At 48.5% G+C, this 144,179-nt stretch overlaps 4 protein-coding genes and 1 long non-coding RNA gene across 7 annotated transcripts; 1 reads left to right on the top strand and 4 right to left on the bottom strand.

The window, feature by feature from the left end:
* Positions 1-20,312: 20,312 nt before the first annotated feature.
* LOC121008322 (E3 ubiquitin/ISG15 ligase TRIM25-like) lies at positions 20,313-22,284 on the bottom strand. The gene has a single exon (XM_040440777.1). The coding sequence runs from the start codon at positions 22,261-22,263 to the stop codon at positions 20,692-20,694; it is 1,572 nt and encodes a 523-aa protein (XP_040296711.1). The 5' UTR covers positions 22,264-22,284; the 3' UTR covers positions 20,313-20,691.
* Positions 22,285-31,224: 8,940 nt separating this feature from the next.
* LOC121007972 lies at positions 31,225-48,180 on the top strand. Its single transcript, XR_005780495.1, has 3 exons — positions 31,225-31,335; positions 46,178-46,181; positions 48,141-48,180. It is a non-coding gene; the product is annotated as an uncharacterized LOC121007972 (long non-coding RNA).
* A 23,413-nt stretch (positions 48,181-71,593) lies between these two features.
* On the bottom strand, positions 71,594-74,196 carry LOC121007346 (E3 ubiquitin/ISG15 ligase TRIM25-like). Its single transcript, XM_040439219.1, has one exon. It carries the CDS (start codon positions 74,176-74,178, stop codon positions 72,613-72,615), a length of 1,566 nt encoding a protein of 521 aa, XP_040295153.1. The 5' UTR covers positions 74,179-74,196; the 3' UTR covers positions 71,594-72,612.
* Positions 74,197-80,235: 6,039 nt separating this feature from the next.
* Positions 80,236-99,249, bottom strand: CDIPT (CDP-diacylglycerol--inositol 3-phosphatidyltransferase). 2 transcript variants are annotated; one of them, XM_040439222.1, is made up of 6 exons: positions 99,106-99,242; positions 89,828-89,962; positions 89,568-89,721; positions 89,057-89,138; positions 88,897-88,978; positions 80,236-81,703 (listed from the first exon to the last, which is right to left on the bottom strand). In XM_040439222.1, exons 1-6 carry the CDS (start codon positions 99,146-99,148, stop codon positions 81,543-81,545), a joined length of 657 nt encoding a protein of 218 aa, XP_040295156.1. In that variant the 5' UTR covers positions 99,149-99,242; the 3' UTR covers positions 80,236-81,542. The 2 variants fall into 2 exon arrangements, with proteins under 2 accessions (XP_040295156.1, XP_040295155.1); XM_040439221.1 differs by lacking the exon at positions 80,236-81,703 and adding an exon at positions 88,204-88,804 and having other exon boundaries at positions 88,839-88,978; positions 99,106-99,249.
* An 11,228-nt stretch (positions 99,250-110,477) lies between these two features.
* On the bottom strand, positions 110,478-132,576 carry TAOK2 (TAO kinase 2). Of its 2 annotated transcripts, XM_040441673.1 has the most exons (20): positions 131,963-132,576; positions 125,928-126,131; positions 125,775-125,846; positions 125,592-125,693; positions 120,564-120,609; positions 119,965-120,061; positions 119,538-119,651; positions 119,323-119,414; positions 118,687-118,780; positions 118,460-118,541; positions 118,212-118,379; positions 117,879-118,085; positions 117,522-117,650; positions 117,186-117,422; positions 116,878-117,006; positions 116,509-116,712; positions 116,189-116,428; positions 112,591-112,803; positions 112,242-112,424; positions 110,478-111,087 (listed from the first exon to the last, which is right to left on the bottom strand). In XM_040441673.1, the coding sequence occupies exons 2-20, from the start codon at positions 126,057-126,059 to the stop codon at positions 110,554-110,556; spliced, it is 3,075 nt and encodes a 1,024-aa protein (XP_040297607.1). In that variant the 5' UTR covers positions 126,060-126,131; positions 131,963-132,576; the 3' UTR covers positions 110,478-110,553. The 2 variants fall into 2 exon arrangements, with proteins under 2 accessions (XP_040297607.1, XP_040297608.1); XM_040441674.1 differs by lacking the exons at positions 110,478-111,087; positions 112,242-112,424; positions 131,963-132,576 and having other exon boundaries at positions 112,668-116,428; positions 125,928-126,130.
* Between the last annotated feature and the right edge of the window lie 11,603 nt (positions 132,577-144,179).

Raw genomic sequence — 144,179 nt, 5'->3', positions numbered from 1 at the left:
TTGTTTGTTATGTATATAATTCCACATGTGTTAATTCATAGTTTTGATGCCTTCATAGTCATGAAAACAAAGAAAACTCTTTGAATGAGAAGGTGTGTCCAAACTTTTGGTCTGTACTGTATATGTTATGTGTGTTCCTGCCTGAATTGCACATACTGTAGGGAGGGCGAGAAGAGGGGGAATTACGTCACTTCCGGTTTTGAAGGATATGTGTTCCACAATGGAACGTGTCTGTTCTTTCGGATGTATATATGTTTATTGTTATGCAGGCAGCGCGCCTCTCAAGTTTTCTTTGTAAAAATTGGGCCAATAATAGTGGAGAAGATCTGGGACGGGGAAGGGGATATCAGGACGCAGGCGAGATCGGAAGGAAGCAACTTCCGGTCCCCGCGCTTGTGGAACGCATCGGCCGGCGCGCCGTCACTTCCGGTTGGAGGAACGCAGAAGTGAAATGCAAAGGCGTGTGATCGCGTGTCGTTCACATATGTTAATCTCTGGGGCGGGGGACACAAAAAAAAGAAGGGGGGGGAGGGAGGTGCCACTGTCGATTTTGTAGGGGTATGATGATATCAAATTATTATTTATCGATTTAAATCAATTCATCCGAAAACTCACCACATTTTACTACAATCACCATGGAAGTATCTAGAGCAGATGTAGTGAAGGCCTCTGCTATGGGGCCCCTAGGGAGAGAGGGCCCGGCTCAGGGCGACTGCATTATGTGTGTGTCGGATTTCTCCCACGCTCAGTAGTAATTGGCCCCGACAAGCAGCGGGCCCTTCTGTCCCCGGTGGGTGGAGAGCTGGGGAGAGAATGCAGAGTAAGGGGCACTGGCGTTATGGCTATGGGGCTTCTTCTCAGATATGTCCGCTCCTGCCCATCCCATGGGTACAACCTGAGAGGAGCAGGAACCGGGAGCGTCCACAAGGGGGACCCAGACACCAAACACTGCACCGAAGCCGAGCGGCCGGGTGGGGCTGAAGAATCGTGTAGTCGATATGTCCAATCACCTCTGCTTCATATCATAGGGATCAGTAATAATAATATTCTATAACAGGGGAAAGGTATGCTGTATCACAGGACAGGATTAGATACACAGCTCAGCAGGCTGTATCACAGGAGAGGATTAGATACACAGCTCAGCAGACAGTATCACACAGGACAGGATTAGATACACGGCTCAGCAGGCTGTATCACAGGAGAGGATTAGATACACAGCTCAGCAGACAGTATCACACATAGGATTAGATACACAGCTCAGCAGACAGTATCACACAGGATAGGATTAGATACACAGCTCAGCAGACAGTATCACACAGGATAGGATTAGATACACAGCTCAGCAGACTGTATCACACAGGATAGGATTAGATACACAGCTCAGCAGGCAGTATCACACAGGACAGGATTAGATACACAGCACAGCAGACAGTATCACACAGGATAGGATTAGATACACAGCTCGGCAGACAGTATCACACAGGATTAGATACACGGCTCATCTCTTACCTGATGCAGTTTAGTCAGTAACATATGACTCTGCCTTTAACCCCTGATCCGTCAGTTATACTCACCTGACACATTCTGAGGGATGATGGGAGTTGTAGTCCTCACCCACCAGCTCTTGCTCCCAGGAGTCAGCTGTACCTCATTTCCCAGTACAGGCACTGGTTTGCTCCCAGTAAGTATTTCCGGTTACCCAGCTTTCCATGGATCCTGAATGGCACATACAACCCCCGGCTGCTCCCCGGGGTCTTACCCTGAAGGCGCGTTTACATGAGACGCATCGAAAACCGCCCCCAGGACTAAAGGTCTTTTACAGGGAGCGATTATCCGGGATACGTGTTTGTAGAAATGCTCCTTCCGGATAATCTGCCTTCATGAAAGATGGCGGCTCATTCCTCGGGTGATCGCCGTTCTGCCGGCCCGGAAAGTCATGGCTCCTGCGCAGGCGATCCTGGTGTATAAAGACCGATCTGCTGCGCTGAGACGATGATTTTCTATGGGGAGAGGTCATCGCTGTATATGTCGCCTGTCCCCGGACCGCGGAGGGGATTGCGGTTGTGTAAAACGTCACTTCCGTGGTTTTACCGCCATTTAGCCGCGCAGTTATTGACCTGCGTTTATTAAACGTTTATTTAACCTGTAAAAATCATGCGTCCGATAATTACAGCGACGGCGGTGAAACAATATGTGGTTCTGCACCAGCCCCGGAGGAGAGGAGCGGAGGATGGGAGTGGTAGTGGCGCACAGAGGCAGTGACAGGAGGGCACACCCTTCTTCCCTCGGGGCACACCCTGATGGTGGGGCTCCTGCCTGATGGCGGTCAGGGGCCCTTCATGTTGTTGGTTTGCAGTAAGGAAGGAGGAGGAGTTGCAGCGGCCGGCGTATGTAATGCCCCAGAGTGGCATTACCACTTCTGCACCTCACTACTATCTCCTATGGTTAACCTAATGTCATTCTGTGTATTTATTTCTAAGTTCTATATAATGTGCATTTCCTATTTTGCAACTGTTATTGTACATGTAATATGCCTGGTGCACCAGCAGGTGGCAGCATAAATGTCAGAGCTACAGGTACAGAGAATGCAGCAGGTGCACGCCCCTGTAGGACGTGCCTTGCCCAGGCCAGCTGCAGCACCTTCAGCTCAGCTGGATATGGAGGCAGAAGCTGGAAGCCTCTGAAGCCAGGAGTAAAGTTCCCGGGCACATTGCATAATTTAGAGACAGACTACAGAAAGAAGATGCAGCCTACAGCGAAGACTAAATTATACAGCTAGCCTGTCAGCACAGCAGAGCCAGAGAGCAACAGACGTAGCAGAGAGGAGTTTGCCTGCCACAGATAATGCCAAAGCCTGCTGGAACCAAGACAAAGCATGTAAATGGTTTATTGAGAGTAAGGACTCATGCAAACGACCGTTTGCGGTCCGCAAAACACGGATGGCGTCCGTGTGCATTCCGCAATTTGCGGAACGGTACGGACAGCCATTAATATAACTGTCTATTCTTGTTCGCAAAACGGACAAGAATAGGACGTGTTTTATTTTTTTTGCGGACCACGGAACAGAGCAACGGATGCGGACAGCACACGGAGTGCCCTTGTTGCTTCACTGCAACTGGCGTCACGAAAAAACATTTTATTTTTCTGCCTATCGTCTTGTGTAGGGGCTCATTTTTTGCGGGATGAGGTGATGTTTTCAGAGGCACCATTGTGAGGTACATTGTACTTTTTGATAACTTGCTACTACACTTATTTAGGGGTTTTCATATTTATTTTTTTTAGGTGTTGATTTGACAGGATAAGCCATGTGATATTTTTAAAGATCCGATCATTACAGACGTGGCGATATCAAATATGTCTGTTTTTCTTTTTTTTCTACTTTTTACAATTTTATATTTGTTTATTATGTGAAAGGGGCGTTTTTTACATCAAACTCTTAAATTTTTATTATGAAAATGCTTTCAGAAAAACAGCCGGACCCCTGCCGCTGATCGGGCGGCTACAGCTCCTGCACCTGCCTGATCAGCGCACCGTATGTGTACGGCAGATGTCGGGAAGGGGTTAAAAAATAAAACCAAAGCATAAAACAAAAAAAAAGGAACCATTTCCAACCCAGAAAAATATAGAACTAACTTTGCCCCGAAACCCAAAAACTATCAATGTGTCATTGGCCGGCCATGTTGCTGGAGTTCTCCCGGGGTGGGGGGGGGGGGGGGGGGTGTCCTGCCAAGCTTTATGTCTCCTCACATTTACATAGACCAGGCATGCTCAACCTGCGGCCATCAGGGTGTTGCAAATCTACAACAGGGCATAGTGGGAGTTGTAGTTTTACAACAGCTGGAGGGCTGCAGGTTGAGCATCCCTGCCATAGACAGTATCACAAAGCAGAGCTCCATACACTGCTCAACTACACAGACATACAGCTCTGCTACATACACTGCTGAACTACACAGACATACAGCTCTGCTGCATACACTGCTCAACTACACAGACATACAGCTCTACTACATACACTGCTCAACTACACAGACATACAGCTCTGCTGCATACACTGCTCAACTACAGACATACAGCTCTGCTGCATACAACGCTCAGCTACACAAACATACAGCTCTGCTGCATACACTGCTCAACTACACAGACATACAGCTCTGCTGCATACACTGTACATCTACACAGACATACAGCTCTGCTGCACACACTGCTCATCTACACAGACATACAGCTCTGCTACATACACTGCTCAACTACACAGACATACAGCTCTGCTGCATACACTGCTCAACTACACAGACATACAGCTCTGCTACATACACGGCTCAACTACACAGACATACAGCTCTGCTACATAAACTGGTCAACTACACAGACATATAGCTCTGCTGCATACACTGCTCAACTACACAGACATACAGCTCTGCTGCATACACTGCTCAACTACACAGACATACAGCTCTGCTGCATACACTGCTCAGCTACACAGACATACAGCTCTGCTGCATACACTGCTCAGCTACACAGACATACAACTCTGCTGCATACACTGCTCAGCTACACAGACATACAACTCTGCTGCATACACTGTTCATCTACACAGACATACAGCTCTGCTGCACACAGTGTTCAACTACACAGACATACAGATCTGCTGCATACAGTGTTCAACTACACAGACATACAGCTCTGCTGCAAACACTTCTCAACTACACAGACATACAGCTCTGCTGCATACAGTGTTCAACTACACAGACATACAGCTCTGCTGCATACAGTGTTCAACTACACAGACATACAGCTCTGCTACATACACTGCTCATCTACACAGACATACAGCTCTGCTGCATACACTGTTGATCTACACAGACATACAGCTCTGCTGCATACACTGCTCAACTACACAGACATACAGCTCTTCTGCATACACTGCTCAACTACACAGACATACAGCACTGCTGCATACACTGCTCAACTACACAGACATACAGCACTGCTGCATACACTGCTCAACTACACAGACAGCTCTGCTGCATACACTGCTCAACTACACAGACATACAGCTCTGCTACATACACTGCTCAACTACACAGACATACAGGCCCGCTGCATACACTGCTCAACTACACAGACATACAGCTCTGCTGCATACACTGCTCAACTACACAGACATACAGCTCTGCTTTATACAATGCTCATCTACACAGACATACAGATCTGCTGCATACACTGCTCAACTACACAGACATACAGCTCTGCTGCATACACTGCTCAACTACACAGACATACAGCTGTGCTGCATACAGTGTTCAACTACACAGACATACAGCTCTGCTGCATACAGTGTTCAACTACACAGACATACAGCTCTGCTACATACACGACTGAACTACACAGACATACAGCTCTGCTACATACACTGGTCATCTACACAGACATACAGCTCTGCTGCATACACTGTTGATCTACACAGACATACAGCTCTGCTGCATACACTGCTCAACTACACAGACATACAGCTCTGCTGCATACACTGCTCAGCTACACAGATATACAGCTCTGCTGCATACACTGCTCAGCTACACAGACATACAGCTCCGCTGCATACACTTCTCCACTACACAGACATATAGCTCTGCTGCATACACTGCTCAACTACACAGACATACAGCTCTGCTGCATACACTGCTCAACTACACAGACATACAGCTCTGCTGCATACACTGCTCAACTACACAGACATACAGCTCTGCTGCATACACTGCTCAACTACACAGACATACAACTCTGCTGCATACACTGCTCAACTACACAGACATACAGCTCTGCTACATACACTGCTCAACTACACAGACATACAGCTCTGCTGCATACACTGCTCAACTACACAGACATACAGCTCTTCTGCATACACTGCTCAACTACACAGACATACAGCTCTGCTGCATACACTGCTCAACTACACAGACATACAGCTCTGCTGCATACACTGCTCAGCTACACAGACATACAGCTCTGCTGCATACACTGCTCAGCTACACAGACATACAACTCTGCTGCATACACTGTTCATCTACACAGACATACAGCTCTGCTGCATACACTGCTCAGCTACACAGACATACAACTCTGCTGCATACACTGTTCATCTACACAGACATACAGCTCTGCTGCATACACTGCTCAGCTACACAGACATACAGCTCTGCTGCACACACTGCTCATCTACACAGACATACAGCTCTGCTACATACACTGCTCAACTACACAGACATACAGCTCTGCTGCATACACTGCTCAAGTACACAGACATACAGCTCTGCTACATACACTGCTCAACTACACAGACATACAGCTCTGCTGCATACAGTGTTCAACTACACAGACATACAGCTCTGCTGCATACACTTCTCAACTACACAGACATACAGCTCTGCTGCATACAGTGTTCAACTACACAGACATACAGCTCTGCTGCATACAGTGTTCAACTACACAGACATACAGCTCTGCTACACACACTGCTCAACTACACAGACATACAGCTCTGCTGCATACACTGCTCAACTACACAGACATACAACTCTGCTGCATACAGTGTTCAACTACACAGACATACAGCTCTGCTGCATACACTGCTCAACTACACAGACATACAGCACTGCTACATACACTGCTCAGCTACACAGACATACATCTCTGCTGCATACACTGCTCAGCTACACAGACATACAACTCTACTGCATACACTGTTCATCTACACAGACATACAGCTCTGCTGCATACACTGCTCAGCTACACAGACATACAGCTCTGCTGCATACACTGCTCAGCTACACAGACATACAGCTCTGCTGCACACACTGCTCAACTACACAGACATACAGCTCTGCTGCATACACTGCTCAAGTACACAGACATACAGCTCTGCTACATACACTGCTCAACTACACAGACATACAGCTCTGCTGCATACACTTCTCAACTACACAGACATACAGCTCTGCTGCATACAGTGTTCAACTACACAGACATACAGCTCTGCTACATACACTGCTCATCTACACAGACATACAGCTCTGCTGCATACACTGTTGATCTACACAGACATACAGCTCTGCTGCATACACTGTTGATCTACACAGACATACAGCTCTGCTGCATACACTGCTCAGCTACACAGACATACAGCTCCGCTGCATACACTGCTCCACTACACAGACATATAGCTCTGCTGCATACACTGCTCAACTACACAGACATACAGCTCTGCTGCATACACTGCTCATCTACACAGACATACAGCTCTGCTGCATACACTGCTCAACTACACAGACATACAGCTCTGCTACATACTCTGCTCAACTACACAGACATACAGCTCTGCTGCATACACTGCTCAACTACACAGACATACAGCCCTGTTGCATACACTGGTCAGCTACACAGACATACAGGCCCGCTGCATACACTGCTCAACTACACATACAGCTCTGCTGCATACACTGCTCAGCTACACAGACATACAGCTCCGCTGCATACACTTCTCCACTACACAGACATATAGCTCTGCTGCATACACTGCTCAACTACACAGACATACAGCACTGCTGCATACACTGCTCAACTACACAGACAGCTCTGCTGCATACACTGCTCAACTACACAGACATACAGCTCTGCTACATACACGACTCAACTACACAGACATACAGCTCTGCTACATACAGTGTTCAACTACACAGACATACAGCTCTGCTACATACACGACTGAACTACACAGACATACAGCTCTGCTACATACACTGGTCATCTACACAGACATACAGCTCTGCTGCATACACTGTTGATCTACACAGACATACAGCTCTGCTGCATACACTGCTCAACTACACAGACATACAGCTCTGCTGCATACACTGCTCAGCTACACAGATATACAGCTCTGCTGCATACACTGCTCAGCTACACAGACATACAGCTCCGCTGCATACACTTCTCCACTACACAGACATATAGCTCTGCTGCATACACTGCTCATCTACACAGATATACAGCTCTGCTGCATACACTGCTCAACTACACAGACATACAGCACTGCTGCATACACTGCTCAACTACACAGACAGACAGCTCTGCTGCATACACTGCTCAACTACACAGACATACAGCTCTGCTACATACACGGCTCAACTACACAGACATACAGCTCTGCTACATACACTGGTCAACTACACAGACATACAGCTCTGCTGCATACACTGCTCAACTACACAGACATACAGCTCTGCTGCATACACTGCTCAACTACACAGACATACAGCTCTGCTGCATACACTGCTCAACTACACAGACATACAGCTCTGCTGCATACACTGCTCAACTACACAGACATACAGCTCTGCTGCATACACTGCTCAACTACACAGACATACAGCTCTGCTGCATACACTGCTCAACTACACAGACATACAGCTCTGCTGCATACACTGCTCAACTACACAGACATACAACTCTGCTGCATACACTGCTCAACTACACAGACATACAACTCTGCTGCATACACTGCTCAACTACACAGACATACAGCTCTGCTACATACACTGCTCAACTACACAGACATACAGCTCTGCTGCATACACTGCTCAACTACACAGACATACAGCTCTTCTGCATACACTGCTCAACTACACAGACATACAGCTCTGCTGCATACACTGCTCAACTACACAGACATACAGCTCTGCTGCATACACTGCTCAGCTACACAGACATACAGCTCTGCTGCATACACTGCTCAGCTACGCAGACATACAACTCTGCTGCATACACTGTTCATCTACACAGACATACAGCTCTGCTGCATACACTGCTCAGCTACACAGACATACAACTCTGCTGCATACACTGTTCATCTACACAGACATACAGCTCTGCTGCATACACTGCTCAGCTACACAGACATACAGCTCTGCTGCACACACTGCTCATCTACACAGACATACAGCTCTGCTACATACACTGCTCAACTACACAGACATACAGCTCTGCTGCATACACTGCTCAAGTACACAGACATACAGCTCTGCTACATACACTGCTCAACTACACAGACATACAGCTCTGCTGCATACAGTGTTCAACTACACAGACATACAGCTCTGCTGCATACACTTCTCAACTACACAGACATACAGCTCTGCTGCATACAGTGTTCAACTACACAGACATACAGCTCTGCTGCATACAGTGTTCAACTACACAGACATACAGCTCTGCTACACACACTGCTCAACTACACAGACATACAGCTCTGCTGCATACACTGCTCAACTACACAGACATACAACTCTGCTGCATACAGTGTTCAACTACACAGACATACAGCTCTGCTGCATACACTGCTCAACTACACAGACATACAGCACTGCTACATACACTGCTCAGCTACGCAGACATACATCTCTGCTGCATACACTGCTCAGCTACACAGACATACAACTCTACTGCATACACTGTTCATCTACACAGACATACAGCTCTGCTGCATACACTGCTCAGCTACACAGACATACAGCTCTGCTGCATACACTGCTCAGCTACACAGACATACAGCTCTGCTGCACACACTGCTCAACTACACAGACATACAGCTCTGCTGCATACACTGCTCAAGTACACAGACATACAGCTCTGCTACATACACTGCTCAACTACACAGACATACAGCTCTGCTGCATACACTTCTCAACTACACAGACATACAGCTCTGCTGCATACAGTGTTCAACTACACAGACATACAGCTCTGCTACATACACTGCTCATCTACACAGACATACAGCTCTGCTGCATACACTGTTGATCTACACAGACATACAGCTCTGCTGCATACACTGTTGATCTACACAGACATACAGCTCTTCTGCATACACTGCTCAGCTACACAGACATACAGCTCCGCTGCATACACTGCTCCACTACACAGACATATAGCTCTGCTGCATACACTGCTCAACTACACAGACATACAGCTCTGCTGCATACACTGCTCATCTACACAGACATACAGCTCTGCTGCATACACTGCTCAACTACACAGACATACAGCTCTGCTACATACTCTGCTCAACTACACAGACATACAGCTCTGCTGCATACACTGCTCAACTACACAGACATACAGCCCTGTTGCATACACTGGTCAGCTACACAGACATACAGGCCCGCTGCATACACTGCTCAACTACACATACAGCTCTGCTGCATACACTGCTCAGCTACACAGACATACAGCTCCGCTGCATACACTTCTCCACTACACAGACATATAGCTCTGCTGCATACACTGCTCAACTACACAGACATACAGCACTGCTGCATACACTGCTCAACTACACAGACAGCTCTGCTGCATACACTGCTCAACTACACAGACATACAGCTCTGCTACATACACGACTCAACTACACAGACATACAGCTCTGCTACATACACTGGTCAACTACACAGACATACAGCTCTGCTGCATACACTGCTCAACTACACAGACATACAGCTCTGCTGCATACACTGCTCAACTACACAGACATACAGCTCTGCTGCATACACTGCTCAACTACACAGACATACAGCTCTGCTGCATACACTGCTCAACTACACAGACATACAGCTCTGCTGCATACACTGCTCAACTACACAGACATACAGCTCTGCTGCATACACTGCTCAACTACACAGACATACAGCTCTGCTGCATACACTGCTCAACTACACAGACATACAGCTCTGCTGCATACACTGCTCAACTACACAGACATACAGCTCTGCTGCATACACTGCTCAACTACACAGACATACAGCTCCGCTGCATACACTGCTCAACTACACAGACATACAGCTCTGCTGCATACACTGCTCAGCTACACAGACATACAGCTTTGCTGCATACACTGCACAGATACACAGACATACAACTCTGCTGCATACACTGTTCATCTACACAGACATACAGCTCTACTGCATACACTGCTCAGATACACAGACATACAGCTCTGCTGCACACACTGCTCATCTACACAGACATACAGCTCTGCTACATACACTGCTCAACTACACAAACATACAGCTCTGCTGCATACACTGCTCAAGTACACAGACATACAGCTCTGCTACATACACTGCTCAACTACACAGACATACAGCTCTGCTGCATACAGTGTTCAACTACACAGACATACAGCTCTGCTGCATACACTTCTCAACTACACAGACATACAGCTCTGCTGCATACAGTGTTCAACTACACAGACATACAGCTCTGCTGCATACAGTGTTCAACTACACAGACATACAGCTCTGCTACATACACTGCTCAACTACACAGACATACAGCTCTGCTGCATACACTGCTCAACTACACAGACATATAGCTCTGCTGCATACAGTGTTCAACTACACAGACATACAGCTCTGCTGCATACACTTCTCAACTACACAGACATACAGCTCTGCTGCATACAGTGTTCAACTACACAGACATACAGCTCTGCTACATACACTGCTTAACTACACAGACATACAGCTCTGCTGCATACACTGTTGATCTACACAGACATACAGCTCTGCTGCATACACTGCTCAGCTACACAGACATACAGCTCTGCTGCATACACTGCTCAACTACACAGACATACAGCTCCGCTGCATACACTTCTCCACTACACAGACATATAGCTCTGCTGCATACACTGCTCAACTATACAGACATACAGCTCTGCTGTATACTATGCTCAACTACACAGACATACAGCTCTGCTACATACACTGCTCAGCTACACAGACATATAGCTCTGCTGCATACACTGCTCAACTATACAGACATACAGCTCTGCTGTATACTATGCTCAACTACACAGACATACAGCTCTGCTGCATACACTGCTCAACTACACAGACATACAGCTCTGCTGCATACACTGCTCAACTACACAGACATACAGCTCTGCTGCATACACTTCTTAACTACACAGACATACAGCTCTGCTGCATACAGTGTTCAACTACACAGACATACAGCTCTGCTGCATACACTGCTCAACTACACAGACATACAGCTCTGCTGCATACAGTGTTCAACTACACAGACATACAGCTCTGCTGCATACACTTCTCAACTACACAGACATACAGCTCTGCTGCATACAGTGTTCAACTACACAGACATACAGCTCTGCTACATACACTGTTGATCTACACAGACATACAGCTCTGCTGCATACACTGCTCAGCTACACAGATATACAGCTCTGCTGCATACACTGCTCAGCTACACAGACATACAGCTCCGCTGCATACACTGCTCCACTACACAGACATATAGCTCTGCTGCATACACTGCTCAACTACACAGACATACAGCTCTGCTGCATACACTGCTCATCTACACAGACATACAGCTCTGCTGCATACACTGCTCAACTACACAGACACAGCTCTGCTACATACACTGCTCAACTACACAGACATACAGCTCTGCTACATACTCTGCTCAACTACACAGACATACAGCTCTGCTGCATACACTGCTCAACTACACAGACATACAGCCCTGTTGCATACACTGGTCAGCTACACAGACATACAGGCCCGCTGCATACACTGCTCAACTACACAGACATACAGCTCTGCTGCATACAGTGTTCAACTACACAGACATACAGGCCCGCTGCATACACTGCTCAACTACACATACAGCTCTGCTGCATACACTGCTCAACTGCACAGACATACAGCTCTGCTGCATACACCGCTCAACTACACAGACATACAGCTCTGCTGCATATACTGCTCATCTACACAGACATACAGCTCTGCATACACCGCTCAACTACACAGACATACAGCTCTGCTGCATACACTGCTCAACTACACAGACATACAGCTCTGCTACATACACTGCTCAACTACGCAGACATACAGCTCTGCTACATACACTGCTCAGCTACACAGACATACAGCTCTGCTGCATACACTGCTCAACTACACAGACACACAGCTCTGCTGCATACACTGCTCAACTACGCAGACATACAGCTCTGCTACATACACTGCTCACCTACGCAGACATACAGCTCTGCTGCATACACTGCTCAACTACACAGACATACAGCTCTGCTGCGTACACTGCTCAACTACAGCTCTGCTGCATACACTGTTCAACTACACAGACATACAGCTCTGCTCCATACACTGGTCAACTACACAGACATACAGCTCTGCTACATACACTGCTCATCTACAGACATACAGCTCTGCTACATACACTGCTCAACTACACAGACACACAGCTCTGCTGCATACACTGCTCACCTACACAGACATACAGCTCTGCTGCATACACTGCTCAACTACACAGACATACAGCTCTGCTGCATACACTGCTCATCTACACAGACATACAGCTCTGCTGCATACATTGTTGATCTACACAGACATACAGCTCTGCTGCATACACTGCTCAGCTACACAGACATACAGCTCCGCTGCATACACTTCTCCACTACACAGACATATAGCTCTGCTGCATACACTGCTCAACTATACAGACATACAGCTCTGCTGTATACTATGCTCAACTACACAGACATACAGCTCTGCTACATACACTGCTCAGCTACACAGACATATAGCTCTGCTGCATACACTGCTCAACTATACAGACATACAGCTCTGCTGTATACTATGCTCAACTACACAGACATACAGCTCTGCTACATACACTGCTCAGCTACACAGACATATAGCTCTGCTGCATACACTGCTCAACTATACAGACATACAGCTCTGCTGTATACTATGCTCAACTACACAGACATACAGCTCTGCTACATACACTGCTCAACTACACAGACATACAGCTCTGCTGCATACACTGCTCAACTACACAGACATACAGCTCTGCTGCATACACTTCTCAACTACACAGACATACAGCTCTGCTGCATACAGTGTTCAACTACACAGACATACAGCTCTGCTGCATACACTGCTCAACTACACAGACATACAGCTCTGCTGCATACACTGCTCAACTACACAGACACACAGCTCTGCTACATACACTGCTCAACTACACAGACATACAGCTCTGCTACATACTCTGCTCAACTACACAGACATACAGCTCTGCTGGATACACTGCTCAACTACACAGACATACAGCCCTGTTGCATACACTGGTCAGCTACACAGACATACAGGCCCGCTGCATACACTGCTCAACTACACAGACATACAGCTCTGCTGCATACAGTGTTCAACTACACAGACATACAGGCCCGCTGCATACACTGCTCAACTACACATACAGCTCTGCTGCATACACTGCTCAACTGCACAGACATACAGCTCTGCTGCATACACCGCTCAACTACACAGACATACAGCTCTGCTGCATATACTGCTCATCTACACAGACATCCAGCTCTGCTGCATACACCGCTCAACTACACAGACATACAGCTCTGCTGCATACACTGCTCAACTACACAGACATACAGCTCTGCTACATACACTGCTCAACTACGCAGACATACAGCTCTGCTACATACTCTGCTCAGCTACACAGACATACAGCTCTGCTGCATACACTGCTCAACTACACAGACATACAGCTCTGCTGCATACAGTGTTCAACTACACAGACATACAGCTCTGCTGCATACACTGCTCAACTACACAGACATACAGCTCTGCTGCATACAGTGTTCAACTACACAGACATACAGCTCTGCTGCATACACTTCTCAACTACACAGACATACAGCTCTGCTGCATACAGTGTTCAACTACACAGACATACAGCTCTGCTACATACACTGTTGATCTACACAGACATACAGCTCTGCTGCATACACTGCTCAGCTACACAGATATACAGCTCTGCTGCATACACTGCTCAGCTACACAGACATACAGCTCCGCTGCATACACTGCTCCACTACACAGACATATAGCTCTGCTGCATACACTGCTCAACTACACAGACATACAGCTCTGCTGCATACACTGCTCATCTACACAGACATACAGCTCTGCTGCATACACTGCTCAACTACACAGACACAGCTCTGCTACATACACTGCTCAACTACACAGACATACAGCTCTGCTACATACTCTGCTCAACTACACAGACATACAGCTCTGCTGCATACACTGCTCAACTACACAGACATACAGCCCTGTTGCATACACTGGTCAGCTACACAGACATACAGGCCCGCTGCATACACTGCTCAACTACACAGACCTACAGCTCTGCTGCATACAGTGTTCAACTACACAGACATACAGGCCCGCTGCATACACTGCTCAACTACACATACAGCTCTGCTGCATACACTGCTCAACTGCACAGACATACAGCTCTGCTGCATACACCGCTAGACTACACAGACATACAGCTCTGCTGCATATACTGCTCAACTACACAGACATACAGCTCTGCTGCATACACCGCTCAACTACACAGACATACAGCTCTGCTGCATACACTGCTCAACTACACAGACATACAGCTCTGCTACATACACTGCTCAACTACGCAGACATACAGCTCTGCTACATACACTGCTCAGCTACACAGACATACAGCTCTGCTGCATACACTGCTCAACTACACAGACACACAGCTCTGCTGCATACACTGCTCAACTACGCAGACATACAGCTCTGCTACATACACTGCTCACCTACGCAGACATACAGCTCTGCTGCATACACTGATTAACTACACAGACATACAGCTCTGCTGCATACACTGCTCAACTACAGCTCTGCTGCATACACTGTTCAACTACACAGACATACAGCTCTGCTCCATACACTGGTCAACTACACAGACATACAGCTCTGCTACATACACTGCTCATCTACAGACATACAGCTCTGCTACATACACTGCTCAACTACACAGACACACAGCTCTGCTGCATACACTGCTCACCTACACAGACATACAGCTCTGCTGCATACACTGCTCAACTACACAGACATACAGCTCTGCTGCATACACTGCTCATCTACACAGACATACAGCTCTGCTGCATACATTGTTGATCTACACAGACATACAGCTCTGCTCCATACACTGCTCAACTACACAGACATACAGCTCTGCTGCATACACTGCTCAACTACACAGACATACAGCTCCGCTGCATACACTTCTCCACTACACAGACATATAGCTCTGCTGCATACACTGCTCAACTATACAGACATACAGCTCTGCTGTATACTATGCTCAACTACACAGACATACAGCTCTGCTACATACACTGCTCAGCTACACAGACATATAGCTCTGCTGCATACACTGCTCAACTATACAGACATACAGCTCTGCTGTATACTATGCTCAACTACACAGACATACAGCTCTGCTGCATACACTGCTCAACTACACAGACATACAGCTCTGCTGCATACACTGCTCAACTACACAGACATACAGCTCTGCTGCATACACTTCTCAACTACACAGACATACAGCTCTGCTGCATACAGTGTTCAACTACACAGACATACAGCTCTGCTGCATACACTGCTCAACTACACAGACATACAGCTCTGCTGCATACAGTGTTCAACTACACAGACATACAGCTCTGCTGCATACACTTCTCAACTACACAGACATACAGCTCTGCTGCATACAGTGTTCAACTACACAGACATACAGCTCTGCTACATACACTGTTGATCTACACAGACATACAGCTCTGCTGCATACACTGCTCAGCTACACAGACATACAGCTCTGCTGCATACACTGCTCAACTACACAGACATACAGCTCCGCTGCATACACTTCTCCACTACACAGACATATAGCTCTGCTGCATACACTGCTCAACTATACAGACATACAGCTCTGCTGTATACTATGCTCAACTACACAGACATACAGCTCTGCTACATACACTGCTCAGCTACACAGACATATAGCTCTGCTGCATACACTGCTCAACTATACAGACATACAGCTCTGCTGTATACTATGCTCAACTACACAGACATACAGCTCTGCTGCATACACTGCTCAACTACACAGACATACAGCTCTGCTGCATACACTGCTCAACTACACAGACATACAGCTCTGCTGCATACACTTCTCAACTACACAGACATACAGCTCTGCTGCATACAGTGTTCAACTACACAGACATACAGCTCTGCTGCATACACTGCTCAACTACACAGACATACAGCTCTGCTGCATACACTTCTCAACTACACAGACATACAGCTCTGCTGCATACAGTGTTCAACTACACAGACATACAGCTCTGCTACATACACTGTTGATCTACACAGACATACAGCTCTGCTACATACACTGCTCAGCTACACAGACATACAGCTCTGCTACATACACTGCTCAGCTACACAGACATACAGCTCTGCTGCATACACTGCTCAGCTACACAGACATACAGCTCTGCTGCATACACTGCTCAACTACACAGACATACAACTCTGCTACATACAGTAAGTAACGGCAGGTACAGCGGATTCCTAACACTTTTCCGCAGGACGACAAACGGAAAAATGAAAATGAGAAGCACAAAATAAAACCCTCCAGAGAAGAAAAGCGTCAGTTACACTGAGAGGCGCCAGTAACCTCGTGCCTCCAGGACGTGAGGCGGTCGCTGCGCGGCTGCTCTACAATAGTTCAGCGACACAGAGAGGGAAGTATTAGAAAGCCGCACCCCGAGCCACATACACCGCCATATAATGCTGCTAAACACAGAACAGAATGTGCATGAAAACCGTACAGTATTAATCACTAGACATGGCGAAGTGCGGCCGACAGTAACGTAGCGCGGGCGCCGTCCGACATGCTGCGCCGCAGGGAAGGCGACCATTACAGGGGATAGTTAGAAAAGTGCTGAGTCCAGGCGGCGAGCACAACAATGGGAGCTCTATAGGCGGCACAATACGGAGCGCGGTATGTTCTCACACTAACACAATGTATAGGGTTGGGACCAAGACACCTCGTCGTGTAGACGTCGCCTTAAACTGAGCGCGTGCGACCAGCTCAGCGCGAGCGGCCAAAGATAAGGACGAGAACAGCAGGTGGCGCTGTACAGATCCAGTGTATTGCAGAACTCATTACCTGCGGTTATAACAGACATGATGGCGGAGGAGACCACGGACACCCAGATGATAGGACCGACAACTCTGATGGACAGAAGTAGTCAGACATTTATTCCATAAAAAGGGAAAAAACACAACAAATGCCGCGTATAGTGCGGAAAGAAGCGTCACATTGTCACATCTCTACAGAAATAGGAAAAGCTGATTAATAATTATATGTTCCCCAAATGTGTCCCAGAAACATAAAGAAGCCCCTACAGCGACCTCCGTGGAGGACGGGGAAGGGTTAATGATGCCCCCATGAGGTCCGTGCACTCGGCGGTGTATCTCCGCTCCAGGATCCACACCTGTTACCTGCAGATCCTGACACGGATTTCCCCAGATCTCCTCCTCTGCATTGTAAAGGGAGAAATCCGCACGGACAATCCACCGGCCGCAGATCTCCGGATCCGCTCCGCAGTCACTCCTGACGCAGGAAACTTCCGCTCCGTGTAGATGAGATACTGAGAATCCCATCTGCTTAGGCGGTATTATTTCACTCTGGAAAACCAGCAGGTAATACGCAGCGTGCGCTTGTACCCGAAGGCCATCTGCGCACGCTGCGGAATACGCTCAGTCTTTCCAGGCGAATTCCCATGTGGAAAAACCGTAATGAATTACAGCAAAGTGTATGAGATTACCCCGATCACGTACACTAGGGCTGCGCATCTTCACTCGTCTCACGATTCGATGCGATTACGATTATCAAGTCCACGATTCGATTCGATTCGATTCGGCGATGCATCACGATGCATCAAGATTATTACCCAAGTCCCCTTGTTTTTCAGAGGATTCCGGCAATCTGGACGCAAACGGATGCATTTGTCAGGCGGATCCGTCTGACAAATGCATTGAAATACCGGATCTGTCTCTCCGGTGTCATCTGGAAAAACGGATCCGGTGTTTATTTTTTTCACAGATTTAAAGGTCTGCGCAGATCGGAAGAACGGATCCGTCAATGCAGCTTTGATCACCACAGTCATTGATCACGCCCCTGTAAGGCTTCATTCAGACGTCCGGATGCGTTTTGCGGATCCGATCCATCTATCAGTGGATCCGTAAAAATCATGCGGACGTCTGAATGGAGCTTTACAGGGGGTTGATCAATGACAGGGGGGTAATCAATGACAGGGGGGTGATCAGGGAGTCTATATGGGGTGATCACCACAGTCATTGATCACGCCCCTGTAAGGCTTCATTCAGACGTCCGGATGCGTTTTGCGGATCCGATCCATCTATCAGTGGATCCGTAAAAATCATGCGGACGTCTGAATGGAGCTTTACAGGGGGTTGATCAATGACAGGGGGGCAATCAATGACAGGGGGGTGATCAGGGGGCCCCACCTGACACAGACGCTGACCCCCACCTGACACAGACGCTGACCCCCACCTGACACAGACGCTGACCCCCACCTGACACAGACGCTGACCCCCACCTGACACAGACGCTGACCCCCACCTGACACAGACGCTGACCCCCACCTGACACAGACGCTGACCCCCACCTGACACAGACGCTGACCCCCACCTGACACAGACGCTGACCCCCACCTGACACAGACGCTGACCCCCACCTGACACAGACGCTGACCCCACCTGGCCACCTCACCTGACACAGACGCTGACCCCCACCTGACACAGTCGATGTTGCACGGTCTTCGGCTTCTTTTGGCAACTCGTGACGCACAGTATGCGACGGTCGGAAGCCTGTCAATCAAATAGGAACGCCCAGTCCCGCAGAAGACCTACCCGGAAGCGGCGGTAAAAAAAACAGCCGACAAGCTGGCCGGGACTTGATTCCGGGACTGAGCAGAGCAGAGGAGCGGGCGCGGGAGAGAGAAGAGAAGAGATACTCTTCCGCGCCCGAAACAGAGGAAATAGTCCCTACAGGCACAGCAAGCAGGCAGGTAGTACTGAGCGGCGATTTAAAAAAAAAAAAAAACGTAGAAAGCGGGGGGGGGGGCCGGGCCCGGTACAACTGGGCCAGCTGTACCTATCAGCGGCCCTGTCAACATGCATCGATTATTTAAAGCAACCGCATCGATGCAGAATCGCCGGGGGTCGAATCGCGATGCATCGATGCATCGATTATATTCGACAGCCCTAACGTACACTTCGCCGATTATTTCCGTGCGGATTCCCAGATCTGCGGCCTGTCAGTTATGTTTGTGGTTTTAGCTGCGGATTTCACCCTTTTCAGTGGAAAACCGCATCTTATCCGCACCAAAAACCGTAATCACACATTGCAGGTATTGGTGCGGATACGCTGCGGATCTGATGTGCGTTCACCCGAACTCGTGCGCAGACGACGTAACTTTTCATTTGTCTCAAGCATCGATTCTGGATCTGATCTCCAAGGAATATAAAATAATCGTACAGTAACCCCCCCCATAGAGCCGCCATATACATTGTGGGATCGGAGGCTCCGCCCATACAGCGCCATATAGTGACTTATAGGCGGAGATTATAACGGGACGTGGACGCATCGGCCTCAGCTTATTATTCTAACAGAGGCTCCAGACCACAACAACCAGAAGAGAACATGTAGGGGTTGAGAGAAGGAGGCGGTGAAGGTGTGTAAGTGTCTGATGGGGTCACACAGCCGATAGAAGGACAGACGCCCGGCCTCATAGTCTAAGAAGACCCCAAGTCTAGGACATGTTGTATCTACACTGAGGGGGGATCTGACTGAGCGGTGACACACTCCACATCCTGCACCAGACATATACAAACACCAAGATTTATCATTACATCCAATACTAGACCGCCGTCCTTCCCTTTCTATACTGGGATAGGACAGTCCGATGTCACATTCTCCTTTCTGGTCCCACTCTACTTCCCAGTAATGTCTTCCTGAGGAGAGGCCACATCTGCTTAACACCTGGGGATAATACAGGAACCTTCCCGGTGATTCTGGTCTGTTCTGTTCTTCTTCTGTTCTTGTTGCTGTTTTCAGATCTTCTGATATCTTCACACGTCTATGAGCAGTGTCCTCATCCAGCAATATGTCTGGAACATGGAGCCCGAGCTCTGATGTGACATTGGTGACAATATCCCTCATAGATCGGTGTAAGGTCAGTGAGATCAGAACCTCATCCAGACCATCCTCAGACCTGCCCTCTCCACCATCTCCCCCTGTGTCCTCATCATCTCCATGACCACATACTGTAATGTCACTTTCTTGTAGGAGTCTTATTGGGTCGGTGACATGACACATCTCCTCCAGGTGACGCATCTTCCTGGACAGCTCGTCCGCCTCTATTTCCAGCTTCTTGACCAGATCAGATATCTGGGACACAATCTTCTCCTCCTGCCTGGAGATCTCGCTCAGCGCTTTCTTTTCTGCCATTTTCAGTTGTTTCTTAATGTCCATAAATAACTTCCTGACGTTCTTCCTCTTATCAGAGGCCTTCTCCTGGATATTCCTCTGACGATCCTGCAGATTCTGAAGTTTCGTCTGAATTTTTGCTTTTTGTGGGTTTAGTTCCTCCAGATATTTCCTCAGTTTCTTCTTCTTCTTCTCAGACGCCTCATCTAGAAGTTCCACCTGGTGTCCCCTGTGCTCGCCGACCAGACAGCAGGACACACACAGACAAACCGTGTCCTGCGGGCAGTAATACTCCAGAACCTTTTTGTGGAGGGAACATTTTTTGATGTCCAAGGATCTGGTGGGTTCTGTTAATATATGATCCACTGACTTGTTATGGGCTCCGAGATGTTCATGGCACATGGAGGCCTCACAGTGCAGACATGTCCTCACAGCCGGGACAGGAGACTTAGTACAGTAAGTACAGAAGATCCCGGTCTCCTCCATATCAGGCCGAGCAGATAAGAAACGCTCCACTATGTTCCCCAGCTTCCTGTTCTTCTCCAGGGCCGGACGCTCCGGATATTCTGCTCTGCAGTCAGGACAGGAATACACTCCAGCTGCCTCCTGCGCCTCCAGCGCACTCACAATACACGAGCGGCAGAAGTTGTGTCCACATCTCAGGGATACGGGGTCTGTATAGAGGCTCAGGCAGATGGAGCAGTCCAGCTCGGCCCTCAGATCAGCAGACGCCATTGTAGTACGGAGGAGCAGGAACCGAAAGTGATAAAGTCTCTTCTCAGAAGAGGGCGGAGAGCTCCTGTAGAGGAATTAACCCCTGCAGCTCAGAGATTGCATTCCATTGAGAAACAAGCAGTAAACCCACTAAATGTCAGTGCAAAAAAAAAAAGAAGAAGAGTCCATCAGAAATGTTGGGGAGAGTTTTCTACACCTAAAACAGACATAGAAAATGGTAAATGAGACGGGTCTGCCGGCCCCTCCCCTTCCCCGCCCACGCCACGCCCACTTTATTAGACTCGACGTGGGCAGAGAAAAGCCACAGATTGCAGAGCAAAGCATCTCTGTGCCAGAAGTCCTCCGAATATAGGCCGATTACCAAGAGCTGATTTACAAGAGCATTGAGATATTCAGGAGATACTCAGGAGGTAATCTGGAGGTGGATACAATCTAAACAAGTAAGAGTTGTTTGTTTAAAATCTTTCCCCTCTTTACAATGGCAGACCTGGTTCTGTGCAGGAATTGTTGTGCTTTTATTTCAGGTTCCACTCTTCAGAGGTTTGGATACTGTCTGATCTGTAGACAGCTCTCCATAATGCAGCAGGAAATTACCTTTTTGAAATATGAGGTTTTTAAATTAACCACTAAACAAACTCAGGCTGAGAACATTGCAATGCCACTGCCACAGAGGCCCCCTAGAATAGGGAGATGGGTTACTGTAGGTTCTGGTAGACTGAGAGTTGTGGATAGAAGGCATGTCCCACAGTCTGTGGCTCTCCATAATTCATTTGCAGCACTTTCAGAGTGCAAGAGCAACATGGAGGATGGCTCAAGCACAGTGGGTGAGAAACAATCATCTCCCATGCCTAAAGTATGCAAGACTGCAGCCAAAGACAAAAAGGAGAAGGCGAGGATTGATAGTAAGCAGCTGTTGGTGGGCGATTCCATCATAAGAGGTGTGAAGTTTGAGGAGAATGGTGTTGTGAGATGTCTCCCTGGTGCTACCGCTAGCAGGGATAGACGACGGATCGTTAATATTGTTAGGCAAGCAAAGCAGGAAAGGGAAGTGGATGTTATTCTCCATCTTGGGACAAACGATCTGGCTTGCAATGAGGTTTCAAAGGTGAAAGAAGCTTTTCACACACTTGGAAAGGATATACAGGAGGTTGCATCAACTGTTTCATTCTCTGCAGTTTTGCCTGTGCATAACCTTCAGCATGACAGGAAGATGCGCATTAAGGAATTCAATGTATGGCTTGGTGAATGGTGTCTGAACCAAGGGTTTGGCTTTGTGTCTCATGTTAGCTCTTGTTGGAATGGAAAAGAACTGTACAAGAAAGATGGTTTGCACCTTTCTCTCAAAGGAACGAATGTCCTCGGTGAACAGTTCCAGGTATTTGCTAAGAAGCATTTAAACTAGGAAAGGGGGGCAAAAGAGTGATAATCCAGCAGTCCAACTGCCCCCCGAAACAATGCCAGAAAAGGGCAGTAGCACAAAGGTTAAGAAATGACAAGCTCAGAGTCTTGTCTACAAATGCTCGCAGTCTAGGAAATAAAATCAATGAACTTGAGGCTATAATGGCATCTGAGAATATAGATGTAGTGGCTGTTACTGAGACGTGGTTCAAGGGGAGTAATGACTGGGATATATCAATACCAGGGTTCTCTCTATACAGGAAAGACAGAGAAGGCAAGAAGGGGGGAGGGGTGGCCCTGTATGTGAAAGATAACCTAAAATCTAATTTGATACAAGTTAGTGAGAACAATTTAGAGTCAGTTTGGGTTACCGTGCAGCTTGATAATCATAAGGCAACTCGTGTAGGTGTGATATATAGACCACCTAGCCAAGTCAAAGAATTAGATGATCTACTAGTTGAGGAAATAGCTAAAATGACATTGAAGGGGGAAGTTATCATTATGGGAGACTTCAATCTTCCAGATGTAAACTGGAAAACCAAAATAGCTAGTTCTGCCAGGAGTACAGATATTCTAAATTCCCTACTGGGATTATCTCTACAGCAAGTAGTGGAGGAGCCAACCCGGAAGGAGGCCATTTTAGATTTAGTATTCACAAATGGGAATTTGGTATCTGATATTACTGTAGGGGAAAGCTTGGGATCTAGTGATCACCAGTCAGTGTGGTTTACTATAAGTACAGTGACTGAGTCACACCACACAAAAACAAAAGTTTTAGATTTTAGAAAAACAGACTTTTCTAAAATTAGATTAGTGGTATACAAGTCCCTATCAGACTGGAACAGTTTCATTGGAGTCCAGGAGAAATGGGACTACTTAAAAGTGGCACTATTGAAGGCAACAGAAAATTGCATTAGGCTTGTCAGTAAAAGCAAAAAAAGGAAGAGACCACTGTGGTACTCAGCAGAAGTGGCCAAAATCATTAAAAACAAAAAGATAGCATTTAGGAATTATAAAAAAAAACAAAACGAGGATGACAGACAAATTTATAAGATTAGGCAGAGAGAGGGCAAACAAGTTATAAGAGCTTCCAAAGCACAGGCAGAAGAGAAATTAGCTCAGTCAGGAAAAAAAGGCCAGAAGGCATTCTTCAGATACATAAATGAAAAAAGGAAACTAAAAGAAGGAATTACCAAATTAAAAACAAAAGAAGGAAGGTATATGGAAGAAGATAAAGAACTAGCTGACTGCCTCAATGAATATTTCTGTTCAGTTTTTACAAAGGAAAATGAAGGAGAAGGACCTCAGTTAGGAAAGAAGTCTAATGAATCTTTTGATGCATGTGTCTTTACAGAGGAAGAGGTTCTAAGTCAGCTGTCTAAAATTAATACAAATAAGTCACAGGGGCCTGATGGGATACACCCAAAGCTATTAAAAGAGCTCAGCGTTGAACTAGCAAAACCATTAACAGATTTATTTAACCAATCGCTGGCAACAGGAGTCGTCCCAGAAGATTGGAAATTAGCAAATGTTGTGCCCATTCATAAGAAAGGTAGTAGGGAGGAATCGGGCAACTATAGGCCAGTAAGCCTGACATCAATAGTGGGGAAATTAATGGAAACCATACTTAAGGAGAGGATTGTGGAACATCTAAAATCCCATGGATTGAAAGATGAAAAACAGCATGGGTTTACTTCAGGGAGATCATGTCAAACTAATCTTATTGATTTTTTCGATTGGGTGACTAAAATAATAGATGGAGGAGGTGCAGTAGACATCGCTTATCTAGACTTTAGTAAGGCTTTTGATACTGTCCCACATAGAAAGCTTATCAATAAAGTGCAGTCTTTGGGCTTGGACTCCCATATTGTTGAATGGATTAGGCAGTGGCTGAGGGACAGGCAACAGAGGGTTGTAGTCAATGGAGTATATTCAGACCAAGGTCTTGTTACCAGTGGGGTACCTCAGGGGTCTGTTCTGGGACCCATATTGTTTAATATCTTTATCAGCGAAATTGCAGAAGGCCTCGATGGTAAGGTGTGTCTTTTTGCTGATGACACAAAGATTTGTAACAGGGTTGATGTTCCTGGAGGGATACACCAAATGGAAAAGGACTTAGGAAAACTAGAGGAATGGTCAAAAATATGGCAACTAAAATTTAATGTTGATAAGTGCAAGATAATGCACCTGGGCCGTAAAAACCCAAGAGCAGAATATAAAATCAGTGATACAGTCCTAACCTCAGTATCTGAGGAAAGGGATTTAGGGGTCATTATTTCAGAAGACTTAAAGGCAGGCAGACCATGTCATAGAGCAGCAGGAAATGCTAGCAGAATGCTTGGGTGTATAGGGAGAGGCATTACTAGTAGAAAGAGGGAGGTGCTCATGCCGCTCTACAGAGCACTAGTGAGACCTCATTTGGAGTATTGTGCTCAGTACTGGAGACCATATCTCCAGAAGGATATTGATACTTTGGAGAGAGTTCAGAGAAGAGCTGCTAAACTGGTACATGGATTGCAGGATAAAACTTACCAGGAAAGATTAAAGGACCTTAACATGTAGAGCTTGGAAGAAAGACGAGACAGAGGGGAGATGAGAGAAACTGCTAAATACATAAAGGGAATCAACAAAGTAAAAGAGGAGAGAATATTTAAAAGAAGAAAAACTGCTACAAGAGGACATAGTTTTAAATTAGAGGGGCAAAGGTTTAAAAGTAATATCAGGAAGTATTACTTTACTGAGAGAGTAGTGGATGCATGGAATAGCCTTCCTGCAGAAGTGGTAGCTGCAAATACAGTGGAGGAGTTTAAGCATGCATGGGATAGGCATAAGGCCATCCTTCATATAAGATAGGGCCAGGGGCTATCCATAGTATTTAGTATATTGGGCAGACTAGATGGGCCAAATGGTTCTTATCTGCCGACACATTCTATGTTTCTATGTTTCTATGTTTCTATGATTTCTGTTTAATAGATGAACCCCTACTTATCTTCTACTGATCCAGAGTAACATCCTGTATTATACTCCAGAGCTGCACTCACTGTTCTTCTGGTGCAGTCACTGTGTACATACATTACTTATCCTGTACTGATCCTGGGTTACATCCTGTATTACACTCCAGAGCTGCACTCACTATTCTGCTGGTGCAGTCACTGTGTACATACATTACTTATCCTGTACTGATCCTGAGTTACATCCTGTATTATACTCCAGAGCTGCACTCACTATTCTGCTGGTGCAGTCACTGTGTACATACATTACTTATCCTGTACTGATCCTGAGTTACATCCCGTATTATACTCCAGAGCTGCACTCACTATTCTGCTGGTGCAGTCACTGTGTACATACATTACTTATCCTGTACTGATCCTGAGTTACATCCTGTATTATACTCCAGAGCTGCACTCACTATTCTGCTGGTGCAGTCACTGTGTACATGCATTACTTATCCTGTACTGATCCTGAGTTACATCCTGTATTATACTCCAGAGCTGCACTCACTATTCTGCTGGTGCAGTCACTGTGTACATACATTACTTATCCTGTACTGATCCTGAGTTACATTGTGTATTATACTCCAGAGCTGCACTCACTATTCTGCTGGTGCAGTCACTGTGTACATACATTACTTATCCTGTACTGATCCTGAGTTACATCCTGTATTACACTCCAGAGCTGCACTCACTATTCTGCTGGTGCAGTCACTGTGTACATACATTACTTATCCTGTACTGATCCTGAGTTACATCCTGTATTATACTCCAGAGCTGCACTCACTATTCTGCTGGTGCAGTCACTGTGTACATACATTACTTATCCTGTACTGATCCTGAGTTACATCCTGTATTATACTCCAGAGCTGCACTCACTATTCTGCTGGTGCAGTCACTGTGTACATACATTACTTATCCTGTACTGATCCTGAGTTACATCCCGTATTATACTCCAGAGCTGCACTCACTATTCTGCTGGTGCAGTCACTGTGTACATACATTACTTATCCTGTACTGATCCTGAGTTACATCCTGTATTATACTTCAGAGCTGCACTCACTATTCTGCTGGTGCAGTCACTGTGTACATACATTACTTATCCTGTACTGATCCTGAGTTACATTGTGTATTATACTCCAGAGCTGCACTCACTATTCTGCTGGTGCAGTCACTGTGTACATACATTACTTATCCTGTACTGATCCTGAGTTACATCCTGTATTATACTCCAGAGCTGCACTCACTATTCTGCTGGTGCAGTCACTGTGTACATGCATTACTTATCCTGTACTGATCCTGAGTTACATCCTGTATTATACTCCAGAGCTGCACTCACTATTCTGCTGGTGCAGTCACTGTGTACATACATTACTTATCCTGTACTGATCCTGAGTTACATCCCGTATTATACTCCAGAGCTGCACTCACTATTCTGCTGGTGCAGTCACTGTGTACATACATTACTTATCCTGTACTGATCCTGAGTTACATCCTGTATTATACTTCAGAGCTGCACTCACTATTCTGCTGGTGCAGTCACTGTGTACATACATTACTTATCCTGTACTGATCCTGAGTTACATCCTGTATTATACTCCAGAGCTGCACTCACTATTCTTCTGGTGCAGTCACTGTGTACATACATTACTTATCCTGTACTGATCCTGAGTTACATTGTGTATTATACTCCAGAGCTGCACTCACTATTCTGCTGGTGCAGTCACTGTGTACATACATTACTTATCCTGTACTGATCCTGAGTTACATCCTGTATTATACTCCAGAGCTGCACTCACTATTCTGCTGGTGCAGTCACTGTGTACATACATTATTTATCCTGCACTGATCCTGAGTCACATCCTGTACGTATTATACTCCAGAGCTGCACTCACTGTTCTGCTGGTGCAATCACTGTGTACATACATTACTTATCCTGTACTGATCCTGAGTTACATCCTGTATTATACTTCAGAGCTGCACTCACTATTCTGCTGGTGCAGTCACTGTGTACATACATTACTTATCCTGTACTGATCCTGAGTTACATTGTGTATTATACTCCAGAGCTGCACTCACTATTCTGCTGGTGCAGTCACTGTGTACATACATTACTTATCCTGTACTGATCCTGAGTTACATCCTGTATTATACTCCAGAGCTGCACTCACTATTCTGCTGGTGCAGTCACTGTGTACATACATTACTTATCCTGTACTGATCCTGAGTTACATCCCGTATTATACTCCAGAGCTGCACTCACTATTCTGCTGGTGCAGTCACTGTGTACATATATTACTTATCCTGTACTGATCCTGAGTTACATCCTGTATTATACTTCAGAGCTGCACTCACTATTCTGCTGGTGCAGTCACTGTGTACATACATTACTTATCCTGTACTGATCCTGAGTTACATTGTGTATTATACTCCAGAGCTGCACTCACTATTCTGCTGGTGCAGTCACTGTGTACATACATTACTTATCCTGTACTGATCCTGAGTTACATCCTGTATTATACTCCAGAGCTGCACTCACTATTCTGCTGGTGCAGTCACTGTGTACATACATTACTTATCCTGTACTGATCCTGAGTTACATCCTGTATTATACTCCAGAGCTGCACTCACTATTCTGCTGGTGCAGTCACTGTGTACATACATTACTAATCCTGTACTGATCCTGAGTTACATCATGTGTTATACTCCAGAGCTGCACTCACTATTCTGCTGGTGCAGTCACTGTGTACATACATTACTTATCCTGTACTGATCCTGAGTTACATCCTGTATTATACTCCAGAGCTGCACTCACTATTCTTCTGGTGCAGTCACTGTGTACATACATTACTTATCCTGTACTGATCCTGAGTTACATTGTGTATTATACTCCAGAGCTGCACTCACTATTCTGCTGGTGCAGTCACTGTGTACATACATTACTTATCCTGTACTGATCCTGAGTTACATCCTGTATTATACTCCAGAGCTGCACTCACTATTCTGCTGGTGCAGTCACTGTGTACATACATTATTTATCCTGCACTGATCCTGAGTCACATCCTGTACGTATTATACTCCAGAGCTGCACTCACTGTTCTGCTGGTGCAATCACTGTGTACATACATTACTTATCCTGTACTGATCCTGAGTTACATCCTGTATTATACTCCAGAGCTGCACTCACTATTCTGCTGGTGCAGTCACTGTGTACATACATTACTTATCCTGTACTGATCCTGAGTTCCATCCTGTATTATTCTCCAGAGCTGCACTCACTATTCTGGTGGTGCAGTCACTGTGTACATACATTACTTATCCTGTACTGATCCTGAGTTACATCCTGTATTATACTCCAGAGCTGCACTCACTATTCTGCTGGTGCAGTCACTGTGTACATACATTACTTATCCTGTACTGATCCTGAGTTACATCCTGTATTATACTCCAGAGCTGCACTCACTATTCTGGTGGTGCAGTCACTGTGTACATACATTACTTATCCTGCACTGATCCTGAGTTACATCCTGTATTATACTCCAGAGCTGCACTCACTATTCTGGTGGTGCAGTCACTGTGTACATACATTACTTATCCTGTACTGATCCTGAGTTACATCCTGTATTATACTCCAGAGCTGCACTCACTATTCTGCTGGTGCAGTCACTGTGTACATACATTACTTATCCTGTACTGATCCTGAGTTACATCCTGTATTATACTCCAGAGCTGCACTCACTATTCTGCTGGTGCAGTCACTGTGTACATACAGGCTGATCTGGATAAACTATGCTATACACTAGTCCTAGTACCTTCACCAGTGTAAAACGTAACCGTTACTGATGTTCATTAAAAATCACCCATGTTGTGCCGTAAAAAAGCAATGGACAATGAGGCTGGGCAGGAACAAGGAAAGGAAAAATACTAACCCTCCTGCTTGCCCTTAAAGCTGTAGGCCCTGCCTAGCAAAACGGAATGGCCGCCCTGATAGGGGCGATCCTGTGTCAGGAACCTCCTGATCAACCCTATATGTCCCTGACAAGGGATAGACACCGCCACCCGAGAAGAGACCTAATATGACTACAGTCAGGGCCGTCTTTAATATTGATTGGACCCTGGGCAGGAATTTACTTGGGCCCCCTGGATCCCCCCCCCCAAGCAATAATTTTTTTGCCATATAACCAAAAATATGTTGAAATAAATTAAAGTTAATGCTTTTAAAAAAGTAACGTTTATTTTAAATTCACCCTTTGCCATTTATGTGCAAAAGAGAAAAAAAGAAGTCACGTAGTCAGCTCCAATCAGATAGACTCTTGGTCTATGTGCAGATATCTGATTGGAGCTGACTTCTTATTTTCTCTTTTGCACATAAATGGTTAAACTATATTCCTTAGTAAAAATGACCAGTCCACCCCATGAGGCCCCCCTGAGCAAAGGTTAGTAAATGTGGCCGGTGGTGGCCCCAGTTCAGCAGCAGACACAGAGAACCCAACCCCTTATGTCTCCTGGGGCCGTCTCTATAATAATCCCCCACTCATTTATGAATGGGGTTAATTAATAATTCGGTGACCGGTCAAAATTTCTAATATAAAATAAAGTCAATATGCGTGATTGCGCTCTCTGCGCTCTACCTCCTCCTCCTCCCGGCGCGGCAGTGGCAGGTCTGGCTGTGTAAGGTGAGGGAGTCACTGTGTAAAGGTTTTTTCGTAACCTGCGGCTCAAAGCGCACTTTGCTACTGAGACAGGATCACAGTGTACCAATGAGACAATGGACGTTTCAAAACTATCCTTGCAACAATTTGGTTTAAGGACCAAAAGTAGATTTCAACCACCAAAAACGTACCATCCCATTGAAACGTTTATATCTCTGGTACAACGTGACATCTCCAAGAATATGCATGGTCTCCGGACAGGGGATTATCATATGTCACAAAATTTATCACCTCTAGAAAGAGATGCTCTTGTACAATTGTTGGAGGATAAATCTATAATAGTGAAACCTGCAGACAAAGGGGGAGCCCTGGTCGTGCTGGATAGAGAGTACTATGTGGGGGAGATTTTGCAACAGTTATCTGATGTTGATACATATCAGTCATTGACCTCTGACCCTGTATATACTATTAAAGCTAAGCTACAGGCAATCACTAATGACTACATTAAAAACAATACCATTGATGTGAAAATGGGGGAATACATTATACATCAACACCCCACCACACCTGTATTCTACACATTACCAAAGGTGCACAAATCCCTCACCAGCCCCCCAGGACGCCCTATTGTAGCACTCACAGATTCCATCTTGTCAGCCCCAGCTATTATTCTAGAAAAAGCACTTACTCCACTTACCAAAAAAGCACCATCATATCTACTTGACACCAATGATTTCCTGAGACAAATACGTGATCTCCAACTCTTGGAAAGTGATATATTGGCTACATTTGATGTATGTAGCCTCTATACATCCATTGAACATGTGAAAGGCATTAGGGCAGTTGAATGGTTGTTGGCATTATCCACCTATAATGACAATGAAAAAAACTTTTTCCTAAGTTTGCTCACCACCATACTGCATGAAAATTACTTCCTATTTCAGGACACTTTTTTTCGCCAGCAGCGGGGGACCGCGATGGGTTCGAATGCCGCACCGCCTTATGCAAACTGTTATATGTCATGGTTCGAAAAAGAATATATATATGATGACACTTTATATAAGGACCACTGCATTTTCTGGAGACGATTTATCGATGACATATTTTGCGTGTGGCGGGGCGACATTCGAACCCTCGAACAATTCATGCATTACATCAACTCTGTGTGGAAGGAACTGCAGTTCACCATGCATTCAGATATGTCTAAAATTAATTTCCTTGACACTTGGGTCATAAAAGATGAGAAGGGACAGATACATACAGACCTGTACACCAAGGATACTGACCGCAACAGTCTGCTGCACTTCACCAGCAACCATCCACCTGCAGTCAAAAAATCACTTCCCTATTCACAACTACAGAGAGTGAATAGGATAGTGTCTGACACCGACATGAGAACGGCGCGTCAGGAGGAAATGTTAGACAAATTCCGTGACAGAGGCTATCCGCGAGATCTGTTAAATACACAACAGGCGAAACCGCCTAAAGACAGTACCACTACTAGTGTTAAACCGCCACGGGCCCCTTTTATGGTGAAATACCACCCCTGGGTCAACAAATGCAGGACTATCCTCAACAAACATTGGAGTATTCTCAGCAGAGCCTACCCCAATGTCACGGAATTTCAATCTCCCCCTATGATATGCTACAAAAGGTGCAAAAACATCCGAGACATCCTAGTCAGGGCTGATGTAGGTAGTGACAGACATACCCAGCGCCAGGCCACCCTCTCAACACCCAAGAATGGGACATACCCATGCCTTCAATGTATACACTGCTCTAGTGTCATTAAAGGGGAACACTTCACCCACCCATACACAGGGGAAAAATTTAAAATAAATGGCTTCTTTACTTGTAATAGTAATTTCGTTGTCTATCTCCTGAAGTGTCCCTGTGGTCTTGTGTATGTCGGTGAGACCTCCATGAGGATGAAAGACCGTTTCTGTAAACACAAATCTACTATTAGAAAGAAAAATTTACTACTCCCCATCCCACATCATTTTGAGGAACACCGACATGCCATTTCCCAGCTACGCTTCCAGATTATAGAGCGCGTATCACTGCCCAGGAGAGGAGGAGACAGGTGTAGAATGCTCAAAAAAAAAAGAGAAGCCTTCTGGATCCATCGCCTCCAAACCCTAGAACCAAAGGGATTAAATCGTGATTATGACTTAAACAGTTTTTTATAAACTTTATTGTGCAATGACTCTCTCAACATGTTCCCTCTTTCTTTCTTCCACAGAGAACTTGACTCCAATCTATATCATTTAGTGCTTGATCAGGGCGTAAGTGTACCACGCATAATAGCAGCACCGCTGCATTCAGTATTTTGCATTATATCACAAGGTTTAGCAAAATGTGGCAGTGTAAAGCATGGTGTACTGTGCATTAATTATGTTCTTTTTCCTCTTTTTTCTTTTGAATTAGTTTGCTATAGTAACTAGCATCCAGCATGTTATATTATATCTTTGGAAATATATCATTCAGTGCTTGATCAGAGCGTAAGTTTACCACGCATAATAGCAGCACCGCTGCATTCAGTATTTTGCGTCATATAACAAGGTTTAGCAAAATGTGGCAGTGTAAAGCATGGTGTACTGTGAATTAATTATGCTCTTTTTTCTCTTTTTTTCTCTGAATTAGTTTGTTATAATAACTAGCATCCAGCATGTTATATTACATCCCCAGCATTATATGATTCACAGCTTACAGCAGTGCCTAGCCTGGTGCCCTATCAAGCAATTAATGTCAGCTGCTCATCCACCTGTTCTATCACTATCTCTGCATTGTTGTGTCCTTTGTTTACAATGTTGCCATGGTAACCTGATGTCATTTCCTGCTCTATCGCGGTCTATTTAAATTGTCTGTAACTTGTACACACTATGTTTTGACAAAGGCTCACAGTAGCCGAAACGCACGCGTCACTTATCATTTGTATGTGACCATTAAATCTATTTGAAATTATTACTGAAGCGAGTGCTGGTCCTTACTATACCATTATCTGTGGATCTTCCTCCCGGGACGCGCGCACCGCACCGCTGAAAGCAGAAGTGCCGCTTGTATCTTCTCTTGGTCTCTAGAGACGTCGCAACATAAAATTTTCCGTTCGCGGACGGCGAACGCGAATTTTCGCGAACCGGGCTAACCGCCATAGACTTCAATAGGCAGGCGATTTCTGGCCACAATAGTGATGGAAAAGTTGTTTCAAGGGGCCTAACACCTGGACTGTGGCCGGAGGGGGATCCATGGCAAAACTCCCATGGAAAATTACGTAGTTGACGCAGAGTCGGGTTTTAATCCATAAAGGGCATAAATCACCTAACATTCCTAAATTGTTTGGAATAACGTGCTTTAAAACATAATGTATGATGTTGTATCGATCAGGTAGTGTAAGGGTTACGCCCGCTTCACAGTGACGGACCAAACTCCCCGTTTAACGCACCGCAAACTCCCCATTTGCACAAGGTTGGATACCCCGCTAGCCATGTCCCGTTCCTTGTCCTCACTGACGTCATTGAAGGTCTCTTCCTCCACCCAGCCACGTACAACACCACGGGTCCCCGAAAGGTGACAACAAGCCCCCTGGGACGCCTGCTGTGGTTGGTCTTCCACCTCCTCAAAGCCACCTTCCTCCTCTGACTCCTCTTCTTCAGACTCCTCTCTCTGCGTTGCCGCAGGTCCAGCAATCGACGACGACAAGGCTGCTTCTGGTGGTGATGGTGGCCACAACTCTTCCTCTTCATGCTCATCTACGGCCTGATCCAGCACTCTTCGCAGGGCACGCTCCAGAAAAAACGCATATGGGATGAGGTCGATGATGTTGCCTTGGGTTTGACTGACCAGGTTTGTCACCTCCGCAAAAGGACGCATGAGCCTACAGCCATTGTGCATGAGCGTTCAGTAACGCGGCAAATAATACCCAGCTCCGCAGAGGCTGTCCGCTTCTTTTTAAATAAAAAAAAAATCTGTTCTTAACAGTTTAATCTCTGTTTTGTCCCCTATCAGGGGCCGGTGTATGGAATAGATGTTAGGAACCGGGAGATGGAAAAAGATGCTTGGTTGGTCCTCTTACTTCCAATTTGGGGCACTGCGCGTGCGCCGCGCATTGTACTGAGACACCCGATATGAGCGGTGTGTTAAGTAGTACTATTCCTATCAGTTTAATCCCTGTTACGTCCCCTATCAGGGGACGTGTATGGAATAGAGTTCAGACAACCGCAAAGAGTTGTCAGTAGTTGACACTCATGACATACATTTTATTCCTCTATGCGTCAATCTTGGTGTAGTGATGACTGTGCTCGTGCGCACGTTCGGGAGATTGCAGGCGATGGCGGTTTTTCAATGCCTATGGTCGTGCTGAGGTAGTTCAGTGACAGGTAAGTGACCCAGAAAACAATGATTCTGCAGTGTGGGCCCATTGTTGGCCTAGTAGGCTTTAACCCCTTAAGGACACAGCCTTATTTCACCTTAAGGACCAGGACATTTTTTGCAAATCTGACCGGTGTCACTTTATGTGGTGATAACTTTAAAACGCTTTGACTTATCCAGGCCGTTCTGAGATTGGTTTTTCATCACATATTGTACTTCATGACACTGGTAAAATGGAGTAAAAAAAAAAAAATTCAGTTTCTCTACTTCTGTAATACATAGTAATACCCCCAAAAATTGTGATGACTTTACATTCCCCATATGTCTACTTCATGTTTGAATTATTTTGGGAATGATATTTTATTTTTTGGGGATGTTATAAGGCTTAGAAGTTTAGAAGCAAATCTTGAAATGTTTCAGAAATTTACAAAAACCCAATTTTTAGGGACCAGTTCAGGTCTGAAGTCACTTAGCGAGGCTTACATAATAGAAACCACCCAAAAATGACCCCATTCTATAAACTACACCCCTCAAGGTTTTCAAAACTGATTTTACAAACTTCGTTAACCCTTTAGGTGTTGCACAAGAGTTATTGGCAAATGGGGATGAAATTTGAGAATTTAATTTTTTTGCCTAATTTTCCATTTTAACCCATTTTTTCCACTAACAAAGCAAGGGTTAACAGCCAAACAAGACTGTATCTTTATTGCCCTGACTCTGCCGTTTACAGAAACACCCCATATGTGGCCGTAAACTACTGTACGGCCACACAGCGGGGCGTAGAGGGAAAGGTGCGCCGTTTGGTTTTTGGAAGGCAGATTTTGCTGGACTGGTTTATTTACACCATGTCCCATTTGAAGCCCCCTGATCAGGGCCGGATTAACATAGGGGCGGATGGAGCTGCAGCTCCAGGCCCCTGCATGAAAATAGGCCCAGCAGCCCGCATTAGGCCGGTAGCCTTGACTGCTGCAGGGCCGGCCGTGCCGACAGTGAGGAGGCTCCTTGACTGGTGCAGTATTACACAGAGTGACTGACAGAGAGAGGAGCCCCCAGCCCCGCCCCCAACAGCAGGCTCCAGCACGGACATTGCCCGGAGCCTGACTCCTCCCACACATGTGACTGGATCACATGATCATGACATCACGGAAGGTCCTTTAGCCTGCTAGCTGCTGCTTGTGCAGAGCTGTCATCCGGCTGTTCAGGGCTGTGCATCAGGCAGGAGGCTGAGTACAGAGGCTGGTGATTTTCAATATCAATAGGAGAGCGATTGTCTCAGCAGTAAAGACTTTGCATACAAAGACAGTTATGTGCGCGGTTTAGGAAACATGAGGGGACATTAATAAAGTAATGCTGTGACACATAGGGCCATGAGGGGGACCAGCATAATATGCTATATGTGTGTCATTCACACATATAGCATCTTATGCAGGCCCCCCTCATAGCCCTATGTGTCATAGCACACATCCCCTATAACAGTGCATCATCCATAGGTCCCCCATAACAGTGCCATCCACAGATCTCCATAACAGTGTCATCCACAGATCTCCATAACAGTGTCATCCACAGATCCCCATAACAGTGTCATCCACAGATCCCCCATAACAGTGCCAACCACAGATCCTCCATAACAGTGCCATCCACAGATCTCCATAACAGTGTCATCCACAGATCTCCCATAACAGTGCCATCCACAGATCTCCATAACAGTGTCATCCACAGATCCCCATAACAGTGCCAACCACAGATCCTCCATAACAGTGCCATCCACAGATCCCCCCTAACAGTGCCATCCACAGATCCTTCATAACAGTGCCATCCACAGATCCTTCATAACAGTGCCATCCGCAGATCTCCCATAACAGTGCCATCCACAGATCTCCTCCATAACAGTGCCATCCACAGATCCCCCATAACAGTGCCATCCATAGATCCCCTCTATAACAGTGTCATCCAGAGATCCCCCATAACAGTGCCATCCACAGATCTCCTCCATAACAGTGCCATCCACAGATCCCCCATAACAGTGCCATCCATAGATCCCCTCTATAACAGTGTCATCCACAGATCTCCATAACAGTGTCATCCACAGATCCCCATAACAGTGCCAACCACAGATCCTCCATAACAGTGCCATCCACAGATCCCCCCTAACAGTGCCATCCACAGATCCTTCATAACAGTGCCATCCGCAGATCCCCATAACAGTGCCATCCACAGATCTCCTCCATAACAGTGCCATCCACAGATCCCCCATAACAGTGCCATCCATAGATCCCCTCTATAACAGTGTCATGTAGAGATCCCCCATAACAGTGCCATCCACAGATCCCCATAACAGTGCCATCCACAGATCCCCCATAACAGTGCCATCCACAGATCCCCATAACAGTGCCATCCACAGATCCCCCATAACAGTGCCATCCATAGATCCCCTCCATAACAGTGTCATCCACAGATCCCCCATAACAGTGCCATCCACAGATATCCTTCATAACAGTGCCATCCACAGATCCTTCATAACAGTGCCATCCGCAGATCCCCCATAACAGTGCCATCCACAGATCCTTCATAACAGTGCCATCCGCAGATCCCCCATAACAGTGCCATCCACAGATCTCCTCCATAACAGTGCCATCCACAGATCCCCCATAACAGTGCCATCCACAGATCCCCCATAACAGTGCCATCCATAGATCCCCTCCATAACAGTGCCATCCATAGATCCCCCATAACAGTGCCATCCACAGATATCCTTCATAACAGTGCCATCCACAAATCCCCTCGATAACAGTGTCATCCACAGATCCCCCATAACAGTGCAAATAGACCTCTAGCACAATTCCCTTAAAATATCGCATCGCATATCGTTATCGCATCCTGTTTGGGAAAAGCTGGTCTACTGTGATATAAACAATGGGGGTTCTACAAAAGAGCTATTGTGGGGCAAAATTCATATTCGTGTTTACACACGTGTTTTAAAATGAATGCTTTCGCCTTTTATAAACAAGTAAATAAGGACACAATGCTGTGGGGCTGGTGTGCAACTTTTTCCAGGGCTGTTTTTTATTCCCAGTCCGGCCCTGCCCGCATAGGCCAACCGGAGCTAGGCCCGCATAGGCCGCCTCACTGAGGTTGCCTGGCGGCCGCCCCGCGAACCTTTAGTGGGACCGAACCGTGCCGACTGTGCCGCGGAAGGAGAAATCTCCCAGGCCGGCCCTTTACAGAACTCACCAGGACAACGACAGCTGACAGGTCAGCTGTGCCCGCCGCGCTGCGTCATCACGTCAGACTCCTCCCCTGGGGCCTAGGCCATGCCGTAAAGTGAAAGACCGTGACGGCTGCTGCGCGCGGGAAGTTCAAAATTCTTCCTGCGTGGAGTCAGGGGTGCTGCCAGCGGTGAGTCACATTCGGCAGCCTTCAGTGTACTGCCCAGAAAACAACTCATAGGCGGTAAGTAAATCAGCATTGGCTCACCTCACCTATTATACTGTATACTGTATACATGTCATTCAGGAGCATGGAAAAGCTGGGTGATGATTTTTTTTCACCTAGCTTTTCCATGCTCCTGAATTGCATATCTGCTTATAGGCATATATATCTTTATAATAGCTGAGCCTGATCTATTATAAACAGATCTGCCATTCAGGAGCATGGAAAAGCTAAGTGAGAAATAGTCACCTAGCTCTTCAATGCTCCTGAGTGGTATATCTGCTTATAATAGATCAGGTATTATAAACAGATATGCCTAAAGGCAGATCTGCCATTCAGGAGCATGACTGTTTCTCACCTAGCTTTTCCATGCTCCTGAATGGCAGATCTGCATATAATAGCTTGGCTATTATAAACATGTATGCATATAAGCAGATATGCCATTCAGGAGCATGGAAAAGCTAGGTGACTATTTCTTGCCTACCTATCTTTTCCAAGCTCCTCAATGGCATATCTGCTTATAATAGATTAGCTTTTATAAACACATATGCCATTCAGGAGCATGGAAAAGCTAGACGTGATGACATATCCAGCAGCACTAGTTAACTCCTTGGGGGGTGGCTATACATAATACAGCCATCTATATAGATGACTGTATATTTAAACTGTGGCCAGAGATGTACACTTAGTTCACACAGCAGATTTTTCACACGCAAACCCGTGCGTAAATCTGCTTCAAAATGACGCATGAACTTTAGTCCGATAGACTTGAATGGGATTACGCAGACCCGTTCACACTTCAAACTTTATGCATGCGTATTTTCACATGTGTAATTTTGCGTAAATTCACACTTTATTTGTGCTATAAAAAGTTGCTCTGCGTTGCGTTTTCATTTTCTATAAAAAGGCTCATTAAAATCTTCTGCACCAGGCCCATGATGCTCTTAATCCGGCCCTGCCCCTGATGCACCCCTAGAGTAGAAACTCCATAAAAGTGACCCCATTTTAGAAACTACGGGATAGGGTGGCAGTATTGTTGGTACTAGTTTAGGGTACATATGATTTTTGGTTGCTCTATATTACACTTTTTGTGCGGCAAGGTAACAAGAAATAGATTTTTTGGCACCGTTTTTTTTTTGTTATTTACAACATTCATCTGACAGGTTAGATCATGTGGTAATTTTATAGAGCAGGTTGTCACGGAAGCGGCGATACCTAATATATATACAAGTTTTTTTATTTATGTGAGTTTTACACAATGATTTTATTTTTAAAACAGAAAAAAGTTTTTGTGTCTCCATAGTCTAAGAGCCATAGTTTTTTCAGTTTTTGGGCAATTATCTTAAGTAGGGTCTCATTTTTTGCAGGATGAGATGACGGTTCGATTGGCATCTATTTTGGGGTGCATATGTGCAGCGTACTCAAGTTGTGTGCAATAGGGGTTTCTGGGTGATGTAGTGCAATAGACACTAACCTGGTACAGCTGACTCTCTGCAAGGGCAGGTATAGGTAGAAATAGTTCGTGACGCCAGTGCCAAGTAAACGGAGGCACGCCGTTTGCGGATGCAGGAATAAATTGAGGAACACGTGGTATTAAAACCAAACTCCAACTTTAGTAGTCATCATCAATACAGGGACATTAATGGAATCGCAGTTCCTTTGCATACAGTCGATCTTGCAATACGGTTGATGCAGGCAATTACAGTTTTAGCAAGGTGATTACAGAGTGTTGAACACAGGACTTGCAGTACAGGAGCTTGCACTCTATTTCTGTCTGTTCCTGGAATATAGCAATTCTTCACCAAGGCCCAATAACCTAGTTCTGGCTTTATATCCTTGGCTATAGCTTTATAAAAGTACCTCCTCTGTTATTCTTAGTACCTCTTGCTTTCCTGATCTTTGCCTCTGTCCCTCTCAGCTTCCTCAGGCTCTAGAAACTTCTGAGCTGTGGTCTAGACTGACTTTTACTTCCTTGACTGGGCCTTATATAAACTAGGGCTCCCTAGCTCCCTCTAATGACTAGAAGCTGGAATGACACCCCTAGCAGGCCTGTACATGCAAGTTTCCCGTGGGTGTATCACAGGCAAGGGCTCACGTGGAGGAGTCCATTCTTGCGCACAAATGTCAAGTAAGGTATTGCCCGTGGCAACTGTTTGGGAGGAGACACCACCAGAATAATCAAAGTCTCCTAAACGGACTGGTGGGCGTCCCCTGGTCATCCGGGTAGACCTTCTCAAAACAGGGGTCTCCTCTCCCCTTAGCAACGAGGTAGACGAGAGAGGAGCAACAGGAGGGTCTCCATCCGTGAGACCTTGGTCAGGAACAACTGGAACAACAGGAACAACTGGAACAACAGGAACAACTGGAACAACAATATCCACGAGAGGGGGAACTGGATCCGGAGCATCTTGAACCGGCTCTTCTGGAGGTGAAGATACGGTAGGTGCCGGAGCGGGCACCAGCAAGTTCAACCAAGGTGTCAGAAGCCAATGCATGGGATCAGCGTCATACCTCAGATTACTAACAGCCTGCATAGGATCCTCGGGCTGTATTGCTGACTCTGACACAGGATATTCAGATCCAGAACTCTCGGCACTAGGTTCTGGTGTCAGGCAGAGTTTCAACCGGTTTCGGTGCACAATTTGGGATCCCTTGTCTTCCCGGGTGATCTCATAAGTGTGAGTTCCAACATTTGGGATTGCAGTGACAGCTCCCACTTACTGTCCAATTTGCTGGTACGACGGTTATTCTTTAACCATACCACGGCCCCTATGGTCAAGGGTTCTGCATGGGCTGCCTGATCATAGTCTCTCTGCTGTCGGTCTCTAGCAAGGTCCATACGTTCCTGAACAATGGCTTTGGCTGCATCCAATCGCCTTTGGTGCTCAGCAACCCAGTCGGTGTTAGGTAATGGGTTAATGCAATCAGGTACGTGTATGTCCAATGAATGATCAGCAGGCAATGTCCCTTGGCGCCCAAACATCAAGTAAAAAGGGGTATACCCGGTGGAACAATGTATGGTATGATTGTACGTGAACATGAGCTGTGGCAACAGATTAGGCCAATCTCCTCTGGTTTCAGGAGGCACGGCCCTCAGCATCTCTATCAAGGTCTGATTCATTTTTTCACATAATCCGTTACCTTGAGGATGGTAGGCCGTTGTCCGGATCTTCTTACAGTTGTGTAAGCGGCACAGTTCATGGAACAGATGGGACTCAAAAGCAGGTCCTTGATCGGTGAGGATCTTTTCTGGACATCCATAGGGCAGGAGGAAGTGCTTCCAGAACATTTCGGCTGTAGTCTTGGCTGTCTGGTCTCTCACAGGCACCGCTACAACAAACTTAGTGAAATGGTCAATAATAGTCATGGCATAAGCATACACTGAGCGACTAGGCTCCAGTTTTACATGGTCGATGGCGACAAGTTCAAGAGGACGAGTACTTACAATGGGTCTCAGGGGTGCCCTCTGATCATGGTGCTCACTTCGTTTCAAGGCACAGGCTACACACTCTCGACACCACTTCTCCATGTCTTCTCTCATGCCCACCCAGTAAAACCGCTGGCGGATATTAGCCTCAGTCTTTTGGACCCCAAAGTGACCGGATTGATTGTGGTACATCTCCAACACCATACCTGCATCACGTCGGGGTATGAGAATCTGGTGCACTCTCTCGTTGGACACTGGGTCTAGGCTTCTCCGTAGCAATAGGCTCTTTTGTATGAAGAGTTGATGGCGCTGTCTCCACAGTTTGATGAGCTCAGGATCTGCACTCTTACGCCGGATCCTCTCAGGGGCTCTGCCACTAGTAATGAAGTCCAACAACTCACCCAAAACTCTACTTTCAGACTGTAGTTTCACCCACCTTTCTTCTTTGAGTTCAGGCCTACTGGAGGGTGAAGGAACTGCAGCTCTGTCACTGGTAGCTCGAGCCTGGTCCTGTTGAGCAAACTTGTTATAGAAAGCCGGCATCTCTACATCTTCCCAAGCATCTCGCACATCATCAGGAGCTGTCTCTGTGGGAAGCCTGGATAAAGCATCAGCATTATCATTAGTGCGTCCAGCACGATACTTTACAGAGAAATTATAGTTGGCAAGGCGAGAGGCCCATCTCTGCTCCAAAGCCCCCAATTTAGCTGTATTGAGATGTGCCAGAGGGTTATTGTCAGTGAATGCAATGAACGGGGTGGCGGCTAGATAATCCTTGAATTTTTCTGTCACCGCCCACACTAATGCCAGGAACTCTAGTTTGAAGGAACTATAATTCTGGTCATTTTTCTCAGCTCCTTTCAGGGAGCGGCTTGCATATGCTATCACTCTTTCCTTTCCCTCTTGGATCTGGGCTAACACCGCTCCCAGGCCTCGCTTGCTAGCATCAGTATAGAGATGGAAGGGCTTGCTATAATCTGGATAACCTAACACTGGAGGCTCGGTCAGTTTCTTTTTTAGCAATTGGAACGCTATCTCTCTTTCCTCATTCCACTCAATGGGCACAGGAGTTCTAGGACTCTTTTTGGGTTGCCCCCTCAAGAGTTCCTGGATAGGATCAGCTATTTGAGCAAAATGGGGGATAAAACGTCTATAGTAGCCGGCAAAACCAAGGAAACCCCTCACTTCCTTGACGGTAGTAGGAACCGGCCAATTACGGACAGCTGCTAACTTATCAGGGTCAGGTTGCACGCCCTCTCCGCTTACTACATGCCCCAGGTATCTTACTGCAGGTTTGAGCAGGTGACACTTGGATGGCTTTACCTTCAAGCCATATTTGATAAGGATTTCAAATACTTCTGCCAAATGTTTCAGATGGTCTTCATATGTTTTTGAGTACACAATGACGTCATCTAGATACAGCAGCACTGTTTCAAAGTTTTTGTGACCCAAACACCGCTCCATTAGTCTCTGGAAAGTTCCTGGGGCATTACATAGCCCGAACGGCATACATTAGATTGACTCAGTGAAGATGGAATGTAGGCTGCCCTTGGACAAGGTTGAGGATCTAAAAATGGAGGTCGACAGGGCGAGGCGACTGCAGAAAATTCACTTGCAGAGCCTACAGTCACTCCTGGGGAAGTTGAATTTCGCCTGTAGGATTATCCCCATGGGTAGAGTATTTAGTAGGCGTTTGGCGGCGGCAACGGCAGGGGTGGCGGCGCAGCACCATTTTATTAGACTGGGGAAAGAGCTTAGGGCGGATTTGCAAGTTTGGGCATAGTTTCTGGAGTGTTATAATGGCAGAGGTCTGTTTATGGGTGAGGCGGTAGACTCCTTTGATTTTGACCTTTTCTCTGACACGGCGGGGGGAGGCGGTTTCGGGGTCTATTGTGGGGGGCAGTGGTGTGCGGGGGGTTGGCCTGATACCTGGGTGGAGAGAGGCTGGGTCAAGAATTTAGCGTTGCTGGAGTTGTTCCCCATTGTGGTGGCAGTAATGTTATGGGGGGAGGAGTTTAGGAACAAGAAGGTTCGTTTCCACTGTGACAACTTGGGGGTGGTGCAAGCGATTAACGGGTTGTCGGCTTCTTCACCGTTAGTGGTGCGTCTATTGCAGAGGCTGGTGCTGGAGTGTTTGTCCCTCAATGCTTGGGTGGTAGCAGTGCATGTACCAGGGGTTGATAACTGTATTGCTGATGCTCTCTCTCGTTCACAGTGGGAGCGTTTCCGCCAGCTGGCCCCGGGGGCAGAGGAACGCGGGCTGGACTGCCCGAGTTGCCTGTGGGAACTCCTGGAGACACCGTAGCGGGTCTCATACGGGCTTCACTCGCACCCGGTACGTGGGAGACATACCATAGGGCATGGCAATGCTGGGAGGATTGGAAGACCAGGTTGGCTGTTGTGTCAGATGACTTTGAGATTCCCTTGCTATTGTTCATTGGGCATTGTAGAGAGGAGGGGTGGTCTGTCTCTAGGATTAATAGTTGTGTTTCGGGATTGGCTTTCGGTTTTCGTCTTAGGAACCTGCCGGACGTCACCAAGTCTTTTCTGGTGGTGAGGGCTTTAAAGGGTTGGCGACGTTCTCAGTCAGGGCAGGATGACCGTAGGCCGGTGTCTTTTGCTTTGCTGTTGAGGTTGGGGGATCAACTAGTCGACGTCTGTGCCTCGTCGTGGGAGTTGCGTTTGTTTCGGTCGGCTTTTTCGCTGGCATTTTTCGGGTCATTGCGTTTGGGCGAGTTGGTTTCTCCGTCGGTTAAGAGACAGGGGGGTTTGTTTAGGGATGACGTGGACCTTTTTCAGGACAGGGTGGAGTTTCGTATTAGGCGGTCAAAAACTGATGGGGAAGGGAGAGGTCGGAAGGTTGTTCTGTTCGCGGTCCCGGGTTGCGCAATGTGTCCGGTATGCTGCTTGAGGGAGTACGGGGTTGCGGTGGTGGGGACGAATTCCCCTCTCTTAGTGCATGCGGACGGGTCTTTCCTGTTTCCAATTCACGGCGGTCTTTAGGCGGTGTCTAGGGCAGTTGGGCTTAGCGCTTGGGGGTTACTCTAGCCACTCTTTCAAAATCGGGGCAGCGACAGAGGCGGCCAGACGTGGGCTGGGGCAGGACGTGATCATGCGGATAGGAAGGTGGGAATCGATTCGTTTTAGATCGTATATACGCCTAGATCGGCTGTGATATTGCATTGTATTTTGTCTCATCCCATACGGTATGCTTTTGTTCTTATTATTTCGTTACAGATTCGGACCCAGCGCTAATCTGGATAATGGGTCACTCGTATGTTTTCTGGGGAGCCATCCGGGCAGCGGTTCGGCCGGATGGACAACAGTTGGGGATTGACCGGTCGGTAGCGGTGGTAAGATGGTTGGGGCGTAGGGGAATGGTGTGGGGGGGCGTGTTACCTGAGGTCCACAAGTTTGTTAGGTTGGATAGGGTGCCGGATGTGTTGGTGTTGCACGTGGGGGGCAACGATTTGGGGGCGCGGCCTTGCGGGAATTGGTAAAGGATGTTAAATTCAACCTACTCCGGTTGTGGGCACTGTTCCCGTGTCTTATTTCCGTTTGGTCGGACATTGTTCCCCGCAAAGTGTGGAGGGGGGCGCGGTCGGTTGAGGGGATAAATAAGGCTAGGATAAAAGCTAACTGGGCCATAGGGCGGTTTATGGCAAGGAATGGTGCAGTGGTAGTACGGCATACCGAACTGGAGAAAGGGGTCGGGGCTTTTTGGCGGTCTGACGGTGTTCACTTGAACGCAGTGGGTATTGACATGTGGTGTCTGGCAATACAGGAAGGCATTGAGACAGCTTTGCGGATGTGGAGGGACGCACAGGCTTAAGGTGTCAAGCATGTGCGTTCGTGGCGGTGGGAGGTCCTTGAAGTTGGAGAGATTCAGGTGACGAGGATGGGAGGGCTCCACGGTTGGGGCTGGACTCCTATGGCTGGTGGTCGGTTGTGGCGGAATTTGGGCGAGCCGTCAGTGGTGCCTCCGAGCTGGTGCTTAACGGCTGGGGGCAAGTCGGCTCAAGAAGGATACTGGAAAAATTCTGAGGTTTGGGGCTTCCAGGACCTCCCCCGTGTTACTCAGGGATATGAATAAGTTGGTTATATCTTATGGGGATGTTTTGTGGAAAATAAAAGGTTATTTATTCATGTATGCGTTTTCAATAAACGGCTGCTGTGGCCGATATAATCCAACTTGGTGTCCGTGTCTTATTGGGGTTCTGACAGGGCCAGTTTAGAGAGATAGGGCTGGTGGTAGGTGAGTCAGGGGTTAGTACGTGACTGATTATGAGGGGCGAGCAGGTAATACCCCGTCATAGTTGCGCATCACTCATTTCTTCCAACTGATGTGTAAATAACTCCTCTGACAGATCAAGTGAAGCAGCTGTGGTGCTAGTGATGGTGGTGGCGGCAGGCGGGCGAGTGGTAACTTGAGAGGTGCCCGAAGCTGAGCTGGAGGAGGATGGTGCGTCAAGGTTCCGAGCGGAAGCTGTAGAAGATTGGGTGTCCTGTGTTAGCCAGTCAACTATGTCCTCAGAACTTTTCGAGTTCAGGGTACGTGGCCTCTGAACACTGGGCATTATTCTAGGGCCAAAGGGAATCACAGCACCACGACCACGACGGCCCCTGCGGCGTGGCCTGCCTCTGCCTGTCATTTTTTTTAGATTAGTTTAGTTGTACTATGTGTGCAAGGTACTGTGACACCAGATATGAGTGGTGGCACTGGGCACTGGCAGAAGTTGGCAGAGTAGACGCTGTAGGCCTGACACACACGCTTGCAGGCAACTAACTGCTATTCTATTACAGTCAAAATTGTAGTTTTTTTTTAATGTAATCTACTGTGACACCAGATATGAGTGGTGGCACTGGGCAAGTGGGCACAGTACACGCTGTGGGCCTGACACACACACTGGCAGTAAACTGCTTTTTTTTTTCTTTTTCTCTGTAATCTAATTGCAGTTTCCTGCCAGCGTGCGTGTCAGGCCCACAGCGTGTACTGTGCCCACTTGCCCAGTGCCACCACTCATATCTGGTGTCACAGTAGATTACATTAAAAAAAAACTACAATTTTGACTGTAATAGAATAGCAGTTAGTTGCCTGCAAGCGTGTGTGTCAGGCCTACTGCAATTTGATTACACAGGGAAAAAAAAAAAAAAAGCAGACTGATGTTCTAGCCCTAAAAAGGGCTTTTTGGGGTGCTGTCCTTACAGCAGAGATCAGATGAGTCCTTCAGGACTGTAGTGGACACTGAATACACTGGCGTAGCTAAAGCTTTCCCTATTGAATCAGCAGCAGCAGCACTGTCCCTCCTCTCACTGAGAATGCAGCTTCCGAATGAATCTAAAAGGGATGCTGTCCGGGAGGTGGGAGGGTCTGGGAGGGAGGGTCTGCTGCTGATTGGCTGGAATGTGTCTGCTGACTGTGAGGTACAGGGACAAAGTTTGCTCAATGATGACGAATAGGGGGCGGACCAAACATCGCATATGTTCGCCCACCGCGACGAACGCGAACAAGCTATGTTCGCCGGGAACTGTTCGCCGGCAAATAGTTCGGGACATCTCTACTGGTCACGTGAGTCTGTGACTCACCACCCAATCCCATTAGCTCCGGAGGAGGAGACTTAGTCCCTGCTGGCTGCTCCGCCGCGGCGCCACTCCCCCTTTACCACGTGACGGCGCCGACATGCTTGCTTGTTCTGACGACTTGTGAGTGAGAATTCCAGCGCCGGCGGGCCGCGGGTGACACCCCATCAGACTGGTGTCACCCAATGCGGCATGCACCCACCACACCCCCCTTGCAACGCCACTAGACAGACAAGTCCTTTACTAATGAGCGAGCCACACACCGCTCGCATAGCATAGACTAGTGAGTGGGAGTCGAGAAACGGAGCTCCCTTGGGCCCCCAGGAGCAACTGGGCCTGGGGCAGCTGCCGCTTTTGCCCTGCGGCAAAGACGGCCCTGACTACAGTCCAACAGTAATGTCATAAGACAAAGCATATTGCCAAAAATAATAAATATTGCACATATTAAATATGTGCTCCCCAATACACCAGTGGCATCCAGGTATTGATAACCAGTGGGAAAATGAGCACATACTATATGTACCAGGAATGTAAATTAGTCCCAACGCGTTTCTCTGAACCGTTCTCTGGGGTCAGTTCACCAGGGGCCAACATATGACAAAAAAGCTACAAAAAACAAAAATATTCCAGGAATGGAGATAAATGATTTATGTGCAAATAGAGTTGAACTCTTGTAATAATGCCCAGATGATACCGGTAAATGTTATGGCCAAAAAGAAACACAAATCCCAGATATTAGAGACCTCATATTAATACCTCTGCATCACACACCAAGTGTCCATAATGCTGCCAATAGTAGGACCCTTATTAAAGAAAGAGTCTATCAAACCCCATTATAATATGGTTGTGACTAAATACTGTACTCCGTAAGGACCTGCTCCTCACCAGTGATAGGAAATAGCCGACTCAGTGCTAGCTATTTCCTATCACCGGGAAGGACCTTTTTGCCCCCTAGTGGTCAGGTCCTGAACTGAAATAGTATATAGCCGGTTCACAGTGAGTTGGCTAAATACTATACTCCAAAAGGACCTGGTCCCTGATCTGGTTATTGAACTGTGTTAGGATTTAGTTGATTTTTAATGACTTGGTGAAATCCCCTTGTCTATTATGACCTGGTCATTAACTATGTCCAGTAACACATCTTCTACATGGATACAGTGTTATAGTATACAATGAAGTTATATAGGTGACTATAGTACAGGGTGGGCCATTTATATGGATACACCTTAATAAAATGGGAATGGTTGGTGATATTAACTTCCTGTTTGTGGCACATTAGTATATGTGAGGGGGGGAACTTTTCAAGATGGGTGGTGACCATGGCAGCCATTTTGAAGTCGGCCATTTTGAATCCAACTTTTGTTTTTTTCAATAGGAAGAGGATCATGTGACACATCAAACTTATTGGGTATTAACGTAACTTTATTCTTTCATGAGTTATTTACAAGTTTCTGACCACTTATAAAATGTGTTCAATGTGCTGCCCATTGTGTTGGATTGTCAATGCAACCCTCTTCTCCCACTCTTCACACACTGATAGCAACACCGCAGGAGAAATGCTAGCACAGGCTTCCAGTATCCGTAGTTTCAGGTGCTGCACATCTCGTATCATCTGAAGGCAATCGTCTATGCTGTGAAGATACGAGATGTGCAGCACCTGAAACTACGGATACTGGAAGCCTGTGCTAGCATTTCTCCTGCGGTGTAGCTATCAGTGTGTGAAGAGTGGGAGAAGAGGGTTGCATTGACAATCCAACACAATGGGCAGCACATTGAACACATTTTATAAGTGGTCAGAAACTTGTAAATAACTTGTAAATTTGAACTATCTGATATATAGATTCCTGATTTCTGTCCCAACATCCCAATAACCACTGCTGGAGGATCCGAGTGTGGAATTGGGCCCATCTGACTGCGGGAATACATGATGTTAGTTTGCCCAACAGTCTCATAGCTTCTCTGATCGTACAAACTGACTGATTTTGGAAGTTTGAGACCTTTCCTATTACTCCTGTCACCTTTTCGGTTGGAAGAAAGATTTTTTTGATGGGTGGAATCTAGACGAACCCATAGGAAAATTAAACTCTGTTAAGGGCAGGGGTTTGATTTCTCCCAGTTTATCACCCCACCTGTTTGATACAGAGTCTGGTACGTCTGAAATAGATTCTTCTCTAGACATTCTCTCGAATCTCCCACAATTAGAAGATTAGGGGATTATTAAGACGTTTCGTCTCCTCAAGTGAGCCACTACATCTATCATTACCTTTGTGAACACCCTCGGAGCTGAGGTGATCCCAAAGGGGAGGACTTGGAACTGAAAATTATATAACTTTGTTCCCAGAAAGACTGCAATACGAAGACATTTTTGAGCTCTTTCACATACCGGAATATGGTAATACGCATCCTTCAAGTCTATTGATGTTAAAAAGTCCTCTTCTTTTAACAGGTTTATGGTGGTGTGTATGGATTCCATCTTGAACTTTTCGGATTTTATAAATCTGTTCAGACTCTTTAGGTTTATTATCAACCGAAAAGTTCCATTCGTTTTTTTTTTACCAAAAATATGGTTGAATAGTAACCCGACTTTTGATGATGAGGAGGGACTGGGATAATAGCCTTCTGAGCCAGAAGATTTAAGGTACCTTTCTCCAGATTTTCCTGGAGAAGAGACGATTTTTGTATGGGTGTCACTTTGAACACATTTACAGGAGGGGGAAGACGAAAGGAAATATCGAGTCCTTTTGATATGATATTTAGAACCCAAGGGTTCATGGTGATATTTTCCCATTCTTTTACAAAGAATCTTAGCCATCCCCCTACCTGAAGCCTGGCGTCATTGTTTGGACATTTCAGAATTTTTGGGGGTTGAATAAGAACCCTCTGCCTCTTTTTTTGACTTTTCCCTCTGGACCACTGTCCCTCTCTGTCTGATCTTTTGGACTGAAAGAAACTTCCTTTTTTAGTATTACGAAAGGGAAACTTCCTTTTGTTCGACTCACGTGGGAAAGATTTTTTGGAATCTGCCGCCTTTTCTAAAATAGTCTCCAAGTCCTGTCCAAACATTAGGTTACCATGAAAGGGCAGATTACATAGTTTAATTTTGGAACTAATGTCCCCCGTCCAGGATTTCAACCATAGAGCCCTTCTGGCCACTACTGTTAACCCAGTGGTTCTTGCCGCCATCCTAACTGACTCTGCCGTAGAATCAGACAAGAAATCTACCGCCTTTAGTAAGAGGGGAAGAGAGTCTTTCAACGTATCATAAGACGTCCCTTCTCTAAGAAGAGATTCTAATTGTCGTAACCACTTTTTAAGGGACCGAGACACAGAGGTGGCGGCTAGATTGGGTTTGAAAATACCCGTGGCAGCTTCCCAAGTCTTCTTTAGGCGTGAATCTACCTTTTTATCCATGGGGTCTTTTAAAAGGACCCCATGTCCTCAAAGGGGAGGGCATTAGAACCTTTAACCAACTTGGAAAGTGACATCTATTTTAGGGCATGAAGTTAAAGGGTTTCTATCATCACAAAATTCGTTATGTAGCTGACTGACATTAGCGATGTGCTAGTGTCGGCAGTACATAACTGTGTAACTTATCTGCCTACATGCCGCCGTTCGCCCAGAAAACGAACTTTAAAAAAATGCAAATGAGCCTCTAGGTGCTATTGGGGCGTTGCTGCAGCACCTAGTGACTCCGTCTCCTCACCGTTCGGCACGCCCATTTTGCTTTGATGGACATCTCTGCTCTTTGAAAGTAAAATCCCACGCCTGCGCCGTCCCGTTTAGTATTCGGCGCAGTGAGTGAAGGACGCTCGCCTGCTTCCTCACTGCGCCTGTGTTGAATACATCACAGAGCTCCCCGGAAGTGAAGACAGCCGGCAGCAGGCGAGCGTCCTTCACTGCGCCTGCGCCGACTACTAAATGAGACGGCGCAGGATTTTACTTTCAAAGCGCAGAGCAGAGATGTCCATCAAAGCAAAATGGGCGTGCCGAACGGTGAGGAGACGGAGTCTCTAGGTGCTGCAGCAACGCCCCAATAGCACCAAGAGGCTCATTTGCATATTTTAAAAGTTAGTTTTCTGGGCGAACGGCGGCATGTAGGCAGATAAAAGTTACACAGTTATGTACTGCCGACACTAGCACATCGCTAATGTCAGCCAGCTACATAACGAATTTTGTGATGATGGAAACCCTTTAACAAGGCTTCATCTTCCTCACTAAAGGGAAATCTACGCCGTATTGTTTGGGAATAAATAATTTCCTATCTGGCGTCTTCCATTCCCTTTTTATCATATCATGCATATTTTTATGGACTGGGAAGACTAGTTTTTTCTTATGTTCGAGTCCACTAAACATGTCGTCCTGGACGGACCTATGGACTTTCTCGTCTGAGAGGTCCATGGTCGCCCTAATGGCTTTAATCAATTCTCTCAATTAAAATCTGTATCAGATCCAGAGGAATCAACAAGACTTCCTTGGTCGGCATCCTGCTCTGAATCGGAGGAGCTAGAATACATCATTTTTTGTTCCCTACGTTTAGAGGTAGACGGACCCAGGACGGACATAGGCTGTTCGGATAATCATCTCCTCTCTAATTACGTCCCTTAATTCCTCCCTGATAGATGGAACCAAATCTTTGGCCATATTTGTAGTACATTTTTTGCAGAGTTTTTTAGTACATGTTTTTGGTAATTTTACCGAACACACTACACATTTCCTAATTTTAGGGGTGGATCTTGTTTTCTGCACACCATCCTTATCACTCTGCACGCATACAGGAGAGGGTTGACAGAAACACAAGATATACAGCATCCCCCAGGTGAAAGTACCCCACAGCAGCAGGAGCCATGGTGGACTCCATCTGGCCTGATCCCAATTCCGACATACTGTCAGACCTCTGCCATGTCTGCCCCCCTTTTTATTTCTCCTTACCTGCAGACCTCAGATCAGAGGGCGACTTCCGCCTTGATCTCCGCAGCAAATTAAGCCCCGCCCCCTACGTTAGTCACACAACCAGAAGTACCGCTGGAACGACTTCCTGTGACGTCATAGTCATGCACCGAAGATTCAGGATGCCATGAGGAGCGCTGAAAAGACAGGAGGAACTAAGTGTCCGGTCGGCACATGGACCTCCACCCCGGCGCGCAGAGCAGGAGGTAAGGAGCAGGGTCCCTTACCTACAGACTTCCTGCACCCCAATGCCCAACTAAGGAACGGGTGCTGCCTGCATCCCTCATGTGCCTAGGCATAATGACAGTAAAATTGCCACCTCTGCCTGCCGGCACAGACATGGACCCACAGCAAGTGCCGTGAGGAATGACCACCTGGAGGGACAGGAAGACACTGAGGAGGATCCGCAGGAGGGTCAAATTTATTCTTCCTGTCCCTACTGGTTGGAGGCGGGTCATCTCTCATGGTATGCCGTCATGGAGGATGAAAGGGAAAAATAGAACATGTCCTATTCTTGTCTGCAATTGGGGACAAGATTAGTCATTTTCTATTATAGTGTCGGCGATGTACGGTCCCAGATTGCGGAACTGGCTCGTTTGGTTCCGCTTTGTTTCTACTTGATTTTAGCTGATCTGTCCCTAGTCAGTTATTTTGACCCCACTGTACCTTCCCCGTATAGGGGAATTAAGGAGTGACTGTGGACTAGGAGAGATCGTGCAAACAGTTAGGAACATTGTTAGAGTAGGTGAGCATCAGAATTGTCCTTTCTGTGACACATGATTGAAGCGTTGTACAATGCAGGGCGTCCCCTCGTAGCAGTAGATGCTGCTCCCTAGTAGCAAAGGTCACCAAGGCTGTTTAATGTGTGTGTCTGTTCCATCATACATAGGCCCTGAGTTATCAGAACTTCACTCCAGAATTCTGGCATCAAAAAGTGCAAAATATGGCTTTTGCAACTTTTTTTGGCCATTTATTGCGGCAAATTTAGCATTTTTACACAACTCATGCCAGTTTTGTAATATGGATGGAAAAGTGGGTGTGGTTAGCTATGTTAATGAGATTCACTCCAGATTTATCATTGAGACTTTTTTACAAAGTGGCAATCTCACTCCAGGAAGGAAAAATAGGAAAACTGGAGGAGCTTCTCTAGAAGAAGCGTTGGGTGTAAGAACAAGCCACATTTATCAGACAACCTGTGACGTGTGATGAATGTGGAATAAAGTTCTCCAACACAAACTCAAGCAAAACTGACTTAGAGAATATTTGATGATAAATTCCCCCAGAGTGTGCCATCGGAGACACATGCACGGCTAGTTTACCAAAGTATATAGTTATTTAAAAAAAATAAAAAAAATAAAACTGGATAATTTACAAAAAAAAAGACAATTATTTGAAATGTTTACATATTTTATTAATCTAAAACATAACATTTATTTAACCACAAATTATGGTTATCCCTATAAAAAAGATGCAGGATTAAAAATAGTAAACTAAACCGCATTGTAGGGCACGTCACACTCTTTCAAACAGGACCTTTTTTTATCTTGTGAGATGCTCCCATATTGAGACATATGTGCCGCCCGTTCCATGCCCTGGGGACCAGAATAACCAATGTAATCTTGCCCATGTCAGCGATTTGTAATCTTCTACAGAGGAGTGGCAATATTCTAACACTTCTGGTCCCCCAGACTACACCCACACTGTTACCAGCACCCCACTGGTCCCCCATGTACCCCCACACTGTTACCAGCACCCCACTGGTCCCCCATGTACCCCCAGACTACACCCACACTGTTACCAGCACCCCACTGGTCCCCCATCAGAGGCGTAACTACAGGGGAAGCAGCTGCTTTGGGGCCCGGGCTGCCAAGGGGGCCCGGCGTCCCGGCAGCGTGTCTGACAGTTTATTTTCCAGTTCGTTAAATATCGATGTCTTACTGTTCAGGCCCCTTCCACAACCATAAAGGCTGCATTACAACTGATTGAAAAAAAATGAGACTTCTACTGTTATAACTGGCTAAGTGTACATCTATACATATGACAGCTGCCCCAACACACCCAGCACTGCTATATCTCTATATGACAGCTGTCCCAGCACACTCAGCTCTGCTATATCTCTATATATGAGCAGCTGTCATGTGTATAGATGTACACTTAGCCAGCTATAACAGTAGAAGTCTCATATTTTTTCAGTCAGCAGCAAGGCATCTCTTATGGTCTTGTGGTTAGATGCTTTGCCTCTGATACAGAAGGTCGTGGGTTCGAATCCCAGCAGAAACCTTTTCTGAAATACAAGCACTGACTCCATATATGGACATACAGGGCGGGACACAGGAAGAGGCTGCATCGCATCGCTGACATGGAGGTAAGTAGAAGTGTTTATTTTTATTTTATTTTTTTAATACCCGACTGTTACTGCCATGGGGGGAGCAGGGGGCACTTGATACTGGCACATGGGGGGAGGCACCTGATACTGGCACATGGGGGGGAGAGAGGCACCTGATACTGGCACATGGGGGGGGGAGAGGGGTTGGCACCTGATACTGGCACCTGGGGGGGAGGGGGGGTTGGCACCTGATACTGACACATGGGGGGGGGAGGCACCTGATACTGGCACATGGGGGGAGGCACCTGATATTGGCACATGGGGGGGAGAGAGGCACTTGATACTGGCACATGATGGGGGGGCATTATGGGGGACACTAGGCCGGCAGCCTATCAGAGGCCGGACACTGAGGGGAATCTACTGGGGCACTATATATGGGGCATTTTATACTGGTACATTATGGGGGGCACTAGCAGGAAGGGGGGAGAGGAGCATTATGGAGGCATTTACTGGGGGCACTATATAGGGGTATTTTATACTGGGACATTATGGGGGCACTATGGGGACATTAGCTCAACTGGGGGCATTACAAAGGGGTATGTTTTGCACATTATAAGGAGAATAATTTCTACTGGGGGGGGGCATTATGGTGGGCTTTATTACTCCCCCATGGTATGACCCCCTAGTAGCAGCACCAGCCTCTCCCTGCTCTGCTATCCCTCTGCCCCTTCTCCAAATCCTTATTATGAAATCTTTCTCATTAGGATAAAGCACAACATCAGCTCCGCCGAGCCCCCGGCCAAGTGTGGAAGTGGTGTCAGAGATCCCCAAGGGTCAATTAACTGTAAGTTTTCATGTGAAATATGTTTATGTTATACACATATAGCCTACACTGTGCCACACAATATACAGTATACCGCTACACTGTGCCACACAATATACAGTATACCGCTACACTGTGCCAAAGGAGTGGGGTTTACACAGGAGGAGGGAGGTGCGAAGCGCGCTGGGGGGGCCCTTACAAATATTTGCTGTGGGGCCCATGAGGCAGGTCTCTCATGAAAAGCAAATGCATCTTTCAATCCCTCCGAAAGACTATGGCAAAATTGACTTCGGAGTGCAGCATCGTTCCAACCAGTATCAGCTGCCCATCTCCGAAATTCAGAACAATATATCTCTGCGGACTGTTTACCCTGGCATAAAAGACGCAGTTTAGATTCAGCCAGAGCAATACGATCCGGGTCATCATATCTGCCCCAGGGCTACAAAAAATTCATCCACCGATCTGAGGGGCCGTGCCCCGAGCGGCAGCGAAAAGGCCCAAGACTGAGCGTTATCCCTGGGCAGCGAGATGATGATCCCCACCCTCTGCTCCTCATCACCAGAGGAATGGGGAAGTAGGCGAAAAATGGAGTTTGCAAGCCTCTCTAAAGTGGACAAAATTCTCACTACCCCCGAAGAACGTATCCAGAAGCGAGATCTTAGGCTCGGAACAAACTCCATGAACACAAGCAGAACCGGTCACCTGAAACTGAGACACAGTTTTACGGAGATCTGCTACCTCCAGTGAAAGACCTTGCATGCGGTCAATCAAGGCTGAAACCGGATCCATGCTTAAGACGGTAATGGCGGTTTATAATGTCACGGATGATGTTGCAGATAGCTGGAAGTTATGGATAAACATCCGACTGGCTTGATCCCAAACTAAGGAGCATAAAGGTGACCCCTATAAAACCCTAAGAGCTCCCCCTGACTGCTAAGCACATACAAGGGTCTCAGAGGTAGACGATTGCATGCCCTCGTACCTAGACTGTGTGACACCTGAAAACCTTATAATAGTGAGGGGACACGACCACCGGCTCCCTGCATTTAATACGGAGGGAGTCAGGGTCACCTAGAATCAAGCCAGCAAGGAAACACAATACATGAAAGGACTTATCTGAACAAGGAGCAACAGAAGTCTCCAGCAGTGAACACTTCAAACCAGGAAGTAGTATAAACCGCAAAGTGAGGCAGTATGGGAGGGAATATAAAGGAAAGAGGATTAGTCTAAATAGGTGACACCTGGGAGAAGGAAATGAGATGGCAAAGTGAAACCAAAACAAAGAACATCATGCAAGAGGTAGAAAGGACGTCTGTCAGACCTTCTCACAGAAGTGGCGGTGACACATCCACACAGCTGCCACCCCCTCCCCCCCCGCTGTACAATCCCTCACTGCACATCCCCAACAGTTTCAGTACAAAATAAGTTACTAAATCAGTAGGTTCCGCGTACTTCTACAGCGCTGCAGGAGTTTCTTAGTTCACTCCCCGCGCTGCTTACCCTAGCGAGCTACATGATAGTATGATACATGTGAAAAAGAGCGCAGCTCTCCTGTTTCCGATCCACGTGATCTAGGAGTGCCACGTGATGTTATGACGTCAGCAGGTCCTTCCCGAATATAGTATTTAGCCATTACCATTTAGGCACCAATCTTATATTGAGGTGCGTGCACGCTCTGTCTTACAGACCCGGGTCTGCTCTGCCTGGTGACTGCGAACTGAACAAAGACTGATCCAACACACGTGCGGTACCGCAGGGTCTGTGGCTTTTCTCTTCAGCTCTCATCAGCGATCCTGGCAGCTGTACTCCTTCTCCTGGACGGGATCCGGGTCCTTGACTCGATCAGCTTCCCTTTGCTGCAGTCCTGGATGCAGAAGGGCGATTCCACGCTAGGATGTTCATGGATTTCTTCTCTCACACACTTTTCCAGTCTGCAACTAAGATGGCCGCCAGCTTCATTGCTCTGGACACACAGCTCCACCTCCTATGAATATTTAAATCTGAGCAGTCTGTTTAGCTGTGTGGGGAAACAGCGGCCTCTTGTGGCCAAACAGCAAAATAACAGTGTTCATGCAATAAGAGCTGTTTCACAATCTCACAGGTAGAGGGTAATACGTGTACCATACTGAATATTGGACCAATGAGATATAATCACTCTCTACCCATACCCTCATGTAGTATATGGATTGCATAGGTACAGCATTGGTCGGCTAATTTCCACACATGCCCAAATAGGCCATTTGGGTTTAAATTGTGTTATACACTCACCTAAAGAATTATTAGTGCCCCCATACTAATACGGTGTTGGACCCCCTTTTGTCTTCAGAACTGCCTTAATTCTACGTGGCATTGATTCAACAAGGTGCTGATAGCATTCTTTAGAAATGTTGGCCCATATTGATAGGATAGCATCTTGCAGTTGATGGAGATTTGAGGGATGCACATCCAGGGCACGAAGCTCCCGTTCCACCACATCCCAAAGACGCTCTATTGGGTTGAGATCTGGTGACTGTGGGACCATTTTAGTGCAGTGAACTCATTGTCATGTTCAAGAAACCAATTTGAAATGATTTGAGCTTTGTGACATGGGGCATTATCCTGCTGGAAGTAGCCATCAGAGGATGGGTACATGGTGGTAATGAAGGGATGGACATGGTCAGAAACAATGCTCAGGTAGCCCGTGGCATTTAAACGATGCCCAATTGGTGCTAATGGGCCTAAAGTGTGCCCAGAAAACATCCCCCACACCATTACACCACCACCACCAGCCTGCACAGTGGTAACAAGGCATGATGGATACATGTTCTCATTCTGTTTACGCCAAATTCGGACTCTACCATTTGAATGTCTCAACAGAAATCGAGACTCATCAGACCAGGCAACATTTTTCCGGTCTTCAACAGTCCAATTTTGGTGAGCTCGTGCAGATTGTAGCCTCTTGTTCCTATTTGTAGTGGAGATGAGTGGTACCCGGTGGGGTCTTCTGCTGTTGTAGCCCATCCGCCTCAAGGTTGTGCGTGTTGTGGCTTCACAAATGCTTTGCTGCAGACCTCGGTTGTAACGAGTGGTTATTTCAGCCAACGTCGCTCTTCTATCAGCTTGAATCAGTCGGCCCATTCTCCTCTGACCTCCAGCATCCACAAGGCATTTTCACCCACAGGACGGCCGCATACTGGATGTTTTTCCCTTTTCACACCATTCTTTGTAAACCCTAGAAATGGTTGTGCGTGAAAATCCCAGTAACTGAGCAGATTGTGAAATACTCAGACCGGCCCGTCTGGCACCAACAACCATGCCACGCTCAAAATGGCTTAAATCATCTTTCTTTCCCATTCTGACATTCAGTTTGGAGTTCAGGAGATTGTCTTGACCAGGAGCACCCCCTAAATGCATTGAAGAAACTGCCATGTGATTGGTTGACTAGATAATTGCATTAATGAGAAATAGAACAGGTGTTCCTAATAATTCTTTAGGTGAGTGTATACACACACATACACACTATTCATATTTATATTCCATTAGATAGGTTTAGAGAAGTGTTTTCTACCCAGTTTTTAATTGAAATATCAAATAAAGTTTATTGTATTTTAGCTTTAGTGTCCTTGACTTTTGTGAATGATAACTGCTGGGCGCCAAAATCTAAAATCAAAATATTAAAACTATTAAAATATATTTGTCACTCACTTCACCGGGAAGGTCGTCTATGGGATAAACTCAAGACACCCATAGGCTCAACTCCCCCGCCGGGATCGCTTGTAGAATCTTAGGAAGAACAGCAGTCGCCACGGATGGTACTTCTGCAGTATTGCAGACCGACAGGGGAATTATATGTGAGGTCACGGTGTGAGCAGTAGGTGGGCCGAGGTAAGTACAGTTCTGGTTACTCACTGTTACGTCGTCCCTGGGCGGCTCGCATAAGCGATGATGAGAACGGCACAGGAATTCTCTGGGGCACACTCTGGTGTAAGGGACACCGGCCAGATGGTGGTTCGAGGTGCCCTTGATGGTCTGTATTAATGTGCCTATGGCAAGGTCCCTTGTAGTCGTGACGCCAGTACCTTTTGTGGTGGTACAACCATTTACTGTAGTGTTAACTGAGGAATTGGAGACTGAGACAAGGATGGTGCAATCCAACCTATAACCTTTACTGAACGTTGCTCCTGATAACGGTTACATCCAAGTATAAAACAGCCTCTAGTGCATCCAGATATGAAATACAGTCTCTTTAAGATGGACAGAGGTAAAGCTGTAAGAGGTCCACTGCTCACAGGTGTGATGTCTGTCTCTCAGGCTATTAATGATATGTTTTATGCTTACTGGTAGAGGACCTCTACGCTGGTCCCCGTTATCCCAGTGCAGGCCAGTGAGGCTGCCGGAGGCTGGTAAATCCTTCACTTTTAACTCCACTGGTCCTAAGGCGCGTATAACGATGGCCGTAACCCTTTGGGTCTCTGTTTCTTTAGTGCTTTCTGGATTAATATCCTTTTCTGAAGCTAAACTTCTAGCTGATGACCACTAACTCTTAGCAGAGTTCTGAACAGGATGTGGACCACTTCAGCTCAGGGCTGAAGACGGAGAGCTGAGAGCTAAGACTGCACTGCCTAACTAGGCCTGAGCTGGGCTATATATATGGGATGTGTTATCTCCCCCTAGTGGTAGGCTCAGTGTAATGGAATCTAACACACCTGTAGGCAGGGATTATGCCTAAAGACGCACTGCAGCATAAAACAGGTTATATAAAGCGTACAAAGCATAACACTACGACTTTGCAGTACCCACGTGGGTAGTGGGACACTGCACTTCTGGAAAATCCCTTTTATTGGTATCAAGGCTCAACGCGTTTCGGGGGTGTTACCACATACCCCCCTCATCAGGAGCAATCAGTATACATATAAAGTAATAAAATCAAAGAGGTAAAGGAGTGTGTCATATATATATATATATATATGTGTAAAGGGGGAATATTAATCACCAATATTTATGCAAATATTTATAATTAACATTCATAAATAGGAGGAGCCGTCTATTGATGACTCCGCCTATTTATACCTTTCTATAACAATACAATACCTTGTCTTTACCTTACGCTAATCACTAACTAACTGCATGCGCCTTACTGAACTATCGCCAATGACTACACGTTACACAGATAGTTACTAGTAAAACAAGATATTTATTAACACCTAGTACACTAAGCACACAATACACTAATATAGCACTAAATATACAGTACTCAACTACACTACACGTTCCCAGATTCCACCCACAGACTAACTATACAATACACACACACAAATATTAGCAGCCCACCCACCTGATTCTACTTACTGTCCCTATGGGGTATGGCGAGGGTTAACGATGGCCTTGCAGGGGTGTATGCAGGCCACAGACACAAAACAGGGTTATACGCAATGCAAGGGTAATACCCTGCAAGTGTACAGATAGGGGGTTTATAGATCGTTGGTGGGACAGGGTAGGTGAGGGTAATAAAGGTCAGGGACTAATCAGGGGAGCCAGGGGAATAGAGATATGGGTATACAGGGGTTAACCAGGGGGCTCAGGGGTGGTGAGGGTTAATATAAGGGTATAATAAAGGGGAGGAGTAGTTGTGGTATAAGGGTTAATATAAGGGTATATAAGGGTATATAAAGGGGATAAGTCGTTGGTGGTATAAGGGTTAATATGAGGGTAGAAGTCGTTGGTGGTATAAGGGTTAATATGATAAAGGGGAGAAGTCGTTGGTGGTATAAGGGTTAATAGGGGATGATACTTGGCGCTTAGTTGCTCGTTCATCTAGGGCAGTGGTCGGCAAAGTGCGGCTCTTTCCCACGGCGACCCGTCCTGCACTACAGAGGAATCAGTGGCGTAACTATCAGGGAAGCAGCTGCTTCGGGGCCCGGGAGCAGTCACTGTACTTCGTCACCCCGGGCCCCTGTAGAGCAGCTGACTTCTCCTGCACTTGCACCTCTGACCTGACATCAGTGACATTGCTCCGCCTCTTCCCCTCCTCAGTTCTTATGATGGACAGTGGTCACCAGCATCAGGACGGCCCGACGTGGGCGGGGCTATAATAGCCCCGCCCCCTTTTCTACCCGCGATTCCTGCTGCCTGAAGTTGAACCTTCCATGCCCGGCATGCTGAACATCAGTTGGATTGTCACAACTGCACCAGTGATGTGAGGGGAACTGGGGTTATATTCAGCTTTCCCAGATTGTGCACTTGTGACCTGCAGTACAGTAGGAAAGCTGGGTGAATTATATCATGAAATGTCATCCAGCTTCCCGGCTATCCTGCATGGCACAAGTGCAGAGGCATTAGAGTATGGGGGAGAGGCACAGCAGGAAAGCTGGGTGTCTATATATGTGTATTGTATATGTGTGCGTCCATGTATGTGGTGACTGTGTGTATGACTGCGTCCATGTACGTGGAGAGTGCGTGTATGACTGCGTCCATGTACGTGGAGAGTGCGTGTATGACTGCGTCCATGTCCGTGGAGAGTGCGTGTATGACTGCGTCCATGTATGTGGAGAGTGCGTGTATGACTGCGTCCATGTACGTGGAGAGTGCGTGTATGGCTGCGTCCATGTAGGTGGAGAGTGTGTGTATGACTGCGCCCATGTATGTGGAGAGTGCGTGTATGACTGCGTCCATGTAGGTGGAGAGTGTGTGTATGACTGCGTCCATGTACGTGGAGAGTGCGTGTATGACTGCGTCCATGTACGTGGAGAGTGCGTGTATGACTGCGTCCATGTATGTGGAGAGTGCGTGTACGACTGCGTCCATGTACGTGGAGAGTGCGTGTATGACTGCGTCCATGTCCGTGGAGAGTGCGTGTATGACTGCGTCCATGTACGTGGAGAGTGCGTGTATGACTGCGTCCATGGCTGCAGTATGAAGGTGCAGAGGCTGAGATGCTTCTGGACATGTAGAGGTTAATCAGACGGGTCTATTACAATCGCAGCGCAGGTTATAAAGGGGTTGAGTTGAATATAAACTTCGTCAGCAACTGGAAATGTTAAAAAACAAAGTTGTGCTAAAAATGACAGTAAATACAGTAAATAAAAAGTCACAAATTAGCCGTATAAGAGGGGTTTGCACAGGAGGAGGCGGTTTGTGAAGAAGTGTGTGTGTGGGGGGCCCCGTACAAAAATTTGCTGTGGGGCCCAGTCAGTTCTACAGTAGTTACGCCTCTGAGAGGAATCGAATCTTGCCTGTGGGACGCATTTACGTTCCACAAAGCAAGAGAGGACGTGTTCGCTAACTAGTATTCGCGCACGCGCATCACAGTAGGGCCGGCAGTACGCACCTCCTTCCAGAGTAGACGTCGGAACGAGGAGGAAGTGACGAGGGGTATTGAAAACTTCCCGGGCAGTGAAATCTGCCAGAGACAGAACACCGCAGCCCGCATCATGGACCCATTCGCTTCAGCATGCGCTTCCTTCCTATATATTTTAGGTTTTAAAAATGTGTCTCTCAAAAGAAATTTCAATCGTGGTTTTGGCTCAGTTGACAAAAAAGTTTGCCCACCACTGGTCTAGGGGGGATGCTCGTTATCCAGGAGTTGATCCTCTTCAGGTGGGGGGCGGCTTGGCTACTCTCCTAGTGCTGGGGCCGCCGGATATTTATATCCGGCGGCCCGCACTGCAGCACCGTCCACAGGGTGGCGCGTGCGCGCCACCATTGGAGACACGTGGGCCGGCGCAGTGAGATGATGTCAGTGCGCCGGCCCGTGCGTCTCCTGAACGAGCGCATCGGGGCCGCGCTTACATGCCAACAGGCGGGAGAAGCCTTTGATCTCCCGCCTGTGGCACTCTGCATTCCGGCCAATGAGATGTTAATTTCGCTGCCGGAATGCGCATAATAGAAGGAGGGGAGGCTTCTCCCTTCCTTCTATCATGTATAATTGTCTCCAGCAGCGCTGGGGATAATTACAGCAAAGGGCTCAGATTCTGTTGAATCCGAGTCCTTTGTAGTTATCAGGATGATCGGACCTTAGTCCGGTCATTCTGATGCAATCAACCAGATTGCATCTGTGCAAATGCTTGGGGCCACATTCACACCGATGCATCTGGTTTCAGGTATAGGAAGGGGGGGGGGGGGAATAGATATTTTATATTACATCAATATCATAGAAGGGGTCTTAGGGGACACAGATGTAAGGGGCCATAGCTACACCTATATTCTAAGGGGGATTATAGATAAAATATATATATATATATTATCATAAGGGGCCACAGCCGTATATTCCAAGGGGGCACAGTCTAAAGGGGGCACCTATTTCCCACAGGGGCCACCATGAGTCCCTGTGGGCACCCATGCACAGATGCTGGGCACATCTGCGCACATCATCCCAGGATATGGTGGTCAATGTATGCATATATACCATACATGGCCGCACGTGTTTGCATGCATGCATGGGTATATATGCATACGTCTCAACCCTTCCTCAACAATATGTGGTGTGTGTTCCTGCCTGAATTGCACATAGGGAGGGCGAGAAGAGGGGGATTACGTCACTTCCGGTTTTGAAGGATATGTGTTCCACAATGGAACGTGTCTGTTCTTTCGGATGTATATATGTCTATTGTTATGCAGGCAGCGCGCCTCTCAAGTTTTCTTTGTAAAAATTGGGCCAATAATAGTGGAGAAGATCTGGGACGGGGAAGGGGATATCAGGACGCAGGCGAGATCGGAAGGAAGCAACTTCCGGTCCCCGCGTTTGTGGAACGCATCGGCCGGCGCGCCGTCACTTCCGGTTGGAGGAACGCAGAAGTGAAAAGCAAAGGCGTGTGATATCTGGGGCGGGAGACACAAAAAAAAAAAAATGCGGGGGAGGGAGGTGCCACTGTCGATTTTGTAGGGGTATGATGATATCAATTCATCCGAAAACTCACCCTTAAACAACATTTTACTATTAATCACCACGGAAATATCTAGAGCAGATGGAGTCAAGGCCTCTGCTATGGGGCCCCTAGGGAGAGAGGGCCCGGCTCAGGGCGACTGCATTATGTGTGTGTCGGATTTCTCCCACGCTCAGTAGTAATTGGCCCCGACAAGCAGCGGGCCCTTCTGTCCCCAGTGGGTGGAAAGCTGGGGAGACAATGCAGAGTAAGGGGCACTGGCGTTATGGCTATGGGGCGTCTTCTCAGATATGTCCGCTCCTGCCCATCCCATGGGTACAACCTGAGAGGAGCAGGAACCGGGAGCGTCCACAAGGGGGACCCAGACACCAAACACTGCACCGAAGCCGAGCGGCCGGGTGGGGCTGAAGAATCGTGTAGTCGATATGTCCGATCACCTCTGCTTCATATCATAGGGATCAGTAATAATAATATTCTATAACAGGGGAAAGGTATGCTGTATCACACAGGACAGGATTAGATACACGGCTCAGCAGACAGTATCACACAGGATAGGATTAGATACACGGCTCAGCAGACTGTATCACACAGGATTAGATACACAGCTCAGCAGACTGTATCACAGGAGAAGATTAGATACAGCGCTCAGCAGACTGTATCACAGGAGAAGATTAGATACAGCGCTCAGCAGAGTGTATCACACAGGAGAGGATTAGATACACAGCTCAGCAGACAGTATCACACAGGAGAGGATTAGATACACAGCTCAGCAGACAGTATCACACAGGACAGGATTAGATACACAGCTCAGCAGACAGTATCACACAGGAGAGGATTAGATACACAGGATAGGATTACATTCACAGCTCAGCAGACTGTATCACACAGGATAGGATTAGATACACAGCTCAGCAGACTGTATCACACAGGAGAGGATTAGATACACAGCTCAGCAGACTGTATCACACAGGATAGGATTAGATACACAGCTCAGCAGACAGTATCACACAGGAGAGGATTAGATACACGGCTCAGCAGACAGTATCACACATGATGGGATTAGATACACAGCTCAGCAGACAGTATCACACAGGATAGGATTAGATACACAGCTCAGCAGACAGTATCACACAGGATAGGATTAGATACACAGCTCAGCAGACAGTATCACACATGATGGGATTAGATACACAGCTCAGCAGACTGTATCACACAGGATAGGATTAGATACACGGCTCAGCAGACAGTATCACACAGGAGAGGATTAGATACACGGCTCAGCAGACAGTATCACACATGATGGGATTAGATACACAGCTCAGCAGACAGTATCACACAGGATAGGATTAGATACACTGCTCAGCAGACAGTATCACACAGGATAGGATTAGATACACAGCTCAGCAGACAGTATCACACAGGACAGGATTAGATACACAGCTCAGCAGACTGTATCACACAGGATAGGATTAGATACACGGCTCAGCAGACAGTATCACACAGGACAGGATTAGATACACAGCTCAGCAGACAGTATCACACAGGAGAGGATTAGATACACAGCTCAGCAGACTGTATCACACAGGAGAGGATTAGATACACAGCTCAACAGACAGTATCACACAGGATAGGATTAGATACACGGCTCAGCAGACAGTATCACACAGGACAGGATTAGATACACAGCTCAGCAGACAGTATCACACAGGATGGGATTAGATACACAGCTCAGCAGACAGTGTCACACAGGATAGGATTAGATACACAGCTCAGCAGACAGTATCACACAGGATTAGATACACAGCTCAGCAGACAGTATCACACAGGATAGGATTAGATACACGGCTCAGCAGACAGTGTCACACAGGATTAGATACACGGCTCAGCAGACAGTATCACACAGGATAGGATTAGATACACAGCTCAGCAGACTGTATCACACAGGATAGGATTAGATACACGGCTCGTCTCTTACCTGATGCAGTTTAGTCAGTAACATATGACTCTGCCTTTAACCCCTGATCCGTCAGTTATACTCACCTGACACATTCTGAGGGATGATGGGAGTTGTAGTCCTCACACACCAGCTCTTGCTCCCAGGAGTCAGCTGTACCTCATTTCCCAGTACAGGCACTGGTTTGCTCCCAGTAAGTATTTCCAGTTTCCCAGCTTTCCATGGATCCTGAATGGCACATACAACCCCCGGCCGCTCCCCGGGGTCTTACCCTGAAGGCGCGTTTACATGAGACGCATCGAAAACCGCCCCCAGGACTAAAGGTCTTTTACAGGGAGCGATTATCCGGGATACGTGTTTGTAGAAATGCTCCTTCCGGATAATCTGCCTTCATGAAAGATGGCGGCTCATTCCTCGGGTGATCGCCGTTCTGCCGGCCCGGAAAGTCATGGCTCCTGCGCAGGCGATCCTGGTGTATAAAGACCGATCTGCTGCGCTGAGACAATGATCTTCTATGGGGGAGGTAATCGCTGTATATGTCGCCTGTCCCCGGACCGCGGAGGGGATTGCGGTTGTGTAAAACGTCACTTACGCGGTTTTACCGCCATTTAGCCGGGCAGTTATTGACCTGCGTTTATTAAACGTTTATTTCACCTGTAAAAATCATGGTCCGATAATCACAGCGACGGCGGTGAAACAATATGTGGTTCTGCACCAGCCCCGGAGGAGAGGAGCGGAGGATGGGAGTGGTAGTGGCTCACAGAGGCAGTGACAGGAGGGCACACCCTTCTTCCCTCGGGGCACACCCTGATGGTGGGGCTCCTGCCTGATGGCGGTCGGGGGCCCTTCATGTTGTTGGTTTGCAGTAAGGAAGGAGGAGGAGTTGCAGCGGCCGGCGAATGTAACGCCCCAGAGTGGCATTACCACTTCTGCACCTCACTACTATGTCCTATGGTTAACCTAATGTCATTCTATGTATTTATTTCTAAGTTCTATATAATGTGCATTTCCTATTTTGCAACTGTTATTGTACATGTAATATGCCTGGTGCACCAGCAGGTGGCAGCATAAATGTCAGAGCTACAGGTACAGAGAATGCAGCAGGTGCACGCCCCTGTAGGACGTGCCTTGCCCAGGCCAGCTGCAGCACCTTCAGCTCAGCTGGATATGGAGGCAGAAGCTGGAAGCCTCTGAAGCCAGGAGTAAAGTTCCCGGGCACATTGCATAATTTAGAGACAGACTACAGAAAGAAGATGCAGCCTACAGCGAAGACTAAATTATACAGCTAGCCTGTCAGCACAGCAGAGCCAGAGAGCAACAGACGTAGCAGAGAGGAGTTTGCCTGCCAGAGTTAATGCCAAAGCCTGCTGGAACCAAGACAAAGCCTGTAAATGGTTTATTGAGAGTAAGGACTCATGCAAACGACCGTTGTGTGTTTTGCGGTCCGCAAAACACGGATGGCGTCCGTGTGCATTCCGCAATTTGCGGAACGGTACGGACAGCCATTAATATAACTGCCTATTCTTGTTCGCAAAACGGACAAGAATTGGACGTGTTATATGTTTTTTGCGGACCACGGAACAGAGCAACGGAGTGCTGTACGCATCTTTTGCGGCCCCATTGAAGTGAATGGGTCCGCATCCAAGCTGCAAAAACTGCGGACCAAAACAACGGTCGTGTGCATGAGGCCTAAAGCTGTTATTGAACTTCATCACAAGGTCTGGACTCTTCATCCCACCATTCAACAACCCCCCTTTTCATTGCTTCGGAGCCAACGCCTGGGGTCCAGCATATCCAGCTAGGAGCACCGTGACACGTGCACCAACATTAAGGGACATTTAGGCCACCCTACACCACTCTGGCATTCCTACACCTGGATACCATCCACAGTATCAGTAAAAGGGGCGCTGTGCCCTTGTTGCTTCACTGCAACTGGCGTCACGAAAAACATTTTATTTTTCTGCCTATCGTCTTGTGTAGGGGCTCATTTTTTGCGGGATGAGGTGATGTTTTCAGAGGCACCATTGTGAGGTACATTGCACTTTTTGATAACTTGCTACTACACTTATTTAGGGGTTTTTATATATTTTTTTTTAAAGCGTTGATTTGACAGGATAAGCCGTGTGATATTTTTAAAGTTCCGATCATTACAGACGCGGCGATATCAAATATGTCTGTTTTTCTTTTTTTTCTACTTTTTACAATTTTATGTTTGTTTATTATGTGAAAGGGGCGTTTTTTACTTCAAACTCTTAAATTTTTATTATGAAAATGCTTTTTTTTTTAACAGTTTTTTCCCCTTTTTCCTTTTGTCCCACTGTGGGACTTCAGCTTTCGGGGTCTGCTCCCCTCTACAATGCATTACAGTACGAGTATTACCAGTGGAATATCGGGGCCTGGGTCTCACAGGCTTCCGTAGAAGGCAAGCCCCGATACCTGTGGAAGGAACCCTAACCCGTCACTGCAGCGCGGGGACCTGATGGGGAGGGAGACTTCATCCTCCACAAACTCCGTACATGCTGCGGTCAGTGCTGACAGCGGCATACAGAGGGTTAAAGTGCCGGCATCTGTGCAGACAGCAGGGGCTCGGCTGTCAGAAAAACAGCCGGACCCCTGCCACTGATCGGGCGGGCACAGCTCCTGCACCTGCCTGATCAGCGCACCGTATATGTACGGCAGATGTCGGGAAGGGGTTAAAAAATAGGGGGGGGTGTCCTGCCAAGCTTTATCTCTCCTCACATTTACATAGACCAGGCATGCCTGAACAGCCTATAACAGGGCATGGTGGGAGTTGTAGTTTTACAACAGCTGGAGGGCCACAGGTTGAGCATCCCTGCCATAGACAGTATCACAAAGCAGAGCTTCATACACTGCTCAACTACACAGACACACAGCTCTGCTACATACACTGCTCAACTACACAGACATATAGCTCTGCTGCATACACTGCTCAACTACACAGACATACAGATCTGCTGCATACACGACCCAACTACACAGACATACAGCTCTGCTGCATACACTGCTCAACTACACAGACATACAGCTCTGCTCCATACACTGCTCAACTACACAGACAGACAGCTCCGCTGCATACACTGCTCAACTACACAGACATACAGCTCTGCTACATACACCGCTCAACTACACAGACATACAGCTCTGCTGCATACACTGCTCAACTACACAGACATACAGCTCTGCTGCATACACTGCTCAACTACACAGACATACAGCACCGCTGCATACACCGCTCAACTACACAGACATACAGCTCTTCTGCATACACTGCTCAACTACACAGACATACAGCTCTGCTGCATACACTGCTCAACTACACAGACATACAGCTCTGCTGCATACACTGCTCAACTACACAGACATACAGCTCTGCTCCATACACTGCTCAACTACACAGACATACAGCTCTGCTGCATACACTGCTCAACTACACAGACATACAGCTCTGCTGCATACACTGCTCAACTACACAGACACACAGCTCTGCTACATACACTGCTCAACTACACAGACAGACAGCTCCACTGCATACACTGCTCAACTACACAGACATACAGCTCTGCTACATACACCGCTCAACTACACAGACATACAGCTCTGCTACATACACCGCTCAACTACACAGACATACAGCTCTGCTGCATACACTGCTCAACTACACAGACATACAGCTCTGCTGCATACACTGCTCAACTACACAGACATACAGCTCTGCTACATACACCGCTCAACTACACAGACATACAGCTCTGCTACATACACCGCTCAACTACACAGACATACAGCTCTGCTGCATACACTGCTCAACTACACAGACATACAGCTCTGCTGCATACACTGCTCAACTACACAGATATACAGCTCTGCTACATACAGTAGGTAACGGCAGGTACAGCGTATTCCTAACACTTTTTCGCAGGACGACAAACAGAAAAATGAAAAATGAAAATGAGAAGCACAAAATAAAACCCTCCAGGGAAGAAAAGCGTCAGTTACACTGAGAGGCGCCAGGAACCTCGTGCCTCCAGGACGTGAGGCGGTCGCTGCGCGGCTGCTCTACAATAGTTCAGCGACACAGAGAGGGAAGTATTAGAAAGCCGCACCCCGAGCCACATACACCGCCATATAATGCTGCTAACAACAGAACAGAATGTGCATGAAAACCGTACAGTATTAATCACTAGACATGGCGAAGTGCGGCCGACAGTAACGTAGCGCGGGCGCCGTCCGACATGCTGCGCCGCAGGGAAGGCGACCATTACAGGGGATAGTTAGAAAAGTGCTGAGTCCAGGCGGCGAGCACAACAATGGGAGCTTTATAGGCGGCACAATACGGAGCGCGCGGTATGTTCTCACACTAACACAATGTATAGAGTTGGGACCAAGACACCTCGTCGTGTAGACGTCGCCTTAAACTGAGCGCGTGCGACCAGCTCAGCGCGACCGGCCAAAAATAAGGACGAGAACAGCAGGTGGCGCTGTACAGATCCAGTGTATTGCAGAACTCATTACCTGCGGTTATAACAGACATGATGGCGGAGGAGACCACTGACACCCAGATGATAGGACCGACAACTCTGATGGACAGAAGTAGTCAGACATTTATTCCATAAAAAGGGAAAAAACACAACAAATGCCGCGTATAGTGCGGAAAGAAGCGTCACATTGTCACATCTCTACAGAAATAGGAAAAGCTGATTAATAATTATATGTTCCCCAAATGTGTCCCCGAAACATAAAGAAGCCCCTACAGCGACCTCCGTGGAGGACGGGGAAGGGTTAATGATGCCCCCCATGAGGTACGTGCACTCGGCGGTGTATCTCCGCTCCAGGATCCACACCTGTTACCTGCAGATCCTGACACGGATTTCCCCAGATCTCCCCCTCTGCATTGTAAAGGGAGAAATCCGCACGGACAATCCACCGGCCGCAGATCTCCGGATCCGCTCCGCAGGTCACTCCTGACGCAGGAAACCTCCGCTCCGTGTAGATGAGATACTGAGAATCCCATCTGCTTAGGCGGTATTATTTCACTCTGGAAAACCAGCAGGTAATACGCAGCGTGCGCTTGTACCCGAAGGCCATCTGCGCACGTTGCGGAATACGCTCAGTCTTTCCATGCGAATTCCCATGTGGAAAAACCGTAACGAATTACAGCACCAGCAAAGTGTATGAGATTACCCCGATCACGTACACTTCGCCGATTATTTCCGTGCGGATTCCCAGATCTGCGGCCTGTCAGTTATGTTTGTGGTTTTAGCTGCGGATTTCACCCTTTTCAGTGGAAAACCGCATCTTATCCGCACCAAAAACCGTAATCACACATTGCAGGTGTTGGTGCGGATACGCTGCGGATCTGATGTGCGTTCACCAGAACTCGTGTGCAGACGACGTAACTTTTCATTTGTCTCAAGCATCGATTCTGGATCTGATCTTCAAGGAATATAAAATAATCGTACAGTAAACCCCCCCATAGAGCCGCCATATACATTGTGTGACCGGAGGCTCCGCCCATACAGCGCTATATAGTGACTTATAGGCGGAGATTATAACGGGACGTGGACGCATCGGCCTCAGCTTATTATTCTAACAGAGGCTCCAAACCACACATAGAAGGCAACATATAGGGGTTGAGAGAAGGAGGCGGTGAAGGTGTGTAAGTGTCTGATGGGGTCACACAGCTGATAGAAGGACAGACGCCCGGCCTCATAGTCTAAGAAGACCCCAAGTCTACGACATGTTGTATCTACACTGTGGGATCTGACTGAGTTGTGATACGCTTCACATCCTGCATCAGACATAACCAAACACCAAGATTTATCATTACATCTAATATCAGACTCATCTCCTTCCCTTTCTATACTGGGATAGGACAGTCCGATGTCACATATTCCTTTCTGGTCCCACTCTACCTCCCAGTAATGTCTTCCTGAGGAGAGGCCACATCTGCTTAACACCTGGGGATAATCCAGGAACCTTCCCAGTGATTCTGGTCTGTCCTGTTCTTCTTCTGTTCTTGTTGCTGTTTTCAGATCTTCTGATATCTTCACATTTCTATCAGCAGTGTCCTCATCCAGCAATATGTCTGGAACATGGAGCCCGAGCTCTGATGTGACATTGGTGACAATATCCCTCATAGATCGGTGTAAGGTCAGTGAGATCAGAACCTCATCCAGACCATCCTCAGACCTGCCCTCTCCACCATCTCCCCCTGTGTCCTCATCATCTCCATGACCACATACTGTAATGTCACCTTCTTGTAGGAGTCTTATTGGGTCGGTGACATGACACATCTCCTCCACGTGACGCATCTTCCTGGACAGCTCGTCCTCCTCTATTTCCAGCTTCTTGATCAGATCAGATATCTGGGACACAATCTTCTCCTCCTGCCTGGAGATCTCGCTCAGCGCTTTCTTTTCTGCCATTTCCAGTTGCTCCTTAATGTCCATAAATAACTTCCTGACCTTCTTCCTCTTATCAGAGGCTTTCTCCTGGATATTCCTCTGACGATCCTGCAGATTCTGGAGTTTCGTCTGAATTTCTGCTTTTTGTGGGTTTAGTTCCTCCAGATATTTCCTCAGCTTCTTCTTCTTCTTCTCAGACGCCTCATCTAGAAGTTCCACCTGGTGTCCCCTGTGCTCGCCGACCAGACAGCAGGACACACACAGACAAACCGTGTCTTGCGGGCAGTAATACTCCAGAACCTTTTTGTGGAGGGAACATTTTTTGATGCCCAAGGATCTGGTGGGTTCTGTTAATATATGATCCACTGACTTGTTATGGGCTCCGAGATGTTCATGGCACATGGAGGTCTCACACTGCAGACATGTCCTCACAGCCGGGACAGGAGACTTAGTACAGTAAGTACAGAAGATCCCGGTCTCCTCCATGTCAGGCTGAGCAGATAAGAAACGCTCCACTATGTTCCCCAGCTTCCTGTTCTTCTCCAGGGCCGGACGCTCCGGATATTCTGCTCTGCAGTCAGGACAGGAATACACTCCAGCTGCCTCCTGCGCATCCAGCGCACTCACAATACACGAGCGGCAGAAGTTGTGTCCACATCTCAGGGACACGGGGTCTGTATAGAGGCTCAGGCAGATGGAGCAGTCCAGCTCGTCCCTCAGGTCAGCAGACGCCATTGTGGTACGGAGGAGCAGGAACCGAAAGTGATAAAGTCTCTTCCCCTAAGAGGGCGGAGAGCTCCTGTAGAGGAATTAACCCCTGCAGCTCAGAGATTGCATTCCATTGAGAAAAAAGCAGAAAACCTACTAAACGTCAGTTTAAAAAAAAAATGTTGGGGAGAGTAAAGGAAACTTCACCTCTGTCTCTTCCAGTCAGGACAATGAGACATGTGGAGTATTACAGGTGACCCCTGTAGGAGGTTGATGATGGGCTCCATCCTGAGGAGCAGCGAGGGCAATCTTCTCAGGAATCAAGCTGAATGGATTATTTTCCTCCAATCATAATTTTTTTTATTATCTTGGCTTCGCTATTACTGTCATTTCCCTGAATTAATGGTGGATTCTTCTTTAAGGTTTTGAATGCCGGGGTCCATGGTGGCGACCAGATGATCGGCGAGTGTAGGAGGTAAGTGACCGGAGGAGAATGGTTATACCTATAGACAGACTCCGGCCGGTAGGTAGAAGCTGCTCTGAAAACAATGGAAAGCCACTTACCTACAGCCTGATACCCACCTCTAACCCCATTATACATAAATAGATATAAATACTGTATATGCTGGCGTATAAGACTACTTTCTAACACTAAAAATTATTTTCAAAAGTCGGGGGTCGTCTTATACGCCGGGTATACTCAGATCCGATGGTATATTCTAACCCCCAGGCGTTCCCATGGTGACGGGGACACTTGCCTGGGGGTTAGAATATACAGGGCCCCGCCACTCACAGGAGTATACATTTATTAACTGTAATCTGTAACTTTAACTGAGCGCTCATGTCTTTACTAGGGTACCTTACTCTCAGCTCCGCTAACAGGCAGTGCGGGCGGTGCTCACTCACTGACGTCACGTGCCTGCTCCTCCCACTAGGTGGCGCAGGCACGTGACATCAGTGAGTGAGCGCCGCCCGCACTGTCTATTACCAGAGCTGAGAGTAAGGTACCCTAGTAAAGACATGAGCGCTCAGTTAAAGTTAAAGTTACAGATTACAGTTAATAAATGTATACTCCTCTGAGCGTCGGGGAGGGGGATCTGTGGATGGCACTGTTATGGGGAGAGGGATCTGTAGATGACACTGTCATGGGGGGGATCTGTGGATGACACATATAGCATAAGATGCTATATAGTGTCATCCACTGATCCCCCTCCCCATAGCAGTGTCATCCACTGATCCCCCTCCCCATAGCAGTGTCATCCACTGATCCCCCTCCCCATAGCAGTGTCATCCACTGATCCCCCTCCCCATAACAGTGCCATCCACAGATCCCAGTCAGTTCCCTGGACTGGAGAAGATCATCTTGAAGACAGGGAGGGCTGGGCATTCAGGGGTAGTCTTATACAGCGAGTATAGCCCAAACCCTATATTTTAAATGGAAAAGTTGGGGGTCGTCTTATACGCCGGCATATACGGTAGGTCTGTGGCCATAATAAAGATGCTAAATACAAGGCATTACGGGCACATACATGAGGCCTGCGCTGGCGGTGGATCCGTCTGAGATATGTAGAGGAGCCGACATAGACATAACTTCTGCGTATCCCCCGCCGCTGATAACGGTCAGACAGTATCCTAGTGCTCTTATATTTACACCATTTTCTACACCTAAAACAGACATAGAAAGTGGTAAATGAGACGGGTCTGCCGGCCCCTCCCCTTCCCCGCCCACACCACGCCCACTTTATTAGACCCGACGTGGGCAGAGAAAAGCCGCAGATTGCAGAACAAAGCATCTCTGTGCCAGAAGTCCTCCGAATATAGGCCGATTTCTGTTTAATAGATGAACCCCTACTTATCTTCTACTGATCCTGAGTTACATCCTGTATTATACTCCAGAGCTGCACTCACTGTTCTGCTGGTGCAGTTACTGTGTACATACATTACTTATCCTGTACTGATCCTGAGTTCCATCCTGTATTATACTCCAGAGCTGCACTCACTATTCTGCTGGTGCAGTCACTGTGTATATACATTACTTATCCTGTACTGATCCTGAGTTACATCCTGTATTATACTCCAGAGCTGCACTCACTATTCTGCTGGTGCAGTCACTGTGTACATACATTACTTATCCTGTACTGATCCTGAGTTACATCCTGTATTATACTCCAGAGCTGCACTCACTATTCTGCTGGTGCAGTCACTGTGTACAGACATTACTTATCCTGTACTGATCCTGAGTTACATCCTGTATTATACTCCAGAGCTGCACTCACTATTCTGCTGGTGCAGTCACTGTGTACATACATTACTTATCCTGTACTGATCCTGAGTTACTTCCTGTATTATACTCCAGAGCTGCACTCACTATTCTGCTGGTGCAGTCACTGTGTACATACATTACTTATCCTGTACTGATCCTGAGTTACATCCTGTATTATACTCCAGAGCTGCACTCACTATTCTGCTGGTGCAGTCACTGTGTACATATATTACTTATCCTGTACTGATCCTGAGTTACATCCTGTATTATACTCCAGAGCTGCACTCACTATTCTGCTGGTGCAGTCACTGTGTACATACATTACTTATCCTGTACTGATCCTGAGTTACATCCTGTATCATACTCCAGAGCTGCACTCACTATTCTGCTGGTGCAGTCACTGTGTACATACATTACTTATCCTGTACTGATCCTGAGTTACATCCTGTATTATACTCCAGAGCTGCACTCACTATTCTGCTGGTGCAGTCACTGTGTACATACATTACTTATCCTGTACTGATCCTGAGTTACATCCTGTATTATACTCCAGAGCTGCACTCACTATTCTGCTGGTGCAGTCACTGTGTACACACATTACTTATCCTGTACTGATCCTGAGTTACATCCTGTATTATACTCCAGAGCTGCACTCACTATTCTGCTGGTGCAGTCACTGTGTACATACATTACTTATCCTGTACTGATCCTGAGTTACATCCTGTATTATACTCCAGAGCTGCACTCACTATTCTGCTGGTGCAGTCACTGTGTATATACATTACTTATCCTGTACTGATCCTGAGTTACATCCTGTATTATACTCCAGAGCTGCACTCACTATTCTGCTGGTGCAGTCACTGTGCACATACATTAATTATCCTGTACTAATCCTGAGTTACATCCTGTATTATACTCCAGAGCTGCACTCACTTTCCTTAGATATACAGTGATTTCACCTCTAATGTCGGCCTCATCCTCACCTGACCCGTGTGTAACATCCGTCATGTCCTCCTGGCAGACATAACACCGCCCTTCTTCTCACGCACCACTATTTTCCGCCAGGGAGGGGGCTGCGCGGGTTTAGTCTCAGCGTCATCTCCTCAGCGCGGACTTCTCAGAATTCCCCTCAGGCGGCGGCGAGCTTCCCGCGCTTTTAACCGCCCGTTCATCATATTTAACCGCACCCCCATTACCCGCTAATACCCAGCTACTCCAGAACGGAGGCAGCTCGCTCCGCGCACGCTCCTGTTGCTTTCCACTGGTAGTGCAACCCGCCTCGATATGACGTCATTCAGTCCCGTTCAGCGCATGCGCACGCGTCATTTATCACATAATTCTATATGGTGAAGCTGCTCTTATCCTATATCGTCCCCCTCCTGACTTTCATGATGTAGTTCTCTCACGTTAGGATCGTGGCACATCGTCATCACCACCAAAACATCTGACGCGGAATTTCAACCTTGCAATACAAAATGTTGAACCTGTCTCCATTCTGCAGCGAATCCGCCTGTGCGCCGTGGGGGTGCGCCAAATGTGAATCCACGCCTGGGCGGCTGCATGGTGCTGGATATGTCTCCGTCTATTCATCTTTTCTGTTGTTTTTCCAGATTCACAAGTCTTTATAAGGAAGCACCAAAGAGCCCTGTGTCAGCGGATGCCTCTCCTGCCGCCATTACTGCTGGAGCTGCGGCACCGGGGGGTCATTAACGCGGACGAGGAGGACGAGATCTCACGCCCCACGTTATACGGCAGCATGAAAAACCCAAAACTCCTGGAGATGATCAAAAAGAAAGGAGCGGAGGAGGAATTCTACAACGTCCTGAAGGAGAAGGACCCTCGCCTGGTGGAGGACCTGACACCCCGCAAGGCGTCACACAACGCTGCGCCAGAGGTGGCGTCCCAGGGGGTTTCGGGGCAGCTTGGAGTGTAATCAGAGAAGACTGATGAGTGACTATGGGAGGGGGCGGCCACGAAAGTGAACGAGGCTAAGAGGGGCCCCGTTATAACTGATCCGATCGAGGGCCGAAGTTATTGAGAACAGTGAAACGCTTTTTAACCCCTTGTGGTTAAAAACAAAAAGACAGATTCTGACCCCCGGGAGGAGGATTAATCCTGCTTCCAGTGTGAATGACGTTATTTTCTATTCGATTCCTTATTTTTTCCAGGAAAAATCAATTTATTTTTTTTAAATGAAATCTTTAGTGTGAAAAAAAAATTACATTCCGTCATTTCGCTATTTATTCTATAAATGTTAATTTAGATTTTATTTCTGTAGAAATTCTTCACGTACACAGGAATATTCGAGGTCCGTACACCCTCGGGGTGGTCCACAGAGTACGGCACCTGTGGCAGTCTGGGAGGTCACGCCCTCACAGATTGTTTCCTGTCAGATTTGTATAAATCCGGGGCGTGCTCCATCGGACGCAGCAACACAGAGGTACAAGAGGGAGATCAGATCTCCGTCAGGCCTCATTCAGACACCAGTCACGTGGCTCAGTTTTCGTACCACTATTCCAGCCACAAATCTGCAGGTCCAGCACAGAGATCAGGAGCCCCGCGGCCGGTCACTAGGCCGTCCCACATCTTATTACATATAACCTGACCTGCTCTAGAGGCAAAATAGTAAACTCCATCAGGATTTCCTTTGTGGTGTCTTAAAGGGGTTGTCCACTTCTTTTACTGATGGTCTATACTGAGGACAGGCCATGTTTTTCTGATCAGCAGACATCCGATTGATCAGCTGTTCAGAAGTAGCTCGTCCTGGAAGTAGCCATCAGTATAAAAAAGGGAACCCGTCATCAACGTTATGCTGCCCATACTAACGGCAGTATAAAGTAGAGACGGGCGAGGTGATTTCAGCGTCTGTCATTTATAAGTAAGTGGTTGCCGAGAGCCGACATCACAATCATTGCAGACTGGGCCTGGAAAAGAGTCCTGGCCTCCGGAGAAGAGTCTCGACTATTGATGGATTCCTGCTGATGACTGACCGTCTCCTACCGAGTTTTCTCCATTTCTCTCTAGGAGAGAACTGCCAGTCATCAGCAGATGGACAGGATAGTGCAGGAGATTATAATAACCAGGACTCTTCTCAGGTAGATCTGACTCTCTACAAGGCCTGGGATGCAATGATTATGATGCTGGTTCTCGGCAACCACTTACTTTTAGCTCATGAGTGACACACCGCTGACATCAGCATTTCTGTCACTATTTTATGTTTCCCTCAGTGAGGTCAGCATAGCGTTGATGACGGGTTCCCCTTAAGTAATGAGATTCCAGCTTCAGTGCCAGCTGAGCCTCCACCTATACACCGAGCTAAAGGTGTGGATATTGGATATTTTTGTTATGATCCCCCTCAGGTAGGTGTCACTGCTCCCTTTTCACCCTCCAGTTCTGGTACTTACCTCCCTGTGTATATTCTACACACAAACCTGGAAGGATTCGGTTATACAGGAAGTGGGAGGAGTCAGATACATCTAAGATGGGCGGGGCAGAGGTCAGTGCATGCTCTCTGGTGCCCTCTACTGGCTGTGTCCTTCTATTCCTCCTGCAGGTGATGACTGAGGCTCACAGATCCCAGTTACTCAACCTGGGGAGGTAAGTACCGGCGTCAGCTCTTCACAGCCACATCAGGACCGGGGACGTCTGGGCAGCAGACATATCGAGATCAGCGTCTTCTAAGAACCCTAACCCTGCCTGATTCTTCAGTGCCGACGGGGTGCATCCACACCCCCACCTTTCCAGTTTTGATAAATCCCCACCCCCGCCCTATTATAAAGCTGCAGAAGTCGAGCTTGTAGAGAGACCCCAATACACAGACGCCATGTTCAGAATCCTTTATTATAATAGACAGTGGGACCGGCTACAGGAGGAATGACAGAGAGGGGCGCGATGCTCTGCTACTGGGTACAACAGCCGTGACACAGAATACCGCCAATGCGTGCTCCCTACACCCGCATATTATATAGATTTATGTCACCTGCTCCGCGCAGCTGGAATAAAGGACGACTGCGTCATGTACATCACTGGTCCAATAAAATACAACATAAAGTAGTCTCACAATCATGGACCCCGCAGCATCGGACGCTGCAAACGGAAAACGGGGCAGGGACAGGCGCCATACACGGCCGGGGCTGGTTCACTTCTAAATACGACTTCAGAGTCATCTCATGTCTTATACTCCAGTCACAGCCAGAGCTGCATTCCTGTCAGCAGTCAGGGTGCAGGACGGCACGTTGTTAACCCCCACCATCCCAGGTCAGTTTCTTTATGGTCAATGCTTTGCTTGGAGCATTGTGGGATATTTAGTACAGACAGGATAGGGGCAGAGTGTGCAGAGCGGTACGGGAGTTCAGCCATGCTGTCAGCACAAATGGCAGCCAGTCAGATTGTGAATGCAGCTCTGGTTGTGACTGGAGTAAAAGACACAATGCAAATCAAGATGGGGTTGGGTGCTGTTTCGGGAAGAAAGCGGCCATGTTGTTGACCTGTGACATGATATGTAGAAGTGAAGCTCCGAGTTGCGCTTATCCCTGAGTCTTTTCTCATACGCAGCCCCCGAGTGAACCCCCAGGGGGATACTTGGTCCTTCTCTCCTCCATTACATACCTCTGTCCTTATATACAGTCCGTGGGAGGAGAGAGGCGAAATAACGAGCATGTATCTCCACCCGTATCCTCCACACATCCCTGTAAACACGCAGCAGACAGGCGGCCTGGCGCCTTTCATCGTCCCTGGAGGTTATCTGCCAGCAGTGCATGATGGGAGGCGGAATACAGTCTACTGTCTGTGCCAAGATCCACTAAACAGTCTAAAAACCCCTACAGGTTGATAATTAGGAGCAATTCAATGTAACATGATAGGACACCAATATTAAAAAAAATTATAAAAAAAATTACAGTAAAAGGTTGGGGATAAGTGATCAATACAAACCGTGAGCAACGCCCCAACAACTCGCACCAATGCGGAGCAGAAAAGTGAGAGATACCTGAGGCCACCACCAGGGGGCGACAGAGTCACATGGTGCACTGGGGCAGTGGCCTTGGGGGAGGGGAATGAGGTCTAGGTGGGGAGATCCGGGAGAACGAACACTCAGATAATAAATTAGTTCCCTCTATGGATCCGTCCGTCACTTCTTCTTGGCCCGCTCAGCGCTGTCCAGGGCGGCCATGTTGCAGGAGGCAGTCACCAGGTGCAGCAGGCTGATCAGAGACTTCAGCAGAGACACCGGACAGCAGAGCCAGATGAGGAGGCGGAAGAGTCCGACCGCCCCGAGGGGCCCCAACGTGACTGCAGGGGAGAGAAGAAATCAGCATATGGCATCCTGCACAGCCAATGAGCCCACTCAGGGCCGGCTCCAGGACCATGTGGGCCCTTGGGCGATAAATCCCAGTGGGCCCCCTTGAGGCATTTTTTTTACATGTCCCCCTGTGGCTCCCACACTGTGATTTCAGCGTCTGTCATTTATAAGTTAAAAGTAATTGGTTGCCGAGAACCGACATCACAATCATTGCAGACTGGGCCCGGAGAAGAGTCCCGGTTATTGATGGATCCCTGCTCTCCTGCTGATGACTGACAGTCTTCTACCGAGTTTTCTCCCTTTTTCTCTAGGAGAGAACTGCCGATCATCAGCGGATGGACGGGGAGAGCAGGAGATTAGGAATAACCAGGACTCTTCTCAGGTAGATCTGACTCTTCTCAAGGCCTGGGACGCAATGATTATGATGCTGGTTCTCAGCAACCACTGACTTTTAGCTCATGAGGGACACACCGCTGAGATCAGCATTTCTGTCACTATTTTATGCTGCCCTCAGTGAGGTCAGCATAACGTTGATGACGGGTTCCCTTTAACGTATATGTTTTTTTACAATGGAACTGTACGGTGAACGGCCGGCCCTGTACGGCATCAGTCTGACGCCTCTGTTAATGTATGCATTAAAGGGGTTGGCCGCTCTGTTAGCGCTTATAAAAACTATAAAGAAAGTAGGGAGATATTACACTTACTAATATATCTTCTTAACCCCTTAAGGACCAGGCCATTTTTTGCAAATCTGACCAGTGTCACTTTATGTGTGAATAACTTTAAAACACTTTTACTTATCCAGGCCGTTCTGAGACTGTTTTCTCGTCACATATTGTACTTCATGACACTGGTAAAATGTAGTTAAAAAAAAATCTTTTTTATTTATAAAACAAATACCAAATTTACCAAATATTTGGAAAAATTTGCAAAATTCCAAGTTTCAATTTCTCTACTTCTATAATACATAGTAATACCTCCAAAAATAGTTATCAATTTACATTCCCCATATGTCTAATTCATGTTTGGATCATTTTGGGAATGCCATTTTATTTTTTGGGGACGTTACAAGGCTTAGAAGTTTAGAAGCAAATCTTGAAATTTTTCAGAAATTTACAAAAACCCCATTTTTAGGGACCACTACAGGTCTGAAGTCACTTTGTGAGGCTTACATAATAGAAACCACCCAAAAATGACCACATTTTACAAACTACACCCCTCAAGGTATTCAAAACTGATTTTACTAACTTTGTTAACCCTTTGGCTGGGTTCAGACCTGAGCGTATTTGATATGCGCGTTTAACGCACGTTTTTGAAGCGCGTTTTTATGCGCGTTTTTTGCAATAGTAAACACGCGTTCGACGCGCGTTTGTGTGATTGACTGCAGTGTCCTATGGCCACAAACACGCGTCAAAACGCCCCAAAGAAGCTCAAGAACTTGTTTGAGCGTAGGGCGTTTTTCAGCACGTTCAAACGCGCTGTAAAACGCTCAAGTGAGAACCAGAGCCACAGGGAAGCATTGGTTTTCATGTGTTGAGCGTTTTACAGCGCGTTTGAACGCGCTGTAAAACGCTCAAGTGTGAACCCAGCCTTTAGGTGTTCCACAAGAATTGACAGAAAATAGAGATAAAATTTCACTTTTTTGGCAGATTTTTCATTCGAATCAATTTTTTCCAGCAACAAAGCAAGGGTTAACAGCCAAACAAAACTCAATATTTATAGCCCTGATTCTGTAGTTTACAGAAACACCCCATATGTGGTGGTAAACCGCTGTACGGGCACACGGCAGGGCGCAGAAGGAAAGGAATGCCATACGGTTTTTGGAAGGCAGATTTTGCTGGACTGTTTTTTTGACACCATGTCCCATTTGAAGCCCCCCTCATGTACCCCTAGAGTAGAAACTCCAAAAAAGTTACCCCATTTCGGAAACTAATACGGTGGCAGTTTTGTTGGTACTATTTTAGGGTACATATGATTTTTGGTTGCTCTATATTACACTTTTTGTGAGGCAAGATAACAAGAAATAGCTGTTTTGGCACCGTTTTTATTTTTTGTTATTTAAAACATTCATCTGACAGGTTAGATCATGTGGTATTTTTATAGAGCAGGTTATTCCGGACGCGGTGATACCTAATATGTCTACTTTTTTTTATTTATGTACGTTTTACACAATTATTTCATTTTTGAAACAAAGAAAAATAATGTTTTAGTGTCTCCATAGTCCATGAGCCATAGTTTTTTCAGTTTTTGGGCGATTATCTTGGGTAGGGTAGGATTTTTGCGGGATGAGATGACGGTTTGATTGGCACTATTTTGGGGTGCGTATGACTTTTTGATCGCTTGCTATTACACTTTTTGTGATGTAAGGTGAAAAAAAATAGCTTTTTTGACACTTTTTTTTTTTACGGTATTCACCTGAGGGGTTAGGTCATGTAATATTTTTATAGAGCAGGTTATTACGGACACGGCAATACCTAATATGTGTAGTGCATTTTATTTAAAAAAAAATAAAAAATCAGTGATAAATGTGTTTTTTATTTTTACTTTCTTTCACTTTTTTTTTTTTTTTTTATTTGACCCAGACCCACTTGGTTCTTGAAGATCCAGTGGGTCTTATGTCTGTATAATACAGTACAGTACACTATATAGGGTACTGTACTGTATTTTCACTTTACAAAGTCTGATCAGACTTCTGCCTTTAGCAGAAATCTGATCAGTATCATGGACAGCAGGAAGCCTGTGAAGGTGTCCGGTTGCCATGGCAACCATCACTCGCTGCCACAACAGAGCAGTGGGTGATGGGGAGGGAGGGGGGCCGCCTCCCTCTCCCATCGGGGGCTGAAAAGGCACAGCAGCACCCGATGGGAGAGGGAGGGAGCTCCCTTCCTGTTAACTCCTTCCATACAGCGGTCCCTATGGACCGCGGCATGGAAGGGGTTAAACGGCTGACATCACAGCACAGATGTCAGCCGTTTCAAGCAGAGTGCCAGCAATGTGCTGACACTCTGCTTGATAACCACTCGGCCATCCTGAAAATGAGAGGGGGCGGGCGAGATGATCGTGCGCCTGCCCGCCACCCCAGCACTGCCCGCCGCCAGATAACAATGAGGGCTGCAGGGGGTGGGGGTTAAAAATTTACATTTAGGTCATTTTGAAGTTTCTGATCCCCGTGCTCACGGACAGCGGGGATCAGAAACTTCCGAAAGTGCTGCAAACCGCAGGTCTGAATTGTGCCAGGGTGCCTGCTGATTGAGTTCAGCAGGCACCCAGTTCTGATCACCGCCCGCCGCGCAGATCTGTCTGGTTTTCCTGCTATTGGCAGCCACGCCCCCTCCCGTCCTGCTCTCACCACGCCCCCCTCCCGTCCTGCTCTCACCACGCCCCCCTCCCGTCCTGCTCTCACCACGCCCCCTCCCGTCCTGCTCTCACCACGCCCCCCTCCCGTCCTGCTCTCACCACGCCCCCCTCCCGTCCTGCTCTCACCACGCCCCCCTCCCGTCCTGCTCTCACCACGCCCCCCTCCCGTCCTGCTCTCACCACGCCCCCCTCCCGTCCTGCTCTCACCACGCCCCCCCTCCCGTCCTGCTCTCACCACGCCCCCTCCCGTCCTGCTCTCACCACGCCCCCCTCCCGTCCTGCTCTCACCACGCCCCCCTCCCGTCCTGCTCTCACCACGCCCCCCTCCCGTCCTGCTCTCACCACGCCCCCCTCCCGTCCTGCTCTCACCACGCCCCCCTCCCGTCCTGCTCTCCCCCCCCCCCCCCTCCCGTCCTGCTCTCACCACGCCCCCCTCCCGTCCTGCTCTCACCACGCCCCCTCCCGTCCTGCTCTCACCACGCCCCCCTCCCGTCCTGCTCTCACCACGCCCCCCTCCCGTCCTGCTCTCACCACAGCAGTCACTGGTCTCACCATCTATAATTGTGCGCCCTCTCCTTCCCGCACTCTGTATATGGTGATATGTGACCCCCACCACTGCATATAGAGATCCGTGACCCCCTGTACACTGTGTACAGTGATCCGTGCTAATGGTAGCCCACGAGTGCCGCTGGAAATCCACTCCGGCCCCATTTACTTTAATGGGGACAGGTCGGAGATGCGGCTGCAGCACGGCAAACATGTCGAGAGGCGGCCAGACAAAAACGGCAGTGTGCTGGGTATTAGTGAATGTGGCCGGGGTGGACTTCCGGCGGCACTCGTGGGCTAGCGCTAGCACGGATCGGGCAACAAAGCAAGGGTTAACAGCCAAACAAAACTCAATATTTATGGTCCTGATTCTGTAGTTTACAGAAACACCCCATATGTGGTCGTAAACTGTATACAAATTTATTCGTTAGAGTTCTTGTGCAACAAAGATCTGTCCCCCCCGCTCAACAGCCCCCTCCCCCGCTCCATAGCCCCCCTCCCCCGCTCAACAGCCCCCCTCCCCCGCTCCATAGCCCCCCTCCCCCGCTCAACAGCCCCCCTCCCCCGCTCCATAGCCCCCCTCCCCGCTCAACAGCCCCCTCCTATGGCCGTCTGTGCACCTACACAGAAATCTATGACCGCTCAGAGCTGCTGTGGATTTCTGGCTTCATTTGAGTCCGAAAACTGGCAATAATTAACATAAATTTGTTGGGGCGACTGGTCAAGCCCCCTCCCGGACATTGTCACACCATTTTTTTTTTCTTTTTAAAGGCACAGTTAAGTCGCAAACATATAGTTTGAAACTTTTTAATGCCACTTTCAGAAACAAGGGAAATGATAAATCTCCCCTCTATTCATTCTGTTCATGGCTTACATCCAGTGGTGCAACTAGAAATGACTGGGCCCCACAGCAGCTTTATGAACAGGGCCCCCTCCTCCAGTAACATATACCCATATATACAGTACAGACCAAAAGTTTGGACACACCTTCTTATTCAAAGAGTTTTCTTTATTTTCATGACTATGAAGGCATCAAAACTATGAATTAACACATGTGGAATTATATACATAACAAACAAGTGTGAAACAACTGAAAATATGTCATATTCTAGGTTCTTCAAAGTAGCCACCTTTTGCTTTGATTACTGCTTTGCACACTCTTGGCATTCTCTTGATGAGCTTCAAGAGGTAGTCCCCTGAAATGGTTTTCACTTCACAGGTGTGCCCTGTCAGGTTTAATAAGTGGGATTTCTTACCTTATAAATGGGGTTGGGACCATCAGTTGCGTTGAGGAGAAGTCAGGTGGATACACAGCTGATAGTCCTACTGAATAGACTGTTAGAATTTGTATTATGGCAAGAAAAAAGCAGCTAAGTAAAGAAAAACGAGTGGCCATCATTACTTTAAGAAATGAAGGTCAGTCAGTCAGCCGAAAAATTGGGAAAACTTTGAAAGTAAGGGCTATTTGACCATGAAGGAGAGTGATGGGGTGCTGCGCCAGATGACCTGGCCTCCACAGTCACTGGACCTGAACCCAATCGAGATGGTTTGGGGTGAGCTGGACCGCAGAGTGAAGGCAAAAGGGCCAACAAGTGCTAAGCATCTCTGGGAACTCCTTCAAGACTGTTGGAAGACCATTTCAGGGGACTACCTCTTGAAGCTCATCAAGAGAATGCCAAGAGTGTGCAAAGCAGTAATCAAAGCAAAAGGTGGCTACTTTGAAGAACCTAGAATATGACATATTTTCAGTTTGTTTCTATAAGTAATATCAGGAAGTATTACTTTACTGAGAGAGTAGTGGATGCATGGAATAGCCTTCCTGCAGAAGTGGCAGCTGCAAATACAGTGGAGGAGTTTAAGCATGCATGGGATAGGCATAAGGCCATCCTTCATATAAGATAGGGCCAGGGGATATCCATAGTATTTAGTATATTGGGCAGACTAGATGGGCCAAATGGTTCTTATCTGCCGACACATTCTATGTTTCTATGTATATAATTCCACATGTGTTAATTCATAGTTTTGATGCCTTCATAGTCATGAAAATAAAGAAAACTCTTTGAATGAGAAGGTGTGTCCAAACTTTTGGTCTGTACTGTACATGTACCTGTCACCTGTACATTGTCTGGGGCACTTTGGATTTTTGATATTTATGGTGGCCAACCCCTTTAAATGGATGGCAAAAATGTGATGTGAACCCAGCCTTAGTGTCAGAATACGCACTAGTACACAGCGGGGCGGAGAGGGAGACCGCCATGTACTGAGAGCGCACAACCTGATCCTGGTGGTCAGGGGTGAGGACTGTGTCTTCCAAGGATCATTTATCTATTGGGAAATACAGGGCCCAGTACAATACACTAGAGTCTATATCCTATGACGACATTGGCCCTACCCTGGAATAATAATACAGTTAGGGGGTCATTTATTGAACAGAAATACTCCTATATTAGGTGTATTTATGACACAGATTGTGGCGCAAAGATCCTTAGCACTGCAATCTGCGGCTTTTCCCCACTCACGCCAGGTCTAAAAAAGGAGGCGTGGGCAGGGAAGGGGATACAGTTATTAGATACCACCGCCATACAGTAACTGCATAGCACCACCACACAGTGACCGGATACCACCGCCATACAGTCACCGGATAGCACCGCCATACAGTCACCGGATAGCACCGCCATACAGTCACCGGATAGCACCGCCATACAGTCACCGGATAGCACCGCCATACAGTCACCGGATAGCACCGCCATACAGTCACCGGATAGCACCACCACACAGTGACCGGATACCACCGCCATACAGTCACCGGATAGCACCACCATACAGTGACCGGATAAAAGGGTATAAGAGGGCACAGTATAGGTAATGACTAGGGGCATTGTACAGGGTATGCTAATGCAGGATATAATGGGGCATAGTACAGGGTGGGGGGCACAGACACATGACCCTGAGACATTAGAAGGTCCTTATGGTGCATGCGGTTTACACACCGGGGCCCTGGATGGACAGAAGGGTGACACAGCAAGTAGGTGGAAGGGGCTCAGAGGATGCTCCCTTGCTCCAGTCTGAAGCTGCGTAAGTGGAAGGACTGCAGCTCCCTGCGCTCCAGCAATGAGCGCTTCCATCTGTATTGATGGAAGCACTCATAGCAGCGCAGTGGGCCCCCCCCAGGAGCAGTTGTCCCCGGCACTTGCCCGGGAATGCCGGGTGCTGACGCCGGCCCTGAGCCCACTTATATCTCTGCACCCCCTGAAAAATAAAACCAGAGAACAGCGCCCACCTGCTGGTCCCTCGGTGAAGTGCAGCAGGTACAACATGCAGTAGAAGAGTTCATTCCCGGCACACATGAGGAACAGGACAGGCTGCGGGAAAAAAGACGGGTCAGTAACTCAGGAGAACTAACCGAGACTCTCCCCCCAAATATTACCCCGCACACATACCCGGGAGGTGTAATACAGCCGCAGCACAGGGTTCCCCGACAGGTCGATAGTCTTGTGGCTGTCGCTGCCATTCAGGATTGAGCTGGGGAGAAAGATGTAAAATCAGACTGCTGACAACAGACAACCATGGTTGTGACCCAGAGCAGTTGTCATTCGCTTCTCCCACTGCTCCAATCTTATATGCACTATCCAACAGGGGGCGACAATGAGCACAGGAGAAAGCTGTAAAGAGGGTAATAAATCAGTGGACGTCCTGTGGGGCGATGGGAGGGAAGTAAGAATAAAGGTTCTACCTACTGCGTAAGATGTCTCATGGAGCCCCCCTTTAATATCAGGACTTTTCAGTGCACAGAGACCAAAGTCCAGCCTGAGCGGCCGGTGACACCTGAGATGGGGGGGGGGATCTCATACATGAACTGGATACTACAGACAGCACAGAATTTACCTAATAAGGGGGTGACCTGAACTACAACCACCAGCATCCTGTGCCCCCACCATACACATAGCATACCTGTGGAGGTGCAGCCAGTGACTGGCAATGTCCAGGCTCATGCTCAGCTGGAATAGCAGGGTGTACGATGGGTACAGCAGGGACAGATTGACCAGGAGACACATGGTGGCACAGCGGTCGGTCAGCATGTCCAGCATGGCTCCAAACTTGGTGCCTGGGGAAGAGGAACATGATAGATTTCTGCTCTTGTCTGTCATCTAAATGCATCACCGATCCAGGACCCTGATCACTGGCCCCAGTGACATCCCTCACAGCCTCACCTTGGTTAAGTGCTCGTGCTGCATGTCCATCAAAGGCGTCCAGGAGGCCGCTGAGCAGGTAGAAGGTGGACGCCACCAGGGGGGAGCTCGGCATGAAAAAGAAAGCAACAAAGGCAAAAAGTATCCGGGCATAACCTGCAGAGGAGACATCACAGCCATGAGGGAGGAAATCCTGTATGACAGCCCCTGGAACCAAAGCCCAAATTATGTGTCTGCCCACCGCTGAACCACACTACACACTGAATGTACAGATATGATCTACACGGTGTACAGAAATCACATTACTGATTATCCTCCAGAGCTGCACTCACTATTCTGCTGGTGCCGTCACTGTGTACATACATTACTTATCCTGTACTGATCCTGAGTTACATCCTGTATTATACTCCAGAGCTGCACTCACTATTCTGCTGGTGCCGTCACTGTGTACATACATTACTTATCCTGTATTATACTCCAGAGCTGCACTCACTATTCTGCTGGTGTAGTCACTGTGTACATACATTACTTATCCTGTATTATACTCCAGAGCTGCACTCACTATTCTGCTGGTGTAGTCACTGTGTACATACATTACTTATCCTGTACTGATCCTGAGTTACATCCTGTATTATACTCCAGAGCTGCACTCACTATTCTGCTGGTGCAGTCACTGTGTACATACATTACTTATCCTGTACTGATCCTGAGTTACATCCTGTATTATACTCCAGAGCTGCACTCACTATTCTGCTGGTGCAGTCACTGTGTACATACATTACTTATCCTGTACTGATCCTGCGTTACACCCTGTATTATACTCCAGAGCTGCACTCATTATTCTGCTGGTGCAGTCACTGTGTACATACATTACTTATCCTGTATTGATCCTGAGTTACATCCTGTATTATACTCCAGAGCTGCACTCACTATTCTGCTGGTACAGTCACTGTGTACATACATTACTTATCCTGTACTGATCCTGAGTTACATCCTGTATTATACTCCAGAGCTGCACTCACTATTCTGCTGGTGCAGTCACTGTGTACATACATTACTTATCCTGTACTGATCCTGAGTTACATCCTGTATTATACTCCAGGGCTGCACTCACTATTCTGCAGGTGCAGTCACTGTGTACATACATTACTTATCCTGTACTGATCCTGAGTTACATCCTGTATTATACTCCAGAGCTGCACTCACTATTCTGCTGGTACAGTCACTGTGTACATACATTACTTATCCTGTACTGATCCTGAGTTACATCCTGTATTATCCTCCAGAGCTGTATTCACTATTCTGCTGGTGCAGTCACTGTGTACATATTACTGATCCTGAGTTACATCATGTTTTATACTTCAGAGCTGCACTCACTATTCTGCTGGTGCAGTCACTGTGTACATACATTACTTATCCTGTACTGATCCTGAGTTACATCCTGTATTATCCTCCAGAGCTGTATTCACTATTCTGCTGGTGCAGTCACTGTGTACATACATTACTTATCCTCTACTGATCCTGAGTTACATCCTGTATTATACTCCAGAGCTGCACTCACTATTCTGCTGGTGCAGTCACTGTGTACATACATTACTTATCCTGTACTGATCCTGAGTTACATCCTGTATTATACTCCAGAGCTGCACTCACTATTCTGCTGGTGCAGTCACCGTGTACATACATTACTTATCCTGTATTATTGTCTCGGTCCCTCAGGTGACTGATGTCAGGAAATCAAGGAGACTGGCAGAGCGTGGAGGAATCTAACAGCCTCCTTGATTTCTCTTGATTCAGTGTTGATAGTGTTAATGACCACTTCTATTTTCTCAGCTGTTGCTCAGTGGTCATTACTTCTACCCTTTATAGTCTCACCCCACCCTTCTGACTATGCGGTTGATAGCTTCATTTGGGTTTGGCTGAGCTGGTGTGAGATCCTCACTGGTGTTCCTGTTCTTCCATCTCTACAGAAGTTAAGTGTCAACTTTGTTTGTTATATTCCCTGTTGTTGTATCTGGGCCTGAGACAGAGACTTCCATTCGCCCATCTGGGGAGGAATGGGTTGTCTCTGGTCCTATACTTATTCCAGGGCCTTATAGGGAAATCAGGGACTAGGTATCCTGCTTATCAATATACATACCTTCAAGGTCTATTCATATAGATAGGTAGTCAGAGTAGATTAGGGTTGTCTAGGAGGTGACCTGTTCCTTCCCTAGTTTCCAGGCCCAGTTACTGTTCCCCTTCCCTCCTGTGTTCAGTGTGAAGTTTCCTCTACACACTGATCGTGATATTATCAACCGCCACAAAAAACGCCATTTTGTTCAGGTAGTGCAGCTATGGATCCTATCTCTGTACTGGTCGAGCAGCTGCAGGGACTGTCTTTGGCGGTAGCTGACCTCCGCGTGACAGTCTTACGGATTCAGAGACCACAGGCGGCTGGTTCCCATGGTGGGTACCAGGCCTGCCCTGAACCTAAGGTTGCCCTCCCGGACCGATTTTCTAGGGGTAGTGACAATTTCATTCGATTCAGGGAATCGTGTAAATTGGACTTTAAGTTGCGTCCATACTCTTCTGGGGATGAGTGTCCACAGGTCCATGATCATTTCTAAGGATGATGGACAGTCTTGGGCTTTTTCTCTGTCCCTCCAGTCGGTAGATGAATGTTTTAGAGCCTTGGGTCTTATTTAGGATGACCCGGATCGGATCTCTAAGGCTGAGACCAAGATACGTGGATTACGGCAGGAAGAACGCTCCGCGGAGATCTATTGCTCTGAATTTAGGAGATGGGCTACGGATACGGAGTGGAATGATCCTGCTCTCCGTAGCCATTTCTGTCAGGGTCTATCTGAGAGGCTGCAGGACGCGTTGGCCTTTCATGAAAAACCTGAGTCTTTGGAAGCAGCCATGTCCCTTGCTATACGTCTGGATAGACGCCCGAGGGGGAGATCTAAGGGTCCTCATCCTCAGGAAGTACTGTCCAATAAGGTGGCGGCTTCCTTTGACACTTATGGTAAAGATACTGCTGTGGTTACGCCTTGTGAGGAGCCTATCCAGGTGTGGGGAGCTACTCTTGGGGCTGCTGGTAAGAGCTCTGGTCATATGAAGGGAGTCTGTTTTTGTTGTGGAAAGAAGGGACATTTCGTGAATATTTGTCCGTACATTCAGCGTCAAGGAGTACACAAAAAAAAAAAAACGCTTAATCCCCAAATTGCTATTGGTGGTGTGGGTGGGGAGCAAGAAAACGTACTTTTGTCATTTACTGGTAGTACCCGATTTCTCCTGCCTGCTGAGGTGGCGCTACAGTCCAATACTGTGGAAATCGAAGCATTTATCGGGCAGGGGTTAACCTGATTGATGGACAGTTTGTTGGTATCCATGGGTTGACTGCTAATGCACTAGAGAAAAGCATTTCTGTCTTTGCAATCGATTCAGCACCTCTCACCCAAAAATGCCTGTCGCAGGTGGTAAATGACATCCATTTAAGAGTAGGTGATTTCCACCAGGAATCTGTCTCGTGTTATCTGTTGGAGGGTCTACCTGCTCCGATGGTGTTGGGCTTACCATGGTTAAGCAAACATAACCCTACCATCGACTGGCAAGCGAGACAGATTCTCGATTGGAGTGATTTTTGCATGGACAACTGTCTTATTGCGTCTTTCTCTGTGGTCACCACTAAAACTGTACCCGCGTTTATTTCTGAATTTTCTGATGTGTTTTCTGAGAGCGGTAACCAGGAGTTACCCCCGCATCAGGAGTATGATTATCCCATCAATCTTATCCCTGGAGCTAAATTGCCCAAATCTCGGTTGTATAACCTTTCGGAGCCCGAAAGAAAGGCTATGCGAGAGTATATCACCGAGAGCTTGGCGAAGGGTCATATCAGACCATCCAAATCCCCAGTGGCTGCTGGGTTGTTCTTTGTAAAAAAAAATAAAAAATAAAAAATAAATAAATAAAAATAAAAATAAAGATAGTACCACGAGACCATGCCTGGACTTCCGTGAGCTCAACTGTATTTCCGTCCGTGATCCTTACCCCCTTTGATTCCGGATTTGTTTAGTCAGATTGTTAGTGCCAAGGTGTTCTCTAAATTGGATCTGAGGGGGGCATAAAATCTGGTAAGGATCAAGGAGGGGGATGAATGGAAGACCGCATTTAATTTAATTCTCAAGCTCCTAGTCCTATTTTGTCTGAAGGGATAGTCATATCTGTCCTATATCCTGATCTTGAGGCTAAGGTGTTGGAGGCCCAAGAGGATGCACCAGACTCTTGTCCTCCAGTGAAATTGTTTGTTCCTTCAGACTTACATCACAAGGTGTTTGAGGAACATCACTGTACTGTCTAGGCTGGACACCCTGGGAGCAGATCCACTGCTTATCTCATCTCTCGCAGATTCTGGTGCCCGGGGCTGCGTAAGTGTGTTGAGGTGCTAAGGTGACACATACTTGGCATTCTGGATCTCTTCTTCCATTACCCATCCCGTCCAGACCTTGGACTCATTTGTCCATGGACTTCATCACGGATTTACCAAATTGTTTGGGAAAAAAACGTGATCCTGGTGGTAGTTGATCGGTTTAGCAAAACGGCGCATTTTATAGCATTGCCTGCTCTACTTAATGCCAAGACTCTTGCACAGGTGTTTGTCGATAACATCATGAAACTACATGGCATTCCCTCTGATGTGGTGTCCGATCGGGGAACTCCGTTTGTTTCCAGATTCTGGAAAGGGTTCTGTACTCGTCTGGGGGTACAATTGTCCTTCTCTTCGGCTTTTCATCCTCAGTCGAATGGACAGACGGAGCGCACTAATCAGAATCTGGAGACTTACTGGAGATGTTTTGTTTCGGAGAACCAGGAGGAATGGTCTTCATTTTTGTCGTTAGCTGAGTTTGCCATTAATAACCCTAGACTGGATTCAACTGATAAGTTGCTGTTTTGGGGGCATATGGGTTCCATCTACAGTTTGGCACATTTTCTGGTTCTCAAACTTCCGGTATTCCTGAGGAGGAACGATTTTCCTCTTCTTTGTCTTCAATATGGAGGAAACTTCTAAATAACCTGGAAAAGATGGGCAACAGGTATAAGCTCAGCTGACAGGAGACGTATGAGTGGTCCGGACCTGAGAGTGGGTGATTCTATGTGGCTGTCTACAAGAAACATTAAGCTTAAGGTACCTTCTTTGAAGTTGATCCCAAGATTTATTGGTCCATATAATATCACTGCCATTGTTAACCCTGTAGCCTTCCGTCTTGAACTTCCTCAGGCTTTGAAAATTCCTAACGTATTTCATAAGTCGTTGTTAAAGAAATGTGTTGAACCTGTTGAGTCGTCCTCCTTGCCTCCCGCTCCTGTCATGGTGGACGGCAATTTAGAATTTCAGATCAGCAGGATTGTGGACTCCTGAGTTCTCCGGAGATCCCTCCAGTATCTCGTTCATTGGAGAGGTTACGGACCAGAGGAGAGGATGTGGGTTCCATCGGCCGATGTTAATGCAAATCGTCTGGTGAAGGCCTTTCACAGAGCCCATCCTGATAAGGTCGGTCCTGGGTGCCCTGAGGTCACCCGTAGAAGGGAGGGGGGGGGGGGTATTGTCACGGTCTCTCAGGTGACTGATGTCAGGAGATCAGGGAGACTGGCTGAGCGTGGAGGAATCTAACAGCCTCCTTGATTTCTCTTGATTCAGTGTTGATAGGGTTAATGACCACTTCCCTTTTCTCAGCTGTTGCTCAGTGGTCATCACTTCTACCCTTTATCGTCTCACCCCACCCTTCTGACTATGCGGTTGATAGCTTCATTTGGGTTTGGCTGAGCTGGTGTGAGATCCTCACTGGTGTTCCTGTTCTTCCATCTCTACAGAAGTTAAGTGTCGCATTTGTTTGTGTTTGTTATATTCCCTGTTGTTGTATCTGGGCCTAAGACAGAGACTTCCATTCGTCCATCTGGGGAGGAATGGGTTGTCTCAGGTCCTATACTTATTCCAGGGCCTTATAGGGAAATCAGGGCCTATGTATCCTGCTTATCAATATTCCTACCTTCAAGCTCTACTCATATTGATAGGTGGTCAGGGCCCGGATTAGGGTTGTCTAGGAGGTGACCTGGTTCTTCCCTAGTTTCCAGGCCCAGTTACTGTTCCCCTTCCCTCCTGTGTTCAGTGTGGAGTTTCCCCCACACACTGATTCGTGACAATTATACTCCAAAGCTGCACTCACTATTCTGCTGGTGCAGTCACTGTGTACATACATTACTTATCCTGTACTGATCCGGGGTTACATCCTGTGTTATACCCCAGAGCTGCACTCACTATTCTGCTGGTGCAGTCACTGTGTACATACATTACTTATCCTGTACTGATCCTGAGTTACATCCTGTATTATACTCCAGAGCTGCACTCACTATTCTGCTGGTGCAGTCACTGTGTACATACATTACTTATCCTGTACTGATCCTGAGTTACATCCTGTATTATACTCCAGAGCTGCACTCACTATTCTGCTGGTGCAGTCACTGTGTACATACATTACTTATCCTGTACTGATCCTGAGTTACATCCTGTATTATACTCCAGAGCTGCACTCACTATTCTGCTGGTGCAGTCACTGTGCACATACATTACTTATCCTGTACTGATCCTGAGTTAAATCCTGTATTATACTCCAGAGCTGCACTCACTATTCTGCTGGTGCAGTCACTGTGTACATACATTACTTATCCTGTACTGATCCTAAGTTACATCCTGTATTATACTCCAGAGCTGCACTCACTATTCTGCTGGTGCAGTCACTGTGTACATACATTACTTATCCTGTACTGATCCTGAGTTACATCCTGTATTATACTCCAGAGCTGCACTCACTATTCTGCTGGTGCAGTCACTGTGTACATACATTACTGATCCTGAGTTACATCCTGTATTATACTCCAGAGCTGCACTCACTATTCTGCTGGTGCAGTCACTGTGTACATACATTACTTATCCTGTACTGATCCTGAGTTACATCCTGTATTGTACTCCAGAGCTGCACTCACTATTCTGCTGGTGCAGTCACTGTGTACATACATTACTTATCCTGTACTGATCCTGAGTTATATCCTGTATTATACTCCAGAGCTGCACTCACTATTCTGCTGGTGCAGTCACTGTGTACATACATTACTTATCCTGTACTGATCCTGAGTTACATCCTGTATTATACTCCAGAGCTGCACTCACTATTCTGCTGGTGCAGTCACTGTGTACATACATTACTTATCCTGTACTGATCCTGAGTTACATCCTGTATTATACTCCAGAGCTGCAATCACTATTCTGCTGGTGCAGTCACTGTGTACATACATTACTTTTCCTGTAGTGATCCTGAGTTACACCCTGTATTATACTCCAGAGCTGCACTCACTATTCTGCTGGTGCAGTCACTGTGTACATACATTACTTATCCTGTATCATACTCCAGAGCAGCGCTCACTATTCTGCTGGTGCAGTCACTGTGTACATACATTACTTATCCTGTACTGATCCTGAGTTACATCCTGTATTATACTCCAGAGCTGCACTCACTATTCTGCTGGTGCAGTCACTGTGTACATACATTACTGATCCTGAGTTACATCCTGTATTATACTCCAGAGCTGCACTCACTATTCTGCTGGTGCAGTCACTGTGTACATACATTACTTATCCTGTACTGATCCTGAGTTATATCCTGTATTATACTCCAGGGCTGCACTCACTATTCTGCTGGTGCAGTCACTGTGTACATACATTACTTATCCTGTACTGATCCTGAGTTACATCCTGTATTATACTCCAGAGCTGCACTCACTATTCTGCTGGTGCAGTCACTGTGTACATACATTACTTATCCTGTACTGATCCTGCGTTACATCCTGTATTATACTCCAGAGCTGCACTCACTATTCTGCTGGTGCAGTCAGTGTGTACATACATTACTTATCCTGTACTGATCCTGAGTTACATCCTGTATTATACTCCAGAGCTGCAATCACTATTCTGCTGGTGCAGTCACTGTGTACATACATTACTTATCCTGTAGTGATCCTGAGTTACATCCTGTATTATACTCCAGAGCTGCACTCACTATTCTGCTGGTGCAGTCAGTGTGTACATACATTACTTATCCTGTACTGATCCTGAGTTACATCCTGTATTATACTCCAGAGCTGCAATCACTATTCTGCTGGTGCAGTCACTGTGTACATACATTACTTATCCTGTATCATACTCCAGAGCTGCACTCACTATTCTGCTGGTGCAGTCACTGTGTACATACATTACTTATCCTGTACTGATCCTGAGTTACACCCTGTATTATACTCCAGAGCTGCACTCACTATTCTGCTGGTGCAGTCACTGTGTACATACATTACTTATCCTGTATCATACTCCAGAGCTGCACTCACTATTCTGCTGGTGCAGTCACTGTGTACATACATTACTTATCCTGTACTGATCCTGAGTTACATCCTGTATTATACTCCAGAGCTGCACTCACTATTCTGCTGGTGCAGTCAGTGTGTACATACATTACTTATCCTGTACTGATCCTGAGTTACATCCTGTATTATACTCCAGAGCTGCAATCACTATTCTGCTGGTGCAGTCACTGTGTACATACATTACTTATCCTGTAGTGATCCTGAGTTACACCCTGTATTATACTCCAGAGCTGCACTCACTATTCTGCTGGTGCAGTTACTGTGTACATACATTACTTATCCTGTATCATACTCCAGAGCAGCGCTCACTATTCTGCTGGTGCAGTCACTGTGTACATACATTACTTATCCTGTAGTGATCCTGAGTTACACCCTGTATTATACTCCAGAGCTGCACTCACTATTCTGCTGGTGCAGTCACTGTGTACATACATTACTTATCCTGTATCATACTCCAGAGCTGCACTCACTATTCTGCTGGTGCAGTCACTATGTACATACATTACTTATCCTGTACTGATCCTGAGTTACATCCTGTATTATACCTCAGAGCTGCACTCACTATTCTGCTGCTGGTGGTGAGATTCCCCAGCTTGCTCGCTATCTGTACCATTACCTATGGACGGATCATTTCACATACACCCGTGTTTGTCCCTTTTAACAACCTGAACGCTCCTAAATATCGCATCGAGGGTAAACTGTTCGATGTGTGGCCGATATCTGCCGAAACTGAAGGGGGTGAGGCTATTCCCGACATTATCCAATCCCAATGACAGCTGCACTTAGTCCCGGGAGAGCCCGCACGAGGCTGTCACCCGGTAACCCGCGCCCCTCCCGCTGCTTACCGATCAGGTTGGGCACAAATAGGAAAATGTTCTCCTCCGCCATCTTGTTTGATGACGTCAGCGGCCGGACTCTGGAACCCTAGCAACCGTTGCAGGATAGAGCGCCCCTCGCAGGATCATCGAAAGCGCCGTAGAAGGGTAGAGTGTTTCCTAAAAGATGATAGAGAGCTTGGAAGGAGGAGAGAGCGTCTTCTAGTAGCGGTCATACAGAATAGCTGCTCTTAGCTAAACCTTTGGAAAGCAGCAGCGACACCTGCTGGAGATAAGCTAGCACTACATGCAGATGCTGCAGGAGCAGCTGTGATACGGTGACAGGGTCAGACCTCCTGATAATGGCGGCTTCTTCTTAGTTTCCTTGCAGAGTCATTCAGATTCAGCTCCACCAAGTAATATAAATATATAAAACATCAGCCATCCAGATTTGGGCTCAGCCCTGGTCACACAGTCCGTATCTCGCGGCCATCTCCGTATTGCAGTCCATAAACCACAGATCTGCAAAATATGGACTCCTGCATTTTTCTTTCTAGAAATCCCTATTCTTGCCTGTAATACAGATAAGAACAGGCCATGTTCTATCATTTGTGGAACGGACGCGGACAGCACACGGATGACATCTGTGTCTCCGTTTTATTTGCGGACCCATAGACATTAATGCATTCGTGTGAAATCTGCAAAAAATGCGGATCAGACACGGATACAACATACAGTCGTGTGCATGAGGCTCATATCTGCTGGTGAAATCTAATAAGTGGGGCACGGCGCCGTGTGTGGGCGCCCCCCTCGTCTCGCTTTGTCCTGTACACTGCGTGAAGGCGTATTTCATGGAGGACACAGCGGCTTCATGTAAATAAGCATTTATTACGGCCTGGATGTGAGGGGACGGGCATGTTTTAGGGTCAGGGACTATCTGTGGCCTCCGCGTCGCTGTCTGATCCTTCCTGCGTCCGTTCTTGGTGAATGATCCTATTAGTGAAACGTCCGGAACCTTTACTGCGTGGAGACTGGGCGATGGGCTGCGAGGAGGACACAACAATGGTTATAACGTCCGCTATAATGGTCAGCGGGGGAGGGGTCAGCTAACATTAGGGCCACAGGATTCTCATCTTCACTGCATTGATCCCCAAAATGTGGGAATTATCTCTAAACTGCGCCATTTCTGTGCTGCAGGAAAATTGATTTACGATTCCCTGAATGCCGCGCAGAGACTGAAGTATGGCGGTTACCATCATGACGTTCACCTCCTCATCAGACAGTAAAGGGGAGAGCCGGTCCGCGCTGGAGGACGGGGAACGGCGGCGCTCTGTCGGGAATGCTTCACCCATGTGCTCCTCGTTACGGACGGTCTCCAGCTGCAGGGCGACAACTATACTCAATACAACTTCCTGTAGTGACCCCCTACACTGATCCGACACCCCCTATAATGTACAGTGACCCCCTACACTGATCCGTCACCCTCTATAATGTACAGTGACCCCCTACACTGATCCGTCACCCTCTATAATGTACAGTGACCCCCTACACTGATCCGTCACCCTCTATAATGTACAGTGACCCCCCTACACTGATCCGTCACCCTCTATAATGTACAGTGACCCCCTACACTGATCCGTCACCCCCTATAATGTACAGTGACCCCCCACACTGATCCGTCACCCTCTATAATGTACAGTGACCCCCCTACACTGATCCGACACCCCCTATAATGTACAGTGACCCCCTACACTGATCCGTCACCCCCTATAATGTACAGTGACCCCCCACACTGATCCGTCACCCTCTATAATGTACAGTGACCCCCTACACTGATCCGTCACCCTCTACAATGTACAGTGACCCCCTACACTGATCCGTCACCCTCTACAATGTACAGTGACCCCCTACACTGATCCGTCACCCTCTACAATGTACAGTGACCCCCCTGACACTGATCCGTCACCCTCTATAATGTACAGTGACCCCCCACACTGATCCGTCACCCTCTATAATGTACAGTGACCCCCTACACTGATCCGTCACCCTCTACAATGTACAGTGACCCCCCACACTGATCTGTCACCCCCTATAATGTACAGTGACCCCCTACACTGATCCGTCACCCTCTATAATGTACAGTGACCCCCCTACACTGATCCGTCACCCTCTACAATGTACAGTGACCCCTCTACACTGATCCGTCACCCTCTACAATGTACAGTGACCCCTCTACACTGATCCGTCACCCTCTATAATGTACAGTGACCCCCTACACTGATCCGTCACCCTCTATAATGTACAGTGACCCCCCTACACTGATCCGTCACCCCCTATAATGTACAGTGACCCCCTACACTGATCCGTCACCCTCTATAATGTACAGGGACCCCCTACACTGATCCGTCACCCTCTATAATGTACAGTGACCCCCTACACTGATCCGTCACCCCCTATAATGTACAGTGACCCCCCTACACTGATCCGTCACCCTCTACAATGTACAGTGACCCCTCTACACTGATCCGTCACCCTCTATAATGTACAGTGACCCCCCTACACTGATCCGTCACCCTCTACAATGTACAGTGACCCCTCTACACTGATCCGTCACCCTCTACAATGTACAGTGACCCCTCTACACTGATCCGTCACCCTCTATAATGTACAGTGACCCCCTACACTGATCCGTCACCCTCTATAATGTACAGTGACCCCCCACACTGATCAGTCACCCCCTATAATGTACAGTGACCCTCTATAATGTACAGTGACCCCCCTACACTGATCCGTCACCCTCTATAATGTACAGTGACCCCCTACACTGATCCGTCACCCTCTATAATGTACAGTGACCCCCCTACACTGATCCGTCACCCTCTATAATGTACAGTGACCCCCTACACTGATCCGTCACCCTCTATAATGTACAGTGACCCTCTATAATGTACAGTGACCCCCTACACTGATCCGTCACCCTCTATAATGTACAGTGACCCCCTACACTGATCCGTCACCCTCTATAATGTACAGTGACCCCCCACACTGATCCGTCACCCCCTATAATGTACAGTGACCCCCTACACTGATCCGTCACCCTCTATAATGTACAGTGATCCCCTACACTGATCCGTCACCCTCTATAATGTACAGTGATCCCCTACACTGATCCGTCACCCTCTATAATGTACAGGGACCCCCCACACTGATCCGTCACCCTCTATAATGTACAGTGACCCCCTACACTGATCCGTCACCCTCTATAATGTACAGTAACCCCCTACACTGATCTGTCACCCTCTATAATGTACAGTGACCCCCTACACTGATCCGTCACCCTCTATAATGTACAGTGACCCCCTACACTGATCCGTCACCCTCTATAATGTACAGTGACCCCCTACACTGATCCGTCACCCTCTATAATGTACAGTGACCCTCTATAATGTACAGTGACCCCCCTACACTGATCCGTCAGCCCCTATAATGTACAGTGACCCCCTACACTGATCCGTCACCCTCTATAATGTACAGTGACCCCCTACACTGATCCGTCACCCTCTATAATGTACAGTGACCCCCTACACTGATCCGTCACCCTCTATAATGTACAGTGACCCCCTATAATGTACAGTGACCCCCTACACTGATGCGGCACCCTCTATAATGTACAGTGACCCCCTACACTGATGCGGCACCCTCTATAATGTACAGTGACCCCCTACACTGATCCGTCACCCTCTATAATGTACAGTGACCCCCTACACTGATCAGTCACCCCCTATAATGTACAGTGACCCTCTATAATGTACAGTGACCCCCTACACTGATCAGTCACCCCCTATAATGTACAGTGACCCCCTACACTGATCCGTCACCCTCTATAATGTACAGTGACCCCCTACACTGATGCGGCACCCTCTATAATGTACAGTGACCCCCTACACTGATCAGTCACCCCCTATAATGTACAGTGACCCTCTATAATGTACAGTGACCCCCTACACTGATCAGTCACCCCCTATAATGTACAGTGACCCCCTACACTGATCCGTCACCCTCTATAATGTACAGTGACCCCCCTACACTGATCCGTCACCCTCTATAATGTACAGTGACCCCCTATAATGTACAGTGACCCCCTACACTGATCCGTCACCCTCTATAATGTACAGTGACCCCCTACACTGATCCGTCACCCTCTATAATGTACAGTGACCCCCCTACACTGATCCGTCACCCTCTATAATGTACAGTGACCCCCTATAATGTACAGTGACCCCCTACACTGATGCGGCCCCCTCTATAATGTACAGTGACCCTCTATAATGTACAGTGACCCCCTGCACTGATCCGTCACCCTCTATAATGTACAGTGACCCCCTACACTGATGCGGCCCCCTCTACACTGCTCGGAGGCAGCGATACCTGGTACCTGCTTGTGATGCGACGTCTTCTCGTTCACACTGTGACCTCCGGCCGTATATTCTCCCTGAAAGAGACACACCGTTATCAGGGGTCCGTCCTGCTCCTGGGACCACAGACCTGACTCCTGAATCCTCCTCACGTTCTCTGGGGGTCCCGTCCGCGCACCTGGAGACTTCCCACTGTCAATAAAAGATAAGAGGCTGAGACCCGATCTGAGTGTAACTGCACATGTCCTGTGTACCGTGTGTGCGGCACCTACCTGCGCTCGCGCCCACCATCCTGCGTCCTCACAGGTGAGAGCACTGCCACCGCCTATAGGGAACCCTCAGTCACCCATCCATTTTATCTCTGCTGTATTAAGGGACAGCTACGGGGACTACGATTTCATCTAAAATCCACATCTTGCCCTAAGCGAGTGCTTGATCCTCTCCTCCCTAATGCTTTACACTACAGCACTGCTTGTTCGGATTTGCTGCTCAGCAGGAATTCAATGAAGGGAGGGATGATTTTAATTACAGGAAGGAAAGAATTATAAACTAAAATTAACTAAACCCCTAGTGAGGAAATATGATTGTCGAGCACGACCAGGCGGCACAGACTGAGGGGAGGAGCCTAAAGATGCTATGTTGTGTTATAAGTGCATTCTTCTTTGTGTCCAGTAGATGCCGCTGTTGCACTACATACAGAGTATATGGACAATGTGGACCCCATCCCTGCCCAGGAAGGTGCCCAGGGAGACCCCATTATCAAGTGTGAACTCTTGTAGCTCCCGTCACCCACCACTGCCCTAACCTGGAACCTGCTATAATCACATATAACATGCCCCTTTCAGGTGTGTTACCGTCTTCTGCGGCATGTAAAGCCGTCAGTAACGTCCCATAGCTGCTGCTCAGCCCTGGGTGACTCCGGAGCAGCGCTCTGTATCCAGCCTTCTGGTTCAGGAAGCGATTCCCAAACTGACACGAAGCCTGGAAAACCATGTGGGAGCAGTCTAGCGCCTCCGAGGCCCGGCGGCGCGCACCCTCCAGGTAGTGATTTGCCAACTGCAAGGGAAGCCACCCGTCAATCACATCCAGTCCATCCTCCAGTTATTACCGCCCTCAGGCCTCATGCACACGACCGTATCCGCATTGAGGTCCGCAAACCGCGGGTACATGGTATCAGTGCGCATTCCGCAATTTTCTTCCATCATTGCGTGGGAACATGCTTATTTTTATCCAGAGGCTGAAAACCTGTCCTGACCCTCACACAGCTGAGGGTTTGATACAATGTATCAATGTAGATAATCCTCTGAGCTACAGACTGATACACTGTAGCGAACTGCTGTAAAGTCTTGTCATAATGACCACGTCACCTTACCTCTGCTTGCTTCTGGCTCTCGGCGGCGGTTTGGACCAGGCGGGCAGCGTCCATCAGGAGTTGGCTGAGATCATGAATTTCATCGCCACCTTGTTCCTCGCCCTCCAGATCTTCATTACTCCTCTCAGCTGCGCCCCGGACGCCGCAGCCCTCCATCTTGTTTTTTTGGCCTATGGCTCCACCATGCTCTTTCCCTGACCCAGAATTGGCTGTCAAGTAAGAAAAAGAATAAATTCAGACGCTGTCCCCGCCCCCGAGGATCCACTGACCCTCATCACCATAGGATCCTGAGATCAGTTTACTTGAAAAGAAGGAGGCTCTGAGTTTGTGACCAAAAACCGGACAACGCAGCTCTGAATGTGACCTAATGGCGATCGCGGCTCATCTCTTACATACGTTATATGTGACTCTGAGTCGTGCCGTACCGGACTGGCGCTCTGGAGACGTGGCAGTTACCGGACGTCACTTCTATACCGTGCCCGGTCTCCGTTTAAAGTGGGCACCAACTGCTGTGCTGCTGTCATGGAAACAGTGGTTGCTATGGAGCTCAGGCGGCGGGTGACGTCATGGAGCATGTGCCGGCAGTTTATAACCGCAGCCCCGGCTCCTTGAAATGTGGGTAGTGAATTATTTAACCATAAAAGAAACAAACTACAACCCCCAGAGATCAGCGGCAAAAGCTGCTGCCATGTTAGAGAGAAGCGACGATCGTCCAAAGAGGAAGTGAAGCGGGGGGGGGGGGGGGTAATTAGGGCTGAAAACATTTTGGACCAATACTGCAGGACTGGGGGATCCTTTAAAAACACAAGGGTCATATTTCATAAATTCCATTTCCAAAATCTCTGCCTGCTGTCAGTGAATAGAACTGTCCGTTTTCAACTCCAGAGGCTGAAAACATCTTTGAGCTCAAGATCCTAGACTCCAGGGCAGGAGAGATATATTTACTAAAAGCAACAAACCCTCAGCTGTGAAAGTAGTTGGTCAGGACGGTTTTATTTTAAAGTGAAGCGGCTTTAAAAAAAAAAAAAATTAAGTTGCAGAACATTTTATGAGACAAGGATTAGGATTTATATGAAGAAAATGTTTTGAAGATCACAAGTTTTATTTTTTACACCGAACTCTGCACTCATCACAGGGGTCATATCTCCTGGTACAAAGCTCCAAATCCTCCACTTCCCTTCATGCAGCCAGACAGTTAAAGGGATATTCCAGAAACCTGATAAGCTCTCTGCCCTCCTGTGGCTCCTATAAAATTGTATATAGTGAGCTAGTGGTGGCTGTATGATCTGTATGTAGTGAGCTCCCCCTAGTGGTGGCTGTATAATCTGTATGTAGTGAGCTCCCTCTAGTGGTGGCTGTATAATATGTATGTAATGAGCTCCCTCTAGTGGTGGCTGTATAATCTGTATGTAGTGAGCTTCCTCTAGTGGTGGCTGTATAATCTGTATGTAGTGAGCTCCCTCTAGTGGTGACTGTATGATCTGTATGTAGTGAGCTCCCCCTAGTGGTGGCTGTATAATGTGTATGTAGTGAGCTTCCTCTAGTGGTGGCTGTATAATCTGTATGTAGCAAGCTCCCTCTGGTGGTGGCTGTATAATCTGAATGTAGTGAGCTCCCTCTAGTGGTAGCTGTATAATCTGTATTTAGTGAGCTCCCTCTAGTGGTGGCTGTATAATCTGTATGTAGTGAGCTTCCTCTAGTGGTGGCTGTATAATCTGTATGTAGTGAGCTTCCTCTAGTGGTGGCTGTATAATCTGTATGTAGTGAGCTCCCTCTGGTGGTGGCTGTATAATCTGTATATAGTGAGCTCCCTCTAGTGGTAGCTGTATGATCTGTATGCAGTGAGCTCCCTCTAGTGGTGACTGTATAATCTGTATGTAGTGAGCTCCCTCTAGTGGTGGCTGTATAATCTGTATGTAGTGAGCTCCCTCTAGTGGTGACTGTATAATCTGTATGTAGTGAGCTCCTCTGGTGGTGGCTGTATAATCTGTATGTAGTGAGCTCCCTCTAGTGGTGGCTGTATAATCTGTATGTAGTGAGCTCTCAGTAGTGGGTGCAGACTTTTCGAACTGTTTATACAGTGGATTTGGAGCTCTGTATCAGTAAACCAAATCACTGACAGATGTAAAATACACTATGGAATTAATCTGTGCAGAATTTGGACAGATTTCAGTTAAAGGGGTATTTGCCACCTGGACATTTATAGCATATTCCACAAATAGACCGGGACCTGCTGTGAATGGAGGACATGCCATGCATGTGTAGTCACTTCTCCATTCACTGTCAGCCATCAGCTATATTCAGAAGTCCCATAGCACTGAATGAAGAAAGCTGTGCAGGTACGGCTCTCCTTAGTCATGGTGGGGCCCCATCCTTGAGAAACGTGCAGGGGCCAGAGGTGGGATACGCACTTCTCGGGCATTCATGGCATGTCCTACTGATACACTGTAAATGTCCAGAATACCACTTTAAACAGACTGTCCTCTATCCTGTGGATAAGGGATGTGTCTGATCAGTGGGGCTCCGACCACAGGGCCCCCGCCAATCATAAGTACTAATGTTACCCCGTTTAATAGACATGTATGAGCTTAGGCAGCCCCATAGAGATGAGTGGGGCAGCAGTGCACATGCGTGACCGATGCTGCATTCAAAAGGGACCCCAGCAGTCAGACCCCCCCTCCCCCCCATCAAGCACCTATCCCCGATCCTGTGGGTAAGGGTTTATCCAAGACTATAAAATAAATGCCCCCCATGTGGCAGACCCTCACACTAATTCTACTTACCTGCAGTTTCTCCCTGTACAGTCGTGGCCAAAAGTTTTGAGAATGACACAAATATTAGTTTTCACAAAGTTTGCTGCTAAACTGCTTTTAGATCTTTGTTTCAGTTGTTTCTGTGATGTAGTGAAATATAATTACACGCACTTCATACGTTTCAAAGGCTTTTATCGACAATTACATGACATTTATGCAGAGTCAGTATTTGCAGTGTTGGCCCTTCTTTTTCAGGACCTCTGCAATCCGACTGGGCATGCTCTCAATCACCTTCTGGGCCAATTCCTGACTGATAGCAACCCATTCTTTCATCATCACTTCTTGGAGTTTGTCAGAATTAGTGGGTTTTTGTTTGTCCACCCGGCTCTTGAGGATTGACCACAAGTTCTCAATGGGATTAAGATCTGGGGAGTTTCCAGGCCATGGACCCAAAATGTCAACGTTTTGGTCCCCGAGCCACTTAGTTATCACTTTTGCCTTATGGCACGGTGCTCCATCACGCTGGAAAATGCATTGTTCTTCACCAAACTGTTGTTGGATTGTTGGAAGAAGTTGCTGTTGGAGGGTGTTTTGGTGCCATTCTTTATTCATGGCTGTGTTTTTGGGCAAAATTGTGAGTGAGCCCACTCCCTTGGATGAGAAGCAACCCCACACATGAATGGTCTCAGGATGCTTTACTGTTGGTATGACACAGGACTGATGGTAGCGCCCACCTTTTCTTCTCCGGACAAGCCTTTTTCCAGATGCCCCAAACAATCGGAAAGAGGCTTCATCGGAGAATATGACTTTGCCCCAGTCCTCAGCAGTCCATTCACCATACTTTCTGCAGAAGATCAATCTGTCCCTGATGTTTTTTTTTGGAGAGAAGTGGCTTCTTTGCTGCCCTTCTTGACACCAGGCCATCTTCCAAAAGTCTTCGCCTCACTGTGCGTGCAGATGCGCTCAGACCTGCCTGCTGCCATTCCTGAGCAAGCTCTGCACTGGTGGCACTCCGATCCCGCAGCTGAATCCTCTTTAGGAGACCATCCTGGCGCTTGCTGGACTTTCTTGGACGCCCTGAAGCCTTCTTAACAAGAATTAAACCTCTTTCCTTGAAGTTCTTGATGATCCTATAAATTGTTGATTGAGGTGCAATCTTAGTAGCCACAATATCCTTGCCTGTGAAGCCATTTTTATGCAACGCAATGATGGCTGCACGCGTTTCTTTGCAGGTCACCATGGTTAACAATGGAAGAACAATGATTTCAAGCATCACCCTCCTTTTACCATGTCAAGTCTGCCATTTTAACCCAATCAGCCTGACATAATGATCTCCAGCCTTGTGCTCGTCAACATTCTCACCTGAGTTAACAAGACGATTACTGAAATGATCTCAGCAGGTCCTTTAATGACAGCAATGAAATGCAGTGGAAAGGCTTTTTGGGATTAAGTTAATTTTCATGGCAAAGAAGGACTATGCAATTCATCTGATCACTCTTCATAACATTCTGGAGTAGATGCAAATTGCTATTATAAAAACTTAAGCAGCAACTTTTCCAATATTTATGTAATTCTCAAAACTTTTGGCCACAACTGTACACGGGGGGGGGGGAGCAGGCAATGACAGGTCGGGGATGAGCCGCCCTAGAGTCACCCACAATGCTAGGGAGGCTACCGCCCTGACGCCGGATGTTTTCATCCGCGCACGGGGAGAAGCAGCTGCGGCCGTGCAGGGATCAGGTGTGGCGCAGGGAACCAGGTAAGTGTATTCATTGTGGGGAGGCTCAGCCTTTTATGGTCTTTGATAACCCCTTTAAGTCTTTGTCATGGGATGGATAAAGATGGATTATTCAGAATTAAAAAAAAAAAAAAATAAAAATCATGGCTACTTTCTTCCAGAAACAGCGCCACACCTGTCCGCAGGTTGTGTGAGGTACTGCAGGTCAGCCCCCTGCACTTCAATACATGGGCAGGTGCAGCGCCATTCTTGGAAGAAAACCATGTTTTTTTTTTAAATTCTCAACACCCCCTTTAAGAAACAAAAAGAAAAATGCAAACATTTGTGAAGAGCTCAGAATATCCTGCAAGGCTAAGAGCTGTTTAAAAAACAAAACAAAGACACTCTGTGCTGCTGTTATAAGCACAGAACAGGCATTTCCCACCCTCCCCCGCCCCACACGACACGGACGCCAGTATCCATTCCAGTTTAATACTTTAATATCCAACATATGTCATGTAACGTAACGTCTCTGCAGTTTCCTGAAATGCCCTCGGCTCGGCGGGGGCGCTCGTCCTGCGCCATTCTCACCTCCCAAATAAAATAAATGGAAAAAATAAAAAATTACAGAAACCGAGGCCTGGAGGCCCTAGACGCCCCGCAGGGAGATTGAGGAGTTTTTATTTTTTATACATTCCTTAATAGTTTGTTTTTTTTCTTTTTTTTTTTACAATTTTTACTATTAAAAGAAAAAAAATATTCCCAGGCATCCGCTCTCTCGCACGCGCACGGTACACACAGACGCACAACCGCCCGTCCCAACAGCCAGTGACAACATCATTAAAATGATACAGTGACCGAAACATAGAATAAAAGGGACTAAAAAAAATCATCATCATCATCATCATCAGAGGCATTTACCCAGTAAAGTGCTAGAAAAACAAGCCGTGTTTGATCTTCTACCACAGACGGGGGTGAAATACGCGGGCAGCTTACCAAGAGGAACCAATAATTAGGGTAAAATTGGGGCGGAGCTCTATGTACATGGGGGAGGGGCAGTCCTATAGCACAGGAACGGAACTCAAGCAAAAAAAAACCTGGAGGGAGAACTTATTACAATGTGAGGGCGAGAGCCGCCATGTTGTCATCATCACAGGTATATTTAAGGAGGGGGAGGGGGCGGGTTCTGCCACCAGGGAGGGGGTTACTGGGGCGCTGGGTTCAGGAGTAGGATAGATGGGAGCCATTAGAGAGCTGAGACGTGACACTGGTGCTGCGGCTCAGCCCCGACTCCGACGGCCCCCCCGGGGCCCCTCTCCTCAGAGGCTGGGGGCTGTTACGCAGAAGGAGGAGGCCGGCCCGGCCGCTGGAGGAAGATGACGACGGTGAAGCAGAGGAAGAAGAGGAGGAGGAAGAAGGCATGGCAGAGGAGGAACCCGGAGGGTGCAGACCCCATGAGGAAGAGGGAGGGGCCAGTAGTGTCGGTTGGCGCCACAGTTGAGGTGCTCCAGTATTTTGCACGCCGTGACTCCAGTGTGAGCCGCTGCGGGGTACAGGGCGGGAGGGCCAGCCAGGGGGAGGGGCTGGGTAGCCCTGATTGAACGCCTCCGCCGGGATTCCAGTCAGCGCCATGTTGCTGAATCCTAGTCGCATACTCTCAGAGTCGAAGGCTTCGATCTCCCTAGCCTGGCGCTCCAGGAGGCTGCGGATCCGCTCCGAGCGTTCACTCTGCAGGGCGAGCATCTCCTCCTCTATCTGCAGGAGCAAGAAGCGGGCAGTGTCAGATGGAGAACATCAGAGGTATACATCCACCCATACACCTCAGAGCACCCATCACTCAGGTCACCCATACACCACAGAGCCTCAGCCCCCATACACCTCAGAGCACCCATCACCCAGGTCACCCATACACCTCAGAGCACCCATCACCCATACACCACAGAGTACCCATCACCCAGGTCACCCATACACCACAGAGCACCCATCACTCAGGTCACCCATACACCACAGAGCACCCATCACTCAGGTCACCCATACACCACAGAGCACCCATCACTCAGGTCACCCATACACCTCAGAGCCTCAGCCCCATACACCTCAGAGCCCCCATCACCCAGGTCACCCATACACCACAGAGCACCCATACACCTCAGATCCTCAGCCCCATACACCTCAAAGCCCCCATCAAACAGGTCACCCATACACCACAGAGCACCCATCACCCAGGTCACCCATACACCTCAGAGCCTCTCAGCCCCAACACCCAGGTCACCCATGCACCTCAGAGCCTCCCAGCCCCCATACACCACAAAGCCCCCTTCACCCAGGTCACCCATGCACCTCCGAGCCTCCCAGCCCCCATACACCACAAAGCACCCATCACCCAGGTCACCAATACACCTCAAAGCCTCTCAGCCCCAACACCCAGGTCACCCATACACCTCAGAGCCCCCATCACCCAGGTCACCCATGCACCTCAGAGCCTCCCAGCCCCCACCAACACCCATACACCACTAAGCCCCCAACTCTAAAAACAGAAGTTGGAGCCCCATCCTCCTGACATAGAGCTCCAACTCCCCGGCATAGACATTTTTACATGATGACATTCTGCCTGCAGCCACCAGTAGGGTGAGCCCACTGCAAGAGATACCATTGAAATGAATAACAAACCTGTCTTCAGTGAGCGCCCCCTAGGGGTGTCTGCAGGCAGACAGAATTTCATAGCTAAAACTTTCTAAAGGCCTATGGTGATATTCCCCAAACCTATGGCTTTCTAGCTGCTGCAAAACTACATCTCCTAACATTTCCGGGCAGCTGCAGACTCTCACGGTATGACTGGAGTTGTAGTTCTGCAACAGGCGGAGAGGCACAACTTGGGGACTGCTGGTCCCATTAATGATGCAGCTCACCCTCTGCTCCAGCAGCGCCCGGCGGATGGAGACGCGCTGCTCCAGCTCTTTGATCTCGCGCTCGTGCTGCGCGTCGGTGTGGATCTTGATCTTGCTCTGGTAAGCGTTGAGCAGCTCCAGTTCTTTCTGCAGCTGGATCCGCAGCTCCTGATATTCTGACTCCTGGGTCTCATCCAGTCGGAGCTGAAGATACAAGAAGAACAAGGGGTGAGGCCCCACAGAGCGCAGGCCGAGCACACCGCACCCACCGTGGGCCAGTCAGCTACAATTTCCAGCATGCCCTTTACATTGTAGGCATGATGGGAGTTGTAGTCATTCTAGACCCTCAGATTCAGCACTTGGGACCTACGGCCTGGGTGGAGAGCATCTCGTTGATGCTGTGGTCGTACTGCTCCGCCAGGATGGCCAGCTTGCGGGTCTGCTCGTCCTTCAGCCTCTTCAGGATGCTCTTGTGCTCGCTCTTGGGCGTGGTCTCCAGCAGGTGGTTGCGCAGCGCCTTGTACTGCCGCGTCTGGATCTTGCACGTGTCCTGGAACTGACGCTTTATCTGCAGCTCCTTGGACTAGAGAGAGAGAAATGTGTGGGGGAGGAGGGGAAGAGGTGAGAGGGAAAACCCAGTGCACAATGGGAAGAGAGGAGAAAAAGAATGGGGATGAGAGAAGACATAATCAATCCTTCCTGAGCGACTGGGGGGTCAATGTGCAGAAAATAAGTGCCCCCCCCCGGTACCTATTCCTGGATTACTACCGCCATACAGGAGGAAACACGACATCTCCCACAATGCACTAAACACCACGAACCAGCAGGAGGCAGCGGGGAGGCCGAAAACCCCACACATCTGTAACCGGCCCCTGCACTGCCCAGGGTTAGTGTCGGCTCCACTACTTTCATGGAAAGCTTCCATTGTACCTCCTGTCCTAAACCTAGCTTATATGCTCCAAGCACATCCAGAGCTGCAGTCACAATTCTGCTGTCTTCTAGTTAGCCGACATCTCTCTGCGCTAAAGGCATGCCAGTGCCTACTCTGGGACAATGTAATGGCAGCTGTGGAGTAGGTCCGAGCTTGTTGCTGGTTTATTCCTTGTAGAAGAAGACGGCAGAATTGTGAATGCAGCTCATGATGTGACTGGAGTAACAAGAATTATGGATGCAGCTCTGTATGTGACTAGAGTAAAGACATTGTGAATGCTGCTCTGTATTGTGACTGGAGTATAGAAATTGTGAATGCAGCTCAGGAGGTGACAGAAGTAGAAGATTTATGAATGCTGCTCTACCGTCATTGTAGATTTTAGAACCTTGTCGTCGTCCCCCCGTCCCCCCCACCACGAGTCCTGAAATATCCACACAGCACCGTGAGGCGGTCATCACTAATCCTCCCCACGCAGCCAAAGATCCTACGGATCGGATAGGGTCAGAGGTCACTGGGTGCCCATATAACAAAATCAGCCCCCCCCCATTAGCCTTTTCCCTGCCTACAGACTCAGCCTTGCACCGCGTGGGTGGACGCGATCGCCCCACACCCCGGACAGGACGACAAATGGTCGATGATGAAAGAAATGACACAAACTGGATGATTTTCACTTCCGGTTTATTACAAACACAACGAAAAATAAAACACAAAAAGAAACAGAAATGGAGAATTTACACTGGAGGGGAGCAGAACAAAAAGTACGGGTGAAAATATATATATATATGGAGGATTTAATAAATAGGTTTAACCCCTCGCTGCCTGCCCCGACTCTCCTCCCAGCAGCACAGGGGTTAAACATTAAATATATATATTTTTCTTTTGTGCTTATAAAACACAGAACCGTCAGCAGTCCGATTTTTTTTTTTTTTTACAATGTGCAAGGGGAGGGGGAAATAAATAAAAAAAATGATGCAGAAGTCAAATTAAAAAGGGGAACGAGCACGAAAAGGGCATTTTGTTTTTGTTTTGTTTTTTCTCTCTCCTCATCCTGAGTTTGGGGAAGGCTGGTCTCAGGCACCAAAAAAGGCTAATGGGCTGCCCCCCCGCTGAAAAGGACCCACCAATACCCTGACAGCTGAAGGACAAAACCCTGGATGTAATGCATGCAAGAGCCACTAGGTGTCACCAAAGTCCCAACTGCACAAAGCACAGAGGTGCGTTACACAGAACTGCCACAAGATGCCGCCAGCAGCACAAAGTACAGCCCACCACTACTAGGGCCCTGCAGCTTCTACTGGACTACAAGCCTCAGCGGATCACTGGGATTCCTCGCTCAGCCCCGCTTGTATCATATGCTGCTCCATCTTTTCATCTCCACGGTTTACACCTGTGAGGAGACACACGAGGTCCCCCGAGTGTACACAGCCATGAAATATATTACAGTACTGACCGTAGGAATGGAAGGACACAGAGGTAATGGAACTGTTAACCTCTTCCCTGCCACAGAGACCAGCGTGAGCCCTCGAAAAATGAAAAAGCAAAAAAAACAAAAAAAAAAAAAATCCTTCATGCTGCCCCCTAGTGGTTTGATCCCGTAATACGGTCCTAATAAAGGCCGTCATATGGAAATGGCGCCTGTCGCTTCTATTTCACTTCAGGGAAGGGCGACTGTATTTAGCGAAAGGTGCAGGTCACATTCAGCAGGCTAATGGGGCATCAATACTGCCACCTAGTGGGCAGCAAGTGCAGCACTGGGGCATTTACTTCACCCACAAGAAATTATGTGCAAAGTAGAATCTGATAAAATAGTGCAAAACCCTTCCCGTGAGCGTCGCCGTGCGCGTTTCAGGCGTCACCTCCATATAACCCTTGGCTCTTCAGTTCATGCAGTAAGGCACTTACACTAGGGGTGAGGTGCGGCACTCGTCTTTCAACGCCATGGTATCAGAGGGTTTGATCGCCTGGCTATGCTGGCCCTTGCCCTTCCCATGAGGGGCCCCCGTGGCTCCTGGCGCTTTGCCGCCTCCCTGCGCCTTTGCTCTCGGCTCATCAGCCTTGGGATTCGGCTGGGTTTTTCCTCCCTTAAGAGCTTCATTCTGGTCATGTACATGAGGGCTACTGGGGGGAGGACTGTGCAGAGCCGGCGGACGCCCCTCGTTAGGCTATCGTTTAGCGTCTTTGCTACGTGGGAGGGGGCCCTCATGAGCCTCTGCCACCATGAAGGCTTGTTCCTTGCAGAGGAGCGGCTAGCGAGCACGGGCATCCGGCTCCGGTAGCAGCCTTTATAGGTTTTTGGGAAGAGGTAGAACAGCTCGCCCTCGCCCGCAGCCCCACAGCGCTGAAGAACCCTGAACAGAGGCCGGGGCAGCCGCAGTATCGCCTTGAGCCACAGCTTGCGAAACCTTTTTGGCCATCCTTTAAGCCACTGGCCAGCCGGCCTGCCCAAGGAGCCAGCGGCCAGGAAAATGGAAAGGAAAATCCCAGGTGACGTGAAAACCCCCACAGCTATCGCCAGAACGGGCACATAATACAGCCGAAGTCTGTAACTCATAGCCAGCGCGGCCAGAGCCCCCCAGCTCTGTGCCAGCAACATGAAGGTGGCAGAGCTGAGAGAGAAGACCCAGCACAGCAGAATGTAACCGCACAGGAGACTGGCTCCCAGGGTCTCTAGGGCCACGAGTGCAGAATCTAGAAGTGGCCCTGATCTCCACAAGGTGAGGAGCGCCAGCAGCAGGGGAAGCAGTGACCAAGGGCAGAAAGGCCTGGAGGCTGCCAGCAGAGTCAGTGCTCCACAGATGGCATGACTTGGCAGCGAGGAGGTACCCTGAGAAGGCGCAGGACGCACAGGAACCTCCGGCTCTGGCACCCATGCAGAAGACAGCTCAAAGTAAGGAGCATCCTGGTCTGGGCAGCCATCAGCCTCACTGCGCTCCACAGCTACATCTACATCTTCCTCCTCCTCATCCTCAGAGCTGCAGAGGCTGAAGGTGCCTCCCTCTACCCCCTCCTCCTCCTCCTCCTCCTCCCCAGGCCTTACTTTGAGGCTCTTGGGCTGCTGCCGGACTTCAGCGGCGTGTTTCTGCCGTAGTTCCTGCTCTCGGCGCTTGTTGTATTCCAGCTGGTTGCCAAGTTCTGTCTGATGCTGCAGGCGGATGAGCTCGCTGCGGGTATGTTGCAGCATCTGTAGGTGTCGAAACTCCAGCTCCTGAGTGCACTCGTGCTGCCGCAGAAGCATGGCGCACTCCAGGTCCCGCTGGGTTTGCTTCTTGTTCAGCTCCTGGGGATAAGATAATGGGGTCACTAAATGCTATCGTCCCCACCCACAATCCCTGCATTACCCGTGCCCGCTGCGCTTACCTCTCTCAGAAGGTCCTGATCCAGATTGTGCCGTGCCAGAAGCATCTTACGCTTGTACTGCCGACACTGGAGCTCGAAGTACTGGCGCTGCCGGCGTAACAGATTGGCCTCTTCTTCAGCCTGGTAATGCTGCATGCTCTCCTTCTGGCGGAGCAGCCACTCCTGCTTCTCCCGCTTTGGGGTGCTCTGGTTTTCTTGCAGCTCCTGCAAGTTTAACCCAATCAATTAGCACAACGTACCTCAAGGACAAGCCTGCATCAGGTTTTATGTCATATTAGTGCCTTAACACTCAACACGCCCAGCACCAGAGAGGACCACTATATACAAAGATGGAGGCCGATTCTTATAAAATGTACAAGTTCCTCTCACCTCCTTCAGCTGCTCCTTGCGGATCTTGTACTGTCGCTTCTGGCTCTCTAGCAAGTTAGTCAGCTCCTTCTTCTGCTGGCCCAAGATATGCTGCTGAAACTTCTTCTCTTCTGTCATTGCGCCCTTAGCCTGGGAGGTAAAGACCACGTTACTGACATGACATCCGTCCATCTACCCTGACCTCCTGCCTCTGACGATCACCCAACAAGGCCTACATTCTGCTCCCCACCCTTAACATGGGCGTACAGCCTCTGGGGTGAAGCTTGGCCTGCACATACACATGCCCTTCCCATTAGTCATCACTCTACCTCCTTCTCAAAGATGGCCTGGTGTTTCTTGGACAGCTTGTCCGTCTCGGCAGAGAAGTTGCTCCGGTGAGCCTCCAGCTCCTTGTCCAGCCGTTGCTGGTGCTCATCCAGCTCCGATTTCAGCTTGTTCTCCAGGGCCATGAGCTGCTTCTGGTGCTGTCGCCGCATCCGCTTGTAGCCAGACATCTGTTCCCGTAACGCTGAGTCCTGCTCATGCTCCTGGATCTGCCGTGTCACCTGTAGGTGAAAGAGCAGAAAACATGAAAAATATATAAAAAAAAAAATATATAAATATTAGACGTAGGGACGAGCCACGAATCAGAGAGCAACCCTCACCAGGGAGGCCGTGCGGATAGTGGCGAAGTGGTCCCTGTTGCGGCAGTATGCCCTTCTCCGAGCGGCCGAGGTTGACTGCTGAGCCTCCATCTCTGGCTGGTACGGATCATCATAGATATTGTCGTGAGTCTGGTAAGAAAACCAACGTGTTAATGTAAGGACGGTGCCGGGTGTGTGGGTGTAAACGTGAGGCGGCCAGAACACAATGCAGCTCAACGGGGAAAAGTACTGAGTGACGGAAGGTAAAAGACAACCGTGCGACCTCGAGGAGAGAAAAGGCTTTCCACCCTAGCACAGGTGGAGAGTCGCAGGCAATGGGCAGCGATTTATTGCCCACCATCCTCAGCACGGACTTACTGGCAGCCGGTGTATGACGGAGCTGTTAGAGGTCACCGTGTGCTCTCCCTCCTGCATCATGGCCATCTCTCCGCTGTCATCGGAGGCATCAGCCAGGCTGTTCACCGAGCTGCTCTGACTGCTGGCGCTGATGGACATGCTGGGCACCGACTGGCTGCTCTCCATGCTGGTTATTGTGCCCGTGCAGTGAAGAAACTGCTCCGACTCCTGGAAGAGAGGAAACACGATGTGATAGCAGAAGCCCCCAGAGCAGCCGTTGTGCATGCCCCTTCAAGAGCCTCTCTTTACTGCACCGGTCGCCAGCCCTCCGCCACAGCACGCATGTCCTCTCACCTCCTCCTCCTCGGTGGTCTCAGTGTTGGGCCCGTTTTGGGTGTCCTGGAAGAGGATCTTCTTCATCTTGCGGTACTGCAGGTTATCGAGCTCCCTCACGGCGTCCTTTGTGCGCTGGATCAGTTCCATGATGACAGTCTGTGGCCTTTCCCTTTGCAAGAAGCGGTGCTGTAATAAAGGACGCGCAGATCATACGACGGTCACCTGACTATTGGGTCCCCGGAACGTCATAAGACTCTTCTACCAACCTTAAGCAGAATGTCTGAGCTCGGTCTATCTTGAGGAATCTTCTGAAGACACGAATCCACGAAATTCCGGAAATATTCAGACCTGAATGAAGGGGGGAGGTCATTTAGATCCAGGACTTAGGAATACATAGGACTACACACGACAAGTATGGCGCGCCCCCCCCCCCCCCCCCAACACCTATAAACTGTATATCTGCGACATACTGGACACCTGTGGATGCACTTACCAGTGGTTGGACTGCAGGACGGGGGATTCGTTCTGAGCTATGTGATATAAGGCACTCATAGCATTCATATTGAAGAGCGGGGGCTTCCTCTCAGCTATAGGAAGAAACACACCAACATTACAACTGATGCCGGATCGTGTCCTGCTGTGGAGAGGAAATGAAGCACCACTGTATACAGACGAGGGATGCTAGCTACATGACAGTAAAGATGGCCGACAGCAGCAAAAGGTCGAGAGCTGCTTCCTGCCCTAATCAGACCTGCAGAGTGCAAGAAAAAGGCTGCGCAGGAGGCAATGGGGCTGAGCTGGAGGTACAGAGACTCGAAGGGACCCCATAAGGATAATGCCTCCTGCACTGCATTAAAAGGCCGGACACGTGAGCGCCATATCCACGAGCTGCAGGAAGGGGCGCCAACATGCCCGCAGCCACATCTCAGGCCAGTTACGGAGCTTTGTAATGTAACCGCAGCGGTATCAGGCACGGCTACACGATGATGGAGGGGAGAAGAGAGGTGGCTGGTTTAAAGAGACAGTGCGCATTCTTCATTCGGTTGACTTCTCCGAAATGCATTTACCAAATGATAAAAAGGAAAGTGAAGAAAGTGCCAGAAGACAGGAGCGGAGAGCATCCACTGACCTAGCTCAATGCTGGTGATCCCCAGGGACCACACGTCCACCTTCCCGTCATACTGCCCCTCATCCATGGCCAGAATCACCTCCGGAGCCATCCTGAAGAGCAAACACAGCACAGGTCGTGATACAGAACTAATACTGCAGAGGAGGCGAACTCCCATCATCCCACAGCTCATCCCTTACACTCTACATCATCAAGAAAGACTATGAGAAGCTCACCAGTATGGCGTCCCCACAAAGGAATTAGCAGGAGCCACTATGGAAGCAGAGCCGAAATCACCCAACTTCACCAACCCCGGCTCTGTCAGGAGGATATTTCCAGCTTTCACATCTCTGCAAGAAAAAGGTTATGAGAAGACAGCAGGACGCAATCCAGACAGGCAATATAATAAGAATAGTGAGTGCAGCTCTGGAGTATAATACAGGATGTAACTCAGGATCAGTACAGGATAAGTAATGTATGTACACAGTGACTGCACCAGCAGAATAGTGAGTGCAGCTCTGGAGTACAATACAGGATGTAACTCAGGATCAGTACAGGATAAGTAATGTATGTACACAGTGACTGCACCAGCAGAATAGTGAATACAGCTCTGGAGTATAATACAGGATAAGTCATGTAGTTTCATTCAATACAAACACTTACCTATGGATCATGTTGTGTGTATGGAGGTAGGCCAGGCCCTGGAGTGCACCATGGGTAATAGCAGCAATCTCCACCTCCTGGAGTGGTTTCTTATGTACTAGATGGAAAAATTAAGAAAGCTGGGGTCATCTTATGGTCCTTTATTAAGCTCACATTTAGAAACGTTGGTCAGGGTCTTCCAGAAGTCAGTGAAGTAAATGACAAAGGGCATCTGTCAGCAGACTTGTACCTATAACACTGGCTGACCTGTTACATCTGCACTTGGACAGGTCCAGGCAGTGAAAATGGCATCACACCTGGTCCTGTCAATCAAAATGCAGCGGGCGCAGCAGTTGGAGAGAGCAGAGCCTCTAGGTGTAATGGTAACGCCCCCGTTGCTCCTAGAGGCTTATTTGCATAAATACAATTTTTCTATGCAGCCACATATGAACATGGGACCAACACAGACGCCTTCAGCTGCTAAGTGCACATGTTACAGGTCAGCCGGGGTCATAAGTCTGCTGACAGATGCTCTTTAAGAATTAGAGGGTCCGGTAACTACATGAATGACAGATAGAGGACCCCTATAGTTCTCATCCCTAGTAATATCCAGAACTCACCCTCCAGGAGGTCGGAAGCGGATCCCAGGCAGTACTCCATCACCAGCTGAACCGCCGTGCACATGGAAGCAAGAGAAGAAAAAACATCTTTATTTCAGGTAGGTTTACAATAAATGACAGATACGACATGAGCAGGAGCGACGCAGACCGCACCGCAGACCGCACCGCGCATGTTCTTATCTACCAACAGACAATGTCTGATCATCATCTGGGCACAAAACCGAACATAGGGAGGAGGGCGAGGAGAGGGGCAGAAGCCCGGGCACATAGGAAAGAGGGAGCGAGGAGAGGGGCAGAAGCCCGGGCACATAGGAAAGAGGGAGCGAGGAGAGGGGCAGAGGCCCGGGCACATAGGAAAGAGGGCGAGGAGAGGGGCAGAGGCCCGGGCACATAGGAATGAGGGAGCGAGGAGAGGGGCAGAGGCCCGGGCAGATAGGAAAGAAGGCGAGGAGAGGGCCAGAGGCATGGGCACATAGGAAAGAGGGCGAGGAGAGGGGCAGAGGCCCGGGCACAGAGAGGAGGGATAGGGGCAGAGGCCTTGGCACATAGGAAAGAGGGCGAGGAGAGGGGCAGAGGCCCGGGCACATAGGAAAGAGGGAGCGAGGAGAGGGGCAGAAGCCCGGGCACATAGGAAAGAGGGAGCGAGGAGAGGGGCAGAGGCCCGGGCACATAGGAAAGAGGGCGAGGAGAGGGGCAGAGGCCCGGGCACATAGGAATGAGGGAGCGAGGAGAGGGGCAGAGGCCCGGGCAGATAGGAAAGAAGGCGAGGAGAGGGCCAGAGGCATGGGCACATAGGAAAGAGGGCGAGGAGAGGGGCAGAGGCCCGGGCACAGAGAGGAGGGATAGGGGCAGAGGCCTTGGCACATAGGAAAGAGGGCGAGGAGAGGGGCAGAGGCCCGGGCACATAGGAAAGAGGGAGCGAGGAGAGGGGCAGAAGCCCGGGCACATAGGAAAGAGGGAGCGAGGAGAGGGGCAGAGGCCCGGGCACATAGGAAAGAGGGAGCGAGGAGAGGGGCAGAAGCCCGGGCACATAGGAAAGAGGGAGCGAGGAGAGGGGCAGAAGCCCGGGCACATAGGAAAGAGGGCGAGGAGAGGGGCAGAGGCCCGGGCACATAGGAATGAGGGAGCGAGGAGAGGGGCAGAAGCCCGGGCACATAGGAAAGAGGGAGCGAGGAGAGGGGCAGAGGCCCGGGCACATAGGAAAGAGGGAGCGAGGAGAGGGGCAGAGGCCCGGGCACATAGGAATGAGGGAGCGAGGAGAGGGGCAGAAGCCCGGGCACATAGGAAAGAGGGAGCGAGGAGAGGGGCAGAGGCCCGGGCACATAGGAAAGAGGGAGCGAGGAGAGGGGCAGAAGCCCGGGCACATAGGAAAGAGGGAGCGAGGAGAGGGGCAGAAGCCCGGGCACATAGGAAAGAGGGCGAGGAGAGGGGCAGAGGCCCGGGCACATAGGAATGAGGGAGCGAGGAGAGGGGCAGAAGCCCGGGCACATAGGAAAGAGGGCGAGGAGAGGGGCAGAAGCCCGGGCACATAGGAAAGAGGGAGCGAGGAGAGGGGCAGAAGCCCGGGCACATAGGAAAGAGGGCGAGGAGAGGGGCAGAAGCCCGGGCACATAGGAAAGAGGGAGCGAGGAGAGGGGCAGAGGCCCGGGCACATAGGAAAGAGGGAGCGAGGAGAGGGGCAGAGGCCCGGGCACATAGGAATGAGGGAGCGAGGAGAGGGGCAGAAGCCCGGGCACATAGGAAAGAGGGCGAGGAGAGGGGCAGAGGCCCGGGCACATAGGAATGAGGGAGCGAGGAGAGGGGCAGGGGCCCGGGCAGATAGGAAAGAAGGCGAGGAGAGGGCCAGAGGCATGGGCACATAGGAAAGAGGGCGAGGAGAGGGGCAGAGGCCCGGGCACATAGGAAATAGGGCGAGGAGAGGGTCAGAGACCCGGGCACATAGGAAATAGGGCAAAGAGAGGGTCAGAGACCCGGGCACATAGGAATGAGGCCAGGGAGAGGGCCAGAGGCATGGGCACATAGGAAAGAGGGCGAGGAGAGGGGCAGAGGCATGGGCACAGAGGAGGGATAGGGGCAGAGGCCTTGGCACATAGGAAAGAGGGCGAGGAGAGGGGCAGAGGCATGGGCACAGAGAGGAGGGATAGGGGCAGAGGCCCGGGCACATAGGAAATAGGGCGAGGAGAGGGGCAGAGGCCCGGGCACATAGGAAATAGGGCGAGGAGAGGGGCAGAGGCCCGGGCACATAGGAAATAGGGCGAGGAGAGGGGCAGAGGCCCGGGCACATAGGAAAGAGGGCGAGGAGAGGGGCAGAGGCCCGGGCAGATAGGAATGAGGGAGCGAGGAGAGGGGCAGAAGCCCGGGCACATAGGAAAGAGGGCGAGGAGAGGGGCAGAAGCCCGGGCACATAGGAAAGAGGGAGCGAGGAGAGGGGCAGAGGCCCGGGCACATAGGAATGAGGGAGCGAGGAGAGGGGCAGAAGCCCGGGCACATAGGAAATAGGGCGAGGAGAGGGGCAGAGGCATGGGCACAGAGAGGAGGGATAGGGGCAGAGGCCCGGGCACATAGGAAAGAGGGCGAGGAGAGGGGCAGAAGCCCGGGCACATAGGAAAGAGGGAGCGAGGAGAGGGGCAGAGGCCCGGGCACATAGGAATGAGGGAGCGAGGAGAGGGGCAGAAGCCCGGGCACATAGGAAATAGGGCGAGGAGAGGGGCAGAGGCATGGGCACAGAGAGGAGGGATAGGGGCAGAGGCCCGGGCACATAGGAAATAGGGCGAGGAGAGGGGCAGAGGCCCGGGCACATAGGAAATAGGGCGAGGAGAGGGGCAGAGGCCCGGGCACATAGGAAATAGGGCGAGGAGAGGGGCAGAGGCCCGGGCACATAGGAAATAGGGCGAGGAGAGGGGCAGAGGCCCGGGCACATAGGAAATAGGGCGAGGAGAGGGGCAGAGGCCCGGGCACATAGGAAATAGGGCGAGGAGAGGGGCAGAGGCCCGGGCACATAGGAAATAGGGCGAGGAGAGGGGCAGAGGCCCGGGCACATAGGAAATAGGGCGAGGAGAGGGGCAGAGGCCCGGGCACATAGGAAATAGGGCGAGGAGAGGGGCAGAGGCCCGGGCACATAGGAAATAGGGCGAGGAGAGGGGCAGAGGCCCGGGCACATAGGAAATAGGGCGAGGAGAGGGGCAGAGGCCCGGGCACATAGGAAAAAGGGCGAGGAGAGGGGCAGAGGCCCGGGCACATAGGAAAAAGGGCGAGGAGAGGGGCAGAGGCCCGGGCACATAGGAAAGAGGGCGAGGAGAGGGGCAGAGGCCCGGGCACATAGGAAAGGCGGCGAGGAGAAGGGCAGAGGCCCGGGCACATAGGAAAGAGGGCGAGGAGAGGGGCAGAGGCCTGGGAGGAAGGTCAGAGCAGAAGTCAGGAAGAAAACTGAGAACTGCGTTAATAAGAGGACACAGGGCAGAGGAGAGGGGGTGTGCGGCAGTGACGCGGGCGGCCGGCGGGGGGCTATTGTGATGGCTTTTTCTGTACACAGTGCATGGCTCCAGCCTCCCACACACGGCACTCACAAGACGCGAATGTGAACATACAAGACTCATATGATCTTCGCCGTACTGTGGAGAGCATGGAGCCGCCACATACACGTATGATACCAGAGAACCCCGGGCCACCAGAGCCACGTGCGATACCGGAGAACCCCGGGCCACCAGAGCCACGTGCGATACCGGAGAACCCCGGGCCACCAGAGACACGTGCGATACCACAGAACCCCGGGCCACCAGAGACACGTGTGATACCACAGAACCCCGGGCCACCAGAGACACGTGCGATACCACAGAACCCCGGGCCACCAGAGACACGTGTGATACCACAGAACCCCGGGCCACCAGAGACATGTGCGATACCAGAGAACCCCGGGCCACCAGAGACACGTGCGATACCACAGAACCCCGGGCCACCAGAGACACGTGTGATACCACAGAACCCCGGGCCACCAGAGACATGTGCGATACCAGAGAACCCCGGGCCACCAGAGACACGTGTGATACTAGGAAACCCCAGGCGACCAGGCAATACCACAGAACCCCGGGCCACCAGACACATGTGCGATACCACAGAACTCCGGGCCACCAAACACACAGACGATATCAGAGAACCCCGGGCCATCAGAGACACGTGCGATACCACAGAACACAGGAAAAGATGTCCTGCAGAAACACTGTACGAGCAGAAGATAAAACTAACAAGCAAAGCCATAAACTCAGGACATAGCGCTAATATTACCCACTGGGTGCGACACAAAACTGTGCGCACCAACACTGTACAGACTACTAAATCTACTTAACTTGAGTCACTGTTACAGCCAGTATTATAGTCCAGAGCTGCATTTACAATTCTGCAGGCATTCTCTGCTTCAAAGTCTGCACAGAGCTTTATACTGTGATCTGAATTCTGGGAAGAATCTGACTACAGAATAGGTTGACTGTTTTCAGTAATAACCAGCAGAATAGTGAGTGAAGCTCTGGAGTATAATACAGGATGCAACTCAGGATCAGTACAGGATAAGTAATGTATGTACACAGTGACTACACCAGCAGAATAGTGAGTGCAGCTCTGGAGTATAATACAGGATGTAACTCAGGATCAGTACAGGATAAGTAATGTATGTACACAGTGACTACACCAGCAGAATAGTGAGTGCAGCTCTGGGGTATAATACAGGATGTAACTCAGGATCAGTACAGGATAAGTAATGTATGTACACAGTGACTGCACCAGCAGAATAGTGAGTGCAGCTCTGGAGTATAATACAGAATGTAACTCAGGATCAGTACAGGATAAGTAATGTATGTACACAGTGACTGCACCAGCAGAATAGTGAGTGCAGCTCTGGAGTATAATACAGGATGTAAGTCGGGATCAGTACAGGATAAGTAATGTATGTACACAGTGACTGCACCAGCAGAATAGTGAGTGCAGCTCTGGAGTATAATACAGGATGTAACTCAGGATCAGCAGTCAGCTACTCACCCAGGCTGTGTGCTCCCGCAGGTAACATCCTTTATATTCAATAGTGTTGGGATGCCGCAGCTTTTGGAGAAATTTTACTTCTTTTATGATGTCCTGCCATTTCTACATTGGAAAGGAGAAGTTTAGCACAAATCTAATAACTGCAGCATCCTTCATGCCAACCCGTGACCCAGCGGCACTTACCTCATTAGACTGCTTGCCACTATAAGACATCTTCTTAATGGCGACGACCTCATTATTACGGATGTCACGGGCCTGGAGGAAGGGGAGAGCCGTTGTTACGAAGACAGTCAGGTACAAGTCTCTCCAGTCCAGGATACTGGTCCAGTTACTTACAAAATAGACTGCGCCAAAGCTGCCATGCCCGATCTCCCGCAGGTCGGCAAATAGTTTTTCCGGGTCATCCTTGAAGAAAAGCTCGGCTACCTCAGGGTCCTTCAGGCTGCCGGCCCGGGCGTTGGACGGCATGGCGAGGGCCAGGGGGTACCCCCCGCGGGATGCTGCCGCCACCACTCCCAATGGAGGAGGGACCCACCGAGGCTGCGCAGAGAGAGGAAGAGAAATAAAGTCATTGCATCCAGAGGCTACGGATGTGAGAGAGATGGGGGCAGGTACAGGGGCCACACGGCACTGGGGGGGCATAGAAAACATACATGGGGAGTACTGGTCTATCCAAGGTTCCTGGGGAGGGGGGGCTATGTACCCAATGGAGAAAAGATGGGGTGACAGACGAGACAGCGGGGGGCACCTGATGGAGGGCGATATTACAGTATCCATACACTTTACCCTATTATGTCCTAACCTGTGGAAAGCCACTATTAACCCTCCCCCTGCCACGTACACCGCCATCGCTCCACTAACCCGACTCGCCAGGTAGCTTATAACACACATTAACCCCTCCACTGCTGGCGAGCTTCTGTCCAGGTCTAGTTGGGGAGATGACGGATGCAGAGCCCCCGCCCCCTCTGCTGACAGCCATAGTTACAGGTTTACTATTGGTGATCACCCAGAGGGGCAGGAATCAGGCAGAGCAGTCGTCTGCAGCCCCCGTCACAATGCCACGACACTGCAGCTATGACCCCCTCATAGACTGAGGACACCAGGGCCATACGAGAGGTCACAGCGCCCATCATCTCCATCACTTCTCAGTAATGACCAGGATTTACCTCCCAACCTGCATCTGGTAAACCACAACCAACTCTGCTCCACAGCGGATTTAGCCCCCGCCGCCGACCTACAGCACCCTCACCTTCGACCCACGGCGCCCTCACCCCACTGCTGCCGACCCACGGCACCCTCACCCCACCGCTGCCGACCCACGGCGCCCTCACCCCACCGCCGCCGACCCACTGCGCCACAACCCTCATCCCGCCACCACCGACCCACATCGCCCCCACCACTGCCGACCCAGGGCGCCCTCGCCCCAACACTGCCGACCCAGGGCGCCCTCGCCCCAACACTGCCGACCCAGGGCGCCCTCGCCCCAACACTGCCGACCCAGGGCGCCCCTCGCCCACCACCGCTGACCTACTGCCCCACATAACCCTCACCCCGGCGCCACCGACCTACAGCACCCTCACCCTGCTATCACTGAACTGTGCCAACCATATTTCTCTCATATATGCCACAGACCTGCTGCCCTCCACCTCCCTCCATCCCGATGCTCGCTGCCCTTACCCGTCCTTCATCCCGGTGCTCGCTGCCCTTACCCGTCCTTCATCCCGGTGCTCGCTGCCCTTACCCGTCCTTCATCCCGGTGCTCGCTGCCCTTACCCATCCTTCATCCCGGTGCTCGCTGCCCTTACCCGTCCTTCATCCCGGTGCTCGCTGCCCTTACCCGTCCTCCATCCCGGTGCTCGCTGCCCTTACCCGTCCTCCATCCCGGTGCTCACTGCCCTTACCCGTCCTTCATCCCGATGCTCGCTGCCCTTACTTGTCCTTCATCCCGGTGCTCGCTGCCCTTACCCGTCTTCCATCCCGGTGCTCGCTGCCCTTACCCGTCCTCCATCCCGGTGCTCGCTGCCCTTACCCGTCCTCCATCCCGGTGCTCGCTGCCCTCACCCGTCCTCCATCCCGGTGCTCGCTGCCCTCACCCTCCCTCCATCCTGGTTCTGAGTCCCCATCAGCTGTAATAATGGGGCTCCGCTCCTCCCCGTCCTGCTCCTGTTATGTCCGCTGACCCTGTCCCTCTCACATTTCTCTCCTCCATGATCCTAAGGGATGTACATAGTGCTGCAGACTGTAGACCAGCAGCGAGGACACAAGGGATGGAATAATGAGGTGATAGATACAGGGGAACATAGGGTCATATATGGGGAAGGGGGGGGGGGGGGGTAACTCTCAGAACCGGATTCATAAGTAATGCAAGCAGAGCGGCGTGCACAAGGAGGCCCTAAGAGGGTCCATGTGACCTGGAGGACAGGAGTACAATCCCGCAAAAAGCACAACTTTCCGTCAATGACAACCAGACATCAGATCCAACAACCCAGTCCAGGACCTAACGATGGACGTCCATGGAGGATGGAAAATCCACAGTGGAAAACGAGAGCGGCAGAGAAGAGGCGACCGGAACGGCGGAGCGGACTCCTGGTGCAAAACCCGCATGTTGGGAGCGGCTGACATCAGATACATACCGCCCCAGAGCTGATATAACCTCCAGAGACATTACATCATGTGACCGATATCAGCCGCTCCTCTTATAACGCTCCAGTCCTGATATAACCTCCAGAGACATCACATCTTATGTGACTGATATCAGCCGCTCCTCTTATAACGCTCCAGCACTGATATAACCTCCAGAGACATTACATCATATGTGACTGATATCAGCCGCTCCTCTTATAACGCTCCAGCGCTGATATAAGCTCCAGAGACATTACATCCCATGTGACTGATATCAGCCGCTCCTCTTATAACGCTCCAGCGCTGATATAACCTCCAGAGACATCACATCACATGTGACTGATATCAGCCGCTCCTCTTATAACGCTCCAGCCCTGATATAACCTCCAGAGACATCACATCTTATGTGACTGATATCAGCCGCTCCTCTTATAACGCTCCAGCACTGATATAACCTCCAGAGACATTACATCATATGTGACTGATATCAGCCGCTCCTCTTATAACGCTCCAGCGCTGATATAAGCTCCAGAGACATTACATCCCATGTGACTGATATCAGCCGCTCCTCTTATAACGCTCCAGCGCTGATATAACCTCCAGACATTACATCATATGTGACTGATATCAGCCGCTCCTCTTATAACGCTCCAGTACTGATATAACCTCCAGAGACATCACATCTTATGTGACTGATATCAGCCGCTCCTCTTATAACGCTCCAGCACTGATATAACCTCCAGAGACATTACATCCTATGTGACCGATATCAGCCGCTCCCCTTATAACGCTCCAGTACTGATATAACCTCCAGAGACATTACATCACATGTGACTGATATCAGCCGCTCCCCTTATAACGCTCCGGGACTGATATAACCTCCAGAGACATTACATCCTATGTGACCGATATCAGCCGCTCCCCTTATAACGCTCCAGTACTGATATAACCTCCAGAGACATTACATCCTATGTGACCGATATCAGCCGCTCCCCTTATAACGCTCCAGTACTGATATAACCTCCAGAGACATTACATCACATGTGACTGATATCAGCCGCTCCCCTTATAACGCTCCGGGACTGATATAAGCCTAAGCTCTGCCACCTCTGGTTTCTAAACCACTGCTAAAATCGTCTGAAACTCTGACCATAGAGTGACAATGGCTGAACCCTTCCTGTCTTGGCTCCGAGCTCCATCTCTTCCTGTCCTCCCCCCATGATGGTCTCCGCTCGCTTACGCCGTGTATATAATCGCACACAATGGACGCACAGTAAACTAATTACACGACCGTGACCGCAGGAGCTGGTGACATCTAGGGGCCCCGGTGACCCCTGAAAATGTCAGAATATAAAGCAGGAGGAAGCGTCAGCCCTGAAACATGGAGACAAGCGAATCAGAGGCAGCGGCCATCCGCAGGAGCGCAAAGTCGCAGGAAGGTTCAACGCAGACGCCTCAGGTCGGTGCACACACCTGGAGGAACGTTTATGTAGAATCAGAGAACGCGCGGCCGCGGTGACACTACAACTCCCAACATGCTGCATTCACTTCTATAGGAGTTTCAAGAAAGCTGAGCAAGTTTGCATGCTGGGAATTGTAGTTTCACAACAGCTGAAGTGCAGGAGGTGGCTGAACCCCGCTCCACAATAAAGTCAACTTCCTCAGTTCACTGAACACAGCCTGCAGTGTAAAGAATGGAGGTTTTCATTCACGGCTAGGTCATCACTCTGTTCTCTATACAGACGTGAGCAGCGGACGCATTATTTAAAGGGCGACAACCAATATGGCCGCACTTCCTGTTGTCACTTCAGGCATGCAGAGTGGGCGGGCTCTCCGGGGGGACATCAGAGCTGTGCACCGAGCCAATCAGAGGCCTCCCTGTCCCTCTCCTCACAGACGAGCGCTGCAGCCGCATCTCCCCACGATCCCATAGGTTTCTGATTATCGGCTGCAGGAAGGCGACGGGCGTCCTATATATATACACCCAGACGTATGGGACGCCCCGTGTCAAGAGATCAGACCGTGAGCTCTGGGATGATAGGAGTGATAGTGTGTGAGAGATAACGAGATACATTTGTCAGCTACTGTGGACATAGATGATGGGGGTGATACAACTGGATTGTGAGCTCTTGATGGCAGGGATGATGGGAGTGAGATTGGGGGAGAAGATGAGTTTGCCAATTCCTGTGGACATGGATGATGGGAGTCATGTGGTGTGCATGAGATACAGAAATTAGATTGTGAGCTTTTGGGAAGAGGGATGATAGGAGTGATAAAGTCAGCTCCTGTGGACATGGATGATGGGAGTGATACATTGTGTGTGAGGTTAGACTGATCTCCCGATAAGAATGATGGGAGTGATAGACGAGATAAGTAGATAAGCTCCTGGGGACAAAGATGATGGGAGTGATATAGGGAGATTAGAGTGTGAGCTCCTGTGACCAAGGATGATGGGAGTGACACAATTGTGCAGAGATCCGTTGCGGCCACAAGCTGGAGATGATGACGTGCGGCCGAAGATTTGCTGGTTTCGTTCCACGTCCATCGTCTACAGAAAATCCGAGAAGCTTCCGCAGTCACAGGCGGCGGGGAGCGCAGATCACAACAGAGGGGCCCCGGGCCCATGCACTACGACGGGACACCCAGTCACTCCATGTGAACAGGCGGAGAGCTGCAAACAATCTGCCGGGTGAACTACACATCCCAGGACTCAGGCGCGGACTTCTCAGAAACTGCCACTCATCATCTCCCTGGGCTTCAGAGCCAAAATCTCCCAGCACTCCCTGCTTGTCCAGCTTCTGCATCTTCACCCCGGATGCGTCTGTCCACAGGCCGGCTGACTGTTCCCATGACCCCTAGCAGAGCAGACTGTTCACCCCAGGCGCTCATCTTTTCCAGGTTATTTGAAGGGAGGCTCCTGAACAGGCGACAGCGGTCATCATCCCGGGCGCTCAGATTTTTGGAGACTTGGACTCCAGGTTTTTACCCTTCAATGTCCGTCCCGAACCATAAAACGGATCTTCAAGTTCATCAAACTTTATTAGGATTCTTTACTTCCGGTCAGGCCTCAAGGAAGATCATATTCTGCAGATACTGAAAGTACTGAGGGGCCCCCCCTCCCCCAATATCCCGCCACCCATTCACTATTGTTCTCTGTTGTCATCCACTCAGGCTGTCGAGTGACAGGAGGTGGAGACCCTCCCTGCCCCCTAGACCCCCACCACAAATATTCACATTGCACAATATAAGAGGATTCTCACTTTAAGCCGCCGCCACCACCGGGCCCACGGGGGACGCCGCCGCCACCACCGGGCCCACGGGGGACGCCGCCGCCACCACCGGGCCCACGGGGGACGCCGCCATGCAGTTTTATACCACAACATAGAGTATGCGCCATCCTGGATCGGTGGGAAACTGGGCATTGCGCCCCCTATGGGCTCAGAAATAGCAAGCATATTGTTTGACGTCCCACCAGAGGCGGACCCCCGGGGCTGATCGGTAGGGAGGACGCCCCATTGGGTATCTTGGCCTAAACCACACTGGTCAAATGGAAATCAACACAAACACCCATCAATGTCGCCCAGGTGCCCTGTGGTCAGCCACAATACCCCAGCGGGCACGGCCATCATCGCCCTCACCAATGGATGCCGCTGACACCAGGAGGACCCCCGAACAACCTGACCAGCCATATATACCCCCCCACCAAGAGCGTACACAGCTGCTTCCCCGTCACATGACCCCGTGCTTACCTGAAAGTGTCACCGTGCCGCAGGGCGGTCCTCCTCGCCGCTCAGGCTGCTCTCAGTGGGCGAGGAGCGTTGGCCTCTGCCCGCCGCCTCCCATGTTGGCTCCCCGGGCAGCGAGCCCCCCGCTGGCTGTATCCCTGGCGATCTCCGAGGACATAAGCGAACGTGCCAGCGTCACCGCCCCAACCGCAGAGGTCGGCCACCTCACCGGGCGGTCTCTGCGGCCACGTAGCGCCGTCTCTCGGCGGGCGATGGGCGATCAATCTGTCTACTTGGTGCCAATGCAATCTAGTGTGAGCCTATAGAGATCCCCCCACCACACGGCCTTGCCCTACAGAGCCGCAGCAATATGGAGCCGGATTACTGCCTCCCTCCCTATAGGTGCAGCCTACATGATGTGCACGGCTGCGGCCACCATCCTACAATCCCTCCAGGGCAGAGTGTGCCTATAGGCGCCCTCGGTGCCGGAGCCCCAGCGTAGTGTCAGTCTATAGGGAGCATCCTACAGCCCCCCTCCTCCCTATACAGCTCGCTCGCTCGCTCTTCTCCTCCCCCTCCCTATTTTTTTTTTTCTTTTTTTTTCCTCTCAGTCCATCCAAGATGGCGGACCGGGCGGGAGCTAAACCGGAAGCATCTAGGATTCCTTCTGAGCATGCGCAAAACAGCGGGGCGTCTCCGGAGAGCGAGAGGAAGCAACGCGCAAGCGCGGAATCTTCTCTCTGAAGAGCGGAGAGAGCATTATGCGCCTGCGTGATCCCCCCCCTATTGAAAATATTGAACGAAACTTTATTGACACAAAAGTTAAAGGGGAAGTGACAGTGTAATGGGGGCAGTAATGATGTGGCAGTGATTCTATAATTATAGATGTGCCCCCAGTGACCTCCTTGAGGTGACCATCCAAAGTTGCATTGAAAAGTGTTCTTCTGGGGGTGGAAATTAAATTAAGGGGCTGTTCACATTGGGGGAGATTTATCAAAACTAGTAGAAAGGAAAATTGGCTTAGTTGCCCATAGCAACCAATCAGATTCCACCATTCATTACTCAGAGCGGAATCTGGTTGGTTGCTACGGGCAACTGAGCCAGTTTTCCTTTGCACCAGTTTTGAGAAATCCGCCCCACTTTGGAATTTGGCGAGGACGACGCCTGCGCGGCCACCCAGAAGCCGCTTCCCATCGGCCGCAGTTTATGGCTGTGACAGGACATGTTTCTTGGCGTGGTGGCTGAATGAACGATGGAGGCGGTTACGGCATGGCCTCTTGGTGGTTTCTGGGTGCAGAATATGCGCCAAATTCAGCTGTAAAGGAAAAAAATCCATTGGAACAGCCACTAAAGGCGCATTCACATGAACGTCTGTTTTGTGGACTGCAAACCGTGGATCTGCAAAACACGGCACCGGCAGTGTGCACCGGACCTACTCCACAATCTGCAAGACGCGGCCAAAGATAGGACATGTCCTGGAGGCACCGACCCTGAAGCACACATTCATGTGACTGTGCCCCAAGGGCTTTGCACAGGAACATGTGCCGCCGGTGCTGTGCATTGGGGAACGTAAATTGTGGTGCCCGGGCGCCGTCCGTGTGGCCTGCTCTGTCGGATGCAGACCCATTCAACTTGAGCATGTTCTATTTTTTGGCGGTGCTGAGGCACGGACCGAAATACCACGGATTGCACACCCATTCAAATTATTGGGTCCACATCCGTGATACGGTGTGCACAGGGATGGTGCCCGTGTATGGTGGGCCGGCAGACAGTCATGTGCGTGAGCCCTAAGGCTGTATTCAGATGATGATTTAGTGAGTCTAAGGGCTCGTTCACATGAACGTTTTTTGCGTTCCGTATACAGGCCGTTTTTTGAGTTCCGTATAGGTTCCGCAAAAAAGACGGAATGTACTCCGTATGCATTCCGTTTCCGTTCCGTTCAAAGATAGAACATGTCCTATTATTGCCCGCAAATCACATTCCGTGGCTGCATTCAAGTCAATGGGTCCGTAAAAAAAAAAACGGAACACATACAGAATGTACTCCGTTTGTCTTCCGTATCCGTCTCGTTTTTGCGGAACCATCTTTTCAAAATGTTATGCCCAGCCCAATTTTTTCTATGTAATTACTGTATACTGTATATGCCATACGGAAAAACGCAATGGAACCGGAAACACTACTGAAACAAAAAACGGATCCCTTAAAAACCGCCCGCAAAACACTGAAAAAGCCATACGGTCGTGTGAACAAGCCCTAACACGACATCCTCTCCCTCTTGGTGTTGGATTTCCTCAGGGTTCAGTCCTGTTTTCTCCATCTACTAACCTACCTTAGGCCTCTTGCACACGACCGTATGGCTTTTTCAGTATTTTGCGGTCAGCAAACAACGGATCCGCAAAAAATACGGATGACGTCTGCGTGCATTCAGTTTTTTGCGGAACGGAACAGCTGGCCCCTGATAGAACAGTACTATCCTTGTCCGTTATGCGGACAATAATAGGACATGTGCTATCTTTGAACGGAGCGTAAACGGAAGGCATACGGAGTACCTTCCGTTTTTATTGCGGATCCATTGAAATGAATGGTTCCGTATGCGTAACGCAAAAAATGGAATGTAAACGGAAAAAAAAAAAAACTTTCGTGTGCAAGAGGCGTAAGGGTCCATTCACACGTCCGTAGTGTATTAAGGTATCTGAATATTATACACCCGGCCGGAACCCCCATAGAACTGCCTATTCTTGTCCGCTATTGCGGACAAGAATAGGACATGTTCTATTTTTTTCCGGAGCCGCGGACCGGAAGTTCGGGGCCGCGCTCCGGAAATGCGGATGCAGGCAGCACACTGTGTGCTATCCGCATCCATTCCTGCCCCATAGAGAATGAATGGGCACCCATTCTGGATAATTGCGGAACAGGTGCGGACACATTCTACGGACATGTGAATGGAACTTTAACCCGATACCTCCCTCTCAGTGTGGGGCACCACCATCACTCCTGGGCACCACGCCCGCTGTCTCGGTGTTATGGTTGACACTGAATTTTCCTTCACCCCCTATATTCAGTCTCTTGCCCGCTCATGCCGCCTGCACCTCAAAACCATCTCTAGAATCCGCCGCTTTCTTAGGCCTCATGCACACGGCCGTTCCGTTTTTTGCGGTCCGCAAAAAACTGAATCCGCCCGTGTGCCTTCCACAATTTACGGAACGGGCGGCCCATTGTAGACATGCCTATTCTTGTCCTCAAAACGGACAAGAATAGGACACCCTATATTTTTTTGGCGGGGCCTCGGAACGGAGCATCTTTTGCGGCCCCATTGAAGTGAATGGGTCCACACCCGAGCCATAAAAACTGCAGCTCGGATGCGGACCCGAAAAACGGTCGTGTGCATGAGGCCTTACTGTGGAGACAAAAACTGTAATTGTTGCCCTGATCCATTCCCTCCTTGATTACTATAAGGGTCCGGGTGCGGACCCATTCATTCTCAATGGGGCAGAAATGGATGCTGAGAGCACACTATGTGCTCTCCGCATTCGCGTTTCGGGAGCGTGTCCCCGAACCTCCGGGCCGCGGCTCCGCAAAAAAATAGAACATGTCCTATTCTTGTCCGCAATTGCGGACAAGAATAGGCAGTTCTATGGGGGGTGCCGGCTAGGTGCATTGCGGATCCGCAATACACTACGGACGTGTGAATGGACCCTAAGGCCCCTTTCACACGGGCGAGTTTTCCGCGCGGGTGCAATGCGTGAGGTGAACGCATTTCACCCGCACTGAATCCGGACCCATTCACTCCAATGGGGCTGTGCACGAGCGGTGATTTTGACGCATCACTTGTGCGTTGCGTGAAAATCGCAGCATGCTCCTTTTTGTGCGTTTTTCACGCAACGCAGGCCCCATAGAAGTGAATGGGGCTGAGTGAAAGTCGCAAGCATCCGCAAGCAAGTGCTGATGCGGTGCGATTTTCACCCATGGTTTCTAGGTGACGATCGGGACGGGACCCGATCTTTATTATTTTCCGTTATAACATTGTTAAAAAAAATAAATAAATAATAATAATAATTAACCCCTTAAGGACTCAGCCCTATTTCACCTAAAGGACTGCAAATCTGACCAGTGTCACTTTAAATGCTGATAACTTTAAAACGCTTTGACTTATCCAGGCCATTCTGAGATTGGTAAAATGAAGTTAAAAAAAAATCTTTTTTATTTATAAAAAAATACCAAATTTACCAAAGATTTGTAAAAAATTGCAAATTTCCAAGTTTCAATTTCTCTACTTCTATAATACATAGTAATACCTCCAAAAGTTACTTTACATTCCCCATATGTCTACTTCATGTTTGGATCATTTTGGGAATGATATTTTATTTTTTGGGGACGTTACAAGGCTTAGAAGTTTAGAAGAAAATCTTGAAATTTTTCTGAAATTTTCGAAAACCCAATTTTTAGGGATCAGTTCAGGTCTGAAGTCACTTTGCGAGGCTTACATAATAGAAACCACCCAAAAATGACCGCATTCTATAAACTACACCCCTCAAGGTATTCAAAACTGATTTTACAAACTTTGTTAACCCTTTAGGTGTTCCACAAGAATTAATGGAAAATAGAGATACAATTTCAAAATGTCACTTTTTTGGCAGATTTTCCATTTTAATAATTTTTTTCCAGTTACAAAGCAAGGGTTAACAGCCAAACCAAACTCAATATTTATGGCCCTGACTCTGTAGTTTACAGAAACACCCAATATGTGGTCGTAAACCGCTGTACGGGCACACGGCAGGGCGCAGAAGGAAGGGAATGCCATATACGGTTTTTGGAAGGCAGATTTTGCTGGACTGTTTTTTTTTACACTATGTCCCATTTGAAGCCCCCCTGATGCACCCCTAGAGTAGAAACTCAATAAAAGTGACCCCATCTAAGAAACTACACCCTCAAGGTATTCAAAACTGATTTTACAAACATCGTTAACCCTTTAGGTGTTCCACAAGAATTTATGGAAAATAGAGATACAATTTCAAAATTTCACTTTTTTGGCAGATTTTTCATTTTAATAATTTTTTTCCGGTTACAAAGCAAGGGTTAACAGCCAAACCAAACTCAATATTTATGGACCTGATTCTGTAGTTTACAGAAACACCCCATATGTGGTCGTAAACAGCTGTACGGGCACACGGCAGGGCGCAGAAGGAAAGGAATGCCATACGGTTTTTGGAAGCCAGATTTTGCTGGACTGGTTTTTTTGACACTATGTCCCATTTGAAGCCCCCCTGATGCACCCCTAGAGTAGAAACTCCATAAAAGTGACCCCATCTAAGAAACTACACCCCTCAAGGTATTCAAAACAGATTTTACAAACGTCGTTAACCCTTTAGTTTTTCCACAAGAGTTATTGGCAAATGGAGATGAAATTTCAGAATTTACATTTTTGGGCAAATTTTCCATTTTAATCCATTTTTCCCAGTAACAAAGCAAGGGTTAACAGCCAAACAAAACTCAATATTTATGGCCCTAAATCTGTAGTTTACAGAAACACCCCATATGTGGTCATAAACCGCTGTACGGGCACACGGCAGGGCGCAGAAGGAAAGGAATACCATACGGTTTTTGGAAGGCAGATTTTGCTGGACTGTTTTTTTTTGACACCATGTCCCATTTGAAGCCCCCCTGATGCACCCCCAGAGTAGAAACTCCAGAAAAGTGGCCCCATTTTAGAAACTACGGGATAGGGTGGCAGTATTGTTGCTACTAGTTTAGGGTACATATGATTTTTGGTTGCTCTATATTACACTTTTTGTGAGGCAAGATAACAAGAAATAGCTGTTTTGGCACCGTTTTTATTTTTTGTTATTTACAAAATTCATCTGAGGGGTTAGGTCATGTGATATTTTTATAGAGCCGGTCGATACGGACGCGGCGATACCTAATATGTATATATTGTTTTTATTTATGTAAGTTTTACACAATGATTTCATTTTTTAAGCAAAAAAAATCATGTTTTAGTGTTTCCATAGTCTGAGAGCCATAATTTTTTCAGTTTTTCGGCGATTACCTTGGGTAGGGTATGATTTTTGCGGGATGAGATGACGGTTTTATTGGCACTATTTTGGGGTGTGTGTGACTTTTTGATCGCTTGCTATTACACTTTTTGTGATGTAAGGTGACAAAAAATGGTTTATTTAGCACAGTTTTTATTTTAAAATTTTTACGGTGTTCATCTGAGGGGTTAGGTCATGTGATATTTTTATAGAGCCGGTCGATACGGACGCGGCGATACCTAATATGTATACTTTTTTTTATTTATGTAAGTTATACACAATAATATAATTTTTGAAACAAAAAAAAAATCATGTTTTAGTGTCTCCATATTGTGAGAGCCATAGTTTTTACAGTTTTTGGGCGATTATCTTAGGTAGGGTCTCATTTTTTGCGGGATGAGATGACGGTTTATTTAGCACAGTTTTTATTTTTTACGGTGTTTATCTGAGGGGTTAGGTCATGTGATATTTTTATAGAGCCGGTCGATACGAACGCGGCGATGCTAAATATGTATACTTTTTTTTATTTATGTAAGTTTTACACTATAACAGCTTTTTTCAAACAAAAAAAATGATGTTTTAGTGTCTCCATATTCTGAGCCATAGTTTTTTTTTATTTTTTGGGCGATTGTCTCAGGTAGTGGCTAATTTTTTGCAGGATGAGGTGATGGTTAGATTGGTACTATTTTGGTGGGCAAACGCCTTTTTGATCGCTTGCTGTTGTACTTTTTGCGATGTAAGGTGACAAAGAAATGGTTTATTTAGCACAGTTTTTATTTTTTATTTTTTACGGTGTTCATCTGAGGGGTTAGGTCATGCGATATGCTTATAGAGCCGGTCGATACGGACGTGGCGATACCTAATATGTATACTTTTTTCCCCCCCTATTTATTACCAATTTTTTTAAACTTTATTTGGGGAAAATGACATTTTTGTTTATTTCTACTTGAAAACTTTAATTTTTTGGGGGGGAAAACTTTTTTTTTTCAACTTTTTTTTTCACTTTGGGACTTGAACTTTTGGGGGTCTAATCCTTTACAATGCATTCCAATACTTCTGTATTGGAATGCATTGGCTGTATGAGTTATACTGTGTGTATTACTCATACAGCTTCCGGCATCGCGCTGCCTTCCATGCCATCGGGTCCCCCCCACAGCCGCATGGGGACCCGATGGCACCGCCGACACCCGCCGCAACTGCAGGTAAAAGCCGCAAACCACAGGTCTGAATTGACCTGCGGTTTGCGGCGATCGCTGACACGGGGGGGTCACATGACCCCCATCCCCTGGGCGTTGTGACAGGATGCCCGCTGAATGATTTCAGCGGACATCCTGTTCGGATTAACCCCCGCGGCGCCGCAATCGCAATTTAAACATAGGATGTACCGGTACGCCCTGAGTCCTTAAGGGGTTAATCTCACCTCATCCACTTGTTCGCGCAGCCCGGCTTCTCTTCTTTCTTCTTCTTTGAGGACCTGGGAGGAAAAGGACCTTTGGTGACGTCACTGCACTCATCACATGGTCCATCACCATGGTGATGGACTATGTGACGGACCATGTGATGAGCACAGTGACGTCATCAAAGGTCCTTTTCCTCCCAGGTGCTCAAAGAAGAAGAAAGAAGAGAAGCCGGGCTGCGCGAACAAGTGGATGAGGTGAGTTTAATTTATTTTTATTTTTTTTAACCCCTACATCCCTAATTTACTAAGCATTCTTATAACCATGTTATAAGGGAAAATAATAAAATATACACTATACCTAACCCAAACCTGAACTTCTGTGAAGAAGTCCAGATTCGGGTCTGGGTACCAAATATGCGGATTTTTCTCACGCGTGTGCAAAACGCGTTAAAATGCTTTGCACTCACGGGGAAAAATCGTGCCTTTTCCCGCAACGCACCCGCACGTCACCCGCAACGCCCGTGTGAAAGAGGCTTAACTCATCACTAATTGGTCTCCCCGTCACAGACTCTAATCTATCAGCCATTCAGTTTTGTTTGCGATCGCGTTCAGTTTTTATTTCGCGGGTGCAATGCGATTTGCTACGTTTTGCACCCGCGTGATAAAAACTGAATGTTTACAAACAACATCTCGTAGCAACCATCCGTGAAAATCGCATCGCATCCGCACTTGCTTGCGGATGCAATGCAAATTTCACGCAGCCCCATTCACTTCTATGGGGCCAGCGTTGGGTGAATATAGAACATGCGATTTTCTTGCAACGCAAAAGTGATGCGTGAAAACCACCGCTCATGTACACAGAACTATTTAAATGAATGGGTCCGGATTCCGTGCGGGCGCAATGCGTTTGCATCACGCTTTACACCCAAGCGGAATTCTCACTCGTGTAAAAGGGGCCTTAGTGTTAGGTTCCCGTCCTAAAGAGACGCCTTGATGCTGGCGGACAGGCACAAATAATTTTGTACAAAATGTATTTGCCAAGAAAGTATTTTACATATACAGTGAGTATGGCATTATTATACAGTATGTGCTTATTCTATTACTTGTGTTTGCTGTTGCATTTGTTGTCTTTTACTTTTGTGCTTTCAGCCATGGCGACGTGCACCTGCGCATTGGGATGTGCTGACTGATCAATTTTGTTTTCTTTGCAGTGTACATTGGAGGTATGGCTGACTCCATTGCATTGGTCGTGCACTCCTGATTAACATGTCCAGCCCTTAGGCTGATTTTAATTAGTGCAAGTATAAAGCTGTATCCTCCTCTCCCTGTATTCATTGGAGGCCTGCTCTCCACAGTGCTGCACCCCTACATCTCCTCCTCATCTCTGTCTACCCCCTACCCCTGCTCTCCACAGTGCTGCACCCCTACATCTCCTCCTTATCTCTGTCTACCCCCTACCCCTGCTCTCCACAGTGCTGCACCCCTACATCTCCTCCTCATCTCTGTCTACCCCCTACCTGTGCTCTCCACAGTGCTGCACCCCTACATCTCCTCCTCATCTCTGTCTACCCCCTACCCCTGCTCTCCACAGTGCTGCACCCCTACATCTCCTCCTCTTCTCTGTCTACCATCCTACCTGTACTCTCCACAGTGCTGCACCCATACATCTCCTCCTCATCTCTGTCTACCCCCTACCCCTGCTCTCCACAGTGCTGCACCCCTACATCTCCTCCTCATCTCTGTCTACCCCCTACCCCTGCTCTCCACAGTGCTGCACCCCCTACATCTCCTCCTCATCTCTGTCTACCCCCTACCCCTGCTCTCCACAGTGATGCACCCCCTACATATCCTCCTCATCTCTGTCTACCCCCTACCTGTGCTCTCCACAGTGCTGCACCCCCTACATCTCCTCCTCATCTCTGTCTACCCCCTACCCCTGCTCTCCACAGTGCTGAACCCCTACATCTCCTCCCTTATCTCTGTCTACCCCCTACCAGTGCTCTCCACAGTGCTGCACCCCTACATCTCCTCCCTTATCTCTGTCTACCCCCCTACCCCTGCTCTCCACAGTGCTGTACCCCTACATCTCCTCCTCATCTCTGTCTACCACCCTACCCCTGCTCTCCACAGTGCTGCACCCCCTACATCTCCTCCTCATCTCTGTCTACCCCTACCCCTGCTCTCCACAGTGCTGCACCCCTACATCTCCTCCTCATCTGTCTACCCCCCTACCAGTACTCTCCACAGTGCTGAACCCCTACATCTCCTCCCTTATCTCTGTCTACCCCCCTACCAGTGCTCTCCACAGTGCTGCACCCCTACATCTCCTCCTCTTCTCTGTCTACCCCCTATCCCTGCTCTCCACAGTGCTGCACCCCTACATCTCCTCCTCATCTCTGTCTACCCCCTACCCCTGCTCTCCACAGTGCTGCACAGTGCTGCACCCCTACATCTCCTCCTCATCTCTGTCTATCCCCCTACCCCTGCTCTCCACAGTGCTGCACCCCTACATCTCCTCCTCATCTCTGTCTACCCCCTACCCCTGCTCTCCACAGTGCTGAACCCCTACATCTCCTCCTCATCTGTCTACCCCCCTACCAGTACTCTCCACAGTGCTGAACCCCTACATCTCCTCCCTTATCTCTGTCTACCCCCCTACCAGTGCTCTCCACAGTGCTGCACCCCTACATCTCCTCCTCTTCTGTCTACCCCCTATCCCTGCTCTCCACAGTGCTGCACCCCTACATCTCCTCCTCATCTCTGTCTACCCCCTACCCCTGCTCTCCACAGTGCTGCACAGTGCTGCACCCCTACATCTCCTCCTCATCTCTGTCTATCCCCCTACCCCTGCTCTCCACAGTGCTGCACCCCTACATCTCCTCATCTCTGTCTACCCCCTACCCCTGCTCTCCACAGTGCTGCACCCCTACATCTCCTCCTCATCTCTGTCTATCCCCCTACCTCTGCTCTCCACAGTGCTGCACCCCTACATCTCCTCCTCATCTCTGTCTACCCCCTACCCATGCTCTCCACAGTGCTGCACCTCCATACATCTCATCCTCATCTCTGTCTACCATCCTACCCCTGCTCTCCACAGTGCTGCACCCCTACATCTCCTCCTCATCTCTGTCTATCCCCCTACCCCTGCTCTCCACAGTGCTGCACCCCTACATCTCCTCCTCATCTCTGTCTACCCCCTACCCCTGCTCTCCACAGTGCTGCACCTCCTACATCTCCTCCTCTTCTCTGTCTACCATCCTACCTGTGCTCTCCACAGTGCTGCACCCCTACATCTCCTCCTCATCTCTGTCTACCCCCTACCCCTGCTCTCCACAGTGCTGAACCCCTACATCTCCTCCTCATCTGTCTACCCCCCTACCAGTGCTCTCCACAGTGCTGAACCCCTACATCTCCTCCCTTATCTCTGTCTACCCCCCTACCAGTGCTCTCCACAGTGCTGCACCCCTACATCTCCTCCTCTTCTCTGTCTACCCCCCTATCCCTGCTCTCCACAGTGCTGCACCCCTACATCTCCTCCTCATCTCTGTCTACCCCCTACCCCTGCTCTCCACAGTGCTGCACCCCTACATCTCCTCCTCATCTCTGTCTATCCCCCTACCCCTGCTCTCCACAGTGCTGCACCCCTACATCTCCTCATCTCTGTCTACCCCCTACCCCTGCTCTCCACAGTGCTGCACCCCTACATCTCCTCCTCATCTCTGTCTACCCCCTACCCCTGCTCTCCACAGTGCTGCACCTCCATACATCTCCTCCTCATCTCTGTCTACCATCCTACCCATGCTCTCCACAGTGCTGCACCTCCTACATCTCCTCCTCTTCTCTGTCTACCCCCTACCCCTGCTCTCCACAGTGCTGCACCCCTACATCTCCTCCTCATCTCTGTCTACCCCCTACCCCTGCTCTCCACAGTGCTGCACCTCCATACATCTCCTCCTCATCTCTGTCTACCATCCTACCCATGCTCTCCACAGTGCTGCACCCCCTACATCTCCTTCTCATCTCTGTCTACCCCCTACCCCTGCTCTCCACAGTGCTGCACCTCCTACATCTCCTCCTCTTCTCTGTCTACCCCCTAGCCCTGCTCTCCACAGTGCTGCACCCCTACATCTCCTCCCTTATCTCTGTCTACCCCCTACCCCTGCTCTCCACAGTGCTGCACCCCTACATCTCCTCCTCTTCTCTGTCTACCCCCCTACCCCTGCTCTCCACAGTGCTGCACCCCTACATCTCCTCCTCATCTCTGTCTACCCCTACCCCTGCTCTCCACAGTGCTGCACCTCCTACATCTCCTCCTCTTCTCTGTCTACCCCCTACCCCTGCTCTCCACAGTGCTGCACCCCTACATCTCTTCCCTTATCTCTGTCTACCCCCCTACTCCTGCTCTCCACAGTGCTGCACCCCTACATCTCCTCCCTTATCTCTGTCTACCATCCTACCCCTGCTCTCCACAGTGCTGCACCCCTACATCTCCTCCTCTTCTCTGTCTACCCCCTACCCCTGCTCTCCACAGTGCTGCACCTCCTCCTCTTCTCTGTCTACCCCCCTACCCCTGCTCTCCACAGTGCTGCACCCCTACATCTCCTCCTCATCTCTGTCTACCCCCCTACCCCTGCTCTCCACAGTGCTGCACCTCCTCCTCATCTCTGTCTACCCCCTACCCCTGCTCTCCACAGTGCTGCACCTCCTACATCTCCTCCTCTTCTCTGTCTACCCCCTACCCCTGCTCTCCACAGTGCTGCACCCCTACATCTCCTCCTCATCTCTGTCTACCCCCTACCCCTGCTCTCCA

This window comes from Bufo bufo, chromosome 7 (genome assembly GCF_905171765.1).
Source record: "Bufo bufo chromosome 7, aBufBuf1.1, whole genome shotgun sequence".
NCBI lineage: Eukaryota > Metazoa > Chordata > Amphibia > Anura > Bufonidae > Bufo > Bufo bufo.
This window is presented reverse-complemented; position numbering and strand designations above follow the sequence as displayed.

Bases quoted from the DNA above. Each gene is read 5' to 3' on its own strand.
- LOC121008322 (XM_040440777.1), bottom strand. From the start codon at position 22,263: ATGGCGTCTGCTGATCTGAGGGCCGAGCTGGACTGCTCCATCTGCCTG.
- CDIPT (XM_040439221.1), bottom strand. From the start codon at position 99,148: ATGGCGGAGGAGAACATTTTCCTATTTGTGCCCAACCTGATCG. The intron at 88,979-89,056 runs GTATGTGTGCGG...TTTTTCCCGCAG, and splicing joins GGCTGTATTACACCTCCCGG to CCTGTCCTGTTCCTCATGTG. The intron at 88,805-88,838 runs GGCCGGCGTCAG...TCCCGGGCAAGT, and splicing joins AGAGATATAAGTGGGCTCAG to GCCGGGGACAACTGCTCCTG.
- TAOK2 (XM_040441674.1), bottom strand. From the start codon at position 126,059: ATGCCGTCCAACGCCCGGGCCGGCAGCCTGAAGGACCCTGAGGTAGCC. The intron at 119,415-119,537 runs GTGAGCTTCTCA...TTTGCTCTTCAG, and splicing joins TTTGTGGGGACGCCATACTG to GATGGCTCCGGAGGTGATTC. The intron at 118,781-119,322 runs GTCAGTGGATGC...TTCTTCCTATAG, and splicing joins GATCACCAGCATTGAGCTAG to CTGAGAGGAAGCCCCCGCTC.
- LOC121007346 (XM_040439219.1), bottom strand. From the start codon at position 74,178: ATGGCGTCTGCTGACCTGAGGGACGAGCTGGACTGCTCCATCTGCCTG.